The sequence below is a fragment of the Medicago sativa genome, chromosome 5 (genome assembly GCF_051527215.1).
Source record: "Medicago sativa cultivar Bolivia chromosome 5, Bolivia_mono, whole genome shotgun sequence".
Taxonomy (NCBI): domain Eukaryota; kingdom Viridiplantae; phylum Streptophyta; class Magnoliopsida; order Fabales; family Fabaceae; genus Medicago; species Medicago sativa.
In genome coordinates this window covers 12,967,824-13,085,029 of record NC_140753.1, presented here as the reverse complement: position 1 = coordinate 13,085,029, position 117,206 = coordinate 12,967,824, and the positions used below count along the sequence as shown (strand labels likewise).

General features: G+C 33.3%; 11 protein-coding genes, 2 non-coding genes and 1 pseudogene across 18 annotated transcripts; 6 read left to right on the top strand and 8 right to left on the bottom strand.

Annotated features, from left to right (window-relative positions):
* Nucleotides 1-4,011: 4,011 nt before the first annotated feature.
* LOC146920197 (F-box only protein 8-like) lies at nucleotides 4,012-5,569 on the bottom strand. Its single transcript, XM_085713624.1, has one exon. The coding sequence runs from the start codon at nucleotides 5,376-5,378 to the stop codon at nucleotides 4,194-4,196; it is 1,185 nt and encodes a 394-aa protein (XP_085569750.1). The 5' UTR covers nucleotides 5,379-5,569; the 3' UTR covers nucleotides 4,012-4,193.
* A 29,955-nt stretch (nucleotides 5,570-35,524) lies between these two features.
* On the top strand, nucleotides 35,525-40,798 carry LARP1C (winged-helix DNA-binding transcription factor family protein). The gene is made up of 6 exons (XM_085713623.1): nucleotides 35,525-36,125; nucleotides 36,963-37,512; nucleotides 37,585-37,738; nucleotides 37,836-37,926; nucleotides 39,461-39,532; nucleotides 39,801-40,798. The coding sequence occupies exons 1-6, from the start codon at nucleotides 35,724-35,726 to the stop codon at nucleotides 40,098-40,100; spliced, it is 1,569 nt and encodes a 522-aa protein (XP_085569749.1). The 5' UTR covers nucleotides 35,525-35,723; the 3' UTR covers nucleotides 40,101-40,798.
* Nucleotides 40,799-45,782: 4,984 nt separating this feature from the next.
* On the bottom strand, nucleotides 45,783-48,299 carry LOC146920195 (uncharacterized). Its single transcript, XM_085711120.1, has one exon. It carries the CDS (start codon nucleotides 48,297-48,299, stop codon nucleotides 45,783-45,785), a length of 2,517 nt encoding a protein of 838 aa, XP_085567246.1.
* Nucleotides 48,300-58,511: 10,212 nt separating this feature from the next.
* Nucleotides 58,512-61,467, top strand: FD (Basic-leucine zipper (bZIP) transcription factor family protein). Its single transcript, XM_085713622.1, has 3 exons — nucleotides 58,512-60,512; nucleotides 60,924-61,000; nucleotides 61,177-61,467. The coding sequence occupies exons 1-3, from the start codon at nucleotides 59,939-59,941 to the stop codon at nucleotides 61,243-61,245; spliced, it is 720 nt and encodes a 239-aa protein (XP_085569748.1). The 5' UTR covers nucleotides 58,512-59,938; the 3' UTR covers nucleotides 61,246-61,467.
* Nucleotides 61,468-71,400: 9,933 nt separating this feature from the next.
* Nucleotides 71,401-71,472, top strand: TRNAE-UUC (transfer RNA glutamic acid (anticodon UUC)). The gene has a single exon. It is a non-coding gene; the product is annotated as a tRNA-Glu (tRNA).
* Nucleotides 71,473-71,943: 471 nt separating this feature from the next.
* LOC146920192 (uncharacterized) lies at nucleotides 71,944-72,589 on the bottom strand. Its single transcript, XM_085713619.1, has one exon. It carries the CDS (start codon nucleotides 72,470-72,472, stop codon nucleotides 72,080-72,082), a length of 393 nt encoding a protein of 130 aa, XP_085569745.1. The 5' UTR covers nucleotides 72,473-72,589; the 3' UTR covers nucleotides 71,944-72,079.
* Nucleotides 72,590-74,573: 1,984 nt separating this feature from the next.
* On the bottom strand, nucleotides 74,574-75,833 carry LOC146920191 (Trm112p-like protein). The gene is made up of 3 exons (XM_085713620.1): nucleotides 75,561-75,833; nucleotides 75,421-75,475; nucleotides 74,574-74,887 (listed from the first exon to the last, which is right to left on the bottom strand). Exons 1-3 carry the CDS (start codon nucleotides 75,647-75,649, stop codon nucleotides 74,795-74,797), a joined length of 237 nt encoding a protein of 78 aa, XP_085569746.1. The 5' UTR covers nucleotides 75,650-75,833; the 3' UTR covers nucleotides 74,574-74,794.
* A 2,206-nt stretch (nucleotides 75,834-78,039) lies between these two features.
* On the top strand, nucleotides 78,040-80,689 carry LOC146920190 (F-box protein At5g10340-like). Its single transcript, XM_085713618.1, has 3 exons — nucleotides 78,040-79,452; nucleotides 80,139-80,259; nucleotides 80,360-80,689. The coding sequence occupies exons 1-2, from the start codon at nucleotides 78,251-78,253 to the stop codon at nucleotides 80,248-80,250; spliced, it is 1,314 nt and encodes a 437-aa protein (XP_085569744.1). The 5' UTR covers nucleotides 78,040-78,250; the 3' UTR covers nucleotides 80,251-80,259; nucleotides 80,360-80,689.
* A 2,446-nt stretch (nucleotides 80,690-83,135) lies between these two features.
* On the top strand, nucleotides 83,136-85,289 carry LOC146920189 (Pentatricopeptide repeat (PPR) superfamily protein). Its single transcript, XM_085713617.1, has one exon. The coding sequence runs from the start codon at nucleotides 83,244-83,246 to the stop codon at nucleotides 85,035-85,037; it is 1,794 nt and encodes a 597-aa protein (XP_085569743.1). The 5' UTR covers nucleotides 83,136-83,243; the 3' UTR covers nucleotides 85,038-85,289.
* Nucleotides 85,290-90,564: 5,275 nt separating this feature from the next.
* LOC146920187 (SKP1-like protein 1B) lies at nucleotides 90,565-92,294 on the bottom strand. Its single transcript, XM_085713616.1, has 2 exons — nucleotides 91,905-92,294; nucleotides 90,565-90,971 (listed from the first exon to the last, which is right to left on the bottom strand). Exons 1-2 carry the CDS (start codon nucleotides 92,196-92,198, stop codon nucleotides 90,798-90,800), a joined length of 468 nt encoding a protein of 155 aa, XP_085569742.1. The 5' UTR covers nucleotides 92,199-92,294; the 3' UTR covers nucleotides 90,565-90,797.
* On the bottom strand, nucleotides 91,054-91,140 carry LOC146920188 (small nucleolar RNA Z161/Z228). Its single transcript, XR_015013088.1, has one exon. It is a non-coding gene; the product is annotated as a small nucleolar RNA Z161/Z228 (small nucleolar RNA).
* Nucleotides 92,295-95,473: 3,179 nt separating the features above from the next.
* On the bottom strand, nucleotides 95,474-103,413 carry LOC146920186 (diaminopimelate decarboxylase 1, chloroplastic-like; annotated as a pseudogene). The gene is made up of 8 exons (XR_015011693.1): nucleotides 102,870-103,413; nucleotides 102,516-102,690; nucleotides 98,451-98,600; nucleotides 98,030-98,191; nucleotides 97,546-97,709; nucleotides 96,836-96,958; nucleotides 96,227-96,316; nucleotides 95,474-95,837 (listed from the first exon to the last, which is right to left on the bottom strand). The product of XR_015011693.1 is annotated as a diaminopimelate decarboxylase 1, chloroplastic-like (transcript).
* Nucleotides 103,414-105,512: 2,099 nt separating this feature from the next.
* On the top strand, nucleotides 105,513-109,806 carry LOC146920185 (U4/U6 small nuclear ribonucleoprotein PRP4-like protein). The gene is made up of 6 exons (XM_085713609.1): nucleotides 105,513-105,575; nucleotides 105,946-106,543; nucleotides 106,635-107,091; nucleotides 107,191-107,388; nucleotides 107,495-107,576; nucleotides 109,436-109,806. The coding sequence occupies exons 2-6, from the start codon at nucleotides 105,951-105,953 to the stop codon at nucleotides 109,525-109,527; spliced, it is 1,422 nt and encodes a 473-aa protein (XP_085569735.1). The 5' UTR covers nucleotides 105,513-105,575; nucleotides 105,946-105,950; the 3' UTR covers nucleotides 109,528-109,806.
* An 882-nt stretch (nucleotides 109,807-110,688) lies between these two features.
* Nucleotides 110,689-116,272, bottom strand: LOC146920184 (protein MID1-COMPLEMENTING ACTIVITY 1-like). Of its 5 annotated transcripts, none has more exons than XM_085713610.1 (9): nucleotides 116,131-116,272; nucleotides 115,656-115,777; nucleotides 114,917-115,341; nucleotides 113,326-113,741; nucleotides 113,058-113,158; nucleotides 112,323-112,394; nucleotides 111,917-112,023; nucleotides 111,249-111,342; nucleotides 110,689-110,977 (listed from the first exon to the last, which is right to left on the bottom strand). In XM_085713610.1, exons 3-9 carry the CDS (start codon nucleotides 115,322-115,324, stop codon nucleotides 110,925-110,927), a joined length of 1,251 nt encoding a protein of 416 aa, XP_085569736.1. In that variant the 5' UTR covers nucleotides 115,325-115,341; nucleotides 115,656-115,777; nucleotides 116,131-116,272; the 3' UTR covers nucleotides 110,689-110,924. The 5 variants fall into 5 exon arrangements, with proteins under 5 accessions (XP_085569736.1, XP_085569737.1, XP_085569738.1 ...); XM_085713611.1 differs by having other exon boundaries at nucleotides 114,917-115,353; nucleotides 115,657-115,777; XM_085713612.1 differs by having other exon boundaries at nucleotides 115,656-115,729.
* Nucleotides 116,273-117,206: the final 934 nt, after the last annotated feature.

Here is a 117,206-nt window from a genome sequence, read left to right as displayed (position 1 = left end):
TTTTTCATTTGCAATTTGCATTTTTTTCATCTTTCTTTTCTTTCTTCTTCTTTTGAAAGTGCTCACTTGAGCATTTTTTTCTATCATATTGTCATGAGACAACTTGTAATTAAAAGATTTTGGAGCCAATTCTGACATTAATGTTCTTAAAGAATGCATAAAGTAATGTCATAAACCGCGAGACTTGAACAAACCCCTTTAAAAATACATTTATCACCATTGATGGATAATGAAGTTTACAATACCAAAAATCGGTGTAAACAACAACATCCCTATGAAATTTTTTATTGATTTTGCTTTTAAAAAATGTTGTGTATATATATCTGATAGACCGTAAAGACTTAGAGGAGGCAGGGAGACCGCTACCGACAGTGCACGGGCTGAAAAGCACATTTTTTCATACTAGACGTAGACAGGGGCATGAGGATCAAGTGGACTGATGATGCAGAGGGGACAACGTCAGTATCAACATCAGCATGAGGCGCATGTGCCTCAGTATGATTAGCAGCAGTAGGTGTAATAGCCCGCTTTTCGTTAGGATTATTTTATTTATTGTTTATGTGTGCATAATTTCTTGTTTGTGTTGGGATTAGTGACTTTTTAGGCGGGAAGGGTATTTTAGTCATTTTCAGAACTAATGATATTTTGGTTATTTGGTGAGTAGGGGTATTTTAGTAATCGTAGAATGAAGGGTATATTAGTAACTTTGGTGTGAATAGTTATTTTAGTGAAGTTAGTAGTAACTTGAGATACTTATTTTAGATGGTGGTGTAGGAGTATTTAGTTAGAGGTTTAAATGAAGAAATTGTGCAGTAGCTTTTAATGAATTGAGATAGAGTTACTTACTAGGCCCGTTATGAGATGAGATAACATAACCCATTAGTTGGACTATATAAGAATAACTCTAGTGGAAATTAGGGTTGAGTTTTTCATTTCATAAACAACACAAAAGAGGTGGCTAGAGAGAAAATAGGGAGAATTGAGAGAGAAGAGAGAAGAGGAAGAAACCAAGTGGAGAAAAGAGAAGAGCAAGTTAGGCAGGAAAGAGGGGAGTGAAAAATTGAAGTTTTAGCTTGAGCTTGCATTTGGTACTAATCCAGTCACTGAACACCGAAGTATTCTAAATCATGTCCCTGGATACAGAGTATCCTAATCCCGTCACTAGATACAGAGTAACCTAATCCCGTCACTAGATACAGAGTATCCTAATCCCGTTACTGAATATTGAAATATCTTACACAAAGACTCATGAATAAATGAACATATGACTCAACAAATGCATACGTTCATACAAAACCCATTCATCATTAACATCGTCACTTTTCGTACATGTACGCATCATTATTAACATCGTCATTTTACATGTATGCACTCATCATCATTAATAATCATCATCATAATTATCATCAAACATTTATCACAACCAAGAAACAACATCACTTCATAAAGCGCAAATTGCATTATAGACGATCAGTCACTCACTTCATGATAACCAACATATTATACCCACATTAATCATTGATTCATTCTTATTTCAACATACTATCATGAACCAAAGTCATTTGCAAGCTATAAATTCATATTTCATCATTTTACTAAAGTTCGTCTATTTTCCTAAAGTTTGTCTATTTTCACATTTTCCACAAAAGAAAGTTACATGGTCATATACATCATTATCAATCCTACATGTTCCATTTATGTCATTTATTACAGTAGAAAAAGCATAACATCATTATTTCATTTGAGAAAATTCATACTTCAATTATTCCAAGTTCATGTCAAGTTTTCTAGTCCAAGTTCGTCTCAAAATCAACATAATCAATTCAAATTCAAGTGAGCATGGTTACAATACATATATTCATCAAAACATCATCAACACATCACATAAGAAACACTCATGGATGTCCGGAAACATCCCCGAAAGGCCGGAACCCACAGAACAACACGTGCTGTTCTACACGGGTCGCCACAACGAGACATATGCTCGCCCAGCCAGCCCTATGTTCATGGGAACCCAAAATTTTGGGTTTCCTTTCGGGAAACCCTCCCAAAACCTCCCCAAAATCCCATTTTTGATCTCATTTGGCCCAAAATCGTTGTATAAACATCACCCATAGTTAATACAATTAAAAGGAACATTTAAAACACATCAAAACATGGATTCACTTCATCAATTAGTCAAGTTTCATAATCATACCCGTTTTTCACATAAACCACAAAACTTCACAATTCAAGTCAAATTTCACAACCAACATCAACATATCATAATTCATCAACATTCAAACATACTCAATGATTCAACAAGTGATTAAAACATGTTTTGAGCAATAATCATCAACAACTTCATGGTTTTTCACATAATTAAGCTAAATTCACTTATTCTAAACTACCAAACATGAGTTTAAGCACATAAACAACTTAATTTTCCAACTTTCGTCATACCCATAATTATCACTTAATTCTAAGCACGAAAATTAACTCACATAATCATCAATTTTACAAATTAACAAAAACAAACATGACCCAAATACTAGAAAAGTGATTATAGCTTATTATGAGAATCCAATCTTTCCCCCTTACCTCAATCAACCAAAAGCTTAACTTATATCTTCCCCTCTACCTTGCTTTCCTAGCTTGCTCTCCCTCTTGCTCCACTTGAGTTTCTTCCTCTTCTCTCTATTCTCTCTCTAGCCACCTTTTGTGAAATTTATGAAATGAATGTTCAACCTTAATTCTCAACTAGAATTATCTCTCTCTTTTTTTTTTTTTGAGAGAAGAGTTATCCTTATATAGTCTCACAAATGGATTAGGTTTCCTCATTCTTAACGGGCCTAGTAACTCTTTACACTCATTAAAATGTTGCTACTCAATTACTTCATTTAAAACTCTTACTAATTACTCATACATCACCATATAAAATAATTACCTCAAGTTACTACTAGTTCTTTTAAAATAACTCTTCACACCAAAGTTACTAAAATACCCTTTATTCTAAAATTACCAAACTACCTCACTCCTAAAAGAGAGGGACTAAAATGAAAACAAAGGGGATTTTGGCAATAAAGGGGGGTGGGGGTGGGGGGGATTACCTTCAATATTGTGTCAGCATCGTGGAAGGCCACATAAGCCACTAATACCATGTTAACAATTGTCACGTCATGCGCCGTTAGACACTTTGGCGTTTTTAACAAAAGTTGACGGTATGGACGAAATTGAAAACATTACCTAAAGGAAAGCGAGAAAAGACTTAACGGTGGAGCTTTGAATAAGAGGAAAAAAAACCTTAGATACTCACAATGAACTTCGATTCAGAGAAGATTTGATTCGTGGACGATTTCTAATACTATAACAAATATAGATTGGAGTATGGTTGCACTACCAAAAAAAAAAAGATTGGAGTATGGTTGCATAAAATCTAAATGATTTGCTGAGATAAAACCCGTAACTCAAATATTAAAGGACCTCACTATCATATAACAACCTCAACTGACTCCTGCATCTCAACCTCAACCCCCATTATCTCCCCCTTTACTCCTTCAAACATAAATAATATTTATAATTTTCTAAAAAGAATATTTTCTACAATGTGAACAAGGACCATTCAACTGTTTATTTTAGGGGGTAATGAAATCATGCCTCTTCTTCTTTTTTTACAAAAAACTCCATTTTTCAATGATAAGCATAAATTTGCACCAAAAAAAAATTACAATTAGCCTCCATTAACAATTACTGTTAAATTCAATTATGTTCTCTGCCCATTTTCCAAAACAATATTCAGGCACACATTTTTCTTCTCTATACTTCTTTGTTTCCTCATAAGTTTTAGTGTATTTCAACCAAGTTCCTCTCCAGAATCATAACAATAAACACCATCAATTGTGTGAAAATCTTTGATTAAAAAGGAAACTTCAAATTTCTTCATCAACCACCCTCTAGTCCAATTAATACTCACCAAATTATTATTTCTTTTGAGGAGAAGAAAATAACAGAACTATCAGCTATATATTTCTAACTCCCTAAATAAACTATGCATTTCCAATTAAATTGTAAAGTGCCCAAAATTAAGCTATTACAACAAGAAACTAGAGTTCATAGAGTAAGTCCAGAAACTCTAAAATCTTAATAACCAGAAGTATAATCTTGGACTGTTTAAAAAATAAGCTTAAGCGTAAATATATTGGGTAACAAATAAGTTATTGATTTATTCCTCCAATAGAAAGAAGGTTTTTCTTATAAGGTAATATATGACTAAAATGCTCTCCTTCAATGCAAAGCTCTTCTATCATCTGGGATTGTAAATCATACAAAACAATTTCATTGTCTTTGGTCCTGAAAAATACAAAACCATTCTTCCATGTTCCGATAGGAAGAGGATGCTCGATGCAAGAAAATGGTCCAATACTATATAGTTTAGTCCATGATTCTTTTACTGCAATTTCACCCAAAATTGAAATGTCAAAAGTAGTTGTACCATAGGTCCATGAGATGAAGGCAATGGAGCCATTTAACCCCACCAAGTATAACGACGTAGAATGTATGTCGCCTAAGAGTTTAGGTGTTGTAAAGAACACCTCATTTCTCAAGTCAAATGATTCCACCTCTACTCCATCATGCGTTTTACCATATTGCCACCAATGACACATTTCATTCATGTATAGTCGTTCACCAGCGATTTTAGAAAAGCATGAACAAGCAGAGTCATTATCAAGTTTTCTCCAAGTGTTACTTTTAAGGCTATATATCTCCCATAAGTATTCATGAGATAAATCTTTCCATGGCACATCACTCGATGAAAAACCAAGTTCTTCACACTCTTCCCATTCTAAGTCAAAATAACCTACACACCTAATCAACTTATAATCATCTCTAACTATATCATAACCAAATCCAAGAGGATTAACTACAAAATTTTGATAAGGTGATCTAAAAAGAAAAGGACTTGGAGGAATGATCTTGAATTCCTCGAGTGTTGGGTTCCAAAAGACAGTTTTTCCATTATGATATTGGTAGACGCAGAGAATTCCAGTAATACTACCAGAATCCAAAACAAAACCTAAAGGGTCCTCCTCCTGAAAAGGATTTTGAAAATTTAATTTGACCACATTCTCACACTTATCACCAGAAAGGGAATAAAAATCTCTATTACTGGATTGTAGAATGATAGATGTATCATCGTAGTAAGAATGATGATTAGATATGAAATTGTTGCAAAAGATGTTCATGAAATGTTGGTTCTCAAACAAAAGGGTCCATGATTTGCGTACGCATCCAAATCTCTTTAAAGATTTTACAGGTAATTTTGACAGAATGCATAATGCAAGATCATGAGGTATGTAGTTCCTAACCTTTCCATGCTTCATATTCATGGGTTTTTTCATGTGTGACTGAAATTGTGTAAACAGTGGGCAAGGAGATTTTTATGATCGGAGCAAGAAGTGTGAGAGTGAAAATGAGGAATTCAAGCAAAGTCGAGGAGATGGGAAAATTTAAATTTTTTTTTTTTTTGAGTGAAGGAGAAACGAAAGATGAAGATCGCATATATATAGGCAAAAACATGTTCTATTAGTGCTTGATTTTAATACTATAAAATATTATATGTTTTTGAATTGAAAGATTATTTGTTAACTTAGATGAAAAGTATCCATAAAAACTTAACCGAGAAGCAACCATAAAATATTCTTTATCTAAATTAACTATTCCGTCAAAAGAAACTAAATTACTTACTAAATAATACCATAAAATATTATTTGTTAACTTTAATTTGGATGAAAGGTATCCATAAAAACCTTAATTGAGAAGCAACAGTTACATATTCTTTATCAAAATTATAACTAAATTAATTTTTTGGTAAAAGAAATTAATTAAAAAATAAAACCATAAAAGATTATTTACTTTTTTTAAAGGATAAAAGATTATTTGTTGACTTTGATTAAAATTATCCATAAAAAACTTATCTGAGAAGTAATTGCGAAGATTCAATAAAAAAAGTTATTGCAAGATATTCTTTATTCAAATAAAATATTCTTTATCTAAATTATATCTAACTTAACTATTCCGTCAAAATAAACTAAATTACTTAATAAATAATACCATAAAAGATTATTTGTTAACTTAGATGAAAGGTATCCATAAAATGATTGAGAAGCAAAAGTTACATATTCTTTATCAAAATTATAACTAAATTAATTTTTTGGAAAAAGAAATTAATTTATAAATAAAACCATAAAAGATTATTTGTTTTCTTAAAGGATAAAAGATTATTTGCTAACTTTGATGAAAATTATCCGTAAAGAATATAACCCAAAAGTAACTGCAAGAATTAATAAAAAAAATTATTGCAAGAATTAATAAAAAAGAGAAGTTATTGCAAGATATTTTTTTATTCAAACTAGCGAAAAAGACGGACACTCACGTGTCCGTCTTTCCGTTTTTTATTGTACTAACGCGTGTAGATTATCAACGATACTTTATAGAAACTTTGTGTGTAAATTACAAACGATATTTTACATAAATGATTTGATATAGATTAAAATTATAAATATAGATATTCGTGACTTTCAAATGTAACAATCTCAATAAATCATATTTATATTTTTCAATGACAACAATAATATAACAAATATAACAAAATTCTTATCTTTTTTAATAACACCAGCAATATAACATTATTATAGAAAATTTTGTTTAAGAGTATAATTCGAATAACAAAAAAGTCAGCTCAAATCTCTCTATTTTCTTTATATATAGTATAGATAAATCTGACTATAGATGATTTTATTTCTTTCCGTTAAAAAAGGATTTTGTCATTGAAATATTCTTATAATTTAATAATATTTCCGATACTTTTTCTAAATTTTTACTCCATCTGTTTCAAAATACATGTCCAGTTTTTGCAATGTGCATTATTCACTTAACTTACTTTGACCATACTTTTTAACTAATGTATAAATACAAATATTATCATGTAAGATGTTGTTTGATTTGTCTCGACGAATATTTTCAAAATATTAAATTTTTATAATTTTTTACTTTAGATAATTAAAGATATTAATGGTCAAAATTGTGCATTGACATATGTGAAATGATTGATTGACTTGTACATGTATTTTGAAACGGAGGGAGTAATAACTTTTTTTTTTTGACAAAAATTAATAAGTTCCCTTAAATGCTTCTTTTAGAGTATGTAGTTTGTTTTTGTCAAATGAATGATTTATTTAAAGAAAATATCATCTAATATTTAATCTAGAGTAAACTACACTCCATACTTTAGTTACATCTGGTCCGAACTACGAATTATCAGGATCTATTTCTCCAAAGAACTGGCAGGTAAGAAAAAAAAATACTGAACTACGTTTCCCTCTCTTAAAAGAAGTTTGTATTATACTTTCATTCCCTCTCTTGTTAAAATGTATATTTTCATACTTGAAAAGTAAATACCTCGACTGAATTACTTCCCTCCCCTAAGAAATGATTGAATTATGTCGAGAATTGTCTCAAAATTTATGAAAGAAGGTTGGACAAAAATCGTGGCCCGATTTGGAGTCATCGGGGCACGATTTCTTAGGATCAGAACTCTATAAAAGGCTTCATTCTTCATGTTTGGAGAGAGGCTTCAAGAGAGAGAAACTTTGGAAATCAAAGGAGGTAACTTTAGGGTTGGGAGTCATTGATTAGGGTTTTTTTTGGAGAGGTTATCTTGGTTTGGGAAACATTTGTAAACACTTTGGGTGAGTGAAAATCATTGAGTGTCTTGTTCTTTAGTGAGTTTGGTAAAAGGATAGAAATTAGGGTTTGTTCTTTGTGAGCTTGTTGAAGCTAATTTCTTGTAACCCTTTTGTATCTCTTTGTAAGAACTCGTTGATAGTGGATTAGAGAGATCAATATCTCCCCCAAAGTAGGTGACGTTGGACCGAACTAGGTAAACATTTTTTGGTGTGTGTGTTTCTCTTCTCTCTTTATCTTTTGCTTGTGGTTTTGGGTTTTTCACTTAATTCCTATATTAGATCTAGATTTGTTATTGTTGTTATTTCTTGTGGTTACTTTGATATTGGTTACTACTTTCCTTCGCGTTGACACCACATCATCACCAAAAATTATAATCCATTAGGTTTATTAGTTATCTCACTTATATGTTTCTTAACATTTACTCTTGCATCTATTGTGAAACTTTAATCATAATTGACACATTAATATATCTTACTTAAGTGTGAGACTCTATGTGTTTGTAATTTAGTGAACTAGCCAAATAAAGTTAGATAGAGGCACAATATTGTAAAAAAGGTAGGTTGATGGTGATTTCATGGAGTGAGATCTATGCTCTCATCTTTCATGAAAAGAGATAAAAAAAAATATAAAAAATAAATAATATGAAAAAAAAATTAAAATTGGGAGAGAAATGATAAGAGAAAAAACAATATATATTTTGTCCATGGAAGTATTAAGAATAGAGTGAGTTAGTGGTAATATTATGTGTTAGTTGAATGAGTTAGAAATTTATGAGTAATTATTTCACTGAAAAATAGACTCAATAAAAAACACCACATCATGTTAAAATGTCTAATAGACATGCACTTTGTCAACTCTCCATAACACATGTATTTTTCCAGTGTCAAATTCCGACAAATACCAAAAGTAAAAGTATTTAAAAAAATCCATAAAAGCGAACGACATAACTAAAGTTATATTTAATATATATATATATTTTTTTAAGAAAATGACATAAAAAAAAACATATAATCGTAATGTTCATAGTTATTAGGGAGCCTACAATAGGTTGGATCATCACATTTGACGAAGAGAAACTATACAAGTGAGATTGACACCACATCTTCACCCAAAATCTTAAGGCATTAGGTATATCAATTATCTTGCTTATATCTTGCTCAATATCTACTTTTGCATCCGATATAGAAGTTTAACTCACACATAACACATTAACATCTCTCCTTAAGTGTGAGACTCTTTGCATTTGTGATTTAGAGACATATTCAAATAAGATCATACAGAAGCACAACATGCTAAAAATGGTTGGGTGATGATTTCTTGAAATGAGGTTTTTATTCATCTATTTAACGAGAAGATAGAAAGAAAATTAGAAAAAGAAAAAAGACGACAAAGGAATTTAAACTTGACACAAATGATTGAGAGTGTACTGAATAAAGTGAATTGTGTTGGAACAAAACGTGTTTAACAATAAACCTTTGAGAGTTTTGATGATAACAAGGTATTAAAAATTGTCAATAGGACTAGCTAATATTTGTTCAAGTGTACAGGACCATAGACAAAATTTTACATCTGAAATAGGTTCTGAATGAACAAAAGAGAGCTAAGAAATCAACAAAAAGGAAGCTTAAAGCGTCTGAAGAGAAGTGCTCCTGAAGACAAAAGTGCTTCTGAAGACAAAGTGCTTCTGAAGTGATGACATCATCAGAAGCAAGTTCATCAGAAGCTGAAAATCACCAGAAGCTGAAGTTCATCATATGGAAGAATCAATACTTCAAAAGTTGTTAATGGATTCGAAAGCATTGCAGAAGACTGGGGATACAAAGCAACGGTCTTTTTGAAAGGATTTGAAGGCATTGGATGCTTATCTTCAAAAAGCGTTGACAAAGTACAATTGTAAGAAGTATACAACCACTACCTCCACTACTCTGCATTGTCTCAGCTACAAGACAAGAAAACAGCTCTGAAATACAGCTCTGCCTGCAACAATGTTCCTTCACAATGGGAATGGATTTGAAATTGATCCTTCATAGGACAACAACCATATCATGCAAAAGATCATTGGTGATTGATCAAAACTTCAAACGACTCTTTTTGATGTGCTGGCAATTTCACAACGTCTCTCTCACACCTCTATATAAAGGAGTGAAGACTTAGAGTTTCCAATAAGAACAACAATTTGCAAGTGCCAAAACTCTGCTGAAATTGTTCTGCAATCAAAGTTCACTTAGAATTTCTGTTTTCAAGTTCATATCTTAGAAATTCTAGAGTCTTAAGAGTCTGTATCTGATTTGTATTGTGAACACCACTGATTGTATATCAAGTGTTCAACCTCAAACATTTTTCTTTGTAATTCTGTTTGATTAGAAGTCTCTTGCAGTTGTGCTTGAGCAATAGAAGTCTCTTGATTGTGTTTAGGAGCATAGGAAGTCTCTTGCTTGCGTGCTTGAGCAGTTTGAAGTCTCTTGTTAGTTTTAACAGTGAGCAGTTGTAATCAGATATTACATTTTAGTGAACTCTCCTTGGAAGTGCAAGGGGGACAGGACTACTTCCGGTTTGTGGAATGAACCTGTATAATTGCTTTGTGTCTTTCTTCTTCTTCTCTCTCTCTGTTTTATCCGCTGCATCTTAGTTCTGAATATCACTTCAGAAGCAGTTCTCACTTTGCTTCTGATCAGTGTTTTCTGCTTAGGAGAAACGAAGAAAAATCTAACACAATTCAACCCCCCTTCTTGTGTTTTTCTCACCTTTAAATTGATTATAATTTTGTGGTTGGTTGACAAGTTGAATATATTTGAGTAATTATTTTACCGAAATATTAGACAAAATTAAAAACCCTCATATCATTTTAAAATGTCTAAAAAGGATGTAATCTGAAACGATAGAGATTAAATAGAAAAATGTAATGAAAGCGAATGACATAAAAAAAACTAAATTTTAAGATAACAAAGTAGTTCATCATGTTGTTAAGAAATTTTTTTTTTTGGAGGAGGGGGGGGGGTGGTAAATTGGGTTGGCAGCACATCGTCATCCAAATTCTTAAGAAATTAGGTATGTGAGTCCTCTTATTTATATGTTTTTCACTGATTACTCTTGCATCCAATATGAAACTTTAACTCACATGACATATTAACATCTTTGTGTATAAGGTCAAATGGAGACACAACGTGTTTCAAAAGGTTGGTCGATGTTTGTTTCATGAAGAGAGTTTTATGTTCCTTTCTTTCATGAGAAGAAAGAAATGAAATTAGAAGGAAAAATAAAGGATTTGAAAAAAGAATTTGTACATGAGAGAAGATAAGGAAAAAATAATTATTGTACGTTATGTTCGTGACAGAATATAGAATAGTGTGAGTTGTCGGTAATTTTATGGGTTTGTCAAAGGAGTTGAGGATTTTTGGGTAATTATTTTTCCAAACAATTTGATTCAATTAAAAGAATGTCACATAATTTTAAATGTCTAATATGCATGTATTTTGTCAACTCAGCATAACACATCTAAAGTTTTCCATTGTCACTTGCCATAAAGTTCAAAAGTGAATGAATTTGAAATAATAAATGTCGAATGATTTGTAAAAATAAAAAATTTGAATGAAAAAAATCAAATGAAAAAGAATGACATCTAAAAACTAAATTTTAAGATAAAAAAATTAAACAAATAACATCCAAAAACTAAATAAACAATTCATTTGTGACTTTCAAGAGATTCTACATTGAGTTTCATCATCACATTAGACAAAGAGAATCCGTGAGTTTGACACAAAATCTTCACCCTAAACATTAAGGTACTAGATATATGAATCATATCACTTATATGTTGCTCAACATCTACTGCATCATGTAATGTAGAACTTTAACTCACATTGACACAATAACATTTTTTGCTCCAGTGCGAGACTCTCCGCATTAGAGATCTACCACCATGAATCAATCATGCTTCCCCATAAAGTTGAACCGGGCTATACCACCGTTAAACCTTACGAAGGGAGCCAACACTGGTGTGATCAACCCATTAAACAGAGAGGAACTAAACAAATTAATGACAATGATACAACATCTTTACTCAATTTTTAAGTATTACGAAATTCTAGCCAGTGCTTAACGTGGATATCCATACTAGTAGATTATAATAATGGGTAAATGAAAGCAACAAAGCTACCTTTTTTTAAGGAAAAAACTACCTTTTATATACTAAAAGGGATTTTTTTTCTCTCTTCATAATAGCTGCACTAAATCAAGTGAGAATCAGCCCAGATTTAGAAGATGAAAAAAGAAATAAACAAACTAATATAAGCACTTAAACAAATGAGGTGACCCAAATTAAGAGGAGAAAACAACTCAAGTTTAGTACACTGTCTATGATATCAAAGGCCCCAACAGGTTAATCAAAGCACACAAGATGCAACACAAAGAAAAAAGATTCTGAAGGTGAGAAAAACACAAGGGGGGGGGGGGGGGGGGGTTGAATTGTGTTTTGAAAAATACTTCGTTTCTCCTAAACTGAATACACTGGTCAGAAGCTAAGTGAGACAGCTTCTAAAGTGATAATCAGAATCTGAACGCAGCGGATAAAAAACAGAGAGAGAGAAGAAGAAAGACACAAAGCAATTATACTGGTTCCTTCCACAATCCAGAAGTAGTCCAGTCCCCCTTTGCACTTCCAAGGAGTTTTCACTAGAATGTAATATCTGATTACAATTGCTCAAGCACACAGCAAGAGACTTCCTTTGCTTAAGCACACTTTGCAAGAGTCTTCCTATGCTCAAGAACACAATCAAGAGACTTTTATGCTCAAGCACAACAGCAAGAGACTTCCTAAACAAACAAAGATTACAAAGAAAAATTGTTTGAAGTTGAACACTTGATATACAATCAGAGGTGCTCATAATACAAATCAGATAAGACTCTAAGACTTAAGAATTTCTAGAATAAGACTTTGAGAAACAGAAATTCTAAGTGAATGCAGAACAATTTCAGTAGAGGTTTGGCACTTGTAAAAATATTGAGAGTCTTTTGTTCAGCATTACCAAATCTCTAAGTCTTCACTCCTTTTTATAGAGGTGTGAAAGAGACGTTGTGAAATTGCTAGCACGTCAAAAGAGTCGTTGTTGAAGCTTGATCTTTCACCAATGATCTTTTGCCTGATTTGGTTGTTGTCCTATGAAAAACCAATTTGAAATCCATTCCCATTGTGAAGGAACATCTTTGCAGGCGTAGTCGTATTCTGGAGCTGTTTTCTTGTCTTGTAGCGTGGACAACTGCAGAGTAGTGGGGAAGGTGGTTGTACAGTTCATACACAGTACAATGTCAACGCTTTTGTTCCTTTTGCAAGCAAATGCCTTCAAACACTTTTGAAATGACCGTTGCAAAGTTCCACTAGTCTTCTGCAGTGTTTTCAAATTCAATAGACAGCTTTTGGAGTGTTGATCCTTGAATCTTCAGCTTGTGGTGATAATCAGCTTCTGATGAGCTTCAGCTTCTGATGAAGTCGCTTCTGATGAACTTCAGCTTCTGATGACGTCATCATTCTTCAGGAGCACTTTGTCTTCAGGAGCACTTTTAGTCTTCAGGAGCACTTCTCTTCAGACGCTTTAAAGCTTCCTTTTCTTGATTCCTTAGCTCTCTTTTTGTTCTTCAGAACCTTTATATGATGTAAATTTTTAACTATGGTCCTGTACACTTGAACAAATATTAACTAGTCCAATTTACAATTTTTAATACCTTGTTATCATCAAAACTCTTTAAGGTTTATTGTTAAACACATTTTGTTCCAACAGATTCAATTAAAAGTATAGAACTCTTCTCAGAGATTTAAAAATAAAAACAAACAACACAAAAGCAGGAATTCAATCAGGGTTCACAGCTCCCTCAAAAAAAAAAAACAATTAGGGTTCACAGCTACACTGGGTGTACAATGAGAATAACAAGAATAGAGATGAGAGACTATACGGGTATGGTTACTCAATTTCGGTGTATGATGGTGCCGTCGCAAATCAATACAACAACAACCAAACATTTTCCCACTAAGTGCGGTCGGCATATCAATGCTCACAGTATTAGCTTGAACCATATTGCAATTCAGCCCATGATCTTAGTAAATAATTCTTTAGGGGGACTAAAATTAGCTTGAACCAGATTTCAATTCAGGAAGGTAGGTTTGACATAATAGCTACCAGATCGAAATTCAGTACATGTAGGTTTGACATAATAGCGCATTAAAAGATAAAAGAGTGACACAATCATCAAAAACCAATGGAGCTTGATAACATTCACTTCACCCAAAGTATGAAATATGTATCTATTGCAGAGAAAAACAATGCATACCAATTTTATTACACATGATTGTGGCGCACCACAACCGGAAAAAATAATCAATAGCTACTAAATTTTCTCTGCTTGACTAACATGCCCCATCTGTTCTGGAAAATTATTTGATTTCGGCATGTTCCACCAAAATCTACCATGATCATTAGGTTTTCCTTCATTTTTTCTGCTACTCTTATCTTTTCTTTCTGATTGCAATTCAGCAAGGTAGGTTTGACATAATAGCTTGAATCATATGGAAGGTGAGACCGCCATGCGGCTAGAAAAAGAGGTTGCATTTGATTCTCTCTCTTTTTTTTATGGGTACAGAGTTGCATTTGATCTTTATAAAAACTTATTCTCACGATATATAGGTCCCCTATATGCTCCCAATAATTAATTTAGTAAGCTACAACTCATTTAGAATCCTAATGAGCTCCTAATGAAAGCTTAGAATAACCACTTAAAGGTTTTAGCCCATGATCTAAACTATTATTACATTATGATCCTTCACTTTTTGAGACTTAGTGAGTGCTTGGATTGGAGTTTGCATCATGTTTCTCACTTCCCAATGTTCTTTTGATGTGATTTTTGTGATGCTACAATTGCAAGTTTCTACACTGTCGTGCGTTTGGGCCCATTTGTACGCTGTTCCAAACATGATGTTAGCTAATTTGAAAGGCCTTTAAATGACTATGTAGTTGGTTGCAATAGGATTTATGGAACATTAGAGATGACGTTAAAAGACCATATTGGATGCCATTTGACTTGACTGCATATCATTGAAGTTCAATTAATTATAACCGACATATGATGAATAGAAAAGGTCAGGTAAAGTTGAGCACATTTCAGGAACTACAAAGAAAAATGAATTGATGGATTGATCAAAGGTAACCAAGACTCAAAAGAAAATTTCATTTAAAGGGCGACTACTTCAAGAAACATTGTGCATGCAACAGAAACAAATTCTCCACGGGCGAAATTAATAGCTCACCAACAAAAAGAACGTTAGAAATTAACTGTAGAGAAGAACGCATATGGAAGCAATGTTATCTCACCATTAATTCTTGAAAATAAATGACGAATTATCATAAACAATGCTTGGATTTTGCCATTTATTTTTGCAGGTGAAGATAAAAATGAAGCAGCCTATTTACCAAAAATTACAGGTTTGCCCACTAACGAAAAAGAAGAGAAGAATGACGCATGTAAGTCTTTCCCACCAAAGGGAAAGGAGTCACGTAAGACTTCAACTCTACCAGGAAAGCAGTCACGTAAGACTTCAACTCTAGTAGAGAAGCAGTTCATAAGACTTCGCCTCTAGCAGGGAAGCAGTTCGTAAGACTTCACCTATAGCACGGATGCAGTTCGTAAGGCTTCACCTCTAACAGGGATGCAGTCGTAATACGTCCCCTTTAACAGGGAACCAACCCGTAAGACTCTCCCTGTAAAGGAGCAGCATATAAGACTTTCCACGACGGAAGCATCAACAAGGTTGAAATTCCTAAATATACAAGACTTCCCACGACAGAAACATCAACAAGGTTGAAATTCCTGAAACATCAACAAGGTCTAAATATACAAGACTTCACTTAATGTGATATCAAATATAATGTAGGACCCCCCGAAAATCACAACATTATAATGAACAATTCCTTTAGAACCCTCTCTCACTCTCTTCTTAATGTGAGTTCTCTCATCCTTTAGAACTCTCTCTCACTCTCTCTGTTTCTTTTTTGTTCATTTAATCTAATACTTGTTTTCCAATTCCTTTTTCTTTTTGAATTTTTGACAAATTTCCTTAGTAGCTTTTTTTCATTACTGCCAAATTCTTATTACTTTACCATTGTTCACATTGTTTATAATACTTTCCACTTCAGATGAAATAGTACTTCTTTTCCCTTAAATTTGGCCGTGCTGTTCACGGGTGCTTGGATATAATTCTGTTATGCCGGTATTGGCACTGAAATGATAAGGGATTGATATGAACGTGAAGTAGGTATATAGTAGTTATTATAAAAAAATGTAAAATACTGAGGAGGCTTGATTCGACATATGCATTTTGTTCTGCAATTTGGTTTCTTGAAGATTACACGAACCTGTAGTCTGTCTGGGACTCTATTCATCCAGAGCATTTATATGAAACTCATAAGAATAACTTAGTCTTAACAATACTAGGATCATTGTATTACTAGAAGGACATCTATATGAATTATGATTGGGATCATAAACCGCTATACTTGTGATCCTATGTACTGCAAATGGACATTTGGGTGCTATTCTAGCAGACACGTAATGTGGTTGTGGGCTTGTGGCTGCAAGATCGGCTCCTGTCGTATAACAGAAACAGGGTCCAAGTGTTTTCTGATTACACCGTAAGGTTTTTTTCCGTAGTTCACGACCTCCTATCTGTCCTTTTACTAATGTAGCCTTCCTCATAGTCATATAACTTATAATATAGATATATGCCGTTTTTAAACCTGACATTGACCATCCTTTTCTATTAATATAGAACTTATAACTTATAATATAGATATGTAGCCTTCCTTTCTGTCCTTTGATATTGCATACTTACCCTTTATACAGAAGAAATGCAGATAATTGACCATCTATTGTGAGTTGCAGTGACTTGATATCTTATACCAGACATTGGCAGTAATAAAGAAACCAGACAAGCAATTGAGGAATAATGAGTGGATATAATTTCATTATATATATTGAATATGAATATAATTTCTTACATGAAGTTCCTTCCTATGATAATACATGCATTGCAATTAGTTGCAATCATTCCTAAAGATAAAAAACTAATTAATCGAGAATGATAATTTCTCCTTCTTCCCAATCTCTGTTAAGAAATTTCTCCTCGTTCAAATATGTCACTCCCACCAACACCACAAATCACAAATCTCTGTTGGGACTTTAATCTATCCAGAAAGTCATTTGGCGATATTAATATTGTATCATACGCCACACTTAAAGGTCAACTAAATTCATATTTTACCGAAGACCAACCTCTCGCAATACTTCCTCTGCATTGTAGCATCCGAAGAACAAGTGTCATTTGTTTTCTTAACTTTCACAATTAGAATTGATTATGTTGTTTTTATTAAATTTGAAATGATGAATTTTTTAAAGAAAAAAAAAAGTTGAAGATAATGAAGATTGAAGATGAAGATGAGGAAGAAGATGAAACAAACTAAAATAAATTAGGTGTCGGTGATACACGGTTAGATCTAATAGACCTCATTAATTTATCTAACGGTCTCCGTTTTTAAGAGGTTAAAATTAATGAAATAGGACCAAATTGAATTATGGAAACAAGATAAAGGACCAAATTAAAATGTTTAATAATTAAGGGACCAATTTGAAAAAAAGAATTAAGTTAAAAGACTAAATGTTTAATTATATTTTTATAGTTTAAGGACAAAATTGAAGAGAGTAATACTTTAGAAACTAAATTGATGGTTTATTTCATTAATTTTATATTGAACGGCATACATAATGGATTAATGGGTTTTTAAATAATAAAAGGCAAACATAATGGGTCATGTAATTGTTGGGAAGAGTGGCAACACCCGATATCAAGGAAAGTATACATCCTTTTCACAGTCGATCAAATCTGGTGTACGACAATTAGTATATTTGTGGTCTTCGGTTTTGTCGACACAGACTTGTATTTCATGCAAATATGTTTTTCCATCATGCTTTTCACATTTAATCCGACTAGCTTTGCCATCAGTATGCTTCGTAATGATATCAACAAGTTTCTGTTTTTCTATATGGCTTTGAGGACCGGGTGAATAGCCCCCTTTTCCAAGGACGTCCTTTAGAGAACCGATTTTCTTATAGGCTGTGTTTGGTAACACAAAAAAGCTAGCTTATAGCTTCTTGGATTAGCTTATAAGCTTGTTGGATGAAAACGTGATGTGTTTGGTAACAAGCTTTTCTCACGAGCTTATAGCTTTTTTTGAAAAGCTATTTCAAGTAGCTTTTGAGCTTATAGCTGGTAGCTTTTTATATTTTCTTCCAATTTTAACCCTATTAATTTAAATTAGTTATTTTTAATAAAACAACTACCCCATGTTCATGTTAATAACTGCCACGTTTTATCAATTGAAAAAAATAAAAACTGCCACGCTTTTATTTAAGGAACGTTTATATATATGTTTTTTTAAAGAAATGCTTTATTTATTGTTATAACTAGCCTACTTAGCTTCCCTGTAGCATTTGGTTTCTGCTTTTATCTTTTTTCTTGTTTATTTTTGCCTTGTATTACCAAAAAAAAAAAAAAAAATAACTGGCTTATTGTACGCTGTAAAATTTTATATATTCTAGCTCACATTTTGTCTCCACCTTCCTCTTATTTTTGAGATTCATAAAAGCAGAGATCAAAATTGTCGGTTAAATTTCTTTGAGGATTAAAAATCGAAGAAATTTTTTATGGAGACTAAAACCAAAAGTTTGAATATTTATAGGGAATTAAAACATATTTAATCATATATTAAAATATTTAAAAAATAAATACATTAGAAAAAATGTGTTTAATATATATATATATAACTTAAAAAAATGTCCTTTTATGTCATTTTATACTTATCAGCCACTTCAACAAATAATTTTACCAAACACATTATTTTTAATAAGCGAGCTTTTCAGCTATAAACTATCAGCTATCAGTCATCAGCTATCAGCTAGCTTTTCAGCTATCAGCTAACTTATCAGCTATCAGCTAGCTTATAGCTTATTTTTACCAAACAGAGCCATAAATGACCAAACTGAGCTTGAAGAATTCATTTATATCCATATTGGAGCAACTTCCATGCACTTTCCATTGCTCTTATCAGCTATCAGCTAGCTTATAGCTTATTTTTACCAAACAGAGCCATAAATGACCAAACTGAGCTTGAAGAATTCATTTATATCCATATTGGAGCAACTTCCATGCACTTTCCATTGCTCATTCCAAAAAGCAATGTTTATTAGTCGAGACTTTTCATAAACTTGTAAATCCGGCCATACTTCATCAAGTTTTTCCTTCAAGTTCAACGGAAACTGATTGAATAAAACAAAACAAAAAGTTAATTTTCAAATCATATAAAAATAATGATAAACAATGAACGAAGAAAATAAATACACTTACATTGCCAATATCTATTGTCTTTTGGTTGGTTTTATCTAGACAACCACGTGGATCAGATAGAACTCTGTTAGCAGGCCACAGTCCGTGCATAACAAATTCTGTCGGTAGAGCTGGAATGTCCCTACATTTAACGGTTTGGCAAAATGTCTTCGGCCATCTCTGGACCATCATAAAATGCTCAAAATGGGTGGGAGGTGGTGGTGGTGGTGGTGGTGGTAATCGAGATGGAGGTTTTTTCTTGACAAGGTTTGGGGATGGTGTTGGAGTAAGGTCTGAAATACTAAAACCAATGATGAACACGAACAGAAGAGTAGCTAATGAAAACCTAATTGCCATCATTCTCTCTCTATAGAATTGTACAGAATTATGATGATATGATTAGAAAACCATGTTGTGCCTTTTTATAGTGCATTGGAGATGCCATATTGTGCATTTGAGATGCTTACATATTGTGCATTTAAATGTTGTCTACAGATTTGAAGTAAGAGAATTAACAAACGTAACTTAGCCAAGAGAGTATACCAATTTCAGAAGATCATATTAATTCATATTGTCCATTTGATATGCCTTTCATATTGTGCATTTAAATGTTGTCTACTGATTTGAAGTAAGAGAATTAACAAAGGTAACTTAGCCAAGAGAACATACCAATTTCAGAACAACATAGTAATTTAATTCAATGAGATGCTTTACTAAAATGATGCGCGCGGTTCTAAAAAATTAGTTTTTGGTTGAATATTTTAGATTGAAGACGCGTTTTAACAATACATATTACCCTTAAGAAAATATACATTTTTTTTAGGGGAAAAATACATATTGAACTTTATTTCATGGGTTTATCATTCAATATCACTAAAACATACTCGTGTCATCTACTCAGGGCTATGTGTATTGGTTTTAGATAGATAGACACTGTTTCGATTCCCACAAATAATAAAATCTAATAGTTATAATATCATTTATATAATTATTTACTCAAAAAAAAAACATTTATATAATTGGTCGATCGTTTTTTATTCGAGATCGGGAGTTAGTGATTAGTTCAAAAAATTTGGGTTTACTTTGGTGTTTTCTCCGGTAGACCGGTAGTTGAGGTTTTTTTTTTAATGATTTGTTTATGAAGTTAGGTGGGTCGATCGCTTTTGTTTTTGAAGTCTAGTTCAAAAATTCATTTATATAACTGGGCTATTGCTTTTGTTTCTCAAGTTTTTGGGCTCGTTATGATGTCTTCTCTGGCATACTGGAGGTTGAGGGGTGGTGGAATTCGGAAGTGTTGGAATAAGTCATTGTTCGAGTGTTTAATTGGGTTCAACTGCGAATGAGAAGTTGAAGTTATGTTTTCAGGGTTTTGATTGGTTGGAGGGTTTACGGTGTGCAACAGTCGATAGGTGATATGATTTCGTTTATGTGGTCACTCGCGAGGAAGTGTGAGGATTTGGTTTTGATTTAGGTGTTGACTTTAGTTTTGGTGGTTAGATCTCTTATTGATGCGTTGAGGTATCCCACAATTTAGGTGATGTTTGTATTGGTGTTGTTATGGTTTTTTTTGGGTGTTTCGTCAATGTACGTCGCCTTTGTTTTGCAGTGTTTGCAGGTCTCTGTTCATCTTGTGCAGGACTTCTTTTTTATATAAATTTTGCCGTTAAAAAAAATTATAATAGCGAAAATACATGAAGCATTTTAAAAATAATATATCTAATTTATCAATGAGGGTTAAGTCTAAAGAAATAAACTAGACTATCATAACATAACACGAGAGCAATTGTTTGAATCTCAAATGAAAGAGGAATCCACATTTACTATCTGACCTAACTTGAATATGACAACCCTATATGTAAAATATTTATAAAAGTATTTATTTGAATATTAAGATCATACAATATTAATTTCTTATAAACCAAATATAATATTATACTCTAAAGTTAATCCACTTAGATCGACTATTCGTGTTGGCTTGTGAAGTTGAATGGTGATCCTATCAAAATTTTAACTTCGATTCTTTTTTATGTCAATTTCAATAGGCTACTTTATATTTCTTTTTTTAAATATTATTCCCTAAAGTTATAAACAAAAATATAAATTAAATATAGAGAATGTAAATGAGTCAATTTGATATGTTCCGAACATTTGATCTTAAAATTAGTAGTTAATGAGTTTTTTGTAAAAACTATTTCCCATCATTTATATAATTATAACAACTAAAATTCATTTCCCACTTAGACCAGCCTCTCACTATACTTCCTCTGCATTGTAGCATCCGAAGAACAAGTGTCATTTGTTTTCTTAACTTTCACAATTAGAATTGATTATGTTGTTTTTGTTAAATTTGAAATGATGAATTTTTGAAAAAGAAAAAAAAAGTTGAAGATAATGAAGAATGATGAAGGTTATGAAGATGTAGATGAGGAAGAATTTGAAGAAAAAAAAAGAATTAAGTTAAAAGACTAAATGTGTAATTAAGCTTTTATATTTTTATAGTTTATGGACAAAATTGAAGGGAGTAATACTTTAGAAACTAAATTGATGGTTTATTTCATTAATTTTGTATTTAACGGCGGTGGAACTATGGCAACTAAGTATATTTAAAACAGAGAAAATGTTTCTAGTTTTTTTATTTTTATTCTGAGTTAACGATCATCAATTTCGAATATAATATTGACCAATATATAAAAAATAACAAGCATTCAAAATAAATTAACATAGGGGAACTTTATTCCAAGAAATTTAAAAAAAAAAAGTTTGGTTAACAATTAAATCTTTTGGGAATATCTGTGCAGACTCCACTTGCGAAAGTGCGATTGCTATTTCCTCTTAAACTAATTTGCGATTGCGATTCCAGACTTTCTTAACAACCTGATGAGCAATGCTATATCTCTAGAAAAATAACATCAAGAATTCTTCAAGAATAAAGAATAGCCAATCACAATGCACTATTTGCCACAATTCAAGGAAGTGTGACTGAAAAATAGGAAGTGGACAAATAAATCATCCAATTAAAATTTGCCAACTATTTCTTGAAAAATTCTTGAAGCGATTTTTCTTGAGAAGTAGCATTTTCCCAACCTGATATTGCAGCAAATTTTTTTACGATTGCATCTTTAGGGTTTCTCTGCTAAGGGTTTCTACATGTCATCTCATATATTCTCTGCTCTACCACCGCCGGTGCCACCAGGAAAACCACCGGATGGAACAGGTGTGAATGGTCTACAAGATGAAAACAAGTTTTCCTTTAGAGATAAGCTTCTGGGGAATAAGAAAGCTGCTCCACAACGAGTCCGTACGGATTTGATTCAACAAGGTCTTGTAAAGATTGAACATGTGAGAGGAAACAGGCTGCTACCACAAGCACATATTGACGATACAATCTTCAAAGAATTATGTGAGCCATGGATGGAGGCTCTGGTCATTAAGCTTTTGGATAAAAAATTAGGCTACAAAACTTTGAAACACAAACTTGCACTCACATGGAAACATCGGTGATTTCGACCTTATGGACGTTGATAATGGTTTTTATATGGTGAAGTTTGACATGGCTGAATATAGAGAAAAAGTCATTGGAGAAGGTCCGTGGATGATCTTTGATCACTACCTTGCTGTAGCTAAATGGAGCCCAGAGTTTGTGTCATCCACTGCTAAGATTGAAAAGACGATGGTTTGGGTTAGTTTCCCAGACATGAGCTTGGTTTACTATAATGAAAGCGTTCTTTTGGCGCTAGCTTCTACCATTGGCACCCCAATCAAAGTAGATCAGCGTACACTGTCAGTGGAACGAGGAAGGTTTGCTCGTGTTTGTGTTGAAATAGATCTTAACCAGCCGGTAGTAGGAAAAATTTGTGTTCGAGGTACATGGTACAAGGTGGCATATGAGGGATTACATCTGATTTGTAGTGGTTGTGGGTGTTATGGACATGTTACTCGCAATTGCACCTCAACGGCGGCAACGAAAACAAGTCTTGACACTCCAATTGATTCTAACGTTCAAGTCACCCAAGGGACAACTGCAAACTCTATGGTACAACAAGATCACAGGAAGGAAACGTCTGTCATTGAGTCAAATATTTTTCCAAAATCCCCAGAGAATATCTCGAAGGACATACAATCATGTGAAGCAACACATGGTGATTGGTTGGTGGTTAGTGATAGGAGGAGAAATAATAGGAAACAAATTAAGGCTAATCATGGAAAAAATGTTCCTATACTAAAGGGGTATAATAAATTCTCTCCTCTATCAATCAACGAGGATAAGGATGACTTTTCAATTAGGGTCAAATAGTTCAAGTGGGAAGCATATCATGGGATAATGAAAGAAAGAAAAGAAAGACACGTGAAGACCCTATAAAGAATCACAATGAAGTTTCTTCTTCTAGGATTAACACCAATAATAAACTAGATAGCGAGAAAAAGGCTATGAAAGAACATGTTTTTATTTTGAAGAACAATGGGCCCTTAAAGAACACTTTAAGTACATCTATGCAAAAGGATGCCCAAATACATGACATAGGGAATACTGCTAAATCCATGGTTCACATGCAACAGGTGCAGGGACACAAGTATGAATTAAATGTTGCAAATGCCGAAGAAATTCACCCTGATAAGAACACCATTGGGTCTAGAACATCAACAATTAATGGGACTACTATAAACCATGAAATTCCTTGATACTTGGTGAGGAAAAGCATGCATCCTCATACAAGGATAATGGGTCTATGGAAACAACGTAGCTTCCAGGTTTACTGCCCTCTAAATTTAACTTTGTTTTATGATGAATGCTTTCAATGATTTAAGTATTCTTAGTTGGAATATTAGAGGTGCAGTTAGTTCTGATGGGAAACGACAAGCTCGTGTCCTTATTCGTCGTTATAACCCAATGTTAACAGTTCTTATGGAAACCCATTGCCAATTTGCTAGAGTTGCTAATTTCTGGCAAGGCTTTGGGGTATGTGCAGCGTGCTATCTCTGAGGCAACGGGGCATGCTGGAGGTATTTGGATCCTAAAATCAATTAATTGTAACTATGTTATTGATGTTGTGGACACTTATTTCCAAGCTGTGACCTTGTCTTTAAAAAGGGATGATAAGATGTGGTTTTTTACAGGAGTTTATGCTAGTCCTCGAATTACGAACAGAGATAATCTTTGGGGATACCTAAAAAATATTCGCCCTCACCTCTCTAGCCCTTGGTTACTTATGGGTGACTTTAATGAGATCATGTTTCCCTCAGAAGTAAAAGGAGGAGAATTTCATATATCCGCTGCTGGAAAATTTGTTAATACTATTGATACTTGTAATTTGATTGACCTTGGTGCGACAGGAAGTCAATATACATGGTATAGAAAGGAAGGTGGCCTTCATAAGATTGATAAAAGGCTTGATAGAGCTTTAGGGGATTCTGATTGGCGTAGATTATTTCCCGAAGCTTATGTTGAAAACTTGGTTAGGTGTTACTCTGATCACAGACCGTTATTGTTAAGAAGCAGAGGTTTTGTTCCGAATAGACAAACTCGTCCATTTCGTTTCCAAGCTGCATGGCTAACCCATGAAGATTTTGATGACGTTGTTAAGGCAGCTTGGGACCGTAATCATGCAGATATAACAACTCGCCTTGACGAGGTACGTAAAGAAGCTTTGGTGTTTAACGAGGAAGTCTTTGGTAATATCTTTAAAAGAAAAAAGGATCTTGAGCTTCTGATTTGTAAAATTCAGAAACGAATGGAAACAGTAGATTCTGTTTGGCTTAATATTCAAGAAGGTGAGCTCCAAAAACAATATAGAGAAGTACTCCAACAAGAAGAGCTACTTTGGTTCCAAAAGTCTAGAGAGAAGTGGGTCAAATTTGGAGATAGGAATAACAAGTTCTTTCACACTCAAACTATTGTACGTAGGAAACGCAATAAAATTCATGGTCTTCAACTTGATGATGGTACCTGGTGTATTCATGATATTCAACTGCAAACAGCGGCAATTTCTTTCTACCAAAATCTTTTTCAGGAAGATCACAATGTGAATCCCTGTAGCCTGCGTGTCCCTTTAATTCCTCAATTATGTGCGCTTGGTATCTGTAGTTTGAGCTCTCAAGTCTTGAAAGAGGAGGTTAAAGATGCTTTATTTTCCATGCAATCGTACAAAGCACCGGGCCCCAATGGTTTTCACCCCCTTTTCTTCAAGCATTTTTGGGAAAAGACAGGTGAATCTCTTTGGGAACTTGTTGATATTTCCTTTCGGCGTGGTTTCATAGATGAAGCTATTGCAGAAACCCTTCTAGTATTGATTCCGAAAGAGAATAATCCAACTCAGCTCAAGAACTTCAGGCCCATAAGTTTGTGTAATGTCATTTTCAAAGCAATCACCAAAGTCTTAGTGAACCGCATCCGTCCCTTCCTTGATGAACTTGTTGGCCCTTTCCAAAGCAGCTTTATCCCTAGACGAGGCACAGCAGACAATGCTATTATCGCTCAGGAAGATGTTCACTACATGCACACATCTAGGTCCCAAAAAGGTACGCTAGCTCTAAAAATAGACCTTGAGAAAGCTTATGATAGATTAGATTGGTCCTTTCTGGAGCTAACATTACATGACTTTGGTTTCCCCAATCATATTATTGGCTTAATCATGAGATGTGTTAAGGCTAGCCAATTGGCTATTCTTTGGAATGGTGCTAAGACGGACAAGTTCAAGCCCACCAGAGGCTTGCGACAGGGAGATCCACTCTCTCCTAATTTGTTTGTCCTTTGTATGGAAAAGTTAGCTATGCACATTCAAGGAAAGGTGGAGGATGGAAGTTGGCGGCCTATTCATATCTCAAAGGATGGCCCGGGTCTTTCCCATCTCATTTTTGCTGATGATGTTATCTTATTTTGTGAAGCTAATACACAACAAGTACAAGTGGTTATGGATACGCTAAATGAGTTTTGTTCTGATTCGGGTTTGAAAGTTAATGTGACCAAATCAAAAGCAATGTGTTCCAAGAGGGTTCCAGAGAGAACTAAAAGAGATATTTAGGGTATCTCGTCGATCTGGTTAGTTTCTAACTTAGGCCACTACTTAGGTTTTCCTTTAGTTCAAGGGAGAGTCACAAAGGAAACATACAAGCATATTATTGAGAAAATGCACCATAGGTTGGCTTCATGGAAAAGTAATCTATTGAATAAAGCAGGGAGAGTTTGCTTAGCAAAATCAGTCACAACCTCTATGCCAGTGTATTCTATGCAAATTAACCTTCTCCCGAAAGAATTGTGTGATGATATTGATAAGATTACTAAAAGCTTTATTTGGGGAGGAAATGGAGTAACTAGAAAGTGGAACATGGTTAAATGGACCACAGTTACTTCTCGTAAAAAGTTTGGAGGGTTAGTTATTAGAGATGCGAGAAACACAAATTTAGCATTGCTTGGAAAATTGGTGTGGAGCTTGTTACATGATAAGAACAAACTCTGGGTGCGCTTGTTGAGTGCAAAATATATTAAGAATGGATCTTTATGGAGCAGCAAAGCAACTAGAAGTCCTTCTCTGGTTTGGAGAAGTATATTGGAGGCAGCTACAAATCTTATAGAAGGTTTTAGTTACCGTATCAGTGACGGAAATTCTTCATTCCGGTTTTCTGATTGGACTAGGATGGGGAGATTGTGTCACAAGGTTGATTTTGTCAACATCTCAGATATTCAGCTAACGCTTAGGGAGGTCGGCTCAAATGGTTGTTGAAACTGGAATGCTTTAATGACCAATGTACCTTATGATATTATCCAACTTGTTGACCAACACCCTCCTCCTGTTACTTATAGGGAAGAGCAACACGATATGTGGATATGGAATGCATCTAAAACAAGGGTTTGTACATGTAAATCTGGCTATGATTGGTTGTTAGCTCGCAATCGAACTTGGAACATGACAAATGATTGGAATTAGGTTTGGAAAATTAAGGCGCCTGCAAAAATCCAACATTTTTTTTTGGCTCTTCCTCCACGAAGCACTTCCTGTCAACAGTGTTCGAAGAAGGTGCAATCTCACAGATAGTGCTCTTTGTGGTAGTTGTTTTCTAGCTAATGAAGATGTATTACATTGCTTAAGGGATTGCCAATTTGCTCGAGAGATATGGAAGTCTGTTCCTATAAGGTATACTCGACACTTCTTCTCAACATCGAAGTCTGAAGATTGGATAAGGGAAGGTCTTCAATCTCGACCTCCTCAAGCTTTTCTATCTGCTTTGTGTTGGGTTTGGAGATGGAGAAATCATAGGATCCTAGGTGACAACCAATGGAAGAAGTATGATGTGCTTAGGTACATTCATACTGTGCATGAGGATATAAATCATTATCTCCGTGACAATGGAACACATGCAAAGATTAGAAAGGAGGTGCGATGGGAACCTCCACAACCAGGTCTTGTGTAATTGAATGTGGATGAAAGTTGCAACTCTCGTGGAGGATTGGTGTTGGTGGTCTTATTCGGGACAATAAAGGTGATTGGCTTGATGGGTTCTCCTCCAATGATGGTCAAGGTGATGTGTTATTTGCGGAGCTTTTTGCAATTTATCATGGTATCACTCTTCTCCTTCAGCATGGGCATTCAAGAGCAATCATAGAATCAGATAGCCTAGAGGCTCTTCAGCTGTTGACTCGAAGAAATGAGTTAGGGTTTCATGAATACAGTTCGTTACTTCTAAGGAATACCAGTTTGATTGACCATGCCCCAGATTTGGTATTGCATCATATATTTCGAGAAGCTAATCTCAGTGCTGATTGGTTGGCAAAATACGGAAATTCTTCTGCTACGGGTGTCACGACATGGTCCTCTCCACCTTCTGGGCTCCTAGACCAGCTGTCTAGGGATTCTTTGGGCACTTAGTGTGTCTTTTTGTTTTTTCCTTTTTGATTTTTTTCAATTCACCAAAAAAAAAATCTTTTGGGAATACTTTTTTATTTTTTGCGTTTTTAAATAATAAAAGGCATACATCTTAAAAATAACACCCTAACCATTCTCTCTTTCGTTAGCCGTTACCAAAATCCTAGTTTCTTCTCCTTCATCCACCAAAGAGGGGTGATTTATGGTCAATTTTTGACTCAAAATCATCCCTCTAACTCGTTTTTCTCTTTCCATTTTATTAAAATAAGTGATTTTCACATCTATTTCGTTTTTTATTTTGTGATTTCATCGTCTTCGTGCGACGTTGGTTTGTTCCTCATCTTTGTGCGACGTTGTTTGTCTTTCTTGTTTCTCTCAAGTATTTGATTGGTTCAGATTGTCAGATCAGCTTCGATATAGTGCAGATCCGATCAATGACTTTAGAGTCATTCACGTTGCAGATCCAGAGACATGGTTATTCCGGAGATTTAAATATAGTTATATGTGTAGGCATTTGTACTCTGTCGTTTTATGCTATTGATATGGATGTTGTGAGCCTGTTCACAGATTCACCCTTTTTTTAGCAAATTTGCATTGTACCGATGTACTCTATCAATTTAAATAAAAGGCATACATAGTGGATGTAATAAGCATAATTACGCATTTTTCACAACTGAAGTTGTAGGGAGCATTCAACATTGTTGACTTCGATAAATCTCTTCTTTAGGTACCTGATCATCATGATGTGACGCTCATCCTTCAAGGGAACAAAATTCAACGGATCGAACGCTTTGAGTTCCATAAAAAAGGAATAAACCCTAAAATTGGTAGAAGCATTCGATGATGTTGAATTTGATAATCCGCCTCTTCAGGTACCCGGTAATCAAGATGGGACATCCATCCTTCAAGGGAACAAAATTCAACAGATAAAACGCTTCGAGTTCATTCTGACACATGAGCTAGTTGATAATGAGATTAACCTGGAAGGAACGTTGTTTCCAATGTAGGGAGCATTTAGTGATTTTGAATTCCATAAACCGCCCCTTCAGGTACCCGGCTTGATAACCGGGTACCTGAAGGGGCACTTTATGGAATTCAACAACTTTTACTGTTTCTACCAATTTGAGGGGTTGATTTGACAATTTATTCTTTTTTAAGGAACTCGAAGCTTTCGGTGCATTGAATTTTGTTCCCTTAAAGGATGGGTGTCCCATCATGATGACCGGGTACCTGAAGGACGATTTATCAAATTCAACATCTTTGAATGCTCCCTACATCGGAAGGAATGTTCCTTTTAGGTTAATCTCATTACCAACTAAGTTCCATGCTAGAACAAATTTGAAGCATTTAGTCCGTTGAATTTTGTTTGCTTGAAAGATGGACGTCCCATCATGACGAACGGGTACCTGAAGGGATCGCTTGATGCTCATACCGATTTGAGGGGCTGATTTGACGGATTATTCTGTTTTAAGGAACTCGAAGTGTTCAATGTATTGCTAGTTTGATATATTCTTTTAGTTTCTGTCGAAAGACACTTATATTCATATACAAAATAAGTTTATTCATATTGTTCATAAAACAAAACCATGAATATGATGAACATTCAAACGTTTTCTGGAAAAGATTGACAGTTTGATCTTGCAAGCAACATTTTAAAACTAGTATTATTGTTTACCAAAAACACCCATAAACATAAACTTAAAAAACTTAAAGACTAACACGATATTTTTGTCAAACTTAAAAGACCCGAATATGTATTTTGCCTATAAAAAAAAGTTTATTATGTCCAGCGCCGCACATTTTGCTAGGGTTGAAATCGAGTGAAATGAGTAACATTATATTTTGTCGGGTTAAAAACGACTCTGAAAGGATTCTTGTAAGCTTAGCTCAATTGGTAGAGACATTACATAATATATGCAGCGGTCGGGTACGAACCCGGACATGCCACTTGATCCACGTTTAAAATATGGGTCGAGGTTCGAATCTTGTACACTCAATTCTCATGTTTAAAATGTGTCGACTTCAACCATTAAACTATTTGATAAAAAAAAATAAAGGAAATGAGCAACACTCACGCGTCACAGTCGAGTTCATCTTTGCTCCATTTATGTTTGCTCCATTTACTCATTTTCAATGCATAGACATGTAATATGTGTTAAAAACAAATCTAATGGTTGAGATTAAAATGCTTCACCACATGCTCTCTCCACTATAACCCACTGATTCTTTTCTTCTTCACCTTCTCCATTCCCCCAAATCGTTCACCTTCTATGGGCAATTGGCATCATAATTGATTGCAGCGAATTTGTGAATTTGTGTTATTCTAGTTGTTTTTTCTATGCCTCCAATGCAAATCTTAGATGAACCCACTCAATTAAATTAAGTATGCCAACTGAATTGAGAACTTTCCATGTATGACAATTTATTCTATTCCCTTGAATCACGTATGGCTATTATATTTGGCTGGCAGATTCATGCGGCGCTTTTCGATTCCTTTCAACTTTGAAATCTCATATAGGTGTATTGAATTGGGATTTCATGAGATTTTAAAAGACTTTTTAAAAATAAAAAAGTCTTGTGATATTCAATCAAGATTTTTATTGAATATAAATAAATCTTGCGGTATTCAATCAAGACAATCAAGATTTTTTGTTCAATGCAACGAAATCCGGTGGTATTGAAATGAGACTTTGACTGACTTATAAAATGTCTGTTGATATTCAAAAGTATACAGATTTTAATGGATTCTTTTATGGAATGAATTTTGTGAGACTTTTTAACTAAAAATACATATAACATGCTCATTCAACAATCTCACAAATATCCTTGAAACTTACAGAGACTCTCATAATTTTTGTTTTGTTCTTGTCTCATACCACACTCATACTTTTTTCTTTTGTTATTATTATTCATTATTCATATTCATATCACACAAGCCTTCACTAGCTCACTGCTATTATTCTACTATTATTCCACTATTATTCCCTATTCACCATGCTTGTTCTCTCGTACACGTTTATATTCACAGTAATTATTTACATATTTTTAAGATTTTCGTTTTTTTTAAAGTCTTTTTTAGCATTTTTAAGTCAATTTTTCTTTTAATTTATCATTATTTGTTTTTTTAGCAGCTTGTTTTGTTGTTTGTATACCTTACGTTACTTTGCAACCTTTTGTTATTATTATTAGTAATACTAGACCATCGACCCGTGCTAACACACAGGTCATATGGAAGGTAATATTTGATGGTAATAGGTAACAAAATAGTTTAGATGAATGTCATGATTGTCATATAATATTTCATAATATGAAGAAACATAGATGTTGGTACTGTACCATAACATAATTTTCCATGACATCGTCCTTGATACCGTAACGTAACATTATAGGTTAAGTACAGGGACGGAGCTAAGTACTAATGAAAAGGGGCAGCCGCCACCCATGAAATATATAGGACCTCTATAGGACTCGTGTGCATATTAACCGTTCGCCACTCATGCTTTCATATCCACTTGGTTCACTTATACTAAATTTTATTTTTTTAATTAAAGGTCCACTCATATTCTCTTTTTTTTTACCATCCACTCATATTTTTTTATAATAATAATTATAGTATATTGAATTGATCAGTCTATTAAGTTTTATTCCTATTTCCAAGTAGAAGCCAACAACGTTTGGGAAATTAGGGACGATAGAGATACCCAAAATCATACATTCAAGAACAATTATATTCTAAAGTCCCAATTTCTCAAAATTTCAAGTACCGCCACACCTCAAGATTTAGTAGTAGATATTTGTTATTGTTTATCTTATTTATCATGTCTGATATTTTCACCCCCCCTCGATAAATTTTTCTGGCTCCGTCCCTGGTTAATTATAGCAAGACGGGTTATCATTTATAATTAAGAGATTAGGTTAAGTATAGCGAGATGGGTTAACGGTTATTCCTTTCCAAAAAAAAAAACAGCATATAATTAGGAACATAATTTTATTTTACTTTAGATAAACACTAAATGCAAAAATGTGGGGGAAAAATTAGGTTAAGTATAGCGAGACGGATTAACATTTATAAGTAACATAGAATTTAGGTAATACATTAAAAATAAGCATAGAATTTAGGTTAAAATTAGGGCAACTGTTAGCGTCTGGGTCAACTTTAATAAATAAGAGATAAGAGATAAGAGATCTCTCCGTTTGAAAATAAGATTTTGATTAAATTAACTAAATTAAATAGGTTTAATTAAACAGGGGTAATACAGTAAAAGTAAGCATAGAATTTAGGTTGAAATTAAGCAACAGTTAGCGTCCGGGTTAACTTTAATAAATAAGAGATAAGAGATCTCTCCATTTGAAAATAAGATTTTGATTAAATTAACTAAATTAAATAGGTTTAATTAAACAGGGGTAATACAGTAAAAGTTAGCATAGAATTTATGCTAAAATTAGGGCAACAGTTAGCGCCCGGGTTAACTTTAATAAATAGTAGCAATCTGTTAACAAAAGTGATTTTTTTTTATGTTTATCTGGCAAACAAAGTAGGAGCAGCAATTTGAACCTATTTTTGTGTTGGAAACAAAATAGGTGGAAACTGTAATAGGATGGACTCCGTTTAGTAAAAACAAAGTAGCAACGATGAGTTGAAAATAGGAGCAACGATTATAGGATGAAACGAAGTAGCAACGATTTTTAAGCTTATCTCTCCGTTTAAAAAAAAGATTTTGATTAAATTAATTAAATTAAATAGATTTAATTAAACAGGGGTAATACAGTAAAAGTAAGCATGGAATTTAGGTTAAAATTAGGGCAACGATTAGCGTCCGGGTTAATTTTAATAAATAAGAGATAAGAGATAAGAGATCTTTCCGTTTGAAAATAAGATTTTGATTAAATTAACTAAATTAAATAGGTTTAATAGGGGTAATACAGTAAAAGTAAGCATTGTGATTTAGGTTAAAATTAGGGCAACAGTTAGCGTTCGGGTTAACTTTAATAAATAAGAGATAAATAAGAGATAAGAGATCTCTCCGTTTGAAAATAAGATTTTGATTAAATTAACTAAATTAAATAGGTTTAATTAAACAGGGGTAATACAGTAAAAGTAAGCATATAATTTAGGTTAAAATTAGGGCAACAGTTAACGTCCGGGTTAACTTTAATAAATAAGAGGTAAGATATCTCTCCATTTGAAAATAAGTTTTTGATTAAATTAATTAAATTAACTAAATTCAATAGGTTTAATTAAACAGGGGTAATACAGTAAAAGTAAGCATTGAATTTAGGTTAAAATTAGGGCAACAGTTAGCGTCCGAATTAACTTTAATAAATAAGAGATAAGAGATCTCTCCGTTTGAAAATAAGATTTTGATTAAATTAATTAAATTAACTAAATTCAATAGGTTTAATTAAACAGAGGTAATACAGTAAAAATAAGTATAGAATTTAGGTTAAAATTAGGGCAACAGTTAGCGTCTGGGTTAACTTTAATAAATAAGAGAAGGTTAAAATTAGGGCAACAGTTAGCGTCCGGGTTAACTTTAATAAATAAGAGATAAGAGATCTCTCCATTTGAAAATAAGATTTTGATTAAATTAATTAAATTAACTAAATTCAATGGGTTTAATTAAACAGGGGTAATACAGTAAAATTAAGCATATAATTTATGTTAAAATTAGGGCAACAATTAACGTCCGGGTTAACTTTAATAAATAAGAGAAGAGATAAGAGATCTCTCCGTTTGAAAATAAGATTTTGATTAAATTAACTAAATTAAATAGGTTTAATTAAACAGGGGTAATACAGTAAAAGTAAGCATATAATTTAGGTTAAAATTAGGGCAACAGTTAACGTCCGGGTTAACTTTAATAAATAAGAGGTAAGATATCTCTCCATTTGAAAATAAGATTTTGATTAAATTAATTAAATTAACTAAATTCAATAGGTTTAATTAAACAGGGGTAATACAGTAAAAGTAAGCATTGAATTTAGGTTAAAATTAGGGCAACAGTTAGCGTCCGAATTAACTTTAATAAATAAGAGATAAGAGATCTCTCCGTTTGAAAATAAGATTTTGATTAAATTAATTAAATTAACTAAATTCAATAGGTTTAATTAAACAGAGGTAATACAGTAAAAATAAGTATAGAATTTAGGTTAAAATTAGGGCAACAGTTAGCGTCTGGGTTAACTTTAATAAATAAGAGAAGGTTAAAATTAGGGCAACAGTTAGCGTCCGGGTTAACTTTAATAAATAAGAGATAAGAGATCTCTCCATTTGAAAATAAGATTTTGATTAAATTAATTAAATTAACTAAATTCAATGGGTTTAATTAAACAGGGGTAATACAGTAAAATTAAGCATATAATTTATGTTAAAATTAGGGCAACAATTAACGTCCGGGTTAACTTTAATAAATAAGAGAAGAGATAAGAGATCTCTCCGTTTGAAAATAAGATTTCATTTGAAAATATGATTTTGATTAAATTAATTAAATTAACTAAATTCAATAGGTTTAATTAAACAGGGGTAATACAGTAAAAGTAAGCATAGAATTTAGGTTAAAATTAGGGCAACAGTTAATGTCCGGGTTAACTTTAATAAATAAGAGATAAGAGATCTCTCTGTTTGAAAATAAGATTTTGATTAAATTAATTAAATTAAATAGGTTTAATTAAACAGATGTAATACAGTAAAAGCAAGCATAGAATTTAGGTTAAAATTAGGGCAACAGTTAGCATTCGGGTTAACTTTTATAAATATAAGAGATAAGAGATAAGAGATAAGAGATAAGAGATTAATATTTTTTATTTTAGGTAACTTGTTATTATTATAATTATTATTCATTCAAAAAAAATATTATAATTATTATTAGTAAATGTCCTCGTGAGTTTAGCTCAACTAGTATGGAAAATGCATAATATATGCAAGGTTCGGGGATCGAACCCCGACCACCACAAAAAAAATATTATTAGTAAATTCCATATTTTAAGTTAATAATTTTTTCATTCACTCTTGTCATTTATTAGTAAATTCCATATTTTAAGTTAATAATTTTTTTCATTCACTCTTATCATTTTGAATTTTTCTTAATAATCCATGTGATCCTCTCAAATGTTAAAATTTCATAAAGTCTATTGAAATCTTTACAAATCTTTATAAGTCCATTAAAATCTTATGTTCAAAATCCTGATTGTAAAAAGTCATTTTAAAAAAGTCTTTTAAAATCCCATAAAATTAATAGAATCACACAAAGTCTTTTTAAAATCTGCAGGATTTTGTTTGCCGAAATAATCTTTTAAAATCCCAACCCAATACACCACCTAAAGCTACATGTAAACTCATTTGACATGTTTGAAGATTGAGTAAAAAAATTGCTTGAATTTGAAAATGAAAGGAATGACACAAAAAGAGGAGAAAAGATGAGCAGATGAAAAAAATTTGAAAAACAAGTTATGGGTAGTTTTGCTCATATTCATAGTCTAAACTGACGTGAAAAAGTCATAAGAGAAGAAGTTATCAAAGAAAAAACCTTCTTCATCTTCTTCCTCTTCATTATTCCCTGCGATTAGATCGCACAATTTTTGGAACCCTAATCTACCACATTTTCTCTCACACCTTCATCTAAATCTCACAAATCACTCTAATCGAATCAAATCAACGTCGATCACTCTAATCACATCGTTTAATACTTATTATTATCCCTAATCATTCGTTGTTATCGATGGAAATGATCGGTAACCATTCCCCTAATCATTCCTCCGATAACCTCCAATCACGTCGTCTTCCGCCGTGGAATCAAGTAGTTCGTGGCGAATCGGAGTCTATCGCCGCCGTTCCCGCCGTTTCTTCATCGGAGGAATCTTTCCCGATTGTAACTGCTCCGGTGGATGATTCTACCTCTGCTGAAGTGATCTCTGATAACGCAGATAACGGAGGTGAGCGCAATGGTGGTACTGGTAAGAGACCTGCTTGGAATAGGTCTTCCGGCAATGGCGGTGTTTCGGAGGTTCAGCCGGTGATGGATGCACGCTCGTGGCCTGCTTTATCTGATTCCGCTCGAGGTTCTACGAAATCGGAGTCGTCGAAGGGTTTGTTAGATGGATCTTCTGTTTCTCCATGGCAGGTTTGTTTCTGTTGCGATTCACTATAGTATTTATGTTAATACGATTTACAATACCTACGATTTCAATGATTTGTCCAATTTAATATAGTTTGTTAGAGATGATTATGTTTGTAGCGTTGTTGAGTTGATTTTTCATGTGTTTTTAATGTTTTTCTTGTATGAAATTGAATTCATTGATGGTATCATGCATAAAAATGATTGAAGTGAATTTCAGTAGGTTAGGATCAGTATGTATTGCATGGCATGTTAAACTGAATCAACAGTGGATACGCCTTTACCTTATGCATAATACTGTTATGAACCACTGACATGGACACACGACATTAGTAAAAATTTGAAAAAATGAATTAATTGAATGTAATCACATGATGTGTCGGCTATGAAGCACGGACACAAACACGGACACCAGACATGGCGACATCAATATTTTTTTTTAGAAAATGACATAATTCATTGTAACCACAAGTGTCGGTGTTGTGTCACCGACTCACCGGGACATGCCTTCAATCAGAAGCGTCCATGCAACAGTGTGTCGGACTCTGACACGCCTTCCATCAGAAGTGTCATTGTATAGAGTTTCAGGATCACTTTTTGTATTCTTCTCACTGTACAATTTGGTAAATGCAAGTTCTTTTTTGGTCTGAAGTTACGGAATATATGCACAGGGAGCTGTAGGAATAATATTGAATCAAATTGCCATGTCTTTGCGACCTGATGGATTGTGAAATGCTATCATTTTTCACTTTTTGTCATATTTGATTTTGCTGTGCACTTTTTATTTTTATTTTTTGTTTGTATGCACATCGATATTGCTATTGTTTTAAGTGTCAATTATAGGGTATGGAAAGCACACCTTCTTCCTCTATGCAAAGACAAGTCGGAGATAATGTAAATGTAAACAATATGGCACCAACTCGCCAGAAACCAATCAAACACAACAGTTCAAATGCATCTTCTAATGGGGGCCACACACAGCAGTCTGCACCCCAAGTTTCGATAGCTGCATCGGGATCTCACACCTCTTCTTCCAGAGACCATACACAGTCTCCCAGAGACCATGCACAGTCTCCAAGAGACCACACACAGTCTCCCAGAGACCACACACAGAGAAGTGGATTTGTGCCAAGTGATCATCAACAGCAGCGTAATTCATTTAGACATCGTAATGGTGGTCCACATCAGCGTGGAGATGGTTCTCACCACCATCATAACTATGGGAACAGGCGTGATCAAGACTGGAACAATCGTCGAAATTACAATGGTAGAGACATGCACGTGCCACCAAGAGTTTCTCCAAGAATTATAAGGCCATCTCTGCCTCCTAATTCTGCACCATTCATTCATCCACCACCATTGCGGCCTTTTGGTGGCCACATGGGATTCCATGGTATGTTGTATTAATGTCAAGATGATTTCTTTCAGGATATGAATATTCTCTGATGACTGTATTTGTTTTCAGAACTAGCTGCTCCAGTGGTATTATTTGCAGCTCCACCTCCACCGATAGATTCACTAAGAGGTGTTCCCTTTGTTCCTCCAATGCCTCTTTATTATGCAGGGCCAGACCCTCAGTTGCATAGCAAGATAGTCAACCAGATTGACTACTATTTTAGGTACTGCTTTTACTTTGGTCTGTTAATTTTTTTAAATTGCCTTTTTTGTTGGTTAAGAAAGTTGATTGCAGACAATTATACAACTTTTCTATTGCAGTAATGAAAATTTAGTCAAAGATATATTCTTGCGGAAGAATATGGATGCCCAGGGCTGGGTTCCAATAACGCTAATTGCTGGCTTCAAAAAAGTAAGTAATTTGGATGTATACAATTGCTTTTATGTGAGAGAGAGAGAGAGAGAGTGAGGTGAAAATGCGTATATTTTTGTTTTTATAGCTGACTTCATAACTCACAATTATGCACTTTTTACTTCTACATTAATAGTTAAATTACTGCTGAAGTAGAAGGATTGAATTATATATAATCATCTTCTACCTTTTAATGGAAGCCACTTGTTTACAAATTTTGGCGCTTCTTGGAAAGGATCAGGTCATGACTGATTGATTGATTGCACGTGCAATGTTTTTATATTGATAAATATTGTGTTATGATTTGTTTTGCTTGTTCTATGACAATCCAGCACGACAATGGTGTAGCATGTGTTGTCTCCCCATGGCTGCATAGTTATATTGCCAAACCTAGCACCCTACCTATTTCAAATTGTCTGATGAATTTAGCTAGTATTTTTCTCATTTTGGGGGATTGATGTATGATCTTTACTCTTTTTTTTATCCTACTTTTGCTTTCTATATTATATGCAGTTCTATTTGAGGAATCTGGGCTCAAGTTGTGTTTAGTTATGTTGTGTATCACTAAATTAGACTAGGAAAATAAAAAAGTTTTTTTTAATACAAGAAGTTGTTTTAGTGTCTTGAGGAAAAGTTTACAGCTTTTTTTCAGGAAATTCTTTTAAGGCAAGGAAATTCTTTTAGTGTCTTGCATTAAAATGATATTTTTTCTGTAATCCATATCTTGTTTGGACTTTGAACATCAGTAGATGAAAACGTGAAACATGCCTACTGGGTATTATATGTTACAATGGATATTGTTTGGTTGTGTTGGCTTCTGCAATAGGTGCCTTTTGTCAGGCTCCCTTGACTGGAAAAACATGAGTTTGATAGTTAAATACAACAAACCATACATGAATGTATGCACAATGAACCGTCAAAAGAATAAAAAGCTTGCAAGAAGATTTAAAGTTTGATCCTTTTAATTTTAATTATTTGTTCTCTTGGTTTTGTAATTATGTTATTTTTACCATATTAAGCATCACTGTTGTCATTATTATTATTGGTTTTGGTACTATCAACTCATAAAAGCTAAAGTAGACCATTTAATGGATACAATCATTGTTGTGCTTTTGATTTCTTGGTTACAGACCAAGAGTGCACCATGAAAATCTTTATGTTTTGTTATCAATGTTGATTGATGCATTTTTGGTATTGATGTAATTGCCTTAAAGGATAACTTGGAAATTGTATGCTCTAGTGTATGCATAAGTTTATCTCCTGAACTATATACCATCATAATTATGTCCGACACTGGCGAGATGGAACTGGATATGTAAATGTGTGTGACTGTATGTAATACCTGCTTCAAGTTTTGGTTTGTAGTTTGTACTTATAGTGGTTGACTATTTTGTAGCTGACTTCATATATCATTTAGACTTTGTACTGTGCTGTTTTCCAAACCCATCTAAATTGTCTTAGAAATTCTTCTATTTGGATGTGAGTTATAGCATTATATTATAATTTAATTAATGAAAATATTTCCGTCTGCCAGGTCATGGATTTGACTGACAATATTCAGCTTATAATAGATGCAATTCGAACTTCATCTGTGGTTGAAGTGCAGGTATTTTTCTAAATCTTGCATTGGAAATTTTAGTTTATAATTCGATTTGAATAGATGCACAAATTTAGCTGGAAGATCAAATAAAGTGATAATTCTCATTTTCCTTGTTCTATCAATTTATTGAAACTCTTGTTTTCAATTTCATTCTCATTTTCATTTTTCTTAATCTTGCATTGGAGATTTGTGTTTATAATTTAATTTGATATTGCATCGGAATATCAATTTGTTGAACCTGCTGTTTTGATTTTCTTATTTATTTATATTATAGGGAGACAAAATAAGGAGGCAAAATGATTGGGAGAAATGGATCATGCCTTCTCCTGTTCAGTTTCCTAATGTTACAAGTCCTGAAGTGTTAAATCAGGACATGCTAGCAGAGCAAATGCACAATATTGCTCTGGAGACAACTATCTATGATGGTGCAGGAGGACCAGTTGTTCTACCAGATAATTCAGAGCATACACCTGCATTTGGGGATTTGAGCACTCCATTGCAGCTCTCAACTAGTGAAATTACTGGTCAAGTTGACATTCATGGCTCAGATTTCTCTACTTCAAGGAGAAATTAGAGCTGCAAACGTGCTTAGGCACTTCAGTTTTTTTTTTGGGAGCCCGTAAGAGTTAAGGAGGACACTGGCAGGTATCTAGAAATTATCTCAGTCTTTGCACGTGGCACAATGAGATAAATTCTCGTGAGACATTTAGGATAACATGATTGTTGAATAGGAAGAAAATTCCGATTACAAAACAGAAAACATGACTAAATGCGAAGATCAACCCCCTCCCTCTAAAAATGAAAACAGAAGGCATTTTATTTTTGGTTGTTGTGGACCTAGTGATGCGACTATTGTGATAACTTGTTTTTGTGGGATATATATGTATGTTCTTAGCCTTAGAGGATGGTTTTGCTTGCTTGAATTTGCGGAGGAATTTTGGCTGTTTTGTTTCCCGACTGCCCCTCAGCTGCTTTTTAAAATCTGGGGTCAGCTTCCCACCGGTTTCAAGAGCTTTTTATTAGTTAATGGGTGTTGTATGTTGAATGAATCTGATGATAGCTACCTGCTGCTTCTGAGGGAAGAGGAAATATGGCTTTCTTGTGGCTGAGCTTGTCCTAGGACCACATCAAAGATGCTTGCTTGATGTCCCTTGCTATATTCCGTCCTTTTCTTGTCTGGAATGACATTGATATTTATAATATTTTTCAGTTTTCATGTCTGTTTAAACTCAAATTCTGACGCTATAAAATTTTTATTGTTTTTTGTCAAAATTTAAGACCCGAAACAATTGTGCACGCTGGGGATTAATTTTCTATCTAGACCTGAAGAAGTTGCATGGATAGTTGATATTATATCTCTCTTCCACACGGTATTAATGCAATTTTTATTTTACTTGGTTTGATGATATAAGTATGTAATTTTTTTTAACTTTATCTTTTATTATCCTCTCATCTATTGGACCACGTCGGCTATTTTTTTTTTATCCCTTTTACCTGTTGACCGGTTAAATTTATTAATTTTTTTAGATCACAAAAGAAAAAACTTAACACGGTCTCACTCCACTCTAGCGAACATGTTCTTTCGCCACGAGTTGCTAATGACAACAGTGTCTCCATTGGCTTCTCAACCTTAGCCAACTCAAAGGACCCGTTAAGTGAATAACAAGTGGGATAGCCAACACAGAACATCGTTGTTTCAGCCACTTAGTTTATTGGAAGAGATTAGAAAACAGGTGCTGGAGAGGTCACGAAGTGCAGCCGGCGGTGATGTGGTACTTGCAAGATGGCATTTGATGGCGGTGATACGGTTGTTGCATGGTGGTGATGGTTGGCTTTGCATGGGCTGCAGCGGTCACTTCTGTTTCCTCTATATTGAATCTCTTTTCTTCTCTCCTGCACTCCGGCCTCGTTGTTGCCAATATTTTCTTATTTGTGTTGATTTTTTGGAATATTGGATTTTTTTTAATGGAGATATGGTGGTGAGGTTTGGGGAGAATTGTTACTGGGATGTTACAATTGCAAATAGGGGACGACGGTTTTTACCTATAGTGGAGGACGCTATGAAATTCAATAAATCTACTATATATATATAAAAATAATCTACTACCAAAATTATTTAACTGTCCCTCTTTCCAACAAAATTACATAACTGTTTTCACTTTTTACAAAGGGTAATATTGGATATTCAAGTTCCAAGATGCAATGTGAGGTTTTTTTAACAAAATCGGACTTCTATACCCTTCTCCTAAATTCAATTATAACTACAACACAAGGCTATTTGGGGTATTTCACACAATTTCACTTTAATTCAATTTTTATTCTTCCCACACTTTCCTCTCCCTCTTTCCACGGTTTCCTCTCTTTCTTTTTTTTTGAACAAATCAAAATGAGATTTCAATATAACCATAGTGATTCAACCTGCACAAGGTGTGCAAAGGTCAAACCACCAGAAAGTATTTACAGAGTCATACTGCCATTACCAAACAGCAGGAATAAAAATAGAAAAATCACACCTGGATACCCATACAAAGAGTCGGGTGTTTCCACCAATCATTAAAACTAAAACAAAAGGAAGGTTGCTTCGATTTCAGCCATAGGAACGAATTTCTCTTGACCTTTTCGATAAGAACATCGGAATTAGAGACCTTATGTTGGAAGATACGGTAATTCCTTTCCTTCCATAATATCCAAACTGTAGCAAACCAAATTGTCGTAAAGAATACAAAGGAAGACCTTGACCAGCCCGCCATCTTAGTAAAATGCATGAAATGATGCCGCAAATGGAATGGCGGAACAAAAGAAAGGCCTAACCAGTTAAGAACGTTATGCCAAAGCTCTCTGGATGTGTCACACTGTAGAAATAAATGATGTGCTGATTCCATAATTCCACACCCAGCTGTCGCACACATGGTATCATCTGAATTTATAATATTCCTCCGCAACAGATTATCTTTTGTCGGCAATCTATTACGTAAGAGACGCCACGCCATCAGAGACACTTTCAACGGGACCTGTTTGTGCCACACATCGTCCACACAAGACCTGACGGCAGTACTACCTGAGTGAGTAATAAATTTATATGCTTCTCGCACCGTGTAACCATGAACAGGATCCAACCTCCATCTCCAAGAGTCATTAACGTTATCCTGCAAAACAACATTTTGTAATAAAATAGAGCACTCCCTAACACTTTCCTCCTCCCAAGCTAACAGACGACGTCGCCACTCCCACCCCATACCTCCTTCCGTCCACCCCAACCTCCACATATCCTCCACCGAACACTCCTTACTGACAGCCAGATCAAAAAGGCGGGGAAACTTTAATCTTAAAGGTAATTCCCCCACCCAACAGTCAAACCAAAACAAAGTATTACGACCATTACCAACTACCCTACAAAGATTCTCTTCAAACCAACTCCCTACACCCTCCCCCACCCCATCTCGAACACGACAAATCGTCCTCCACCAATTAGAACCATTCCTATCTCCCTCCCTCAAGCGCCCTCCAACCTCCCCATAACGGGCTTTCAAAACTTTATACCACAGCCCCTCTTTCTCGTGCACCAACCTCCAACACCACTTCCCCAACAAAGAGAAATTAAAAGCTCCCACCTTTCTAACCCCCAACCCCCCTTCCTCCTTAGATAAACAAATCGAATCCCAATTTATCCAATGAATTTTCCTAAGATCCTCACCACCCCCCCCCCCCCCCCCCCCAAAAAAAATTTTAAAAATAGATTCAATAGAAGAAATTATACCTGCAGGGGCTCTGAAAAAGGAAAGAAAGTAAACCGGAAGAGAGGACAGGACAGACTTCAGCAATACCAGACGGCCACCAAAAGACAAAAATTTGTTACTCCACGATGATAATTGCTTTACTATACGATCAACAACAGGCTTCCACAAGCTCAACTTCCTTGAATCCCCACCAATTGGTAGACCCAAGTAAACAAAAGGGATAACTCCCTTGCGGCAGTTCATCACCAAAGCAGCCTCAGACAACCAAGATTCAGGAACATTAACTCCTGTCAACATACTTTTGTGAAAGTTAGCCTTCAACCCCGACACCTCCTCGAACAAAAGCAACACAGCCCTCATAGATCGAACATTCAACCAAGATTTTTCGCCTATCAATAGAGTATCATCCGCAAACTGAAGGTGACTTATCCGAACCAAATTTGCGCTACCAATACCATACCCATTAAACAATTGCGCCTCCACCATAGCTTGCATCAACACATTAAGCCCTTCGGCAACCAACAAAAATAAGAAAGGCGACAACGGATCTCCTTGACGAAGACCCCTCTCAATAAAAAATTCCTCCGTAGGAGACCCATTAACCAAAACTGATGCTGTTGCTGTCCCCACACATTCATTTATCCATTTTCGCCAAATAGTAGGAAAATTCATTTTAACCATCACCGCATCCAGATACTTTAAATCAACGGAGTCATATGCCTTTTCAAAATCAACTTTAAATAAGAGAAGTTCCTTATTCAAGCGCTTCGCTTCATCCACCACCTCATTTGCGATCAAAATACCATCTAGAATTTGCTTCCCTCTGACAAACACTGATTGCGTATCCGACACCACACTATTAATGACACCTCGTAATCTATTAGCAAGAACCTTCGCTAACACCTTATACATACTCCCCACTAATGAGATAGGCCGGAAATCCGTCAACCGTTGAGGACTAGATACCTTCGGGAGCAAAGCAATAAAAGTAGAATTGATTCCTTTTGAAAGCTTCCCATTCCGATGAAATTCCACCAAAAATCTCATAAAATCATCCTTCAAAATGTCCCAAAATTGTTTAATAAATCCGAAGTGCACACCATCTGGTCCAGGACTCTTGTAACTGTCACAGTCCCAAACCGCTTGCTTCACTTCTTCCGTAGTAAACGGCCTTGTTAAACTTCCCGCTTCAGTAAAAGAAAGTTGGCGAAACTGAAGTCCTTCAATACCTGGCCGAAGTGATCCACTCGATCTATAATGCGAAGAGAAATGATTGAACACTGCCGCTCTAATATTTTGAACGCCTTCTACATTAACACCATTAACAGATACCACACTGATAGCATTATGTCGTCGTCGGGCTGACATTACACCATGAAAAAATTTGGAGTTTGCATCGCCTTCCTGTAACCAGTTCATCCTTGAATTCTGCCAATTAATACTGTTTTGAATCCGAGCCAATGAATGCAAGTTAACAGATAAATCATGTAATTCCTCTATCTCTGTCTCAAGAAGTGGCATTTCCTCCGCCTTAGAATCTAAGAAAGAAATTCTGTTCTTCGCATCATTGATCTTACCATCCAAATTCTTCGAATGCTGAAGATGCCAATTCTTTAACGCCGCCTTCACCAATTTCAATTTTTGTTTCAATACAAAGCCACCCCATCCAGTAATATTAAGCGATAACCACATACCTCGAACAAACTCTTCATAGCCCTGAAAATCTGCCCAACACTTAAGCATTCTGAGAGGACGCGGACCCCAATTAGCATCATCAACATGTAACATAACGGGAACATGATCAGACAGCCCCCGTTGGTGAGCAACCTGAACGCAATTGGGCCAAACATCACACCACCTTGCAGACAGTAAAAAACGATCCAACCTACTCATAGAAACACCATCCCCTCGGTACCAAGTGAACAACCTACCACAAATAGGCAAGTCAATCAAAGAACAATCGACAATAAAATTATTGAACATATCAGCATCCACCTGTCTGAAGACCATCCCTCTCCCTTTCCGTTCGTCCTCATTTCTAACAGCATTAAAATCCCCACACAAACAGACACAAATGTCCGAATTATTAATAACAACAGATGACAATTGCTCCCACAACTCCCTTTTAGCCACTGAATCACACGGAGCATAAACGTTACAAATAATAAACTCTTCAGCCGAAGAAATATCTTTTCCTCTAATAATTAGAACTCCACCGTAACTCATTGTACACCACACCTCTACACGAGAAGTATCCCACACCGTAATCAAACCACCGGAAGCCCCCAAGGACGGTCGATAGGAATAACCGCAATGGGAATCTCCCCAAATCAATTTAATCAACCAATCATCAACTGAACTCAACTTCGACTCTTGAATGCACAAAACAAAAGGATGTTTCTCATTGACTAACCGACGAACCTCCACCCTCTTCTCCCCACCACCGAGACCCCTCACATTATAAGAAAGAATTTTCATTGCCACCACACTCCCCCCAAACCCCTCCTACTCGCACACCCTCAACACCCCTCCCCAACACTCCCACTCCCGCCTACTTCCGCTTGCCCCAACTCAGTAACACTTGCTGCCCGCAACTCCTTTCTTCCGTCTTTGGTCAATAAATTGAACCTATTAATGGTATCACAATTATACTTCACACCAATTACCTTTCCAATATCTCTGACATCCTCCGCCAACACCTTGGGTTTACTATGTAAGAGCACCCAATTTTCACAATCCTTATTAAATGCTGAAGATGAATTAATAGAAGAGTCGGAAGATTTAGTAACTTCCTTTGAAGCATGGTCAGACTTACGTACCTTGCTCTTCCTCCTTTTTTTGTTTACAATTTTCAAAATAGCCTTTCTATCTACCTCCGGCATTCTTGCTATTCGTTTCATGAAACCAACAGAATTATTTATAGGTCCCCTATGCTTTTTCTTAATCAAATTTTTCGATGGCAAAGCACACACTTTCTCAACATTTGACTCGGCATTAGCATTAATATCAAAAGAGCGAGTAGAAGTAAAAGCATTACCACCTTCATGGATAGGAACTTTCGACAACCAATCAAGGCTCCAAGGTCCCGGTTCTTTGACATTGCTTGCACCTTGAGGTTTTGGAGGCGAAGGATCACGAACTGGTGAAAGCACTGGCGACAGATCAATTGACAAGTCTGCTGCCTGCGGTTTTGAAAACTGCACAGATTTTTGTTGTTGCTTATTCTGACTCACCACTTCAGCGTTCTCTGGCTGTTGTTTAGGAACAGCAATTTGATTTTTTTGAGACCCCACAATCTGCCCTTCATGTTCCTCCCACTCTCTATGCAAATCAGTAACCAATTCATCCAACTCCCACTCCCCTTGCACCTCCTCTAGATCATTAACATTACTCGGTTGCGATAAAGTTTTCGGTCTAGAATCAATCACCTCCTCCGTCATGAAAGCATCCTCCCCCAAATTGCATCCCCACTCCTCCACCAATTTAACGGTATAATTACAATTGTCTATCAAAAATTCAGCATTTGTGTTCACAATCTCAATCTGCGTTGTCGACACCAACACACGTGCATAATCCAACCTCGCCCTGTCAACCGTACATTCATCTAAACGTATAAATCTGCCCGTATCCAAGACACATAATCTGAAAAAATCCTCGGTCCAGGCATGAATAGGAACTCCATAAATACGCAACCAAGCTCCCCTTTCATATTTTACCTCTGACGGTGTCCATTTTCGAACTGTGTTAAACAACATCCCAAAAAAATGTACGGCATCATTGAAAAGTTTCCAAATGTCCTCCCCATTTGTACAGTTGAGAAAAACACGATCACCCCCCATTGGTGTAATTAACACATTAGGAAAACCGGCGTCCTCTACTTTTTGTTGAATAGCTAACGCGGATTCCCCCTCCGACATCAATGCCACCATACCAGATTGTGCCCAAAGCAAGTCCTGAATGCGGGATTTAAAAATGGGAATGTAATGTTGCGGCTTCTGCTCTGTCACCTTAACATTCTGAACTGATACAACTGTATTCCTCCCATCATTGCCATACACCACTGCACTTGCACCAGCCTTTCCTATCCCATTACGTTCCTGATCGCCACTAGCATTCCCTCCTGCCACCGAACCCCCACCAACAGTCTTTCCCACCTCCGCCACCTTCCTAACCTTCGCAAGTTTCACAGGTCTGCCCACCGGAACCTCCACATCCCCCACCTTCAATTGATGCACCTCCACACCGCTACCAGCCACCATATGTTTTTCAAGACGGCCATTTGTAACATCTTCACTCCTATCCACAATCACCACCGAGCCAACTCCTCCATCTTTATTCCTCAACACAGTCGAAACCCTAACTTTCTCATCATTATGTGCAAACCTATCGAACCTCGCCTCACGTGCCCAGACTCTACAATCTCCAAACCAAACATTGTTCAGTGCCTGTGCCAATTTGTCCTTATTTTTTACCTTCACATACCTCACGAATCCAAACTCCTGTCCACGCGCATTACGGTGTCTTGCTATGAAAACATCGGATAAAATTCCACAAACTTCAAAGGCTTGTCTCAAACGAAACAATGGCATATTATCAGGAAAATTGGTAACGTAGAAAGAAGCCTTATCACTGAACTCGACAATATCAGAACTGTGCCATTCTGCTGAAGCAACACGTCTGCCAAAGTCACTAGAAACCCTACCAGCAAATGATTCCTTCCCTTCTTGTCTCAGCCCTACTCTGCCATTGGAAACCCTAGCCAAATCCTTATGTCCAACACCAGAAACCGATCCTCCTTGCTTGTCTGATATCCGTAGCCTATCCTGTCCCCTATGCTCCGGTTCCGTCGCTTTCCTCTTCCTCGACCGCACCACAGACCAATCTCCCCTATCCCCCCCAATTTCTGCCACCCTGGCTGGACCCCGACCCCCCCCCCCCCCCCCCCCGATGTGTCTCTCAGCCGGCGAAAAGCTCCGGCGCGGTTGCCCTAGGTATGCCCTAGAGTAGCCGCCTCTCACTCTCTCTCTAGCTCTCATTATTACAGAAATTAAGCGAGGGGTTGTAATCCCCACTACATCAACATCCAACAGGTTGCTCAAAAAACATCAAATTTTCTTCTCTCTTTCTCTTCTTCCATTCTTCTTCTATTGTTCCTATTACCATATTTCTTCATCAATTTCTTCATTCTTTTTCACAATTTCTTCATTCTGCACAATATTCTTCGATTTTTTCCTTTTAATTTCGTATGATTTTTGTTTTCTTCCGTTTTTTCCGCTTGATTTAACTGGTGATTGAATTTTATGTTTGATTGTTTTATTTTTATGCATTTCGTTGATTTTGCGTTGTTGTTAGAGCAGACTATGATTTTGTTATTTCAAAGGTATACAAATCTATTTTTTCCTGATGTTTTCTTGTGTTTATTTTTCATTCTTGCATCTTCTTCAAATCTTGCAGTTTTGTTTATATTTTCACATCAGTTATATATAGTTTGCTGATTCATTTTGATGTTTCTGTTATGCATATTGATTGTGTGTCCATTTGACATCTAATTTACTAATTTCTTTGAATTTTGTGTTGCTCTTTTTCAGTTTCGTATATGCACTCAAAGTGTTTGGTAAAATGCTGCAGTGAATTCTCATCAACATTACCATGTTGTTTGGTGTCGAAGAATGCAATTTAATAAATTAATCTTTTTTCTTTTAGAAATTGGTAGCTTATGAAATATGATTTTGGAGTTATTGTGTTTTGTCATTTGCTATTGTAAATTGTAACATTTTCTTCAAGATTTTGTGTTTGGTCATTGGTGTGAATGTGTATATGAGATTGAATTTATGTCTGGTGTAGCGGAGGCAGAGAGGTGGGTTGGTGCATTCCTCACAGTTTTCTTCGGTGTGTTCTGCTGCACCATCATTGCAAGGAATGCAATAAAGGATTATGGGTTTGGCCAATGTAGCCTCTCAACTTTGAATTAATGGAATTCTTTATGCTAAGCAGCAACAACTTTGAATGATCCAAGGACAAATACAGGAGCAACTCTCATATCAGGCTTCACTTTGCAATTATAGGTATGATCCAATTTTGATTAGTATCAATAAACCTTTGTGGACCTGAAGGCGGTTCCAAGTGATGTTTTGAAGAAGGTCAGGGATGATAAGAATAAGACAAAGCTTGGACTAGACTGACGAAGTTTTGTTCAGATGAATGGTTTTATGAAGAATGAAACTCTCGGGGTGAGTTTTGTAAACAAGACAACATCAAATGTGATCAAAGTTGTGAAAATATAATTTCACAACTCTATATATTTTCCATAAGTTGTAATGATGTCGTTATTCAGTCTGAATAATATACATAAGTTGTAATGATCTCTTTAATTAGTTGGGATAATAGTTATATTAGCAATTTCCTAATTAAGATTTATTATCCCTATTTTATCTATACAATACATCTGAGAGATTAAAAACCATTAAGAAAATATACTTTAATTAACTGATGTTCGTTTTGATTTCTTATTAAAACTATAAAATAGACAGGTTCCAATGTCTAACTCAAAGTTGATAATAATGTCCATTAAACGCACTGAATAACATATTTAATATTTAACTTGACTTAATATACTGTTGTGAAAACTTTTAATTTAATTATCATTATTTGAAGTCCAGCGTGAAATGTTTCAAGAACCAAAGGTGTAAAGTTTGAGTCATTAAAATCTGCTCAAATCAATATATGTTATTACGCGGGACCTTTGTTGTGAAAACTTCTAATTTAATTATCATTATTTGAAGTCCAACGTGAAATGTTTCAAGAACCAAAGGTGCAAAGTTTGAGTCATTAAAATCTGCTCAAATCAATATATGTTATTACGTGGGACCTATATTTATCACTTATCAATAAATTAAATTTCGAATTCAAAAACATTTAAGCGGATTTTCACATGTAAGTAAAGATTTTTATAGAAATATTATATTAATTTAGATTTTTTTTTAATGCTTCATGTAACACACTTATCAAACAGGGAATATGTATGCATATGATTTTTATACTTAAATGAGATAGTGTATATTTATGAAATATAATGTGAACTATATATTAATAAAATATATTTTTTTGAAAAACAATAATTATGAGTGTATGGTATATTGGTATATATTAATAAAATAAACGTGAGTATATATTTATGTCACTAGACACGTGTTTATCACTTATCATTAAATTAAAATTAGTATTCGAAACACTAAAAAAAAAAAATTAACTACGTAAGGTTCGACTATGATTCACAATCAAATGCTTGCTATTAGATAATTAACTATGTAAGGTTCAATCCTTAAAAAAAAAAAAAAAAAACTACGTAAGGTTCGGCTATGACTCTCAATGGAAAATGTTCGACTATTTTTAACAAATTTTTACATGTAAAATAATCAAAGATTTTATATAAGTATAATATTAATGTTCTTTTATACACATGGTGAGAATAGATTATTTAGAATGGCGGTGGTCGGAGAAGTTGTTCTTATCGTCAATACTAAAACAAAAAAATAATAATATAATATACTATGATTAATCATACTTCAATTTTTTCCGTTGTTTTTTTTGATAATATATCACTAAAAAACCCGTTGGAGTGTACAATTGTAACACGGGACCCATTTCAGTAACTACAACGAGTGATCAGTTTTAATAAGTATTTTTTTTAATATCTCTATTTAAACACCGCGACTGCCTAAGTTTTATTAATATATTAATAAAATATATGTGGGTGTATGAACTATATATTAATAAAAATATATATGAGTATATGTTTGTTTTACGGGAATATATTAGTATATTCTTATTTCTGAAATCTAATGAGAACTATATATTGATAAAATATATATGAGTGTATGGACTATATATTAACAAAAATATATCTCACTGTATTTTTTTACGGGAATATGTTAGTATATGTTTATTTATGAAATATATTTTACGATAGCAGTATTATATAATACATTAATTATGATTTTTCACGGGATGCATATTAGTATTTTTCACACTAAAACATATTAGTAAATAAAATGTATGATTATTTTTATTTATTAGCATTTTTAATATCGTCAATACTAAAATTTAATATATATTTGTTCATATTAAAATTTAATTATTTTGTCATTTTTTATTACTAACGATCAATATATACATTATTATGCTTTAAATACTTTACATATTTTCACTATGGATAAAAAAAATCACTATACCAAACGCAGCCGAGACGCGATACGCGGCGGAGCCGCGGCCATACAGCGCGGCAAAGCCGCGCTACCCGTGCTGTAGCACGGGTATCTCGACTAGTTAATATAATAAAATTAAACCTACTCCAAGGCTAATACTTTTGAAAAATTGGATGATGTTGTCAATGAATGAGTGTTGAAACACGTGAATGAGATGAGTTGTTGTTTGGATGTTAGTTGCTTGATTTTTATTTGATATTTGTCTTATATTGGCAAGATGTGTGTGTTCGAAACTATGATGAAAGGGAATTTAACGCACGCGGCTGAATTGAAGTTATGATTTGCAACCTCTTTTTGGAACCACGTTTGATGAATCGTGGGATGATGTGGTTGAATGTAGATTCAGACACATGTATAGCGAACATGCTAAGTAGTTGTTAGGATGTTGTTTATTTGATATTTACTTGATATGCTTTAGGACTAATTGAATGTTGTGACGACTATAATGAATTTGACAATAGTGTGTGTTTGAAACCATGGTGAAATGAAATTTAACATCTGCATCAATGAAAATAACACTTAAGCTATAAAATGACGACATCGTTATCTTACAATTGTCCACCCTATGTTTTTATATTTGAAACTGTCGTACAATTTTTATTTACAATATTATAAAAAAACATTTCTCAATGCATATGGCCAAACATTAATCGTTCCAATTTATCTTCTATACGATGCACATTTGATTTTTCACATAAACAATTGTTCAATTTTTTAGTGGGGACAACACTTAGCATTTTGTAGGAACGAAATTAAAATGTTTCAATAATTGATAATGAAAACAAATAAACTAATGGCATCATGTACCTCTAATTTGTTATATGCATATGTCTTCATGTGAAGCAGTTTTTTTTTTTTTTTTATACAGATGAAATCAAAAGGAGTATTTACTATTTCACTCATATTTTTCTCTCAACAATACTAGCTTATAAACGATAATATTGAAAGAGATATCGATAAATAAAAAGTGATATATTTGATCAATGTTATTATGAATTAGACATATCAATTTTTATTTACTCATGTCTATTATAAAAGGATCAAGTGAGTATTAATTTAAACTTTTAAAATGACAAATAAAAGTAAATTTTTCAACTAAAAAACAATTGTGGGGGTAATTAAAAAAATCAAACGAATTTCATTTTTCGGGGAACAAATTAAGTAAGTTCGAATGCCTGCCAAATTGCCAATCACAAAGACCAACTGTTGATTTTTTTTTCTTACCCTATTGCCAAAAAAAATGAAACATTTGACCCCCTTTAAGAATTATATACCAAAATGACCCACTTTTGGAATAATTTTTTTGTTTTGTCCTTTTCCCCATTATGGTCATTTGAAATGGCGGTAATGGGCTGTTTTTTCTGCGCCACCCTGCAGCCATCACATCTTGTCTTTTTTTTTTTCAATTTTTTTTATTCATTACGGTCATTTGGTTTGGCTGTAATGGATTTTTAATTTTTTTTTTTGTTTTTCCTTTTTTTGAGCACAATATATGTATTTTAAATTAAATGTAAATAATTATATGTGACTGTGGGAAATAACAAGGCAAATGTAAGGCTTGAAATGTAATAATTTGAAGATGTTGCTGGAGTTGATGAACCCCTCACGTGCCTTTCCTTCTTCATTTCCTTTTTATTTTATTTTTTCATTTTTTTTAATTCAACAACAATTTAAAATGTTGCATTTTTATTTTTTTTAAATTGTTAATTACACACGTGGCATGCCAAATAAGCGTTGACTTTGTCAAAATTGACCAAAATGATCAAAGATGCAAAGGGGCTAAATCTTAGGGGGCCAAAATTGTAGTTTTTGTATATAGATGGCCAAAATTGCAAGTTTTTGAAAGTTAGAGGGAGAAAAGTGTACTTTGGCCACTTCTCAAAGAGGGTCAAATGTTTCATTTTTTTTGGCAATAGGGTTCAGAAAAAAAAAATTCCCAACTGTTAGCATGGAATTGGTTGGTAGAACTGGAACTTTACAATCTCTTTTTTGGAAACCAAACGAAATAGTATATCGTGCTTTGGACAAGTGTTGTTGTTTCAACCTTTTGGTTTCCTCTTCACCCTGCTACCTGCTTGCTTAATTTGCTTCCAACTAAGTCCTATGTTTATGATTAAAAATACACATGATTTGAGTTGTCCAAATAATATAACATCCAACGGTTACTGACCATTATACCTTTTCAGACCAATGAACAATATCAATGTCTTTCATAGGTGACAGAACACCCACTTTATATTTATAGATTTATAGATAGGACAAAACACCCTTTAAAATAAGATAAAATAATTTCATATAACAATGGTCTTTTTCTGATTGATTTTCTTTCTGAATACCTACACTCTCAAGCTAGCTTGATGAGTCTCAATCAATCAAACCATGGTTAGGAAGCATTATTATTTATTGAAACTTGAAACTCCTATTCTTCTTCTTTCCTTAGGTGGGTGGGTGGTTTTCTCTAATTTTGAACTAATAGTACTATACTCATCTTTAATAAATATGGTAAAACCCAAACTTCATAGAAATGGAAATAAAATTGTTACACGATGTGTTTTCATTTTGTATGTACCTAGTAAGGAAATAAAACGATAGAGGAGTTTTTAAAGGAATTTGTGTCTTCACTTCATTTGGAAGTGATTGTTGAAAATGGTAATAAGCTGGAGAAGAAGTAAGCATGAGAAAATAGAAGCTATGAAAAAGTTATAGTAGAGGGTGATGTAAGAATAGTAATAGAGATACTTTTATGGGAAAATGAGGCAAGAAAAAATGACTGGTTAAAGGAAAACTCGGTGTGACCTTCCATACAAAAGAAAAAAACAAGATTTTTTATGGACAACACTGTGTGATGTGGAGGTCATTGGACAGAGTAAGACTCGACAGTTGTCAAGTTGTAATTAAAGCAAACTAAGCTTGATGACTAGGACACATTTTAATTAATCTTTTTGACGGCATCAAAGTTAATTTAGTGAAATCTAATGTAATTACTCCCTCCGTCTCTTAATGGAGGCACCCATTGCCTTTTTCATATTTTTTAAGAAAAGTTGTCAGTGTAATTAATGTGTCTGCATTGTGTGTTAATATTACGAAATTGTCCTTTGTTTATATGTGTATTAAATTTGACTTTTCATATTTCAAGACAAGATAGTAGTATTAATTAGGGGTATATTTAAAAAAATAATAATAAATGCATCTAATAATTTGAAAAAGGATTTACATTTATGGACAAAAATAAAATCAAATGGGTGCTTAAATATAGGGAGGGAGTATAATTTGGGTAATGTTAACTTGTGCCCTAAAGGCACAAGTTAAGAAACTAAAAAGGGAATTAAAATACAACTTTTGTATTGAAAAAATAAAATTTTAAAACTTTAATACATTGAATGCACAATTTTCAAGAAAACATTTCCATGTTTAGTTTCTAAACTTTTGCCTTAAGGGCACAAGTTAACATTTACCTTATAATTTTAATTATGAATTTTTGTTTGTTTGTAAGTTTATAACAAATTAACAATCAACACCCCTCACAAAGATCTCAAAAATTTCATCAAGACTCAAGAATATGAAAATATTGTGTTAATCGGTCAAGTGGAAGTGTGGACCTGAAAGAAAATTCGTGATTTTTAAAAGTAAAGGAAAGAACATTTGAACAAAATTTAGAACATGAACAAGGCTGAATTTTTGCAAAGATAATGATTTTCTATTATGATGTAGTGGCTAAATAAACTCATCACATAAAGTATATATTTGTAAATATGTCATAGAAACTGATTACCCAAGATAGCAGAAATCAAAGTGTAACTTAATTTGATGCATATAAAAAAAAAAACATTTACACAACTTGCTATTTAACAATTCAATTTTAATATCAACAGGTATTATATTATTAAAAGTCTTACATTGAATGATATTATATTGATTCATATGTATACGAAAATTACACATGAATGATATACAACATGAACGTTTCTTTCTTTAAGAAAATAATGAACATTTGTTTATAAATTTCACCTTACAAATTGGATTTGTAGGTTTGAGTTAAGTCAAACCTAAATTCTTATATGTTGTCCAAATATCTAAATTTCATCGAACCACTTATAATTAATCATTTCTACTTATCCACTTGGATCACAATTCAAATGTTTGAACGTGAGAAAAATGTTTTTAAAATCCTACATAGACATAATATGAACACATTATTAAATATATAAATAAGAGTAATCCTCATCATAAGTTGATTTTGTATTTATACTAGTTTATCAAATAGTATATTTTTTTATCAATATAAGCCAAATTTAAATTCGAATATAGGAGTATTTTCTTTATCTAGTGTCTAGTCTCTAGTGATGCGATATATACGGTGAAAGTGTATAGATAGAATATTAACCACACAGGTGCCCTCCTCTCCTCTGTTGCGCTGATGAATTCTGCAAACCTTTGGACATCCTTTTGGGAACGAGTTTGGTTTCCAAAGACCATAACATTAACAGGATCGACAGTGTTTTCCTTAACAGGGTGAGTGAATGAACAATTGGTACTAGAAACGTGCGTGGCTAATAATGGGTTGCTGTTGAGATGAAGTCAAGTATGGACACTTTGGATTCTCATACTTTCTCCTACTTTCCACCATTGTTGTGGCTATCAAATTGACGTTTGGCGTACTTTGATTTCATTGTGCTTTGTCCTACTCCTAATGCATTATGAGAGATGCGTACCTGCCCTAGTTTATTTGTGGAAAAAACTAATGAATGGGACAAGGAAATAGTTTAAGAACTCAAAATCAAATGATTTTTTTTTTTTGAAAGATTTGTTAAAGAACCAAACATGGTAAAAAATATTTTAGAAGTGTGTAATCACACTCTTAAAAATATAAAAAATATATATTTAAGATAAGTTTTTTTATTTCCTTAACATATGTCTCACATTTTTAATTCATCTAATGTAAAAGTCTTATCATATATAATATATAATATATTATACATCTTAGAGTATTTTTAAGAGCGAGAGGCTTACTCTATAAGTCATGATACAAAATAGACACTCCAATTGGGTGGGATTTAGTATGGGAAAGGAGAGTTGTTTCCCATGATGGGAAAGTTTAAGCAGGACCATAGATATATTCATTTTTTATTCCAACGGCTGAGATTTGTCACCTATTAATTGCAACAACTTTTTGGTTGAATCTATCAAACAAAAAATGTGACCCCACATCTGGATTAAATAACCTTATATCATTTGAAGAGGAGAGAGAAAAGCATCTATCTTCATTTTCCTGGTTTTCTTCTTCACCTGTTGTTGTTGTTCACTTGAGTTTTTTTACCGTACAACAAGGTGATTTCAGTCTCCCAAACAAGCTGGACATATATCTCTTTCACTGGTTTTTCACATGCAAAAATGGTGAAATTGGTTTTTTTGGGTGTTACGGTTTTCTACTCAAAATCAATATTTTAAGAACAACATGTCGTTGATTCCTCCATGATATGTGAAATTATGATTATGCTTTATAACAATGATTTTGACATTAGTACAAAATAAATAAACAATGATTCTAATTTCTAATAGACAAAGAGATGATGAGATGCAATCAACAAAAGCACGACGATAAAGAGATCTAAAAAAAATTGAGTCAGATAAAATGTTTAATTAATTTGTGTTAAGTTTGTTAATTTTTACTTGACCAAGTTATCTAATTATTCACATTGTCATCTTCTAAAATGAGTTAACTGCTAAGTTTCTTCTGGGTTTTGTTACAAAGGATGTACAGTACTAAAGGTGGGTGAGGACGTGAGGTGTACTTTGTGATGTTGTGAGAAAAGGGGGGAGGTGTATTACTAATGATACAAACGACGTTAAAATATTAAGCTCAAATTTTTTTATTTTTTTTCACAACCTGTTGTAACTGACAGCTGTCCTGGAAAAGGGGCCTTTCCCATGGTGGGAAAAAAGTCTCCTTTCCTAGGCTAAATGGCACCCTCCAATTGCAAAACTATTTGAGTGTGTAGCTTTAAGGAATATTTTCTTCTTCTTCTTCTTAGTGGGACTCACAAGATCACGTTTAAATTAAAAAAACACAATGAAATCGAAATACGCCAACCCTAGATTACTTTAATTGTTATATTGATATGTTCTTTTGACAGAGTATAAATAGAGTTCGTATTGATATTTGTATTGGAGAAGTGGTGGGTCTTCATGCCCTTTTGGAATAGGAGATGACAAATTTTGTGAAGTATACCAAATCGTTTTAAGTTATTGTCTCCAAAATGATTGTTGTTTTCTACTAAGCAACTTATTAAACTTATAAATTAAAATAGCAAATGGGGGAGAGTTTGTGCAAGTTTTTTTTTTTAATCTAAACAAATAATTGCTCATAAATCAAGTTTTTTTTTCTTCATGCTTTTCTATAATCATTTGAGTACCACTTTATTTTGTTTGTCGTCTTGGTGCAACTTTGTATGATTTTTTATTTTGTTCAAATCAGGTTTGATCCATGCAATAAGCGCGCGGTCAACCCTGTTTTCCCCGCAATTTCACATAAACTAAAAAATCAAACTTCTACTTAGACGAATTAAGTTTTCTACGATTTTGGTATAAAATGTGAAAAACAGTTAATGCAACCAAACAAACACTCAATCAATAACTTGAGAGTCAATGTAATACATCTAGACATGTATATTTTTCTCACTTTGATTTTGTCACGTTTACATATATTTTGCTTTTATGCTATTAACCCTAGCGTTGTAAGTTTGCATACAATTAAATCACTTTCAATTTTAGAACGTTAAACCATTAAATCTGTGTTGTTTTTATGTATTTTATCAATTTGAATTATCAAATATTTTTTTTAAAAGAAAAGTGATTTGAAAGTAATTTAAATATGATATTGAATCATTGAAACTGTAGCTGTAAGCATCTCGTACATACTGATCATGCAAGAAAGAATTGACGAGTAACAGTCCTCGGGTGTGGTTATGGTGCATAAGGAAATCTTTATGCACCGTGCATAAATCCCATTTGAAATATAATTGCTTCCCTACACCCCCAAGCGAAACCAAACGAAACAAAACGAAACAACACTACAACCGTGGAAATCATCATTTTAGTTCAATGATGATTTCAGAGTGTTGATTTGGTTCAATGACAGTCACAAATGTCCTTATTATATTATGTTTTGTATAAAATTATGCCAAAACCATTTTGCTGTGGAAATGGTTTCTGTGAGTTGTGCTCCAAAACCATTAGATGTACTTAATGGTTTCCAGCAGGTGAAAAAAACTAAGGACCTAGAGCCATTGCCATCATTCAGTTTTGGACTGACACAATTGGAGGAGGAGGAAAGAAGTGGTTTCTGTGAGTTGTACTCCAGAACCATTTTGCTGTGGAAATGGTTTCTGTGTGCTTTACTCCAAAACCATTTTGCTGTCGAAATGGTTTCAGTGACCCAATAATCAGTGTACAGACCACCAATCAGCGGCAATCACAATCACAAACCCTAATTTTCTTTTTTTCTTCACATTTTCGGATCAAAACACCAAAACAGTGAAGAACGTAATATTTTCCAGAATTATCAAAACACGTAAACACTTCTAGAATTTCGAATTCCCTTTCTAACACAAAACCTTCACAAACCGAACTCAAACCGAATCCAGAAGTAGAAAAAGGTGAACCAGTCTCAAAGAATAGACCGAACGGTAGTAGATCCTTTTGTTCTTCTTCCTCTTTTATTACAAAATTTTCGAAACTAAATTTGTAGATCTAGGATAAACGGTTTTGATTTTGAAAATTCCGAGTTCATTTTCGTAATCTATGTGAAAAAGGATATGTGAAAATGTGAAAAGTTTTTAAAAAGGGTGAGTTTGGTTCTCCGGCACGGCGCCGCCGCTGCCTCTGGCCGGTGACCACTGCGCCGGAATCATCATGTGTGGCCGGAAGAGATGAAAACTCATCTGAATTGTAGAGAGAAGGAGAGCTTTATGTTTTAGTGAGAGAAATGCTTGAAGCAAATGCAGTTTGATTTGGTGTAGTTTGAGAAGTCTGGAATTATTACACGTGTACACTAAATCCGATGGTTGTGAAGTGTTTATGCACGGTGCATAAGGATTTCCTTATGTATCATAACTTTTGCCACAGTCCTCTAGACTCCACTCTGCAGAGTTCAGTCCTTGACACCTTTCTCACTCACTCTCTCTTCCCCTCCCAATCTCTTTTCAAATCCCACTTTTTATGGCTAACACATTGCCCTATCTCACCAAATGCATCTCGTTATCATTAACATCTAGTGAACAAAAACGGGAAGTGCCTCACAAATCAAACCCTCAATAGTGTAGTGTGTCCTTTTCTTTGTCCTTGTGTCTCAAAAAAGAAGTTAAATATCACCATCACAAACTTCATTTTCTCTTTGTAGAAACAAATTAACCATGGAAGAAGTTTGGAAAGACATAAACCTGTCTTCATTGAATGACCAAAACACACGACCCATTATAATGAGTACTCGTAATTCCACTTTTGGCGGTGGTGTTATCCTTCAAGACTTTCTCACTCGACCCCTTACTTTAGACCCACCAAAAAGCTTAGATTATTCTTCTAATAATTCATCTTCTTCTGTTGCTTCAGATCAAAATAACAATAATGCTTCATTTTATTGCCCTAGCTCTACGACCACACCACCTCTTGTTACTGCTCTTAGTTTGAACTCTCGTCCTGATTTTCTCTACGACCCTCTTATCAGACACAACAAGCATAATAATTCTCAGTTACTACTTGAACAGCAGCAGCACCAACAACAACACAACATTGGTGTATCGAATGTTTCTGCTTGTTTTGTAAATGCTTCACCGTATGATCAGAATGTGGGTGTTGCTGCATCTAGTTCTTTCACTTGTTTTGGAAAGAGATTTGGTGAAGCACCTGATATTAGCCCTGGTGAAAGGAGAAATAAGAGGATGATCAAGAATCGGGAATCTGCTGCACGTTCACGAGCTAGAAAACAGGAAAAGATTGCTTCTTTCTTTCTTTTTCTCTAAATTTAGTGTATGTTACGGTAGGTTGGATGATAAGTTTGACAAAATCACTAGTGACACCGTGATTCTGTTAAAACTCAAGGAAGTCACGGTGGCTTACCGTGATTCCGTCAAAATCATCAGCAATCTAAACATACACTTAATTAATATTGTGGTGAATGGGGTCAAATATGTTGTTGATGTAGTTTCAATCTTGCTTGTCGCAACATAAAATATTTATGATGTGGCAACTAACATGATGCAAATGCTTCTGTCAAATAAAAAGACATGTTGCAAATGTTAGGTGGGGCATTATTGTTTTTTGTAGGGAATGCTAATAACCAAAAGAAAATCGTTGTTTTTATTAATGGATTCATCTACTTTTTTGTGTGGTTATTTCAGGCTTACACGAATGAACTAGAGCAGAAAGTTCAATTATTGCAGGAAGAGAATGCAAGACTTAGAAGACAGCAACAAGAGGTACATTATTGTATTTGGTCTATAAAAAATTATAAATATAACACTTTCTAGTTACTATTAACATATTTTCATTTTTAATATTTTTAGTAACTATACATTATATTATGCTTTCAATTCCACATAGTAGTGGTAGTAGGATTGATTTTAGGGTTTTTCTTGTGTCAATGTGAATGCAGCTATGGGAAGCAGAAAGTGGTGGTCAGCAAAAGAAAAAGAGTAGCTTATATCGAACATCATCCTTTTGAGAACAAAACATGTAATATCTAACTAATTGTGAACTAAACTAATTAATGTTACCCTTGGATTTAAATGTATTATGACTTAATTTGTGGCTGTGAAATTTTAGTTAAGATAGATAGTGGTTGTTTTTGAGGAATACACAAACAAAGGACAGGGGAATGTATGAAAGATGATTGTGCTTTTGCCATTACAAGAAGCAGGGACCTCAATGGGGAAACTTATTTTGATGGGTCTTTTTTTGGTATTATCATTGTCCTAGTTTGTTTTGACGTTTTGCAACTTTTGTTTTGTTTGACAAAATTATCTTCATGTGGAAAGTGAATGAGTGAGGTGGGAGAGGAAAGGAATAAAAGCGTGACCAAAAAGCATATACTAGTGTACATAGCCAGAGCCTACCACTATCAGTTTAGCAGGAGGGTTTTTGCAACTATAGACACGACGATTTGTTTTTTCTCTCCAGCCATGACAATGACTCAATGAGGAGTGGTACTCAACCATTTAATAGGAGAGGTCCCTTTTACTATGCTGTATTTTTTCATCACTAATCTTGAGTCATTAGTGGAAGATCTTTTATCTTTCATCTTAGGTTGAACCTTAAAAAATTGTTTTGGTGTTAACCATTTGAATTTTTGGAGGTAACGGGTCATAATAATCTTTAGTTTGGTCGAGAGATAAATATAATATGGTTAAGAATTGTTCCTAACATAAGTGAAACTTGGGATCTTTCAAACGATATTTGAACAATTGTTGCTAAAAGGAGCTTATGAATGTTCTTAAGTGTATGATTTTAGAAATTGAACCATATTTTATTATTTTGGGAGAGTAACATTTGATATTTTGATTAGGGAAAGCTTAAATGCTTTATCATCTTCTTTATTTGATATTTTGATTAGCTTAAATACTTGTTAATAATCATATAAACAATTGTTCCTAAAAGGAGCTTATGAAGTGTATGATTTTAGAAATTGAACCATATTTTATTATTTTGGGAGAGTAACATTTGATATTTTGATTAGGGAAAGCTTAAATGCTTTCTTCTTTATTTGATATTTTGATTTCTAAAAGCTTAAATACTTGTTAATAATCATATAAAATAATAACATTTGATCAAAAATCGTTTCACCTGAAAATCGAATTGAATTATGGTTCTCATGAACAATTTATCCTTTGAAGTTAACTACTTAAGCTTAATTACTTGGTTTAAGGATGTTGACTTTCTTTTTTGAAACAAGGATGTTGACTTTCAAATATAATAGCGACATACATTATCCTCAATCACAAGTATGATTCTTGTTCATTTACCCCATAAATAAATAAATCATTTCACAATTTTTAGGTGTGAAGATAATTCCTACTACTTTGATCACGTAAAAATTCATTCACGTGTTGTTCAGATGCCAATAGAACTATGCATCCTGATTAAACTTCCTCTTTGTTTGAATAATGGAGAGCAGTTAAATAAATTGTTTCCGCGTACATACGCCATCGTCCCTACTAGGAGTAGTAGGCGTTCTTTTTTTACTGTACTTCAATTTTATTAGGGCTTAGAATATCGCAAACTTTACACAAAGTAATAGTTCAAATTTCTTCTAGCTTAACTAGAGTTTTAGATATGAATTTAGTCTTGTGAATTAAAGAACTTTATAAAATTTTAAGTTTCCTTCAAAAAAAAATAAAATTTTAAGTTAATATTGACGTTTATTGCAGTCCAACAACAGCTCGAGAAAACTGCGTGATATAATTCGTTGTATGTATATTTTGTGGGCAACATAATGAAAAATCTCACAACTTTTTATGAAGTGTTATTGATTAAAGCATGTATAACTTGTTTTCCTTTATTTTTTTTGAGGGAACTTGTTTTCCTTTATGTTTGACATTTAATTCGCATGATTTAGAATATGTAACATTTATAAACTGGTTAGAAAAAAATATTATTGATATAAAACAAGATATTATAGTTTATGTTTTGTCCTTGTATTATGAAATACGATGATTGCTATATCTAGTGAATTCTAATTTCCAGAATTTATCTCGAGAGCAGTTTAACCAATCAAAACTCATGTTTTTCCACCATACAAGGAAGTTAGTAGTGGAGTGGGTAGCTCCATCTCAATTTCACACAATTCACAGAACCCTCTTTTAATAATACGACAGGAAATATTTGTGAAAAAAAGAACAAAAACAGCATAAAAAGGCAACAAATCATTCGGGACACTCTCGGGAAATAATTTTTCAGGAGATATAGCATTTTTCATAAAATACGGCGTGTTAGAAATAATTTTTTTTTGGAAGGAACATATTTTAAAATAGATGAGATTGTTCAAAACGTGCAAAGATCTATTGTAATTTTAAGAGTGTTAAAACGATGTTCGGAGACTATCTATTGAGATTCAAATTTGTCCATACCCGATGTTTGGAAACTATCATTGGACACACACCAAAGAAGCTCAAGAAGTTAATTTATGCAGTTGTAGGCTATTTATTCTTTTAAGAATATTACCAACCTTTGTTTGTTTCGCTTGTTTTTTTTTTTTTTTTTGAAGAAATTAATTTTATTTATTTATTACGTTAGGTTTGCTATATATGCACGTGTTTATTCATTAATGATAAACAGAAATGCCAGTTTCATCTTTAAAAATCAGCGGTCCATTTCATAAAAGAAAATCTGCACATGTCAATTTCATTAATTCTCATTCAAAATCATAAATTTTATGTCTCACTTCTACAAGTATAAATTAGGGTTAAAAAATAAATTATTTACAATATTCAGTTTGTATTTGAGTAAACTCGATTTTAAATAAATTTTGACTTTATAAACTTAATTTTAAGTAAAAACCAAATATAGCTCAATATTTAGCTATTATTTTTTCTAGGGGTGGGCATGGTTCGGTTAACCCAAAAAAACCGAACCGAAATTTTGAAATGGTTCGGGAAAACCGAACCGAACCGTTTCAGGTTTGGAACTAACCGAACTGAACCAAAGTTATGGTTTGGTTCACCATTTGCTTACCTATTAACCATACCGAACTGAACCAAAACAAATATTTTTTATCCAATGAATAAAACCACTTTTATTATAAAAAATAACAAATTAAAATTAAAAGTTAGAATAGTTTATTTCATCAAAAACAACTTATCTTATGCAAAACAGTTTATTTTAAAAAACAGCTTATTCAAAAAAACTTATTTTATGAAAAACAATTTATTACGATCTCTTTTTAAAAATAGCTTATTCAAAACCGCTTATTTTATGCAAAACACCTTATTTTAAAAAACAGCTTATTTTATGAAAATACCTTATTTAAAAAAAACAGCTTATTTGATAAACAGCTTATATTATGAAAAACAACTTATTTTAAAAACAACTAATTCAAAACAGCTTATTTTATGCAAAAAACCTTAATTTAAAAAACAGCTTATTTTATGAAAAAGAACTTATTTTTGAAAACAACTTATTCAAAACAACTTATTTTATGCAAAACAACTTATTCAAAACAGCTTATTTTATGCAAAACAACTTATTTTAAAAAATAGCTTATTTAAAATAGCTTATTTTATGCAAAACACCTTATTTTAAAAAACAACTTATTCAAACAGCTTATTTTATAAAAACAACTTATTTTAAAAAAAATAGCTTATTTTAAAACAGCTTATTCAAAACAACTTATTTTATTTAAAACAACTTATTTTATTCAAAACATGTTTTGAATAAGTTGTTTTGCATAAAATAAGCTTTTTTTGAATAAGTTGTTTTTTAAAATAAGCTATTTTGCATAAAATTAGCTGTTTTGAATAAGCTGTTTTTCAAATAAGTTGTTTTGAATAAGCTGTTTTTTTTTTAAAATATGTTGTTTTCATAAAATAAGCTATTTTGAATAAGTTGTTTTTTAAAATAAGGTGTTTTGCATAAAATAAGCTGTTTTGAATAAGTTGTTTTTTTAAAATAAGCTATTTTGCATAAAATAAGTTGTTTTTCAAATAAGCTGTTTTGACTTTTGAATAAGCTGTTTTTTTAAAATAAGTTGTTTTCATAAAATAAGCTGTTTTTAAAATAAGGTGTTTTGCATAAAATAAGCTTTTCAAAATAAGCTATTTTAAATAAGTTCTTTTTTTGGAAAGATCCAACAAAGAGTTCAAGTGGTTACCTTAAAAAAAAAAACAGTTCAAGTGGTTTGGTTCGGTTAAAACGGTTCGGTTCGGTTCAAGATGGTTCGGTTATGGTTCAAGAACTGTTAATAAATTAACGGTTCGGTTCGTGAACCATTATAATGGTTCAGTTATTTTTGGTTCGGTTCGGTTCTGTTCATGGTTCTTTTTGCCCATCCCTAATTCTTTCTTTTTCAAACCCTAACCGCGATCACTTTTCTTCTTTTTATCGATCGAAGAAGGGTGATTTAAAGTCAATTTTGACTCAAAATTACTCCTCTGAATTGTTTTCAATTCTTTTCTTGTTAAATAAGTGGATTTCTGCGTATTTTCAGTATTCCTTTGTTTGTTTTTGTGATTTTACCGTCTTTGTTCAACTTTGTTTGTTTTTGTTTCCCTTCTTTGTGCGGTGTGTTTTATGTTTTTCCGTCTTAGTGCGATGTTTATTTTATTCAGGTTCAAATATTAGTTTTGAGCAAGTGCAGATTTAATCAATGATTTTGGCATCGTCAACGTTGCAGAGCCAAAGACAAAAGTATTCCAGAGATTCAAATATAGCCATATTTGTAGGCATAGATACTTGACCGTTTTATGCAATTAACATTGATGTTGTGAGTTTGTTCACATATTCATTCTTTTTGTTTTTAGCGACATTGAATTTATATTGTATCGATGTACTCTATTAATTTGAATGAATGAATATCATTTATTTATGTTTCCTTCAAAAAATCATTTATTTATGTTAAAAAAATATATTTCGTTGATTCAATTAACGTAACCATGATGACTCAAAATACAAAATTAATGTACATATATATTTCATGTGTCCTTTTTTATAAACATTCATTGATATTTTTCACATATGTTAAGAAAAATAAATAGTATAATCAATGTATAGATTTTGTGTATCTTGAAATAAGTCGATCAGAAGATAGCATCCAATAAAAAAAAATGGTCAGAGTGTATATCTCCATATGTTTTGTGCCATCAAAAGTTACATTCCGATAAATCAATGAAGTTGAGTAAAACTGAAGGGCACATAGAGCAACAGTCAATTTTGATATATATGGCTTTTTTTTTTGCCTTATAAAATCTAATGAAAATAATGTTTTTTTATAGGCCAAAAACATACGAGGGTTCTGTATGTTATTCACAAGTAACTCACACCATTCCTCCCTTCTTTTCACGGGTTCTGCATTACTCATCGATAGTCTTCACCATTCCTCCTCCACTCATAATCGTTACTCAAAATAAGCCCTTCAACAAGCTCATTCCTTCCTGGCTCTACCTATGCACCTATAGATTAATAAGCTTCAATTTAATATTTAACATTAACATGACATCTTAGAAAATCAAACTATATATGTTTATCAGTATTTTGTATTTAAAGAAATTCGACCAATTTTGAGACACAAATAAATGTTTGGTCATGCAAACAAATGTCCTTGTTAACAAAGACAAAAGTAGTATGGTTGTATTGAAAATTACTCGTGTGTAGATCAGATGCCAATACATGAACGTTGCACATAGATTAAAATTCGCCCTTCGTTTGAATAATGGAGAGCAAGAAATTGTTTCGACGTCATTGATATACTTTATGTGTCTCAAATATAAGCAAAAGTTGTTGTACATGATACAAATTTTGAACCAAATACATTAAAAAATTTTTTATCAATTTTTGCTTATATTTTGAGACGGATGGAGTATACTCTTTTTTTTGTCACATAGTCTAGTGGCTATAAATTCACCTTATTTCAAGGTAAATAAGTAAGGTGTTCGAGGTTCGAACTCGAACTCGTATTATTCATACCAACTGAACTACACTCACAATGACGGAGTATACTCTATCCTAATATACGTTCTTTATTTTTCATTTTTTTTCCAGTAACACTACAGAAATATATAGCAATAGAATATCTAACTTTATTTTTTTGTGGTGGCCGGGGTTTGAACCTCAGACCTAAGCATATATTATGCATTGTTTGGGTGGGCTCTCCTTGGTGTTTTTTCTTCTATTATTTGTTGTAGGTGTTTTGGTGGTGTCTCCCTTGGCTTCTTGTAGCTCGGGTTGGGGTTCTTTTGTTTTTCTAGGGCAGTTTTTGTTGTTTTTTTGTTTGAACAATGATATTTGAATAACTATTTTGTACAACCTTTTTGACAACTTTCATTTTCTCTCTTCTCATTGGTCAAAAACAATGGAGAGAGAAAAAGAAAGAGAGAGAGTAAGAATATAATGTGAGTATGAGAGAGAAAGTTGTCTAAAAGTTGTCACAAAATAGTTGTAAAAATATCATTTCTCTTTTGTTTTCCAGACATCCTTGGATGACCTGGCGGTGTATCTTGTACTGTTTCATTTTCTTATATATATATATATATATATATATATATATATATATATATATATATATATATATATATATATATAGGGTAATGCTACAACACACCCACCAATTTAGATGAAGGTGTGTTTTAGCATTGAACACCTTCTTGTTTGGACCAAAAAACCACAACCTTCCTTTTTAAAAACAAGTAAAGTTGAAGGACAAATATGTAATTCACACTTCATTATTAATTAATATTTTGTTAATCTTGCTCTCTCCCCAACTCAACTTAGAATCACGCAGCATCTCTTTCTTGGCTCAATGGTTCCATCCCAGCTCTTCAACGCCGCACCGCCGCTGCCATCACCACTTTCGCATCCTCCTACGTCAGAATCCTTAAACTTTGTCCTTCATCAACCTCCGTCAACAACAAAACTTAAGATGTGTTTGTTTCGGAAAACATGACAACCGTTCTTCCATTCCGGAATCCAAACTCCTGTGAAGTGCTGATGTTTTATTTTTGTCTGTAGTGGATGCAGTTCTTATTAAAATCTTATAATAATTTGATGTTCTTTTCTTCAATATTTTTATATTTATTTTAATGTTCGATTGGAGTTTCTTCCATAAAAAAAATTAAGCTTCATTTTTGTTTCAAGAAAAATGTTTAAGGAAAGCTTACAAACATCCATGGAGATAATTTGGTGATAATTAAAACAACAAAAATATAGTGATGAAGGGTATTAGTGAGAATCCCCAATTTTTCTTTCTCTGTACCTGCGTATGTCTTTGATTGTGGAAGAAGAACTTTTTTGTTTTACAAAAAGGGAGATAAGAGCAAGAATAAAAAAATATTAATAATGAATTGTTAATTACATATTTGTCCTTCAACTAAACTTGTTTTCAAAAAGGAAGGTTGTGGTTTTTTAGTCCAAACAAGAAGGTGTTCAATGCTAAAACACACCTTCATCAAAATTGGTGGGTGTGTTGTAGCATTACCCATATATATATATATGGGGTTTGCTAGAACACACCCACTAGTTTTTATGTGGGAGTGTTTTAGCAAAGCTACACCTTAGGGTGTAATTAACCACTTTTTAGTTATTTACTTGCTAAAACACTCCCACATAAAAACTAGTGGGTGTGTTCTAGCAAATGCCTATAAGATTTGCTAGAACACACCCACTTGTTATTGTTAGAAGGTGTGTTATAGCAACATACACCTTAGGGTGTATTTAACCACTTTTTAGTTATTTACTTGCTAAAACACTCCCACATAAAAACTAGTGGGTGTGTTCTAGCAAACCCCTATATATATATATATATATATATATATATATATATATATATATATCGCCATTAAAAAAAGGGCAGTGTTAACTTGTGCCCTTAGGGCATATGTTAAGAAACCTAAAAGAAGAAACTTTCTCTAAAATTTTGTGCATTTAAATGATTAAAAAGTTAAATATTAAATGCAATGCACACATTCCAATAAGTTTTTTTTCTATATTTGAATCATTAACTTGTGCCTTGAGGGCACAAATTAACATTTCCCTTAAAAAAATATGCAGCAACTTTTATCTTGAACGAGAGCTAGACTTCAGAATTCAACATTTATATAGTTGTATTTAGTGTGCTTTGTGTTTTGTCTTTTAAAAAAAAACTGAGCTAAGCTCACGAGGATATCTAGCTTTATTATAAATTGTAGGGTAAATTGTTAAAATTAAGCTTGTAATGTACGCGAAGTCTAAAAAATAACCATGTAAAATAAAAAACACATATTCTAACCTTGTAAGTTGAGATTCTTATTATTTACGACCCTCTAATATATATTAAGTCTAAAAAAGTGACATGAGGTTTAATTTTTTCTAGGCATTTTTAGGATATTAAAATATAAGTTTTGCATAAAAAAATATTTTTTTTTGGACTAGAGACAAATTAATTATGAATTTTTCAAGCGCCAAAAACTCAAAAATAAAACAACGAAAATCTCTGACATAGAAATCGAATTTTGATCTGATTGTTTGCAGAGACATCAATAAAAATACATAAAAAAAATATCTGCAAAGTTTTGTTTTTTTGAAGAAAAAATATCTGCAAAGTTAAATAGTATTTTGAAAACGTTTTGACTTATTTTTATTTTTCAACCAAAGCGCGTAAAATTGCAATTTTGTTCCGAGTAAGCGTATACTTACGCGTCAAATGTGGTTTCCTAATTTTGTAGGCATTGTTAAAACATTATAAGAACTTTCACTTTGAAATTTTGGAGTTTTTAAACGAGGGACGGATTAATTATGAATTGTTTAAAAAATTCATAATTATGGGAAATTAAAATTTATAACTAATTCGTCCCAAGTCGAAAAAATATAAATTTTTTTGTGTGTAAAACCGAATTTTAACGTCCTGAACATGTCTGGAATAACTCATAAAAAAATTCAACATCTAGATCACATTTTTAGAATACTTGTATATTATAGGGTAAAAAAAAAAACTCAAATTACCGGGTTATTTTTCAAACATGGTGCCCATTACAGGATCAATTTGAACAATTAACCCTAAATTTTATTATATTTGTAAAATAAACTTGTTCACATGAATTTTTCAAAAACCATTTTTCTATCTTTCACTTTGAATCTTCAACTCTCTTGCATATGTTTGTTAAAGATGACCAAGTTTATTGAAAAGTTAAAGATTGAAGGGTGTAACTAAAAAGTCAAAGTTATTCACTTAATCACTTTCATTTGATTTAATTAATACTCCCTCCGTTCCTTTTTAAGTGTCTTTCTAGGGTGAATTTTTCGTTCCTATTTAACTGTCTTTTTGTTATTTTAAGGGTACGATTTGTCAATTATACCCTTTGTCAATTACTCTTATCTTTTTCAATAAAACTAATTAATGCTATCTACTTGGAAAACTAAAGTTTGTTTTTTTTTAAACAAAGTTTATTTGTTTTTCTTCAAATAAAGTTTGTTTCTTGTTATCTTCAAATTTAAACAAAATTTTGTTACAAACAATGGTTTCAAGAAGAGTTAAAATTCTATAAATAAGATTAGTAACAATTGTTAACAATTTCAAGTGCAAAGTAAAAGAACAATGGTTTCAAGAAGAGTTAAAATTCTATAAATAAGATTAGTAACAATTGTTAACAATTTCAAGTGCAAAGTAAAAGAACAAATTTGAGAGAAGAGAAATAAAAGACTCCATGAATGTTCAAAAGGAAGAAAATTGACAATTGTTTGCTATGAGAGAGTGAGAGCACAAAAAAATATGAATTTGTTGGTGAAAAAGATAATGCAAAAAAATAGGAACTTATTGGTGGATTAAACAAGGGTACAATAGAAAGAATGTGCAAAAATACACATCGCTATTTTGATGTTAATTTTCTAAAAAGACAATTAAAAAGGAACGGAGGGAGTATAGCCATCTTCTTTCAAAAAAAAAATTAATATAGCCATCTGACAAATATACATGTCTCACCATCGTGTTTGTAGTGTTTACAAGCTCAATTTCATTCACTAAATATTTTTAGAAGTTTTTCCTCTCTATATTTTCCTCTATTTCCTCCTTATACTTTGCAAATCCCTCGTTGTCTTTGTTCAATGAGAACCCATCTTTAAACGGTTGTATGTTCATTTCCTTGAATGGCAAAATAGACATCAATTATTAGTTTGTAAAACTGGCAATACTTAACAGAATTCCATTGTCGTCCAGCGGTTAGGATATCTGGCTTTCACCCAGGAGACCCGGGTTCGATTCCCGGCAATGGAAATTTTTTTAATCATTATTACATCAATTATCACATCGTATTTGGTCCTGTTTTTTCATCACATCATATTTGGTCCTGTTTTTTCTTAACTTTCCAAAAACTGATGTCAAGAACATTTGTTTGTTTATTCCCGGCAATGGAAATTTTTTTAATCATTATCACATCAATTATCACATCGTATTTGGTCCTGTTTTTTCATCACATCATATTTGGTCCTGTTTTTTCTTAACTTTCCAAAAACTGATGTCAAGAACATTTGTTTGTTTATTCATAAATTAATTTATGGAATTAAAAAAAAATTCGCATTTCAAAAACAACATTTTGAAACAGAAAATTGAGAGTTTTTGGTATAAAAATGAAGAGTTCTATTTAAAATTTCTTTAAAAGAAGAAGTTTTTTTAATAATATGATACTTAAGATCATACAAATAGAATATGCAAAGCCTTGTGTTCACCATAAAGAGGATATACACATTGACATTAGCACTTCTTGCTTAGAATCATCATCATTATTCACATGCCTTGCAGCAACAAAATTACAAAAGAAACACAAAGTCTCTGCTTGTAGTAAAAGATGAAAAATTCACTGGTGAATCTTAGATCATTACATTTACATACCAGCTATATGAAAAGAAGAAAACCATATTAGCATCTCTTCACTGAACATTTCAGCACGATGATGAGACTTTTCTTCAACTCCCATTGAAAAACGGCACAATGGACATGTTTTATGATGACCCTTTAGCCAACTATCTACACAAACCTTGTGAAATTCGTGTGAACAAGGAAGCACACGAATTTCATCTTTGTTGTTTAACATTGACAAGCATACACAACACAAACCAACATCATTTGTTGTTGAAGATTCTGATGATTGTTGATTGGTCTTCTTTGGGACAATTGAGGTGGCAACAATGTAAGGTAAAATTGCATCATTGTTTGTTTGGGTCTCTGCCAGGCCAATTAAATTGAAGATAAGTGATACAAAGCCTTGGAGTGTCATCTTAATTTTTGAAGGGTAAGCATCTCTATTAGATCCTTATTAAGAAATTGAGTGTTAACTAATGGGTCTCATTGTCACAATTATAGGTAGTGTTTAATCATATAGCTTGGTTTGAAAGGGTGGTTAGATGTAAGGTTTCTGCGACAGTTTCTAGGGTCCAAACATGATGTTGTTACACCAACACAAGAGTGTTACTCTTGACCTATATATATAAACTACTGGATGCCTAACTTGTCTATAGTATGTACTCGTGCTAGATTATACTTTTTAATATTTTTCATCTTTTTTTCTTTTTTACTTTCCTAATTATGTTAATATATTCTTGTCATTATCTTGTCATCTTCATACGAGACATAAAAATATGTTGATACATATGGGACACTCATTCAAATTTTCAATTATCAACGTAACATAAATGATATATGTTTTGGTATTTGAACTATGTAGTTGGAGATTTAATCTCTAGCCCACTTGTTTGAAAAAAACATATAGGATTAATATCTGAAGATGTACAAGAATAACTTCTTTTATCAAATTTGTTCATGAGTTAAGTCTTAGTTAATGACTATTTGCAAAGAAGATACAAAACTGAATGCAAATGTGTTGGATTCTATTCTACTATGATGCCTTAAACATTGTTTCAACGTAATTGTGATTTGAATCGTTGGGTAAATCACAAGCAAACTCTTTATTTGACAATGACTGACTTTCTTAAAGGCTTTAAGCTTTGGATCTATAGGAATTTAGTTTGCCAGGACAAAACTGTTTAACACCGACATCGAATCAAAATCCATTGTTTTGACATATCACCCCACTCTTGAAAGAATGGTTAGAAATTAATAGTGTAACATGGACACGTGAGAATCTCTGATTAGATGCTAATGTAAAAATATTTTATACTGGCAGTGCATCCATTAAACTCTTAAGTTTTTATCTTTAAGAAATGAAATAAATGATATATTTTTTATCATGCAGACAAAATTTCTTTATAATTTGCAGTATGGACAATGCTCTCAATCTCATCTTTATAGTATACAGATACAGATACAGATATTTTATTTGTATTTAAAGAATGAAGACCAAATAAAAAATTAAAATTCTTTAAAAGTTGGTGCTACAGCTGCTCCATTTTTACGCAACAAGGCAAAGGTGATATATGCCAATTCGTGATTCAACAGAAAACTTGATTGCTCTGGAAATGTGCAGAGCATCATAAGATCATGGTATAATGAATTTAAATAGTACACTACACGCAAAATAAATTTGTAGATAGATTTCAATTGACAACCATGTGAATCTAAAGACATGTGAAATATGTGAATAATTTTCCTCTAGCACACTTAAGCTGATTTCAAACTAAGTAATTTGGTAGGTCGTTTGAGTAAAACGTAAAAAGGGAATGAAGATGTTAAGTAACGAGTCAAGTTGTCAATATCAGATTATTGGTCAAATTACTTTACATAATGTTTTCTTTTGCCATACAAACAAGAAATATGTCACAATTATGCACGCTTTAATTACCAGCTTGGACAAAACAGAGATCTTGCCTTTGTGGTTTGTAAATGCATAGCAACTTAAAAATCATTCAACCTCAATACCAAGTAAAACTTTCAGAAATTGCGGAAACGTTAGAATAAATAGTTTATCTGAGGCTTTATAATAAAACTAGCTCAAATTGGAAAATCTTAAAAATATGATGGAATTTGATGTTATAAAGAAAAAACAGAAAACAAATAGAAAGGTAAGGTAAGCAGGAAAAGACAAGTCAAGCCACCAGACCTCACTGAGGCAGACCATTGCTTTCAACTTCAAGTGCAAAGAAAGCTACCTTGTATGCATTAATCATCTATCATTTTTCTTTTCTTTATTATACCATGACATGTATTATCTCGGTTAAATAAGAACCCGAATCCTCTTCCACGGTGTAGCAAAAAATATTCATGTAAAAAAAGTGTTACAGCATGTGGTTGTATGCTGCCTTAGTTTTAAAAGAAATGATGCACTGCTGCACTGTGGGAGAGGATCAAGTTCATTAGATGTCAAAGATACAATTTGACATCATTCATGCCTCAGAAATCACAATGTATCACCTTTAGCTTGATTCTCAGCAGTAACAAAGTTTGATTTGCAGAGCTATTGATATTACATACCAAATCCCTGGTATGCAAAGAATCTTACCTTCTATAAAAGTATTATGTTTTTTATGACAATATAGAAGTAATATGTAATATGTATCACCACCAAATATTAAAAATGTATAACGTATAAACTTTGAATTATCTATCAAAGTTCATCATCTTAGGAACTTCTTCCTAGATTCTCTTATAAATTGGTACCATTATCTGGTTTCGATGCACCTTCTTCGTCAAGTATCTTCCCGTCTCTTGGAACCAAGCATGGTATCCCATTCTTTATCTAGCAGGTAAAATGAAAACACATGTTATATAAGTCAACACTAATACTACATGCACAATTTGTTTACCTATAATTATCAATTACGCCGTAGTGCCCGAGTATATGTTTAGAAGAGAGTTTATCTAAACTAATTTTTTTGACAAAAGTACTTGTATAAGTGTTTGGAGGAACCTATCAAAACAGTACACGGGTTGTTTAAGTTTATCTCATAAATTCCACAAAACGATCTGATGGAGTCATGGTCATGGAGGAAACAAAAGATGAGAGGGAGACGAACCGAACCAATGTAGAGAAATTGTAGAGTTGTTGTATCAATCTATTCTCCTACACTAGCAATATATCAAAACGATTCCTCAAAATTTAATAAGTTAATCAAGTTTAACACTAAGTTGATAGTAGTAGTTTAGAGACTAATGACATAAATTGTAGTAAACCATCCACCCCTGAGGTCTTTAACTAAGAATTGCAGCAATTTGATATGTACGAAGCTAGAAAGTAAAGAAGAAGAAGAAAGAGGGCAATTGAGAACTAACGGGAAATGAAACGGCAATAGCATCACTGATTAGGGAATTTGATTGCTCGCAATACCTGTAATGTAATGTAAAACAAAAGATGATTAATGATTAGGGTTTGTATTTTGCAGCTACCTACCTACCTAAATTGAAAAGAATACCTGAGGGGTTGTTTGGAAAGAGGGCAAACGAGGAAATCGGAGACTAGTGTCGCTGCTTTTTGCATTAACTCTTTGCTTACTCTAACCATTTCCAACTTTCAGATTTCTCTTCGATTTTCACTTCTTCTGCTTATTCATTCAAGATCTATCATCCATTTCTATTGAAAACGGCTACTTACACCCCTCATCATCCTACTTACACCCGCTCCACTATTTATTTAATTAAACAAATTGGGTAGGTAGTGTTTGATTTGTAAAAATAAGGAACGTGATAACTTCTGTTGTATTATGTTTAATTATTAATTCTCTCAAAGACGGGATAAATTCGAAGACAAATGACAAAACAAAATCCTAAATTCTTGTCCTTTATTAAACTACAACATGGCTTTTTGTCGTATGTATAAGTTGAGACAAAAGTTATATACATAGATAGATGTGCAATACTCATTTGACAATTTTAGGCAAATTAATAAAAATGTAAGATGAAGTCCAAATACATCATAGAGTTGTTTAATATTTATACTGAATTCATCTTTTTAGTTTTTTGGTTTCAAATTGATCTTATGTTGATAAAAGTTTGCACTTAGTTTCAAATTAAGAAAATGTATATAACTAATCATATAGAAGTCATAAACATCTTTTTACACCTTTCACATCAACGTTAAATATTAATGTAGGCATTTTTTTAAACAAAGTTTGATGGAAAAAGTGTTCAATTTGTTAAAAACAAATAAATTAAAGGATTAGCTTGTTCGCTTGGATAAATTTAAACTAAAAGAATTAAAAGGACAAATCCGATACAAATGTTAAACTTAAAGGATCCCAAAATGTATTTAGTCATATATGAAAGAAAAAACCTCTTAAAAAGAAAGATTATTTTTACCAAAGTACACTTATTACATATTGGTTTAATCGCTATTACAATAAATAAAAAGTGGAAGATATTGAGTTGATAATGAATTAAATATCAGACTAGATATCATATGCGTCATTTAAGTTAGATGATTATAGCAAGGCAGTCTTTTATGGTTTTTTGTTACAAATTGGTTATTTAATCATAAAATATCTGCATCATTATCCTATTTTCGTCAAACTAAGTTAAAAAGTGTTTACGTGAACGTTTAATGTTAAGTTGGTATGTCCAGATTCACCGCTCTCAAAACATCAATTAGTTGATTATTAATATTGTTAATGAAATATTTATCCATAAAATTATGCTTAAAATAAAAAACAAGAAGAAAATGTGCGCAAGTAATCACGTTTAATTTTTTGAGCACTTTTTAACCTACCACCTCAATCTTAAATCGTCCATGTACACTTTTTAATGAAGTTGACTGAAAAATAGGTGACATTGTAAATATTCTACGACTTAAATGACTAACTTGTAACGGAAAAAACTTAAAGATTGGTAAAAAAAATCTAAGGTGTGTTTGATCTCTTAAAAAAATAAAGGACATGACATGACAATTTTGGTTGTACATTGTTTGATTTGTAAAACTGTTTATGGACATGACAAATTGAAGACAAGGGATATAACAAAAACTGAAATATTTGTCCTTCACTAAACCACATCACAACTTTGGAGGCAAAGGACAAGACAAAATCATAACTTTTTATCTCACAAGCAAGTTGTTTAAAATATCAAAATAGTCTTTTGTCGATAAAAAGCGTGTTATTAAAAAACTTACAATACCTTGACAAAAAAAAAAAACTTACAATATTATTATCCTAAAGAAAAATTACATTTAAGTGAAATATATATGAATGGTTGTGTATTTCTATATTTCCCCTCCCTTTCAATTGCTTTCTACCTAACATCGCTCTCCGCCTTCGCTGAGAAGCTATTACAGACAGTACGGAACTTCTCCAAGGTACTTTCTTCACTGTTCATTGTTTATGAATAATCAACATTTCTATATTGTAATGTTTTTTCGTAACCCATTTATCTTATTAGCTAATCACACTCTAAGCTAAGATTGTACTAGTTTTTAATATAAAATTCATACCATCACATTTTAAACTTTTTTCCTTCTTGCTTCTTAGGCTCTGTTTGGTAAAAAAAAAAACAACAGATAACTGATAAGCTAGTTTACAACAGATAAACTTATAATAGATGGCTTACAAGCTAAGCTTGAACTTATAATGTTTGTTAAAATAGGCTGTTGAAGTAACTTCAAAATACAAAATGACATAAAAAAACACGCTCTTAATTAATATCTATTTTTCAATATAAGATTGATTAGCTATAAGCTACTTGAATTAGCTTATCAAAAGCTGCTATAAACTCGTGTAAAAATGTCAGTTACCAAATATGTTTTTTTTAATCATATGAGCTTATAAGCTATAGGCCATAAGCTCAAATTTATGTCTTACCAAATAGACCCTTAGTTTCTCTTTGTGCCTCTATGATATCTATCAAATATGATTTTCTTTAGGGTTTAATTTGCTTATTTTGTTTCCTTTCCCTTTTGCAATTCAGTGTTGCCATGAAAAGAAAAAAGGGTTCAGTTTCCCCTGCAAGGACTAGCCAAAGGTGCAATAAAGCAAAAAGGAAAGTTGATGAGGCAGAAAGTCATGAACTTTGCCCTTACTTTGATGATCTTCCATCTCACCTCACTGCCCACATTTTGCTTCAGCTCCCCATTAAATATCTTCTCATTTGTTAATGTGTGTGCAAGATTTGGAAAACAATGATATCAGAGCCACATTTTACTAAATTGCAATTTGAGCGAGCACCAATTAGTCTCATGATTCGGACGGATGACTATAGACCGGAGGCAAGAATGTTGTACCTTCTCGAGTGCGAGCTTAAGAATTTTGAACTTGCTAGCAACAATCATGTAAAGCTGGAGCCGATATTCAAGCTTCCGCTTAAGGATGCGAAACTGTTGATGGAGAAAAGAGATGCAAAATTAGATTTGGCAAAAAACGACAAGAACAATAATAGGGGCAGGCAGAATCTTATTGTTTCTAACATAGACCATACCAAATTTAAAGTTGTGAATTCTTGCAATGGTTTGCTTTGTTTATTTGACCCATCTAACAAAAACCCTTTAGTGGTTTGCAACCCAGTCACTGGGGAATTCATAAGACTTCCTGAAGCTACTAAGAATCTTGTCGGGTTACACACAAAACGGGCACTAATCCAACAACATGTTGGTTTTGGTTATCAACCTAAAACTAATAATTATAAGGTGATAAAAATGTCGACGAGACGTGTTAGAGGTGCCAATGACTGGGTGTTTGGGCGTACGATTATTGAGATACACACGCTTGGAACACCATCATGGAAAAATGTTGAAGTGGATCCTCATATGTCTATTTGGAATCTTTATTATCCGACTTGTGTGAATGGCGCACTTCATTGGATCAGATTTGATTTTCTGCAAATGTCAATATTGTGTTTCAATTTGGAAAATGAGAGGTTCCAATCTTTCCCTTCTCCTCCACAAGTTTTTCGGAATGATAGAATCATAGACAAATTTGCAAACATGAGGATCAACATGGGAGAATTAAGGGGATTTCTTTACATTTGTGACTCGTCCTCTTTCTTTGATGTTACAACTTGGGTTATGAAGAAGTATGGTCTTGGAGAATCATGGACCAAGGTTTACAGCATTGATACTTCAGCCAGTCCTTTGGGCATACCTGCATATCTGTGCAGTGGTTTTTGTTGGCCTGTGAAACAATTTGACGAGAGTGCTTGCATATTGTTTTATGATTCGTGCAATTGTTTAATCTACTATGAACCTGAGAAACATGGATTCAAAGTTTTCCGAATTCATTGGGCTCAATCAAAATTAGTTGAAATAATTCGATATATTCCGAGTCTCATCTCATTGAAGGATGCCATAAAAGGAGACAATGTTGAGGTGTTGAATATCCACTCAAGGTAAGGATGTAGCTTCTAATATTTGATTTTCATTAGGTAATTGAATTTGATGCTCCCGTAAAAATCATAATTAATTTTAATCATAAGGCAAGTATTCAAAGGACATGTATGAGTTTCCTATGTTACCTATTTTAACTTCCTTTTTTGCCATTCTATTTGGAGGCAGGAAGGCTTGTTGTTACTTATAGATCTCATCACCTAAGGTTGTGATGTTTGATCAATCATAATTATTTTATTTATTTTGAAATGACAATTTTTAGTAATTAGTTGTTAGATTAATTTTTCTCATTCGCTCTGGTTTGAGCCGGTACTTCCAACTCTTCAACCCTTAGCTCTAACCAGTTGAGCTACCCAACTAATCCTATTTATGGTGTTCTTTATATTTGATATAATTTTAGTTGCTTTGTCATCTACCACCTTTAATTATATATTGGCTCTCACGGTTAAAACGAAAAACTCAGGTGGACACAATCTTTCATCACTAATTTCATCGTATAAATTTCCTTTATACCTTTTGTGTTGACGGAGGAGGATAAAATGGATAGTTTCTGTAATGTCAGCTTTTGGATCTTCTTTAGTTGCTAAGCAGTAAATATTTTCTCGAGACTATTTAATTCCCAAAAAAATTGCAGTTTTAGCTAATATTACTTAACCATTGTTCCTTAATACTGTTGTGATTTATATAGGTGTGCAAATTTTAAATTGGGGGAAGAAAGTGAAGTGTTTTCCTTGGTTCAAGTGATTGTTTGTGACTTGACAACTGATGGTGCAGAATTCGGTGAAGAGCATGCCTCTTAAGAAGAATATGTAAGTTTTTGCTTTGATCGGTATTCAGACCTCCTGCTTAATTTATTTTGAGCCACGGTACATAGGCTTTGTCATGTAATATTGATATTGTTTTGTATAGGTGTGCAAAGTTTAAATTGCGTGAAGAAAATGAAGATCTTGAATGATGACTTGACTAGTACCGTCCTACTCATGTGGTGAAGCTTTTTGTGAAGAACACAGCTGCTAAGAAGTTGTTTACATACAACTGGCACGGTCATGCTAAATCACAATTATGGTTTTTTGGAAAAATACAAGATGTCTTTTTTGTGAACTTTAAACTAGATGTTTTTAACCATTAGGTTTTATAAGACTGGTATGTTATCTTGTTGTCTTTTTTATTATGTTTCCTAATCTCGTACTTGTGCTCTTCTTCATTTATCCCATCTGCCTAGATTCTTTTAGTCTTTAACGCTAGTTGGAAAGTGTTTTTGAATCCCTAAGGGTGAAATACTGTGAACGATCTATTTGAGGAGCATCATTTGCTTTGGTTAGATTAAAACTTTTTAACGATTGAGTTTTTTTTCTTCTTTTCTTTTCTTTTGGCTTGATATTGAACCCTTTACCAAGTGGTAAATCAAAATGCCTCTAACAAGTGACAACATTGGTAATATCGCGACCAAGTAAATAAATAACTCGGGTTATAATTTCTCATTGTCCTAAACCCATCTTTAGTTTTATGGTTTGAAACTATTCAGTTTAGTCCTATCAAGTGGGAGTTATGAAAAATGAAAAAGTAAAAACTGCTGATGTATGTTAGAACTTAGAACAAATAGGGGCATCAATTATCATCCATTTGAGTAGGATTTGGGTAGAGTCCGGGTTCTCTGGATTAACCTGAGCAGATATTCTACTGTTGTAATGTAATGCATTGCCGTAGTTATTTATGATATCTTTACAAGTAATAGAACAAGTTAATTTGAGCCATCTTTCTACTCGCTGGATCAATCTCATTTTGACGTTTTTCTGAAAATACTTTTCCTGTTTGTTTGCTGTGAAACTTAAACAAGAGAGGCTAAGTTGTGCAGCTTCAGCTTGTTTAAGCTTTGGTTGTAGAGTCCTGTCAAAATTTTCAATAGATGATCAGTGATGCTTACAATATGTCAGTTATAATTCTCGTTTTTTTATCTTGTAGAATCTGGTAGAGTTTTGAACTGGTTTGGTGTTATGATGACTCTGTCCATCCATCTATATTTTCAGTTCTGGTCCTTAGTTCATGGGATCCATGATGAAAAAGTGTGGCAATTGATTTGGAATATGCTCTTATTTGTTCTATTTGAGATCTTCAAAATCAGATAATTTTTCTAATAGTTCCTTTGGTTTGACTCTGGAGTAAGGTTGTGTGTGTGTGTGTGTCTATTAGAAGTATTTGGTTGTGAATTGTTTTCCTATGTTGGGTGTCTTTAAATTTTAAACAATTGGTTTTGGTTGTGTGTGGGAGAGATGTAGAAGCAGGGAATGATGGGTTAGTTTTTTGTTTGTAAAACTAGGGAGATTGCATGATTGTATTGGTCCATTGCTACTCATTTTTTGTCAAGGACCAAGGAAGATATACTGGTAGTTTATGGTGGATGGTTATACAGAATAAACTCACACACAGAAGTAGGATAAATCTTATAAATTGATTAAGCTACTCATAATTTGGATATTTTATAATAGAAGAAAATTTAATTTCACTATTTGTAAAAGTTAACAAATTTTAGTAGAATAATAAATAATTTAAAAAAACATTTGTAATCGAAAAAATGAAAGAAAAAAAAAACGTAATTTGACTTCTTTAAAGGGGGTCTCCTATTGTTATGGGAAAATTTTATGTGGCACATCATAAAAAAGTAATTTATCTTATAACGGATAGTTTATGAGCTCGTTTGACAAAAAAAATCTCGTTTAGTAGCAGTCTTTTCAATACGAGCTTATAACTTATGTCATTTGTTACGGATTTTTTTACGATTGTTATGGAATATAACGTTGAACCTATTTTCTAAAGTATAGATATGGGGATTATATAAATTTAAAATAAAATTTTAGTGAATACAAATTAATTTAATAATAATAATTTATAAAAGATATATTAAATTAATAAATTTAAATTACTGAATTTCAAATATGTTAAATATTAATTGATATAAATTTTATTATAAATTAAAAATACCTTTTTATGTCATTTTACATTTATCAGTCAGTTAACTCTAATTTTACCCAACACTTTTATTAATTTATCATCTATCACTCATAAATGGTTAGCTATCTATTTAAGCTATCAACTAACGTATAAATTATCCGCTATTTTTACCACATAGAGTCCATGTGTGCTCACATTACTCGGAGTATATTATAGATTGATGGAATATATGCAAGTTTTCCACAAAAATCTCCCTAGGAATCCTTTTGGGACAAATGAATTAAGCTTTTGAACCCAAATATTTAAAAAATCAAAATAGATGATGCACTGGTATTTGATACGTATCATGCATCAATACGTTTGCACAATACGTACAGAGAGAGTATCCGACATTTAAGCTTTACTAAAAAAAAAAAGTGTCTGATATGTTTTAGATACATTAAAGATACTCGATGAATACCGCGGTGGAAATCGATATGCCCAAGATATGTAATTTTTCTATTTTTTTTCTTGTTTTTTAAAATAAAGAAACAAATGTTTATATTGTTTTATTATCAATATTACTTGTTTTCTATCATTTTGTTTTTTTAGAACGTTGTTGTTGTTGACAGCGAAGGTTGTGTCTTAAACCTAGTATTGTTTTTTAAGTGGATTGTGCTCCCTCCTAGCGTAATTAAATTAAACCCCCCAAAACAAAACAGTTAAAAACAAGCTAAATTTGGTTTTGAAAGAACTCACCGTAACGGGTGCGGTGTGCATCATGAATCCGAGCACGAGCATGTTCATCCATGGCGATTCACCACCTTTCAATCTCAAAACCCAGTAAAGCTCAACATCCAAATGAATGGCCAGAATCTACTCTCGCCACTTTTTCCCCTTCCGTAACCCCTTCTTCTCACGCCCCATCACTTCTTCCTCTTCATCTTCACCTTCACAAGACAAAAAAACAACACTTTCATTCCTAACTCATCTTCATTTTCAATCACTACTTCAACCTTCTCATTGCCAAACCACTCACCACCTTCTTCAAATTCAAGCCCTTCTCATCACTTCTAGCTTTTACCGCAACCCCTTTTTATCACGCACCCTTTTAAGCCGCGCTTCTAATCTCTGCACAGTTGATTTCACTTTTCTTATTTTTCACCATTTCAATAACCCTTTAGATACTTTCTGTGTTAACACTCTTATAAACTCTTATTCTAATACCTATGTTCCTCATAAAGCTATTGTTTTTTACTTTACCTCTTTGAAGATTGGCTTCTTTGCGAATAGTTATACATTTGTTTCGCTTATTAGTGCTTGTTCTAAACTGGGTTGCGTTGATAAAGGTAGAATGTGTCATGGGCAAGCTGTGAAAAATGGGGTTGATTTTGTTTTGCCGGTGGAGAATTCGTTGGTTCATATGTATGGTTCTTGCGGGGATGTGGAGGTTGCTAGGGTGATGTTTGATGGAATGGTGAGTCGGGATTTGGTTTCGTGGAACTCAATGATTGATGGGTATGTTAAAGTTGGTGACTTGAGTGCTGCACACAGGCTGTTTGATGTAATGCCTGAAAAGAATTTGGTTAATTGGAATTGTTTGATTAGTGGGTTTTTGAAGGGTAGGAATCCTGGTTATGCGTTGAAGTTGTTTAGAGAAATGGGTCGCCTGAGAATTAGAGGGAATGATAGGACTATGGTTTGTGTGGTTACGGCTTGTGGACGGTCGGGTAGACTTAAAGAAGGAAAATCGGTTCATGGGAGTATGATTAGGTTGTTTACGAGGTCAAGTTTGATTCTTGACACTGCTTTGATAGATATGTATTGTAAATGCGGGAGAGTTGAGGCGGCTAGTAAAGTTTTTGAGAGGATGAGTAGTAGGAATTTGGTTTCGTGGAATGCAATGATTTTGGGGCATTGCATCCATGGGAATCCTGAGGATGGACTGAGCTTGTTTGATTTAATGGTTGGGATGGAGAGTGTGAAAGGTGAAGTTGAGGTTGATGAAAGTCCAAGTGCAGATAGGGGTTTGGTGAGGTTACTCCCTGATGAAATAACATTCATTGGCATTCTTTGTGCGTGTGCTCGGGCGGAACTGTTGAGTCAAGGCAGGTCTTACTTTAAGCAAATGATTGATGTGTTTGGGCTGAAGCCGAATTTCGCTCATTTTTGGTGCATGGCAAATCTTCTTGCAAATGTGGGGCTTATTGACGAGGCAGAAGAATGCCTGAAGAACATGACAAAATTTGATGGGTATATCTCACAGGAGTCATTGTTATGGGCAAGTTTGCTCGGTTTGTGTCGTTTCAAGAGAGATGTGTACTTAGGGGAACAGATTGCCAAACTTCTTGTTGACATGGATCCTAAGAACCTAGCCTGTTACCAGTTTCTGCTTATCATTTATGCAGTGGCTGCTCAATGGGAGAATGTTTCAGGAGTGCAAAAACTGATGAAGGAAAGAAAGTTAGGCATAATACCCGGAAGCAATCTTGTGGACTTGAAAAATATTGTTCACAATTTCAAAGTGTCAAACAATCGGCGCGAAGGAATTGAAGCTGTAAACATAATGATGAATGAACTATCTCATAGATTTGGGTTGCCTTGTGCTGATTCTGGACAATCATCGGTGGACCAGAGAGAATTGCAAAAACCAGGATGATAGATAAAGATAACCCTTAGACAAGTAGCCTTAGAATTTGAGTCACATTTTTTTTTAATAAGCTTCCTTGATTTTTACTGGTCAAAACAACCACTGAACAACCTTGGAGGATCTTAGTTTATATAGGTAGCTGCAAGTTTCTCATGGGGCATCGATACGGATACTAACAGAATATCCCAATTTTGTTTTGAGGTGTTTAATTTATAATGAAGCTTTTTAGTGTGAATGAAATTTAGCATCAGTGGTTCTAAATTTGCTTTCTATTCTTTTATGTATCTATACTTCTTACAAAGCATTTGATTGAAATTCCACTGGGCGGCTCGGATTCTGGTGCATGGCGTTTTTTCTCTAATTTTCTGGTATATTTTTAGTTGTTAATGTGTTAGATTTTGTTTGTTTTTGATCAAATTCTGTGGGCACTGCCACAAGGTATCGAGGTAGTTTGAATTTTGCCCAAAATCTCCATTGAAAAATGAAATGCGGCCCAATCTTGATTTTGTAGTCAGAGAAGTTTGAAATTTGGTAGATTTTGTGCCAATGCTGTCAGGAAACGTTGAATAAGTTGCCTTTGTGTCAGCAGCTCTGTCTTTATCCGAATTGCCATTGTTTTTCTCTGGTTGAAATTGCTATAAATAGGTGCTTGGCTACTTCAATGTACTTCAATATCTTCACAATAGTATCTTGAAGTGAGAATGAAAAAGTCCTTTGATTGTTTGTCTGAGATCGTTCCTGGGAAAGATGCGTGGAGGATTAAGCTACACATTGTAAGAATTTGGGAGGTTCAACCTTTTTGAATCCTGATCAGACAAATTCTCTTGAGATGGTGCTCATCGATGAGAAGGTAAATTGATAATTAAGTTATTGCAGTTTCCTTGCTCATGTTTTGTTTCAAATCTATTTTTGTTTGATTGAAATCTGTTTTTGAATTTATGGTCGTTTTGTTATGATTTTGGTGAATTCGTAGGGTGCACACGATGTGTTTGATAAAATGCTGCTATGAATTCTCATCAACATTAGCATCACCACCAGGTTTGATGTTGCTCTTTTTTTGATTCATGAATATTTCAATAAATTTGATTATTTGTTTTTGCCATAAACCCAACCCATATCCTGCATACAAAGATTGATAAATTTTTAAATGATCTATCCAAGTTCAACACCCTATTCTGTTTTAAATTATCCACCTCTCATATTTGTCCTTCTTCAAGTATAAATCACATGCTTATCTATATTGTTTTTATTCATCTTACCCAGCCATCCATTCAGTGTTGAAATCTCGATTATTTTATTAGTTTAGTCTATATAGACTGAGTTATTTTTTATTGGTTACTAGCATGCCTTTTTTTAAAAAATTGTTTGTTGTTATCTAATTCAATTGCATTGTTTTCTTTGTTGAAGACGGAAAACTCATTTGACGAAGGACGCGAAAAAAGAGAGTCGACAAGAGCAAGAGGACGCTAGAAAAGAGTACAATCTGACAAAGGAACAAGAGACGGGAAAACACCAGTGGAGTTTTTCGGTCAGTTTGATTTAAGGGTTTCTGTTCTTTTCTTCTCTTTTCCCCTTTCTTCTCCAACAATACCTTCTTTATATTTAGTTGCGGTTTATCTTCTTACTTTTTAATGCTTCTGCTATGACTAGAGGAACTATTGGGTTTGTGCATGGCTTTGCTATATTTCTAGTTGTTCCCACATTATTTTGCATGCGTTATGCTTTATATATTATATGCAATCTCTGATGCATTTTGCTTTCATCAAATAGCCCTTTTGGAAGTAAAATTTAGCTTTAGAGGTATTGTTAATATTGGTGCCCCTAACAGTTGACATGTTTATGTTCGGAGTTGTTATTTGTTTTCTTTTGGGAATGAAATGGTTTATCACCAAGGCAAGGACTGGATCCTTATTTTCCAAATAATAGCTTATCTTTCTTCACAATTTTTCTAAACTTTAGACCATTGTGACCTTTACTCTTAATTTCATCCTACTATTTTTTCAGATTCAAACAGTTTTTTTTTTTTAATATGTTTCAGATATTTTTGGCAAGGATCATGGAAAATGAAGCATGCCTTTTGAGTTAAAGAGAGATTGTCGGAGATTCGTATAACGAGTGTCAAATTGCAGAAGTTGTAGTGAGATTCTTCTACCATTAAAAATATAACACAAATGAAAGTTGATGTCATTTTTACATGGTTTGATCTTTCTGGTTGTACACTTTTACTAGACTCCTAAGCTTAGATTATATAATATCTTTATGATGGATGCAATAGGAATCCTACATGTTCAAATTGTGACAATCCAACTATTATTAGTGAGATTTCACTAGAGCAACACCGTCTTCAAATTGAAAATGCTAGGTTGAAGGATAAGTTAGACAGAGTTTGTGCACTTTCTGGCACGCACTTATTTGATGAGATTGAGATGGTGAAGGCAAGAAACAGAAGGGTTTAGGCGGCAAGATTGAGTGATCTTCAGCAGCTGTTAGATTTATCTGAGTCAGTCGTAAATAACGCAGGTTTTTTCAGTGATTTTTGGCTCTTTTCCTCTGTAATTGCTGGATCCTTGCGTTTTTGTTTCGATTTTGGTATCATTCCGGTTGTATGTTTTTAGAATCTTTAGCAAAGTCTAGCTCCGTTTGTTGTATTGGCTTCAGGTACTTTTGTATCAGGAGTTGTGTTAGTCCATCTTGGACTATTGAACTAATAATGTAGGCTCCCTTGGTGCCATATTAGCTTTAATATAATTTCCTTTTAGCTTTTCCAAAAAAAAAATAAAATAAAAACTTAGCAGTGCTGAAATTAGTTACAATATTGCTAAATAATCAAGTGTTTTAGGAGCAGGATGGCACCATTTTGTTAGAAATAAGCAAGTTAACGTGTGTGATGTTTTCATGTTCACTGTTCTTGATCCTTTATCGGGACTTTGTGTTGAAACTCTTTGAATAACTTGACTGAATATCCACTCAGGTTGGTCGTTCAATCAATGTATTCTGTATTATTGTTATTTTGTTGTGTTAAAACCGTTGATGAATCTGTTGATCCTATAATAAACCGCTGATCCTTTAAGAGTGATATATTGAACTGAATTATCACGTGACTATATGAGTATACTTGAAAAAAAAATGGAACACGTTATTCGGTGTATTAGTTGTTGATTAGCCATTGTATTACAACAATGCAATACAATGATGTTTAATGAATGCCGATAAATATGATGTAAATAACACACTTCCAGTGGAGAAACAGGATACACGGACAGCAAACAATAAAACCATTACACTTCTAATTTTCCTTTAAGAATACGACTTCGTGACGCCTCAAGTTATATAATAGTTTAGTATTGTGTAGGTTTTTTGAGCTGTTGGAGGATGTTGATAGTTTTGTCGGTGGCAAAGTTATACAACAGTCTGAATACCGATTAAGTTTATTTAATCTTTCTTAGTTTATTCCCATTTACATTTAATTGAAGCTTATGTTTATTTGATGATGATTATTTTGAGATATTGTCATGCCTAATTTTTTTTTACTACGATAAGAATGTATTCATAACAGTGAGATCATGAGGTGGAGTAGATTTTTGGTGGGAGTGAAATAAAGTGACAAACAAACAAACAATAGCCGAAGGTTCATGTTTTAGAAAATGATGATGATTCTACTTCGGTGACTGCCTGAGATGGTGTATTCTTGAAGAAGCCATGTCGTTGTATGCAAGAAATGTCTCTTTTTCTGACTTCCACCAAACCATTTTGTCAGTCTCTCAAGAGTTGGGAAATTTAGGGTGTGTTTGGTAAAAAGAAGCTATAAGCTAGCTGATAGCTGATAAGCTAGCTTATAGCTGATGGCTTATAACTGATAGCTTATAGCTGAAAAGTTAGCTTATTAAAATAAAAAGTGTTTGGTAATATTAGTTGTTGAAGAGCTGATAAATATAAATTGACGTAAAAGGGCATGTTTGTGTATTTTTATTTTTTTATAAATCATGTATACAATTTTAATTACTTGATGTAATTCTTTTTAATTGTTTAAATTTATTTCAAAATATTTTCATCTTCATAATAATAAATGTGCTTTATGAATTTATTTGACATTTTTTATTCGACAAATTTTCATTTTTGGACGAGTTTTAATTAACTATACTTGCTTCAATTTTTATTTATCATTTATTTTATTTAAAACTAAATATTTTATGAATTAGAGGGAAGGTCATAAAAAAAAAAGAGAACAACATAATATAGAAAACTATATGTATATAAACTGTGAGTTGGTTGCTGTAAGCAATACGTGGGAAACGTGGGTGGTTTGTTTTTATATAAAAATAATAAAATTAAATTAATAAGGTTAAAATTGGAAGAAATTATAAGAAGCTACAAACTATAAGCTAAAAAGCTACTTGAAATAGCTTCTCAAAAAAAGCTATAAGCTCACAAAAAAAGCTTGTTACCAAACACGTCACATTTTGATCCAACAAGCTTATAAGCTAATTCAACAAGCTATAAGCTAGCTTCTTGTTGTTACCAAACACAGCCTTAGTGGAAAAAGCAACGTAAAAAATATTTTTAAAAAGATAAGAAAAAGGAATAAACTAAGAAGGTGGGCAGTTAAGGCCTATTTAGTGGGCAGTTTATTTTTAAAAAATAATATTAAAGGTTAAAAATGGAAGAAAATATAAAAAGCTATACGCTATAAGCTCAAAAGCTACTTGAAATAGTTTCTCACAAAAAGTTATAAGCTCATGAGAAAAGCTTGTTACCTAACACGTCACGTTTTCATCCAACGAGCTTATAAGCTAATCCAACAATCTATAAGCTAGCTTATTTGTGTTACCAAACACAGCCTAAGGGTGTGTTTGGTAAAAAGAAGCTATAAGCTAACTGATAGCTGATAAATAATCACGACCATTTTTTTTTATTTCTAATTGTTTTATTTTATCCGTTTAGGCTTATTGATGATAGTAAAAAAATAAATTGAAATTCAACTATCAATTCCACCAATTTAACTAACAAGCTTGACCCATATTAATTAAGTGAAATAAATTTAGCATAGTGATTACCATGAGCGAATAATAAAAACCTACCATGTAAAATTTAAAATGCTCCTAAAACATTAACATAGCTGGTAAAGAAAATTGTGCTTTGCGAAAGTTAGGGACAGTACTTTTTTTAGGAAAAAAGACGTGTTTTAAATTAAGTCTCACCAATGAATCAAATGAGATGTGATGAGACTTATTGATACAATGTTAAAAAACAAAAATGTATACAGTACATGACTAATATACTTGCGTATGTTAGCCAAAGTCATGCTTATTTTGTCTTAATATTTTTGAAAAATTTGTGTGGTACAAACTGGGCTAATTATTGGAGAATTTTAACCTTAAACTTCAAAACAATTACTGGGATTTTTGAAGTAGATTAAAAACTGAGCTAATTAGTGGAGAATTTTATCCTTAACTTCAAAACGATAAAAAAAAAAAAAGTTAGTTTTTTAATAAGTGGAACTTGAAAATAAAAAGAATATTGCCAAAGTTGAAAAATATTTAACTCAAAAAGCCTTGCACCATATTAAACGCATCAGCCAATCATAATCAACTGTTACTTACAATTCAAGATGTGCTAAAATCTTAGAAAGGATAATGAAGATTCATGACCGGACTCCACAGAAATAAACCAAAAGATGAACATTGGAGTTCTTTGATAATTAAAAAAAGTCATAACATAAAACCACATGACAGGTCCTTGACATACATGCTAAGAAGTTAAAACATATAATCATTCAAATGCCCATTGGTTTTCCCTACGAACTTCCTCCTCTTCCTCTGGAGAGAAATCATTCTTGATGTTGAATGTCTTGCGGATCTCCTCTGGTGTCTTTCCCTTGATCATGTCTGCAACAGTCTGGCAGGTAAGATCCAGCAAGCTCTTGATATTCAAGTAGTTAGCAGCCTACAAAGGAAAAAAAATATCATATCAGTATGCAAAGCAAATTTGTTTTTTTTTTTTTTAATGGCAATGAGTTTAAGGATGTAACCATCAGAAACATAGGATTATTACATCATAGTTTAACTCAGACGACCGTCGTGAGAAATGACAATCCATATTCATCATTTGGTTATCAGTACACAATTGTGTGATACAAACACTGAATAATAAACTCGATAAAGCAACCAAGTTTGAATCTAAAAGGAATCAAAAGGTGAATATAACAAGAGTGAGATTATATTAGAACAGAAAATATTTCAACACACCGAAAAGATAAGCCAACAAAACATAATATAAACATCCAAAAAAGAGAACTAGACACCTAAAGTGAGTGGTTAAGAATATCAATTATTCATATTAATATTTTAAGAACCCATTTTTGTATCGTATAAATGCATATAAACTCAAAGGAGTTGACTACTCATTATAGTTTCTCATATAACAAGCCAAATGAAAACAGAATATCTCTGAATGTTCCCCCTTTCAAACCTTCAAGTTTCGGGCAAAATATATATTTTCAAAGGATTTAACAATAGCAGCATCAACCATAACAATATCCTACAACTCAATAACAAAAAGATAGCCACAAAAGCAAACAATTCAAACAACTGTTAAAAACCCATTAAATTCAACCCAAACAAAAGACAAATTGAAATTGAAAAAACTTCAACGATCAAGAGCAAAATCAGAATCAACCATAGCTCAATCAAAACCAAAAACCCTAATTCTTTATTATTAACAGCTATACATAGGAAAACCAGAAACTATTCAGATTTTTCAACACCAGAAAACCCTAATTTAGGACCCCCAAACATTCCAAAACAAAATCAAATAAACGATTCAACAAAACCCAAATCAAATAAACGATAAAACAATAATTAAAATCCCAAAACTTACCAAGATGAGATCAAAAAGCGTAGCCTGATCAACCTTCACGAACTCGGAATCCCAAGACTTAAGCTCATCCTCGTTAGGTTTGTCTTCAGCAGCAGCAGCGTCAACATGCTTCTTGCAATACTCAATCACCTTCGCCAAGATCTTGCTCGTAACGTTGGGAAGAGGGATTCCACTGTCAGCGCAATCGTCTTCGATCATATGCTTGATCGTCTGAGATTCCAAAGCAACAGCTTCATCAACCTCGAAGGTCTCGCCATCGGAACTCTTGAGAGTGATCTTTCTTGTTGAAGACATAGTGATCGTGATTGATTAGGGTTTGGTTGAGAATTGGAAATTGTTCTTCCCCTTTTCGAGAAAAGAAAACCCTAATTTTTTCTGAATCGGAAAATACAGAAACTATGGGCGTGAGGGGTTTATTTATAGTGATACTAGAATGCAATCAGGGTCTCCTACGTGGAGGTTTTATCTTTTTAATTTCATTTTAAACTAAAAAGATTTTTTATTGGAATCATTGCAAATATTAATTTTTTTTAGAGAGGGAATCTCGGAAATATATTGGTATTTTTATTGGTGAAGTAAATATTTATTTATTTGTCAAGTAGTTGCTTTTTTTTTTTTTTTTAAGGAAAATCAGTATCTTTTTAAATAAAACTGCAAGTACTTTTTTTTTTGGTACATGTATTTTCTTTACCTCATGAACTGTAACTGATGTATCTATACTACATATACTAGTGTTTTCGTGAGTTTAGCTCAGTTGGTAGAGACAGTGCATAAAATATGCAAAGTCCGGAGTTCGAACCCCGGCCACCACAAAAAAAAATATTATACTCCCTCCGTTTCAAAATGAGTGTCGCTTTAGGCTTTGGCACACAGATTAAGAAATGAAATGAAATAATCATTGGATATAACACTTTTGCTAAATTGTCCTTACTTTATAAGAAAAAGACAAAATTAAAGTTGCATTGAAAATTATGTGAGAGAAAAGTTTGCTAAATTGTCCTTACTTTATAAGAAAAAGACAAAATTAAAGCTGCATTGAAAATTGTGTGAGAGAAAAGTTGGAGTATTTATTGGAGGTAAAGTTGGAAGAAAAAAAAATTAAAGTTGTATTGGAAATGTAAAGTGACATTCATTTTGAAACAAATTTTTTTTTTTGCTAAAGTGACACTCATTTTGAAACGGAGGGAGTATATACTAGCGAAAAGACTGGTACTCACGTGTTCGTCTTTCTGCTCTTTTTATTATGCTAACGTTTGAAAATTATGAATGATGTTTTTTATGAAATTTTAATTTTGATTAAAAGTAAAAATATAATTGCTTTTTACTTTCAAATTATAACAAATCAAACTAATTATGATTATCTATTTCAATGAAACCAACAATATAACAAAAATATTTTGTCAAAAAAAAAAATATAACAAAAATATATAATCTAAATTCTTAGTTTTTTAATGACAACAACAACAATCTTTATTATAGAAAAAATTGTTGTTTAAGGGTATAATTGGGATGATGAAAAAATAAATATATATGCACTTATCTAGTTTGTTACACTTTTTAAATGATAAAGGAAAAAACTGAAAATTTGTGTTTGTTAAATTTTTATTTTAATATTTAAATTTAAATTTATTCTTATCTATTTTTACGTGTGTCATTTGTGTTGAAAATTGAGGGTATTTTTGGAAGGAAAAATCCAACCCAAAAATACTGAAAGAGTAGTTTTCTTTATATATAGTATAGATAAAAAATATATGTTTTTGTTCTTTTGTGTTTGTTTTTTCTCCTTCTAAAATTACCATCAACTTTTAATACAAATAACACATATAACAAATATATAATAATACATTCAAATATTAAAATAAATTAAAATAAAAGTGTAACAAATACGATATGAGTATATATGTCTAGTTTTTTTCATTTATCTTTTCAAAAGTGTAGCAAATTAGATGAGAATATCTATACTTACTTTTTTATTATCCCAATTATTTCTTTAAACAATTTTTTCTATAATAAAGATTGTTGGTGGTGTCATTAAAAAAAATAAAGAATTTAGATTATTATGCCTCAAAAAGTTTTTCATCACCATTTTTTTTTGTCCTTGCTTAATCTTAAGGCATAAATGATTTGGAGAGATATTTTGTATCATATTAATAAGAGGATACTTGATGATTCAAAGGATGGAGCCACGTAATTGTATCTCCATCTCTAATTTTGTAGGCGAAACCATCATCAAACACATCAGGAGTTTTGATGACTGCATTCCAAATAGGCAAACATGTCTTTGCTTTTTCAGAAAATATATTACCCTCTTCAAGTATTAATCGGCAAGGATAATATCAAATTTTTCGCAGATTCCTTCTCAGGAGTTGGCAGTATCTGAAGAAAATATGTGCTTCCCAAGCCACATCTACGTACTTTGGTTTTTCTCCTCTTCTTCTCTTCTTCATTTTGTTTCCCTTTTCCATCTTTCAATTTCATCTAACGCCATTAACATTCCACTTTCTTATTAGTCAAAGTTTTCCTTCTCCACGATCTCGACACATTATTCGCCTGTGCCACTAATCACTTCACTTTCCAAAGACTCGACCATGTTAGGTTTAGGGTTATCTACAATCTCATTCTGCATTAATCATTTTTGTAGAGTTTTAATAATTAATAGTGAAATAGAAAATTTTCTCTCTCACTTCTCTTCAGATTTCCACCGTTGCCCTCCTCCCACCCAATCCAACCTTTCTCCGGCGTGATGCAGATGCAATCGTTGGGTGGTGCGACGATTGTCTTTAGTCGCCCGCATCACTCAGCCACCTGTTTCTCCTGGCGATGATTGTCTTTAAAATTTTATATTTTCAATACAAAAGTTATTTTTTAATTCCATTTTTAGTTTCTTAACTTTTGCTCTAAGAACACAAGTTAACATGACCTTAAAATTAATAGCTAATAAAAGGATCAGGAACCAAGAAATTGAGGTTGGTAAAAGTTGATTTTTCTCATTATACTGCCATTGCATTTTTTTTATTTGATAGGTTACATTGCTTTATTTATAAATTCAAAATCGGTCCAATTCAAACTATATACGTGTGTGTCTCCAGTGACTGACTGTCTTGGTTATTCAAAATTGGTCCAATTCAAAGTATACATGCGTGTGTCTCCACTCTCCACTGATTTTCTTGCTTCCTATTCATATCAATATATCTTCTACATTTAAAAAATAAAATCTCCTACATTCCTCTAAAAAAATATAAGTCTTCTACATTTTTTTTTTTAAAGGAAAAGGCTTCTACATTCTTATTAATTTACCTTATTTGATAAGTCAATGCCAAAAAATCTCAAGCTTACAGATATATTTACATCAATATTTTTTTTACCCACTTTCACCCTTATGAGTTATGAGTGTCCTTGGTCGTTAATGTTTTTTACATATCATTATTTAATTCTTAAAACCATAAAAATAACTGTAATAAAAAAATATATACATATTGTCAAAACATATATAAAAATTAAGTGTGAGTACTGTCATTTCGTCTATCTAAGAAAACAATGCAACAACAACAAGTGTAAGTAAAGATTAATGAAACAACAAAATAAACTCAACCTTATTAAAAATGAGCTTACATTCTAAATTGTCAATCATTATCAAACGTATACAACCATCATACATAAGCAACACAATACATTATATGTGATGACTGCAAAAACACTCACACTTGCTAAACTGAAACTAGAAAGAGGAAATTAAATGCTGTGTTAAACATAACTGAATCAAAGAAACAAACCCAAAATATCACATTCTTGAGCAAGGAAAGGTCCAAACCCAAAATACAACAAATCTCAAGCCTTAGATAAGTTATCAGTTCAAAGGCCATCAAACAACCGCATGTGGTCTTCGAATGTCTCCCCGTGTCTGATTTTGCTCAGTGATCCATCATCTTCAACCTGAAATATTATACAAGAAATCATTCTTTAAGACGGCAAATATTGATGGACTAGTCAAAAAAGAAAAGACAAATATAGATGGAATTGAAATAATGTTTTTTCAAGCAAAGGCATAGTTCTCATCATACCATTGCAAACAAAAAAGCTAATCAATATTATAATTTCAATGTATGAAGTGTAACAAGCAATATTTTTTGTTAATTTTTTCAACATACGCATCAAATTTCAAATTCTTTTTACCTAAGAAGAGATTTAGAAAAGCTATCAAAATGATTCCTTTTAAAATGGTTGCTAAGTGCTAACAATACATTAATTTTGTTAACGGTTATTGAAATATGTTTTATTCTCTCAAAACCACTTTCTCGTACTGTAGAGAAGCTGGTACATACCCAATACTCTGGAGGTCGCATCTTTAGATTGTAAGTAGATGCCATACTCATACAATAAGCACCGAAATCATGAACAACCAGACCAGTACCCTGCAAATGAAACTCAAATTAGATATTCAAACCTTAAACAAGTTTGTGATGTTGCCATCATTATCCAATGTTGTGAATTGCAGATCGCTAAAAATAGTGTTGTATTCGAATTCCTCTATGCTACAATGCTATAGTACTGTTGAGGTCACTATTTGACAAAGCCTTGTACTGAATAGCGTATTGCGAAACTATAGTGATTTGTTTAACTTTCGCTATGCTATAGCCGCTATTTGACAACGTTGAATTATCATCCAATGTTGTCAATTGCAGATCGCAAAAAATAGCAGTTTGTTCAAATTTTGTTCAGTTGCAGTGTTGTAACGCCATTAGAGTTGCTATTTGACAAACTTCGTGCTAAATAGCGAATTGTGAAACACTAGCAATTTGTTCAAATTTCGCTACGCTGTAGTGCTATAGCCGCTATTTAACAACACTGACATCATTATCATAGTTATGCTAGTAATTTAGCCTATATTATTTGTGCAACTATTTAAATATAATATCAATACATCATAGTACCTTGGCAGGAGTTGGAAGTTCTCTTCCTTTTCCCAAGAAATCTGCAGACTCACAAACAGGGCCGACTACATCAAAAGTTGTAATCTCAGCATTTGCTGGGGCAGGAGAAACCAATTCTATATGCTGCATAAAAAAGAGACGACGTTAAAAATTCATTGAAAATAAAACTGACACAAACAAAGCAGCATTAGGGTAGCATTAGCATCAAGTAACTAAAATGGTCTTATGCTCTATCAACGTCCAACAACTTCTTACAATGCAATTTAATTCTTTAGACAAAAGCTTTGATGTTGTTTTAACATTAACTGGGTTCACTTTAATTGGCTTTCCCAACCAAACCATAAAATATTCATTGAAAAAGAGAAGATGTTAAAAATTCATTGAAAATAAAACTGACACAAACAAAGCTGCATTAGCATCAAGTAACTAAAATGATCTTAAGCCTTATCAACTTCCAACAACTTCTTTACAATGCAATTCTTTAGACAAAAGCTTTACTGCTGTGTTAACTTTAACTGGATTCGTTATCAGCATTCCCAACGAAACCATAAAATATTAAAACATTGAGTGAGTTTTGATAGTGCATCATGTATTCGTTGAAAGCACAAGCACTTAAAGTGTCTAGAATCCTTCATAGGACTCCATCATAATCCTTATAAACACTTTAAAATGACAAGACAAAAGAGACTAAGAGGTACTTGAACAAATACCTGATAAGCATCATAGAGACTTGGGCGGATAAGTTCAGCCATACTTCCATCAATCACAATGAAGTTTTTAGAACCAGGCTAACTAAGCAACAGGTGTTTGCTATAAGTGATCTCCCTGGTTCAATGATGAGTTTAAGACCACGGGAAAGAACAAGCTCCCGTACCTACTCCAACCGTAAAAAAAAAAAATCAATTAGCAGGGATACTGTGAAAGGTACAATTAAATCTAAACATGTCTACTCTAACTATGTGGCATTCACAAGCAGATAGAAAGAAGCAGTTATTTAATGCTTTTACAAATTTAATTGTTTTGAAGGGATTATTTACCTCATGTCCCTGCATGTCACAGTTACAAAGTGGATATATAAAATGAAAATGCTAAGAATTCCCATTTATCAGTGGTATTCCTTATTCTTGTACCAGAATTACAAACTTAATCACATATAAAATGTGAAGATAAAGTGAGTTAAATGAGAGTCCTCACAGTATCAATTAGATCTCTGGGTTTAGGAAGGACAGCACCGGCATGATAATAATCGATCCCAAGTCCACCACCGATATTCAAATAATCAACTTCAAAACCCTGAGCTCGAATTTCGTCAATATAGTTGACCATAATAGTGGCCGCATCCCTGAAAATATCTACCTGGAAAGAGGGGCAAAATAGCAAGCAACAACCATTTCAGCACTTATATTATGATAAAGATTAAGAATCAGCATATAACCGAGCAAATAGACCCTATCAGCATATAAATGGATCATAAAAGAAGAAAAATAAATAGAACAAAAGTATATCCTAAAGTAATAAATGCACAATAAAAAAGAAAATATAGAATGCAGAAAAGCACACCCCAAAGTAATAACGCACAAGATGAAGCAGAAAAGTAAAGACTTTTAAGGATAACCTTGGTAATGGTTGAACCAAGATGACAGTGGGCCCCTACAAGCTTTAGCTCAACAGGGTGCTCCTTGACAGCATCTAAAAACCACTGCAGCTTCTCATTTCTAATACCAAATTTAGAGTTCTTATTCCCTGTGGCAACATAAGGATGGACCTAAGGATGACAAAGATAAAAACTTTTAGATTATAACAATAAATTAATAAACCAAAACATAAACCATGGCAATGAGAGTTAGAAATCCAGACATCTCAAAGCAATCAATCACAAACAGAGAAAAAGTTTTTGATGAAGGCAAAAACGAGAAGAGGGAAAGAAACCCAATGTAATTGATGAAACTGAGGATTTTATTAAATTAATTCTTTTCCCACTCTGCAGAATAAATACCATAGGAATAAATAAGATCATTGCTTGTGAATTATTTTTTAGGCAAGGAAACATTATTGCATTTCTTCGGCAATTAAAAGTTCAACCCAAGTAATCCAACGGCGTTTGCTTATTTATTTACCAAAAATTGTTTCAGAATGCCTTTTATCTCATCTTACAACTTGCTCACTTAGAAATTACAGCCGCATAAATTGTGAGTTTCCATTTGCAAAATGTATAATGCAGAACTCAAGAGTATTGACAACTATGAAGATTCAGGTTGCCAAATCTGTAGAGACAAGTACAAAGCACCAAATGTACAATGAATTATCTTTGTGCCCAAGGAATTCATCCACATGTCAACTTTTATTTATTTGAATGATAATGGATAGAGCATGCGGGCAATAGTAGCCTCAAGCTTGTCACGAATAAATACTTTATAACTTTATTCTCAATCTTAAGATTGTTTGTTTGTATACAATAACTTATCCTTTTATTTTATGAGAAAAGCTGATCTCTCTTTGAATTCTATATTTGGAACTGTACCTTTGTCTTTATTGTGTCTTTTAGAGCTTGAAATGTTTACAATTAGTGATAATAAGGTAACTTTTGAAGGCAGCTGGGGGAGAGAAAGATTAAACAATTTGAGTTGGATAGTTTTCTAGACATGTAATTTAGGATGGATGGAATGAATTTTGTATTTCTGTAAATATTAAAGGAATTTCCCTCTTTACTAGACATCCGTGTATTAATTACTACATATGCAACCAACGGTATTGCTGTACGTATCAGCTCACCTCTCAGGGAACATCACATATCTGTCTCAAAATCTCGACCAAAGCAGAAGGTAAGGTCAGGGGCTACACCAAGGTTGTCTCCTACGAGCAGTCTAAGTAACTTTGCTGAAAGAGGCTCCAAGAGGTTTTTCATGGGCTCCAAAAAATGCCGTTGAAGAAACTGCTCCAAAACATGTTTATTGGAAAAGAAAAAGTTCCAGATTGTCACCCTCTGATAGAGTTGCTCGGGAAACAATGACTGGAATTCAAGAGGACTGTATTTCGCCTTTTTTCAGCAGATGGGAAAGAACAACTCCCTTCTGTTTCAATTGTCGTAGAATGGCTGCTTACAAGTGACCCCATTAAAAGACGAAAGCATCCAATTCATCTAACAGATATACAAATTCCCCTGACGGCCACATTACTCTGTTCCAGGTATAGTGATGAGTTGGTCTTCATATTTGATATTTGACCAGAAGGCTATCTGATTTATTATCACATGCTTTCCTGCACTCTACTAGAAACCTAAATATGTTTATTGAAGATTCTTGTGTAGAATATATGAAACATAACACTTCCTAGCACCTGAACAGGCTGTAATTTGCAGTATTACACGTGATTTGAAATGTAAGGGGAACTTATGGAACTAATGTCCAAGTCTTATAGTCCTACTTTGGAATACAAATCCATGCATGAAAGAATAATAATTGCATTGGCTAGAAACCTGTGTATTATTGCGTCAAGAACAATTTGTATAGTCTGATAAAGAGAACACCAAGAATAATAATTCTATTTATTTTCATTCCCTTTACCTTGGAAAAGGGAGAAGTTGCATAAGTTTATGCATTTTGATATCGACAGTAGTCAACATGAGCTAACATCTGCCAGCCGCCAGATGACTATCTTTTACGGAGGCAAAACTCGTGTTTTTGATGATGTTCATTCACATGCATGAATGGACATCATCAATATGTCATATTTGCTATTTAACTTCACCTCATATTCTCTATGTAATATTTGCTTACTGCATCTAGTGAACCTATAAATTTGCTGAACGTATAATATCTCACAGCAACCAATAATGGATTTGCTTAAGCTTTGGTACATTGCTCGAGTCATTTTTGAAAACAGTATTTTCTCGTACTGGTTTGAACAGTTACTTTTAAGCTTTCTTTGAGAGTTTCAGAATATATGTTCTATTATTTTAATAGAATGTATTTGACTTGCAGTTTTTGAGGATTTGGTTAAAACAGTAGCATATAAAGTCAGTTTATGGAGATGTTTTGTATCTTACTTTCTCGAGGAATTTTTTTTTTCATCATTTCAAAATGTTACCTGCTGAAATTTGGAAGTTTTCAAAAATCTTTATATGATGTTTGGCTTTCCAAAACACATCGCCGATGCTTAGTTAAAGTTGAATTCACTCGTGTGTGTTGTGGTAAGTAGCATTCTTCCACATACATTTCACTAGCATTTTGCATCAAACACAAATTCATCAAGAAATTTGGGCCTGACTTATTTATTAATAGTAAAGATTGTGTTAGGCAAGCACTCAGATTGAACCAGGTGATTAACAGGCTGTTTGTATTAGTTTTCACCAAATGCAAACCTGTTTTGATTGAAAGAGCAATAGAGCTTCTTACATTGTAAGTGCATTGGAACGTGACGTAGCAAAATAGTCTTCTGCATTCTCTGAAATCTTAACCGAACAGTGGCTCAAGCATTTATGATTCATTTGGATGAGCTTATCTTATAACATAATCTCTTGTACGAGTGCTTAGAATTAACTTCAAAAAATAGTTTGTGCTATACCTATAAGCTGTTTTAAGCTTGTTTTAACAAGCCCCTCAAGATAGCTTATGGAAACAACTCATGTGGAGCATTACCCCCCAGTCCCCTCTTTGATTCTCATTCACCCCCAGTCCCCTCTTTGATTCTATAGAATTAACTTAGAAGACATGTGAAAAGATAGAGAGCTTCGTTATAAACCTCACCTCAATTATTTAATTTAGGACTGTTTCTTTTCCCCATCCTCCATACCTGGTTTAGATTATATAATTTGAAATGTTGTAGGGTGTTTTTAACGTGTTTTTACACATTTCAGATTATATAATCTGAAATATTGACGCACGAGAAGCTAGTATGATAGGATAAAAAATTGTCTTAATTTACTGCTCCCCTCATATTCCTTCACTACGATGAGGAACTTCAAATGCTGGTAGCATCAGAGCAAATATACAAAAAGAAAAAAAATGACTCCATTGTTGTCACCCTTCCTAATTATTTTATACGGGTGGGATGACAGCCAACCTTCTCAGCAGCTTCCTTGATTTGGTCAATTGGACAAATACCACAGAAGTCACCAACTGTCAGTTTTACTCCAGAACTGCACAAGAGCTCAGGTACCCATTAAGATTCACGAGTAGCAACTAGTTATAGTGGTATACTTGTTTCTGCAATATTTTCTGCAATTTTCTAGTGCCTTTTGTCTAATTCTCATATCCTTCATCTTAATACCTCTTCCACTAATTCTCATACCAGATTTGACAGAATGAAACAACGATAGATCCTTGTTATGTCATTTGTAAACAAAATATCATAATAAACCAGCAACTCAGCAAACAAATCAGCATCTTTTGAAGATCAAAGGAGAATATGCAAGGAGCACTGATGTCTTAACTGAACACTGTTTACTCAGACATGAATATGTATATGGGATAGAAACAAAAAAGCAAAAACTTCAAATCCAAACCTATGAGTAAACATTAACGGACAAACACACAATCCAACGGCGTTTGCTTATTTATTTAGCAATGAATGATAAGAAGATAGCATCTTTTCTTCAAAAAATTGCTAAAAGCTCTAAGTGAACCACAAGATGTATGCATCAAACTCTGCAACTCAGTAAATAAACTAACAATTAATATACCTGCGGATCAACATCAGGATTAATCCGAAGCAAAACATTCACCCTCTTTCCAGCAATTCTTGCGGCTCCCACAATGTTTTCCAAGTCAAACTCACTGTCAATGTTGACAAACACACCTGCTTCGGCAGCCAAGACCAAATCCTCCAAGATTTTCCCATTTACATTAAAGATACACCTATCCATTAATACAGTGACCCAAAAATACACTAAGAATCTCATAAATAAATCAATTCATTCCAAACTCCAATCAATTAAACAAACCAATTCCATTGAAAAACTAACACAAACACACATGTAACCAGTTTGATATAATCAAGTAAATTCAAAATAAACATATGACAAAGCTGAACCAACCTTGTGGGATCGAATCCAGCACGAAGAGCGAGTTTAAGCTCATTTCCACTAACAAGAACAACACCACAACCCAAGCTTCTCAAATGCTCCAAAATCTTGTAATTATTATTAGCCTTAATAGCATAACCAATAATAGATGTTAACCCTTCCAATGCATCTTTATAAGCTTCTACGTTTCTAGTAATCTGTGGCTTACTGTATAGATAAAAAGGTCGTTTTTCAACTTTGTCCATAATCTCATCCACCTTGCGACCTTCACAGTGTAGATACCCATCTTCGGATTTGCTGAAACAATGGTCAAAATTAGTGCTTTTTGTGGTTTCTGGTGGGGTTTTGGATAGAACTGCTATGAGAACAAAAGGTTTGATGGTGGATTTGGTTTTGAGAGGGAGAATGAGGTTTTGGGGTAATGGGTTTTTGGTGAATGAGTGATTGAAGGTTTTGGGGAGGGAACACGAGTGAGAGAGGAGGTGTGTGCCTACCATGGTGATGATAGACATGTTTGGTTGCAAGAGATGGAAATGAAAGTCACAAAACCCTCGTTCATTTGTTTATGTTTCTTTTGGTTGTTTTGTCGAAAAGGGAAATGAGTTTTTTGGGCTTGATTTGGTCTACAAACAATTGGGTCATGCTATTACTTTTAAAATTGCTCACTTCGACAATTAACTACCACTTTTTAAATTAGTTCAACCGATTTTAAAATTTTCATCGACAGTTGGCTGCTGATATAAGGAGATGAACAATTCTATAAGTAAAAAGAGTAACTTTCTTACTTTTTCCACGCGTCCTATTTTGTTTTATTACAAATAAACTTCATAGGATTTTAGGATAATAGAATTTGAATTGAGTTTTCATCCTCTTTTTATTCGAAAATGAGTTTTTTTCTTTTCATATTTGGATTAGACACTCCGAATACCTCGTTGTAACAGGGCGTGTTTCTTTTTATTATCAGATTATAAAATCTGAAAATTTTACACACACTCCTCTTGTGCCAAGAATTTAGAAAAAAAATCGCGATTCAAATCATTGTTTAGTTGTTTCCGTCAAGTCGCAGTCGAAAATCCGGTTTTCAAACTATTTGATTGGATTGCTCCGAAACTTACTCAAAAAAACAGAAGAAAAAAAAAATAAAGGATCGTGACTTCCATAGTAGAGACTTCTTACGAGATTTCGCCCCTCAACATCCAAAATTCTATCGGTTAGACTCATTTTTCCTTTTTTTTTCCTTTCAATTTTTCATATTCTCAACAAAAAAATCCTATTTTTTTTTGCAATAACTTTATTTCATTTTTAGATTTTTTTTGTGGTATTTTTATATTTTTCTAATTTTATTTTATGTTGTATCATTTTTTTTACTTTGTGTTTTTGGTTGTTTTAAAAGCAAAGTTGGAATGGAAGAGATTATGATTCTTGTTTACAGGGTTTGCATATTTTGGATTTTATAATCCGAATCAAGGTCTAGACCAAGGGTATTTTTGTAAAAAAAACAGGGCACACGAGGAATCCATGAGGTGGAAAAAAGTAATAGTTATTAAATAATGTTTTATCGACACTCCATTTAACTGTCACTAGTGTTCAGACATGTTTTTTTTCTCTTTTTATTGCGTTAATATAAAATACAAATAATAATTTTTATGAAATTTTAATTTTGATTAAATCTATTTCAATTTGGATTAAAAATCATATTTTCTACAATTTCATAATATAACAAACTATATTTGTCTTTTTCAATAATAGTAATAATATACTATATACTCCTAACAACAATACAACATTCCATCTTTCACAAAAAAAAAAAAAAAATTGAAGAAGCTAAAATAAAGTGGATTTAAAACGCAAAGAATCATAGCAAGCACAAGGAATGCTTGACTAGAAGACTTAAGTAGGATTATACAGAGGAAAAGTGTGTCGTATATATGCGGAACATCCAAACAAACACCCATGCATCAAATACAAACTTCTACAAACAAACCAAAAACACCCTCCATTGAGGGCCCCCGAAACCAATAAAAACTAAACACCATAACCAAAAAGTCATCTCCAAAAACCGAAGTCTAAGCGCCTGAGCAATAGCATAAACAAGTCTTGTGTCAAACCGTTGCAAAACCCATCCAAAATAACCATCAAACCTCCCAAAAACCCGTGTAACCGCACTTTGCTTCTCTTCTGCAATTCAGCGTGCAGTTAAGCACAGGTAAAATCACCACCTAAGTATTTGAAAACCCCATTAACAACAAACTCATAGAAGAAAACAAAAAAAACATAACCACAAAAAAAACAATAATATAATATTCTTATAGGATTATTCCAAAAAAAAAAAATCATTCTTGGAGGTAAATTTGTTAAAAAGTACCAACGTGTAGACAGTCACTTTGTTCAATCTTTTTATTGCGCTAATGCGTATAAATTACGTACAATAGCTTTTGTGAAATTTTGATTAAAATTATAAATAATATTTATTTACACTTATAAATTGTAAGAAATTATATTTATCTTCCCCAAGATAGTAACAAATATAATATATTTATTTTTTGAAGAAAATATAATATATTTATTTAAAAATATATAACAAATATAATATGATTTGAAGGGAAAAGCCCAAAACCGTATAGTATATAGGATAGATAGATACACTCTCGTAGCAACAAACAAACAAGCCGAAGCTCTCATCGAACCTCTCTCTGTTTCTGATTCTCTCAATCGCAGGTTGCTTCCTTTCTTTCTTTTTCTTATGTGTTGTCTCTGTTCCGCTTCCTTTCTCTATTTGTTTCTGCCTATTTTACTTTCTTTCTATTCTTATTATTACATACTCAATGTTTCCGTACTACTTTGCCTTACCTTATTATTTTTTTATGTTTTGTTTCCTTGAATGTTATTGGTATGATTTGCAAGTATGTTCTTATGTTTTGTTTTGCTTAAGACTTATGCCTTTAATTTCAAATTATGAACACTTCATGAGTTTTTAGTGACGTCTTTTATTTGCATGCGTATAACTGGAGTTGGATTCTAATGTTGATTATTTGAAAATACATCAATTTTCTACTTTTGTTTAATTTCTTTCTTTTTTACTGGCTAGGAATCATGGAAGTTAATAAGGGTACCGGAGAGTATGAGATATCAGAAGAGAGTAGACTGGCGAGGGAGCGACAGGAGAAAACGATGCAAGACCTCATGATGAGAAGGCGTGCTGCTGCTCTTGCTGTTCCCACAAATGACATGGCAGTGAGGGTCCGTCTTCGCCATCTTGGTGAGCCAATTACCCTCTTTAGGGAGAGGGAGATGGAGAGACGAGACAGGTTGCGGATGATTATGGCAAAGCTGGATGCTGATGGACAGCTGGAAAAGCTAATGAAAGCTCTTGAGGATGAAGAGGCCGCAACTTCTACTCCAAAAGACGAGGCTGAGGATGATCTGCAGTATCCTTTTCACAATGAAGGCTCAAATTCTCTCCTCAATGCAAGGATTGATATTGCTAAATATTCTTTAGTAAGGGCTGCATTGCGTATCCAACGTGCCCGGAGAAGAAGAGATGATCCGGATGAAGATGTGGATGCAGAGATGGATTGGACATTGAAGCAGGCAGCAAATTTGAATCTCGAATTCAGTGAAATCGGGGATGTTCAGCGACTTACTGGTTGCTCGTTCTCCCGTGATGGGAAAAGGGTTGCTTCCTGGTATGTTCGTTTTGCAAATTGGGCAGCTTAAAGTTTAATTTTCCATCTTACTTGCCTTGTCTAATCTTCTAATGCCCTTTTTCTTTTCTAGTTCTCTAACTGGAGCTACCAAGTTGTGGAGCATGCCTGATGTAAAAAAAGTTTCTACCTTCAAGGGGCACACCGAGCGTGCTACTGATGTTGCATATTCTCCGGTGCACAATAATCATTTAGCAACTGCCTCTGCTGACCGGACAGCCAACTATTGGAATGATCAAGGATCTCTTTTGAGAACATTTAAGGGTCATCGTGAACCTCTTGCACGCATTGCCTTCCATCCATCAGGGAAGTACTTGGGCACTGCTAGCGATGACAAGACATGGAGGTTATGGGACGTTGAAACAGGAGAGGAGTTACTTCTTCAAGAAGGTCATAGTAGAAGTGTATTTGGTTTGGCTTTTCATCATGATGGATCGTTAGCAGCATCTTGTGGAAAAGATGCTCTGGCTCGTGTATGGGACCTTCGAACTGATAGAAGTGTTCTAGCACTAGAAGGTCATGTCAAACCGGTAAGATATTAAAGATCGCCCTCTTCTCATTTATCCATCATTCTATCTGTTTTTCCATAGTATTTTGTCATGCTGACCATTCTTGAATTTCATTTTTAGATTCGTGGCATCAGTTTTTCTCCTAATGGATATCATTTAGCCACTGGTGGTGAAGATAACACTTGTCGCATTTGGGACTTGAGGAAAAAGAAATCCTTGTACACGATTCCCGCTCACTCTAAATTAATATCACAAGTCAAATTTGAACCACATGAGGGTTACTTTTTGGTAACTTCCTCATTTGACATGACAGCCAAGGTATACCTTTCTATTTCTTTCTACCTAGAATAACTATATTCTTGTAAAGAAGTTATTTAGTAGTTTATTACATTTGATTATACTTATATGTATGTATTAACCTCAGGTTTGGTCAGGCCGGGACTTTAAGCATGTGAAGACACTATCAGGGCATGAAGATAGAGTTAGTTCCGTGGATGTTCTTGGAGGTAGGATTTCTACCCTATAAATTATAAAGAAATTATACATTTGTGGCTCTGGTGTAGCTACCCTTTTTCCTTATTTATGTGTTATTCCATTATTATGTGATTGATGTGTCCATTTGACCTCACCTATGATCTGCCTTCACTTGTACATGATGAATTAAAAAAGTTAACTAAAGGATGTTTTGAAATGCTAATGAATATATATTTTTGTGATGAATTGAACAAGCAAATGATGTGTGTCAATGAGTTTTTGTGGAGTACATGAAATGTGTAATTTTCGGGGAAAACTTCCCCTGGAAAATTCATTGAAAAAAAGGAAAAAAACGCAAGCTTTGTTTAACTGCATGTGTTACCTTCATGTCGTAGACTAAGCCTTTGTTTGGTATGAGAGAGATAGAGGAGAGAGAGATAGAGAAGAGAGAAAGAGAAGAGAAGTTGGAGATTTCTCTTGTTTGGCAAGAAGAGAAATTGAGAAGAGAGAAGAATAAATGGTGGGCCCCATACCTTTTTTGTTTCTCTTCAAAAGTGAGAAGAAAGAGGGAAGAAGAGAAAAAAGTCTATTATGCCATTGGTTTTTTAATTAATCATAAATTATAATGTTGTCTTATCAAGGATATTTTTGTCTTTTTAAAAATAATAACATTTCTTTCTCTTCTATTTCTTTCTTCTTTCTCTTATACCAAACAATACATCAAATCTTCTCTATTTCTCATTCTTTTCTCTCTTCACAAACTCTCTCTTACCTATTTCTCTCTTTCCAACTTCTCTTCCGAACCAAACACACCTAAGGGGTAAGGATTCTCTCCATTTTTCAAAAGGAGTGGAAAGCTCCATCAGTGTTAGGTTTTTCCTTTTTTACGATAAAAGTAATTTTTTATAAGAAAGAAAGAAAACATACAAATTGGGGGGACTAGGCCAAAACCCATTTAGGAAATAAACCTTAAGTTAGGAAAACCAGAAAAGTCTCTAGCATGCCAATAGTGAAATAGTGAATGAACTTGGGGGGTTCTTCCCACCATTGAGCATTCAAAATCTATGTCTATGTCTAGCTAAAGAGTCAGCAACATAATTTCCTTCTCTGGGAATATGTATGTATACAAATACAACTCATTCTTTTAGCTAATTCTAATCAGTTCTCCCATGTTGCTTATTGTCCAAGGCACTGTACTTTTATTATTAAAAGCTAAAATCACTGTTTATTAATCACTTTCAATCCACAACTTAGACCAGCCCATGTTACGAGCTCTTTCTATGACAAACATTACTTGCCTTATACTCAGCCAAAAGAGCACTGCAGTTACCAATGTTTTCAGCCATTAGTGTTAGGTGTAAAGACACGCATCTCTTAAGATAGTGACATAGGCTTTTATGCATCCAAAACTATAATAACAGAGATTTCCATTCATGAAAATGATCTCTACTCCAGATTATGCAGTGTAGCCAAAGTGAAAGGAAATCCAGAGCAATGGATTTTCATTTTCTATTACTTTCATTTTTTGTCATGTTGAAAAATGAGGATTTTATTTCCTTTTACATAGCCTTTTCATGTGGCTTATAAGCTTCAACCTAGAACTTGTTTGGAAATATGGAGTGCAAACCTTGAGCCTGTTTTCGAAACATTATCATTACAAAACAAAGAAATAGAACATCTTATGTTTCAAAATCAAGCATATATGTACCATGCGCCTGTTGTTGCGTTTGGGAACTGTTTTCTTTTTATGATCTAGTTTATGTGCTTTGAAGGTCTTCATTTTTTTCTTTCGGTGGAATATATTGCGCCTATTATATTATATATTGCACAAGTTTTTTGTGTCCATGTTATTTTTGGCTTTCTTGTATTGATTTTGGTATGTATTCTGCAGATGGTGGGTATATTGTTACAGTCTCCCATGATCGCACGATAAAGCTGTGGTCCAGCGGTTTTACCAGTGAGCATACTATGGATGTTGACTAAGGCTATTTGAATGATATACGATTAGTGCCAGGAATCAGATTCATCATTTTTGTTAGAAACATAAGCTTAGCAGCCTTAGCTTGATTCTGTAGCTAGCCTGTGGTATCACATATCTACTAATTTGAGTGACATAGGTTGAGAATGTGAATAATTCTTTCTCACTTGATGCAACATGAGTAAATTGTCTTTTATGTGACATGCATCATGTACTTCTGCTTCTTTGTTTTTAATTTTGTTCTTCCTTTTTTATATAAATACATACTCCATTTCACTTGTTAACATTTGTTTGATCTGATCCTGTCAAAAAAAAATTTGTTTGATCTGATCATTACTTAGTGACACCAAACCTCAAAATGACAATCCAATATTAACTTGTCTATAGCTTTGGTTTCGATTTCCACTAAACCACAACCAAAATGAGAAGCAAGCATGCACCCTTTCATAATTTTTGAATTCTATTTTATGAGAATTTGTATCATAAAAATAAGGGTTTTTTTTTATTGAAATAATAAAAAGGATATTAAAATAAATCTATATTAATTCAATTATATTTAAGGAATACCGTTATCAAAGATTAGTTGAAATTAAAAAACAGTAGTTGAAATATGTTTATGTTTCAAAATTTGAATTTTTTCGCCATGGTTTATATCGGGTACTTCAGCGCTTTACAAGTGACTTTGAGGTTACAAGTTACATGTCAATATCTTTTTATGGTCAAGATTACAGGTCAACAACTCTGAATACATTGTGCTGTTATTGGAGACACGAGAACGCAAAAACAAATACACTGCAAGCAATACTTGAAGAGATTCAGATCTCCTATCCTCAAGGTCAAGTGTTAATTATGAAATGTTCTCACAAGGAGATATGGAAGGTAAACAAGAAAAAAAAAATCAGGATATTATTTGCGTCCAAACAACAAAAATGATGTTGGTTTAATCATTTCCTGCATTAGTGAGCAATTAAGTTCATGATTAGAATTATGGTGAACTTTGACAAAATCATTGTGGCATTCTGATTCTAGGAATCTCATTGTCAGTCCAAACATGCACTAACAAATGTCCTATGAAACAAATCCAAACTTGAGTAGTTCAGGAACATCAAGGTAATGTTGCAGTGGCACCCGTCAAAATGCGTCTTAGGAATTAGACAAACAAAATATGCGAATAAACTAACTCAAACTATATTAAACCATGAAAACAAAATATTAATAATGATACACCAATCTAGAAGCTACACAACATAATTACTATACATACATAATTTAAAAGAGGCAAGTTACAGTGAGAACCAAAATACATGATTCTTGCCTTGAAGTTAGAATGCCAGTAGCCTCTACATAATGTCTTTTAGGACCTTGAATCCCTAAACAACTAAATGACATTGTCATTTGTTACTTAAGATTCCATGTACTGGATAGGTGGAGGGCTTGTTTTGGTCTTCTCCGCACCTGCAAAACGGTTAAATATCAAAGTTTTGTATGCCACTTGAGCATTGATAAGAAATAACCATTTAGGGCTTAAAAACCTACAAAAATATTTCATAGTAAAGATGAAAAATATTTCATAGTAAGATGAAGAATACATGGTTCTGGCACTACTGAAATTTTACAGCAAGTGCAACAGGCTAGATACAATTGAACAGCTTGCATGATAAGGCACTTCAAACAGGAGACTTCTCAATATTTCAGTACAGTAAGATGAAGAATAGGCAAGACATACCACTAACCCCACGGATCTCCACTTCTCTCCATTCTTGTACAAGGGCACAACAGCAACACATCAAATGAGAGAGAAAATCATCAACAAATCCCCCCTACCATAGAAAGTAACTACGATTAATATGAAATATTTAAAAAGACTGGCAAATGTAAGCATGCGCATATCCTCAAGTCTTAACAAATACCTTATTTTATCGTAATTTTATTGTGTTGTAGGCCTACCTCTACAAGTAGAGAGACAGTTTCAAGGATTTCACTTGTGACTTCTAATCTAGGTCACATGGCAGCAATCACGGTGTTGTGCCAAGGCTCGACAAATACATTATTATTATAACTTGCATTGAAAATTAGACAAATAGATTCTACTTTGAAATAGTGAGTACAAGAGTTGATAAAATTGCATAAAATAGATTAATTATGCTGAAAAATAGCTAATGACTGCTAGCTAGCTGCTCTCATGTATATGAAAATAGTTGTGGTTGTGAAATAGCTAATGACTGCTAGTGAAATGAATACAATTTACACAGCACCACAAAAAATGGTACCATAAAAAGCTTTATATGTTATCTGCATCTTGAACGAAGAAAACTATATAAAAATCCACAAACACGAGGCAGAAAGAGGTGATAACAAGTCATATTTATGCAGAGGAAAGGAAGGAATCATTACTGTGATGTTTAACATCTTCCGAAGCTTTCTCCTAATGCAACAAGTATAGCAACAACAGGACAAAATTAACGAATAAGCCATCAATTCATTACATGCTTCTGCAGAGGCTGAAAAAACACAACAAAATCATAATCACATTACCTCGATAATGTTTTAGTGTTTGAAATTAACTAGAATGAAAAGCATAACAACCAGTGAGAATATAAGCAACATAGAGAACCCTTGGCATTATCTCATAAGTTATATAAATAATCTGAATTACAGAAAATCATGTCTTCATTATAGGTAAATTTCTTCAAGATATATACCAACTTGATTCACTAATTTCTAGTTTTGTTTGCAAGAAACATTACACAAATGTAGAATTATCACTTTAATGCGAACACATACAAGATAGCTAACTTACAAATGGGCCTGTTTTTTACAACTGTAGCAATCTTTGAAAATGTTCCACAAGGATAGAAGAATGTCTTCATACCTGCAGACCAAATGCTATACCAATTACTAAGAATGAAAAGTATAGAGAGATTGGAGACCTGTCTTTAGTTGATTTTCTTATTTGTATTATGTCCATGTTTTTCTTCTGTTCATAGGCTCCTTATCTTTCTGTTTTACTAAAACAGAAGGGTTTTTTAATGTTCAGTGGGACTACACCTTGACAATTACTCGTGCCTGAGTCAACTTGTAAGGTAAACCATCTAATCTAATTCAATATTCATAAGAAAAAACATGTAATCCTAGTTAAAAAAAATCATCGTATTTCTGATTAAAAAACATTTAATTCCACGCACATCGCACAAGCCATAAAGACATAAGGGCTAATTGAGTGAGTCAAAATTTGGTGAAAGAAGAAGAAAGAAAATAAAATTTACAGTATACTTATCAGTCTAATATTTCAATTGAACAAATCTCAGATACCTGTAACACTTATATATGTCTTGGGTTTTTTAGCATAATTCATGACAGAGTAATTCGGGGCTTTCAATTAGTAGTGCTGACATAATGAACATGCACAAGGAAACACTTTCTATTGAATAAGCTGAAATAGCGAACCATAATGTACAGGTAATAAATCTCTGTGAAAATACTATTCTATTGCAGCTGACCAAACTTTTAAAATATCAAGTAGGAGAGAACATACAAAGAGAAGGTTCGGAACAACAAGCAAGTAGATCAGTGTGCCAATCTTCCTGCTGATATGAACCTCCAGTTGACATCACATCCTTTTGGGAAACAGAATATCTGTCCGAGGCCATGTATATAAGCACCAAACACAGTCGAAATAAGTTAATAACCAAAATAGTAAGGAAGATTAATTTATTAAAAATAACATTTATGAGTTTTGCTTAACTGGTTTATCCTAAGTGAACCTACAACACCTTAAGTTGTGGAAGAGGGAAATGAATTACCTTGATTGCGAAAGAGTATCCACTTTCGTATGGTATTTTTCATCAGATGAAAGACCCTTGTCATCATTGGAATCAGAGTAACTGTATTTCTCTTTCTTATGACTTTTTTCAGGTGAACACTTGTCCGGAAGAGAATACTCTGCTACTTTGGTGACCTCTAATAAACGTTGAATAACTTCACATTGATTCATATCCAAATTTGCTTGTGACCTTTGCAGCTCTAGGTTAAGCTTTTCCTTTTCTTTTTTAATCGCTTCAGGGAAAGTACAGTTGGGGTAAGAACAGGAGAGAGTTTTCTTCAGCACTGCAGTATCCTCCTTGTCAGGATCAGGTTTTAAAATAACTGTGTGCGCCTGTTGGTCCTCATCGTCTAATGTGTATTCCCGCTGATCATGTTCAATAACCTCAAGTCTCTCCTGAATGAGCAGAAAAGCAATTGATTGTCAATCACATTTAGACCAACCAAATTTACACATTCGGATGCTATCATTACAGTGAGTTAGTGACAATATAACACAGGTCTAAGTCCTTACAAATGTAGGGAAATATGCAAAATCCAGAAACAATGTGATTGAAATTTTACAATTCACATGTGTGATTACATCTCTCACAAACATGATTGGATTAATTGCTCAATTGATTACAACTTGGATTACCACTTCTTTATATAGTACTGCTTATTAAAAAGGGTAAAAGTAAAACCAAAACCAACTCTATCTAAAGGACCACAAAGATGCAACTAAAACATATGAACAGTGCTAATCCTGACAAATGAGTTGAATCCTAATATATATTACATGCTTCCTTATCATGACAGAAAATAATACAACAAGAGATCAAGAACACAGTTGTTCATGTATGCAGAAGAAGGGACATGACTCATCTCTACATATGAATGTCTTGAAGTATGAATATTGATACTTTTGAATTTCAAAAAGAATATTCCGTCAAATGCTATTTAAACAAAAGCATACTAACTTAATTTTCAAACAAAAACGTAAACGAATTCTTACGAAGACACTTAAAACTAATCTTTTACCCATTTATGCATAGTAGCTAGGATCAAACTAAACTACTTAACATGTACCAAAAAAACTAAACTACTTAATATAGTTATCTGGCTGCACATATTTAGTGCAAGCTACATAATATCTTAGATCCCAGATTTTCATAAACCAGGAATTTTCATTTCACTGGGCCAATATTTTCGTATGGCAGGTGAAAAATTTAATAGCAGACCCGACCCGGGCAATCTAGTAAATAAGTGGAATATGCTAGATAAACATGTTGTTTCGAACAATATATTTCCAGTCTCTCAAATCTTCCACCCAGAGTTAGGCTTAGGCATCACACCAAGAAAATGAAAATTAATAAGTGGTCGATCAGTAAATTACTATGTTAAGAAAAACCATTTGCCAATTACTCACTCAATATGCTTGCATGGTCGATCAGTAGATTACTCTATTAAAAAAAGTTTAAAGAATCACTCCCCAAATTAGTAGAAAATCACAAAAAAAAAAAAAAAATCAGTTAATTTGAAGTGTTGACACAGAAAACCATTCACACAAGAGATAGCAGATAAAAAACATACCCTGACTCGAGCATTGTCCACAAGAGTGATAAGAGGAACAAGACGTAGGTATCTATCGATTTCATTCTGAGCCTTCCTGAACTGATAAACAATATTCCATCCCATTGCCAACAAATACAGGTAACTTCGATCTTGACAACTATGAACCAACATATAAGACCTTCTGAGTGCATCTTCAAGCTGCTCCAGAGGCTCCCTAGTTTCCGGGTACCTCTTCAGCTCAGAGATCTTGAGCTGCTCCAACAAGTTCCCAATCAACTTCAAATGCATTGCAAATTGTCTGCAATTTTTCTTATGCATCCTTGCAGTACTTGCAGCTTTCACAATCATACCAATCAACTTCACAGCATCTACACCAGTCAATTGCGCTATATTTGCAAAATCCCCCATATGTTCCCACGACGCCATCTTCTCTGAGAATCAACCTAAAATCAAGCCACATCAGCTCAGGACATCAGTTTCCATAATTACATTTATAATTTTTCTTAATTTCAATTTTCATCACACAACAAAAACAAAATAATGTATACCCAAAAAAAAAATGCATCAAAGTTATTTATACTTTTGTAATAAAATCAAACTAAATCACCTTATAGCGTCAAAATTGCATTTATAATCTTTAATTTCATCATAAAACATTTACCATCAACAACAATAACAAAAATAATGTGTCCTAAAAAAAACATGCATCAAAATTATTTATAATTTATACTTCACAATAAAATAAAATTCATTTTACCTTTGATTAAGCAAATAACAATAAGCAAAAAATATCTTAAGAATGGAAGATTTGAAGCTGGATCAAGAATTCATCTGAAAAATATTTTCCAGAAATAGCATTATCCTCCAAGATCTTGAACACTGTAAAACATAGTAAAAGCAAATAGTCAATACATAATTGAACCTAATTACCAAAATAAAATATAAAAAATTAAACCTTAAAAAGGAAAGAACAAGAAAATTGAACACAAAAATCTTGAGACTGAAGAAAGAAACACTACAAACCAGCATGAAAATTGAAATCCATAGCTAAACTAGAGAAATTGAAACATTTTTTGAAAAAAAGAAAATAATTAAAAAGAAGGAGAAGAAAACACAGTAACTGACTAGAGAGCATGATTCAACATTATTACAAAAAGAAATGAAGAATTTATCATCAAGTATAGAAAATGCATATTAATTTAGTTGTTTTGTTAAGTAGTGAAAGTTATTACTTGCAGGAAATTGAAGAAGGGAACGTGAAAAAGCATAGAATTCAGGTGATGACAGACATTGCTTTGCGGGAATGTGCAGTTTATTGTTGTTGTGAATCACCACTCCACTCTTTGTTTTGTTTTTGTTTGTGTTTGTGTTTGTGTTTGTTCACTCTCTCTCTTCCTTCATATCGTTCACAGTTTCGGTTCGGTGCTGTTCTGTACAGTGTCGTGTTTGGCCGCATGTGCTGTGAACTCGTAAGTACGACAGTGCCCTTGGTTTGGTGAGGTTATTACTGAACTGCCATTTCTCTACTTCACGGAGTGTGTACACTGTAACGGCGTGATACGGACAGAGTAGACAGTGGGTTGACCTTTTACAGTTCCAGAAGCTGAGTACAAGTGTTTTTTTAACACTGCGACACCTGGACTGGAATTCCATACTGTACTTAAGTTAAGGGGACTTTACACATAAATTTCTTTCATCATCTTAGTTACTCACTCCTCAAAATTTTGGGTCCGACTTAGAAGTAACTAAAGACCGACCAATGCGTCACCGGATGTACTGTTAGAAATGGATTGAGAAGTTAGCTTTTGTCATACATAGTGAGAAAAGCATAGTTGTTGATTTTAGAACAGACGGTTCAAATTACATATTAATTTAACGAAGGTTAAATGATTTCAATCGTTGATCTAAATCAGACAATCTTGTTATGTTACAACGTCCTGCGGTAACATCAGGAAATTCCAATTCATGTGCGAATGTACTAACTTGTAAAGATGGATCCTTGTTATCTATCTATAAGCAATGTCTTGCTCAAGTTAACTTTGTTTTTTAGTTGATAGTAATTGTGTTTATATTCTACGCCTCGTTTATTTAAAAGTTAAATTTTTATGTTTGAGCTTCAGCAAACTCTCTTGTTCTACTCCCTCCGTCCTTTAATATAAACTGTATTTACAAAAATTACGGGTATTAAGAAAAGTGTTGAAGTAATAAATTTGTTTATTACTACCTCCGTTCCTTTTTAATTGTCTCTTTTTGACATTTTACACAAACCAATACATTCAATAAATGTTACTACTTTTGATACAACAAT

What these genes read in the sequence shown, in the direction of transcription:
- LOC146920192 (XM_085713619.1), bottom strand. Translation starts at nt 72,472, where the DNA reads ATGACACTCCAAGGCTTTGTATCACTTATCTTCAATTTAATTGGCCTG.
- LOC146920185 (XM_085713609.1), top strand. Translation starts at nt 105,951, where the DNA reads ATGGAAGTTAATAAGGGTACCGGAGAGTATGAGATATCAGAAGAGAGT. An exon ending in CATTTGACATGACAGCCAAG is followed by an intron (nt 107,389 to 107,494) that starts GTATACCTTTCT and finishes TATTAACCTCAG; the next exon opens with GTTTGGTCAGGCCGGGACTT. An exon ending in TTCCGTGGATGTTCTTGGAG is followed by an intron (nt 107,577 to 109,435) that starts GTAGGATTTCTA and finishes TGTATTCTGCAG; the next exon opens with ATGGTGGGTATATTGTTACA.
- LOC146920197 (XM_085713624.1), bottom strand. Translation starts at nt 5,378, where the DNA reads ATGAAAAAACCCATGAATATGAAGCATGGAAAGGTTAGGAACTACATA.
- LARP1C (XM_085713623.1), top strand. Translation starts at nt 35,724, where the DNA reads ATGGAAATGATCGGTAACCATTCCCCTAATCATTCCTCCGATAACCTC. An exon ending in CAGATTGACTACTATTTTAG is followed by an intron (nt 37,739 to 37,835) that starts GTACTGCTTTTA and finishes TTTCTATTGCAG; the next exon opens with TAATGAAAATTTAGTCAAAG. An exon ending in CATCTGTGGTTGAAGTGCAG is followed by an intron (nt 39,533 to 39,800) that starts GTATTTTTCTAA and finishes TTTATATTATAG; the next exon opens with GGAGACAAAATAAGGAGGCA.
- LOC146920184 (XM_085713610.1), bottom strand. Translation starts at nt 115,324, where the DNA reads ATGGCGTCGTGGGAACATATGGGGGATTTTGCAAATATAGCGCAATTG. An exon ending in GATACTCTTTCGCAATCAAG is followed by an intron (nt 113,159 to 113,325) that starts GTAATTCATTTC and finishes GGCCTCGGACAG; the next exon opens with ATATTCTGTTTCCCAAAAGG. An exon ending in TTGTTCCGAACCTTCTCTTT is followed by an intron (nt 112,395 to 113,057) that starts GTATGTTCTCTC and finishes TTTGGTCTGCAG; the next exon opens with GTATGAAGACATTCTTCTAT.
- FD (XM_085713622.1), top strand. Translation starts at nt 59,939, where the DNA reads ATGGAAGAAGTTTGGAAAGACATAAACCTGTCTTCATTGAATGACCAA. An exon ending in TTCACGAGCTAGAAAACAGG is followed by an intron (nt 60,513 to 60,923) that starts AAAAGATTGCTT and finishes GGTTATTTCAGG; the next exon opens with CTTACACGAATGAACTAGAG. An exon ending in TTAGAAGACAGCAACAAGAG is followed by an intron (nt 61,001 to 61,176) that starts GTACATTATTGT and finishes ATGTGAATGCAG; the next exon opens with CTATGGGAAGCAGAAAGTGG.
- LOC146920187 (XM_085713616.1), bottom strand. Translation starts at nt 92,198, where the DNA reads ATGTCTTCAACAAGAAAGATCACTCTCAAGAGTTCCGATGGCGAGACC. An exon ending in CGCTTTTTGATCTCATCTTG is followed by an intron (nt 90,972 to 91,904) that starts GTAAGTTTTGGG and finishes TTTCCTTTGTAG; the next exon opens with GCTGCTAACTACTTGAATAT.
- LOC146920189 (XM_085713617.1), top strand. Translation starts at nt 83,244, where the DNA reads ATGGCCAGAATCTACTCTCGCCACTTTTTCCCCTTCCGTAACCCCTTC.
- LOC146920195 (XM_085711120.1), bottom strand. Translation starts at nt 48,299, where the DNA reads ATGAGAGCTAGAGAGAGAGTGAGAGGCGGCTACTCTAGGGCATACCTA.
- LOC146920191 (XM_085713620.1), bottom strand. Translation starts at nt 75,649, where the DNA reads ATGGTTAGAGTAAGCAAAGAGTTAATGCAAAAAGCAGCGACACTAGTC. An exon ending in CTTTCCAAACAACCCCTCAG is followed by an intron (nt 75,476 to 75,560) that starts GTATTCTTTTCA and finishes ATTACATTACAG; the next exon opens with GTATTGCGAGCAATCAAATT. An exon ending in CTATTGCCGTTTCATTTCCC is followed by an intron (nt 74,888 to 75,420) that starts GTTAGTTCTCAA and finishes TTTACCTGCTAG; the next exon opens with ATAAAGAATGGGATACCATG.
- LOC146920190 (XM_085713618.1), top strand. Translation starts at nt 78,251, where the DNA reads ATGATATCAGAGCCACATTTTACTAAATTGCAATTTGAGCGAGCACCA. An exon ending in GTGTTGAATATCCACTCAAG is followed by an intron (nt 79,453 to 80,138) that starts GTAAGGATGTAG and finishes TGATTTATATAG; the next exon opens with GTGTGCAAATTTTAAATTGG.